The following is a 144,179-nucleotide window of genomic DNA, read 5'->3' on the forward strand; positions in this document are numbered from 1 at the left end:
AATTTCATTTAAATCTGATTCCACAGGATGTAAATCGATCACTGAAGAGAAAGCCCTCTTGTGTCTTATTTGTAATGCACCTAAATACAAAGCAATGCATATGGACTGATGCTGATATACTAATTTTGCAGTATGCAGATTGGCTAGGTCAGCTATGGTGGAAATTCAGATTGTGAATGTCAGATTGTGCCTGCTGGTCATTTCATCTGCCATAGAAAAGTAGCTGTCCCCAGGATAAGAGTGCACAGCAAGACTATGCAATATTTCATGGGTACAAGAAGAATGTAAAGTCCTGCTGAAGCTGGAAGAGAAGAAAAATGTAGTTATACAAGTTAGAATGTGATTAAGATATGAGTCTCAGCAGGGTTATATTTCTGTTACATGTTTCATTATATTGTTTCAAATTTAAATAAACAAAAATAGCACCTATGATTCAGCAAACATTTAACTACTTGCTTATGTATGATTTTGAGCTTTGATCTATTTCTATTTGGAAAACAAAAATAGTGCCACAGTTTATTTTTCCCATTGAAGTGTAATCTAATCATGGGTTAAACTTTTGCTGGATTGTGGAATTGAAGGGATTTCACCATATCTAGGACACACTTATTTAGGTATCTGTCAGCCTCACTTTTCATGTTTTGATCCTTACTTTTCATGTTATCAGAATGTGAGTCTTCCTAAAAGTAGCTTATATTAGGCTCTGATCATCCCTCTGACTACTGAATAACAAAAAAAGCGCAGCAGAATTGCACAACCTCTACCACTAGCCAGTGATAATACCACAGCAGTATCCCATATAATAGTCCATCTCTTGGTATCCACTCATCAGCTTGTGTTGGCTGATGCTACAAACAAGAGGATCACATATCTCAGCCTGTATCCTCAATTAAAGAGTACAAGAAGTGGCCTTCTGTCAAAATCAGATTATCAGTAGAAGAAACTTGATGTCTAATTAGATGGCCTTCACCTGCCTGGTAAATGAAAGTTTAGTACTCACTGTTAGGGACTCCGTGCAAAAGGTTACAAACATTCCAGAATTTGAAACTGCAAAACGGGGTGAAATGTGACATGAAGAGTCAGAATTAAAGGTGCACTCACCTAAGATGTTAAAAAGTTGTAAATGAGGATGGCAGTAAGAGCAGAGTAAGATATTGTATTACTTAGGTTTTATTTAATGAGAGGCTAACAGTGGCTGATGATAACTGGTCTGGCACATGGGCATGTCCTTAGGTGGGTTACTACCTGCGTTTGGGACCCACAGACTACACCCGTTGTCTTTTTTAAAAACTTCTTGGTGAGATTCAGAAAGGTTGTCCAATCCCATCTGGTTCCTGAAGTGTTCCCCTCTCAGGAACATCAGTTTTATAGGTGATTGTTGCTGATTAATAAATATTAGTGTTCATATCTAATTTAACACACACCAAAATAGCATATATGAGTTTTTAAATTGGCTACATCAGGGAAATAAATAACCTTTCAGCATGTTAATATAACCCTCGCATTAAATATGACTTTCGATAACTCTATTTATTGAAAGCTAATTATATGACATGTCAAGTGCCTTGAACTCCTGACACCAGGCTTTCCTCTTTAGATAAGCAGCATGCTTGTCTCAAGGACAGTCCATTCATGCATGCTGTAGCACATGGAAATATGTGAGGAGGAAAAAGAAACAATGCGTCTCTGCATTTCTTTAATCAGATAGATATATTAGCAGAAAGCACATATCTTCTTGCAGTGTCAGGGTATATTATGCTTTTTTGGAAACAAGTCATTGCTTTGGCCTTGACATGATATTAATACATGTTTTAGCAGCAGGCAGCAAAGCACTAGGAATTAGAATTAAAGTACTAAAATTTAGGAATTATTACCCACTACAATCAGCTAATGTGAAGCAGATGCCCATAAACTACAGAGTTTAGGCAGGTCCCATTCTGCACGGTGCTTTGGAGGCTAACCACAGCCCTGAAAGCCATTTATTGTGGCTCACCTGGAAGTGAGAGGTAGCAGACCCCTGGCCAGTCTTTGGGACTGGCTAAGCAGTCGGAATGAGGTATCGCCTAGGCTGGGGACAGACACTATGTGTGTGTCGCACTGCGTGGCATATAGTGTGGCAGTGTAGAAATGGGAAGGACATAAGCGTTTCTGTGGTGAGGGGTGTGGATATGCTGTGAAAGACAGGAAATGCCAGGGTAGAGGACATCATGTGTGGAAGAGCCGTGATATTGCAATGGGTGGTTGTGGGAAATGTTAAGGTGGGCTCAAAAGTGTAGCACAGGCTGTATTTATAGCTCGTTCGCTTGATCTGGGAGTCTCTGCTGAGGATTTTCAGTTACTTCATGCTTTTTCTACTCCCGCTTCTGCATATACTTACTCAAAAGGCAACTCAGGGTTGCTAAATACAGCTATGATCATTTTTTTGCTCAGCACTTTTCTTCATTTCCTTGCGGAATGGTGGGTTTTTGAGCTTTCTGGAGACCATGGTGTGGAAAATGGCTGAGTACTGAGTAGTCTATAGAATAGGCTTAGTCAAGGGGAGCTTTTGCTTTCTTGTTTTCCTTGCTACTTTACTACAATAAAATTAAAGACAAGATCTTGCACAAATTTCTTTCAAGAGGGAAATTCAACTGATGAAACAGTACAGGAGTACTGTGTTGTACTGTACCTCTGTAACTCTCTACCTCTGTGCAGAGAGACCTCTGTATCAGTAAAGTCTTTGAGAAGGACAGTGGCCTATTTCACTAAGGCCTAATGTATGTATTCTGGAAACTTACTTTGAGAGTGACTTATATTTTGCTGAAATAGGTTTTATGTGAATTTTGTAGGTTTTAAAATGGCTAATGGTCAGCAGAGGGAAACATTTTTGACAAAATAATCCTTGTTTCCTAGTTCTTTGCTGGTGATGAAAGGGACTGAGACTGTTTTAAGCAGTACTGGAAGAATGAAATTATGAGGCTTGAAGCTAAGAGTCAGCAATGGTGGTGGCTACTGATGATGCCAAACAAGTATATGAAGTCTCATGAGTGAGAAGTAAGCTAGTTCTATTCCAGTATGTTTGTATGAAGGGGACAAAACTGCATCCTTGATGTCATCTCTTTTTGATCCCACTGTTTCCTATTTTGGAGTATGTCTGCTTTGGTTTTTAAATGGTGTACTAAAAGAGGTGATTCTGAACACATGCTAAGTTAACCTAAATTCAGTCTTTGGTTTCTCTGCCAAGACTGGATCAGATTCTTGGAGCACAAATCTAAGTGATGTTAATACATCTGCTGTTCTGAAGTCAATACAAAGTCAGGAGACGAATGAGGTTTTGCAGACTGCCAGGCTGAAAGAGGAATCATCCAACATCAGGTGACCAAACCTGATACGGAAGCTATGGAGTTCACAATATTTTTCCTCTCTATACTTTGTTACTGCTTTTCTACTTAGCATTACTTTGCTACAGCACATTCTGAAGGATGAGTGAGTCTGTGTGTTTATGTTTAAATGCTAACAACTCAAAATCCAAATGTCTGTAAAATGTTAACACTGAGTCATCCTCTGTAATACTGGGCAGTAATACTAAGCCTGCCTAGAGTAGCCTGCCATTATAAATGAAACTGAAGTCTCAGATCTGAGCACTTTGGAGAAATAAAGATTAATTGTGTAAGCCACTTAATACATACAAAATTTGGAGACCTGATTATTGCTCCCAAGGACTGTGAAATAGGTCATGCTAATAAGATATCAAGGTTAGTGTTCTTAACCATTAAGGTTATAAAACTTCATTCTTTAAATCCTGTGTGCAAGATCCACTGTCTTCAACTCATAGTGTTAATGTGATTCTAATGGTAACTTTGATTCAACAACTGCATTGTTTAACTTTTCAGTGATTAGAATCCTGCCAAGACATGAATAGATTTTTACTCATTTGTTAATTTGTCATATAATTCTCCCAAAACACACAAAGGCTTTTTTTCTTTCAAAAATTGAGTATTGGTCACCAGCCTTCAACAGCAAATGTAACTTAGCAATAAATTTGCTATCTATTTTTCTATTTATCTCTGCTTCCAAATTTACTTCAACTGAGATTGGCTGAGATCTGGTACTAATATAGGATAGTCACACACCTACTGTTGGTGAGCTGCAGTATACCAGTTCCTTCTCTTAAAAGCCTCAGCTTTTGATTTAGTCTTAACTCTGCATGGAAAGAGGAATTGATTTTTTTTTTTTTTTTTTTTGAGACCTTGAACAATGTAATTTTAGTTATTCTTGAAATAAGGAAGACTGAAGGAACTACACTTCTCATCTTGAGATGGGAAGTTAAAATGTGGATTTGCATATGGATAAATGACTACCAATATTATACACTGAGCTCAATAACCCTGAAGAAAGGAAATAATTTTCAAACTATTTTAAATACAGCAAATCTGAAAACAAGTCCAAACCAAGAGATACCTTCTCTTTATTTAATTTGGAAGAAAAAAAAATGAACAGGAATGATATTGGAAAGTTTGAAGGCTTTATTTTCAATTTTGTCACTCATGCATAGCTGTTGGTGTGAATTATAATACTTTTTGATAATTTCCATTATAAGCATTACAGTGCCCCTTCTTTTCTTTCTACATATAAAGTCTAATTTTCAGAGGTGCTGAGTCTGATCACCCCACTTGAAATAGTCTCTGTGGACAAATTGACTTCACATACCCGAGACAGAGATCTTACATCTTTCTCATTCTTTATACCATGGCAGAAATATTGGGCTGATCCAAAGATATCTGTGATGAGGGAAACAAGTGCAGCCACTTTTAATGGATATAGCTTTCAGGCTGTTAGTTTTACAAGAGAAAATGGGCAGGTCATTTTATATTCTGTCTCATTTTTTTAAAATGTGGGAGGCTTCCTCCATTTTACATGTTTGGTATATCATCTAGTTAGCCCTCCTTCCTGAAGTGAGAACCTGCAGTCTAGACCATAAGTAAGGGCAACATTTCTTCCTCTGCTCCAGACTTCTGCCAATTCCGATGAATGATGGATCAAAGCTGGGTTTGAATTCAGATCATCTCTGCAGTTGCAAAATGCTTAAAGGCTTCCTTCTTTTTTACTGAAGAAGGAAAACAAAAAAATACTAGTTTGGGAATAATTCAGCTCCCATTCCCAGTGATTAACCTGGCAACATTGCCCTGGCTGGAGTTGTCACCTACCGTCTGGTGTTCATCGTTGTTGTGAAAGTATTCAAGTCAACTCCAATTCAAGTCAATTCTGAATCCTTTAACTCCTCCACCTCCCCGACGATTGCAACCAGATGGTGCCTCAGATCAGTCTGAGGCAAATAGGTTTCCAGGGAGTTCACTCAAAGCAGATATTTAGTGGGATGGTTAGAAGGTGAGCATCTTAATAGCCTTATCCTCAGGATATAAGTTATTCTTATCTCTATTATTCTTATCTCTGTTATTTCATCATGAGGTCTGCATTATTTCTTTTGTTTTACATTCGCAGCAGAAAAATGGGAGTATGCTGAAAGACTGTGCGACTACTTCACTTTAGAAACGTATCCCTCTGATTTTGAAACATTTGGAAGTAACCAATAAGAAGTAACTAATGTTAAGTAAGTAACTAATGTTACTTAAGTAACTAATAAGTAAATAATGTCAGGCAGAAAGGAGTAACTAACCTTGTCAAGCAGAAATAAATATAACGGAGTCTGAATCTTCTGCTTGTCAGAAATTGCTCACAAAAGGACTGCATGCCACTTTCTCTCAGGCTCACTAACACAAGCAAAGAAATCAACCGATTTTGAAAGAAATATTACATTTTTAATCATAATGGGCAGCAGTGAAGATATGATGAAGCAATAAAACCAACGAAGTGATTACTCCTGCAGCAGATACACAGTTTGCCTGGAGATATTGTGATATTTTGGGGTATGAAAAGATCAGCGCAGTGTAGTCGGATCATGAGCTGGGAACAGCAATCACTCCTATACTCATCCTCACACAGAGCACAAACACAGCATAGAAATAACGGACCTTCTGGCTAAAGATTCTGAAACTGAAATGCTTATTTCCATGCAGTGTGCCAATGAAGCGGGATGCAGGCTGGAGTTATGATGACAGCTAGTATTAGACAGTGGTACCTAGTGTTCTGGCTGATTTGCAGTGGCAGACATCATCAAACCTGGTATCCTCACAAGTCAGTGTGACATCTTTCTGCTCAGTGTATATGCTGCCACTTAATTCGTTCCCTCTCAGTTTGAAGGCACTGCATAAAACGGAAAAAAAAAAAAAAAAGCCTCAGTACAAAGACTTGTGCTGTTGAATTGATGTCTCGACATACACACAGGACCTTCAGCAGAAAAATGTTTATTCCATGGACGTGTTCAATACTTAAACTTGGCAAGAAAAATTATAGAGAGGGTTAAAGAAAGGGTATTTGACTTCAGACTTCAGGAGCTAGATATGGATACAAATTACTCAGCTCACAACTGAGAGTTGTATGTTAGTAGTACACCAGTCTCCTGGAAGGAGATTAAATACCAGCTTTGCAGCTCACCATTTAGATTCCATGAGGTTCTTTTCAGCCAAGAATAATGTGACCACGATCCAGGATGATGTGGATGAACTTTTAAAAGGAGGAGTGACTGGAGAAGTTCTCAGGCAAAAACAGATAATCTGGAGACTACTGTATCAATAGAACAGGAATAAGAACAGAGCGCTGGAGAGAGTGTTTTTATTACAGACATCTCCTGGAGAACACAGCAGATCTTTACCACGCTATCTCACAGAATCAGGGCCAGGGAACAAAGCCATCCCTTGCCCTGAGTGAATGAGAATTTAAAGCAGTTTGTTTATTGAGCTTGCCGTTTCTTTCCATTGTTCATTAAAACATGTTATTGGAGCACAAGTTGTATTCAGGAGACAGTCTCACTGGTTAATGAATGGTCCGAGTGGTAAGAATATTAGACTTCAACTTCATTTCAGCAAATAACAGTCTCTCTCTGGAATAGCTAAAACTCTGAGAGGAAGGAAGAGACATTAGTGGGAATTTCCCCTAGATAACAGACTTAGGCTTATAGAAATCCTGTTCCATCATCTCTAAATATTATATGGACATAAATATAGAGAGCAACAGTATTTACTGAGCTGAATTTGGAAACAGTGCTCCCTGCAAGAATCTTCAATAGATTTGTTGTATTTTTCCTACATACTCAAAATGACAACCACAAATGTAGAAAAACTGAGAGATAAAAATACATATTTTATATTTTAACAAATAATGCATATTTTCAATTTCTCTGTCTACTCAAATTTTATAAAGTGAAATGGATGGTCGCTTTTTTTGGAAAGACTTTTCTAAGGTAGTAGAGACAGTCTCTACTGCTTGTTTCATGTTTTTTTTGTTTTTTTTTTTTTTTGTTTTTTGTTTTTTAAACACATATAAAAGACTAGATTACTGTCTGGCTAGGATTCCCAGCTATACTTTTTTCTCATTGATCAGGACTAGCTTGCAATATATAAGGTTAAAGAAATATCAGCAGGGAGTTTATAATTACATTACTGGTAGAATGTGAAGGAGATAAATATACAGGAAAGTTTTGCTTTATTTCAATGTTTTTGATATTTCTTTATGATAAAGCACACTGATACTTCTGTATCAGTCCTGTTTTTGTTCTACATTGAATGTTCTATTCTGTGCATTTTTCTCAAAGTACAGGTCACATATGACACTGCACCTTGAAACCTAAGGGGAAAAAAAAATTGCAGAAAATATAAATGATTTTACTTTTTACTTTTTATTGGTGAACACTACAAAACTAAAATGCTGTGCACAAAGTCAGTACTACCTATGTGTTTCACTACATTTTTATTGCAGTTCTGTCCTTGCAATCACATTAAAAACATAAAATACGACAATGGTCCAGAAATTATTCAGTTCTCCCTTAGAAATTGAAAATTCATTGATACATCCTTAAAATACATTTATTTTTGCAGTGAGAGTTTATAATATGAAAGAGTTCTAATTTAAGAGGTGCTTGTTGTCTTTAGATATTGTCCTTCATTGTTATAAATTGCTATTTAAATTAGAGAAGGTATGCTTATACGTGCTAGCAGAAAAAACATTTATCTTATTATACACTTTCATTCAAGATCAATGTGTATAAAAGTCCAGACAGTCCTTTTCCTGGGAAGACTTCCATTCTGTTTTGTAGGAATAGGACTACAAGACAATTACATAAGGTCATTGTGTAAAGCAGACTGAAACTGCACCCCTGAGTACAAATCCAGCAATGGGCCTAAGTAAAATTTTCTTATGGTTTTACACCTAGTATGCAATATATATTCTATTCATTTCTAAATATTCCTAAATATTTATTAACATCTAACATTTCCAAAATAAGGAATATTATTAAAACCTGTAGTTTCTATAAACCTGGAAATACACTTTTAAGAGCACCTATATCATTACTGGTGAGCGAATAAGCTTGGTAGCTCAGCTTTCCACGCTACTTGTGCACGTCTGTTGGTCCACTGAACAAGAAGGAAGCGCCTGCGCTCAGTTCTTGGTGTTCTGTAAAGACTCTATGAGAGCTTTGTTGTATTCTGTGATAAGCTTTCTCACGCTCTTCATTACTGGCTGGTAGTCACTTTCCTGACTTTTTGTTGCTATGACTGATTAAAAGAATTAAGGAAACAAACTGACAATATAACTATTAGCGTAATTAGAGATGACAAGGGAACCATATTACAATAAGTATCCTTCTGCAAAAACTGTCAAGGGTTGCAAATAATGGAAAAACTCTAATTTGATCTAAAAGATTTGCACTAATCTACTAGCTGTCAAATCATGCCAAGCATGGCAAAAAGAGATTACATACCGAGTAACTTTTGTTTTTATGTGTATTGCCTCTTCAGGTCCCTCAGAAAGAATCTGCCCACTGTCACACAGCAAACAAAACCATTTCAAAGCACTCCAGCTATTTAAAACCGTACGTCTGTGCACCCAAGAACTCAGGTTACAAAAATCCCAGCCCAAGAAAACGGAACCATTTCTTTTCACCAGCCCAAGCAGACATAAAACTCTGTGTAAGCATCTACACTTGGATAGGTGATACATCACAGCAGACTAGGAACCCTTTTTAGTACTGTGATCATCACTTTTTCCTCTTGTGTTTTTTTAGAGGGTCTTTTTCTCCCCATTAGAAGGAGTAACATTCTTGACTTAATAAAATATTCCTGTAAAGCTGCCTTCTTAGTGCAGATGGTCTAAATCTATTTCATTAGTGTCAGCAGGCTCTTCTTGAACTTCCTAGCGAGGCCTAAGATCTATCAAGGAGTGACCTCAGTCACGTGGAGGTAAGCTGGAGCTTACCAGAAGGTTTCACATCAGTAAAAAAGGAAGAACAGTAGGATGCCCAGAGGTCAAATATACATCATGTCACAGCATGGTGAGTCTTCTGGTGGAAGCCTGAAAAGGCATATACAAAGAATAATCTAAACATGTATTGTTGATTCTTTTTCAAACAAAAAAAAATAGGTTACTTCACTTGATTTACTTCATTAGATTAGACTTTTGAGTAACTTTTGAGTATAGCACATTATTTCTACATAATATTCCAAAAAACCAAAAAAATACATATATGTACACACACACATATACATACACACATGCGCACACACATACACACAAATCAGAGAAGTTCACTACTACTAAAGGCATACTCCTTTGTCCAAGACTTTCATTATTTTTTTTTTAAGGATTAGAACATTATGAAACATGAGAATTGTGATATTCGGTACATGAAAAAAATAATGCTTTAAGCAGATTCTATATTCAGCTTTTTTTCTGATGGCTAGAATTGCCTGAAATATATCTTTGTCTTTTTCTGAGACACCTAGCACTGCCCATTATCTAACACACAGCATCAGTCTAGGGTTGTGAATATGTGAACATGGTCTAGTTTTGCTGTTATTTTCTAATGTATTTGTGCTGTAATTATAGAAAGTGATTTTATGCATCTTTGATATGTCACTATTTTTGTTTCCTGGATCATCTTAAAGTGGGGAAGTTACTGCAGTAAATTCATAGTCCTGGAATATAAAATAAATGTACAACTAAGCCCTACTCAGATCTCTACAATAATTATGGTAAATAGTACAAGATAAGAAGAATCAGTGACCTAAAAACTTCACTGCTTTTGTTAATTTAAAAAGTTATTTATAGAAAGTTATTTGCAGCAAATAAGATTTTGCTGGTAATTTGGAAGGTCTTATATGATTAGTGGGGGAGAGAGTGGAAAGTACCTCTTCAGTTAGCACCGTATAATGAGAAAGCAACATCACAGTTCTCGCATCCCAGTAGATTCTGCACCTACAGACCCTCCTTGTCATATATGACTGGAATTATCCTAAATTTTTCTCTCTAATATGCAATTCCTCTTTTATTTAACAAGAAATATATGAAAATGTATAAAATACATTGTTTACTTTTTCATGGTTGATATTTATTGTGTTTTGCAACTGCAAAATAGCAGGCAAAGTCACCATGCTATATAAATTTTCGAACAATACTACTCTTGCTAGATAATTTGAGGCAAGAACAGACAGACATAAGGATAATCTTTGAATAGATATGAAACCTAATGGCAAAACTGACTCAACAGTAAAAACTCTGGACTGCAAAGACAAATCCTATGCTTTAAGACCCCTTAAAATTGTTTCAGACTAAAGAAGCAACTTTCATCATAAATAATACCTACTAGGTTAAGTCTGTATTTGCAAAGCATTGCTTTTTCCCCTCCTCCCCTGTCTCCAGCTCTGCATTCTGTCCTGTCTTATTCTGGTGGAGGAAATAGACTTCTTCCTTAATTACTACAGTGCGAGAATTTTACTGTATTTCTTAAATAAAAGGATACATTCCTTCATCATAAAGTTATTTTGCTCATGGTGCTGCCACTTCCTCTCCAAATTTGTAAGCTGAAAACACAAAAGAGAGACTTTAGTAAGAGCCAAAAATTAAAACAATTATTACACACCTACATAATATAACAAATCTTCCCAAACTCTTATTTCAGTACTTTGCATTCTATTGCCTGGTAAGGTCAAGGTTATTCCACAAGAAAACTAGAAATCATAAATACTGAGAAAGCCATTTTTAAAGCTGTCAACAATCAATTCATACATAACTTAACATTTCATGTAGCTACTTTTTTGTTATGTATGTAAAAATACTGCATGCAACTGCAATGGTAAATGGAAAAAAAGATGAGTATTTGAGATTTGTCATGTAGGGAAACATGTAAACACATCAGAGGTAAAAAGACAAACACTGGAGGGAGATATGATTCTCATTATACCTATACCATTTAAGTGATCTTTTCTTAAAATCGGTAAGACTTAAAATCACCAAAGATACAATATTTCCTGACACTGGCTTGGACTCTCAGCTATACAGAAGAAACTTCCTTACTGCCATAGTTAAGTTTCCTGTCTGATGCCAGAAGTTGTGATAAGAACAGAGCTGCAGCGAAAAGATTGTAGGAGTGTGGGTTAAGTGTTGGCACTTCTTCAATTTTTTCAGCATCAACAGGAAACTAATGTGGACATTATATCGATGGCTGCTTCCTCACAATACAATTTTATAACATTAAATTGTTCTTCTGATGCTACTGTTCAGGATTTTGCATTTCAAGATATGTAGATGTTATTTTTAAATATAAAAAGAAAATCATTCTGAAACTAAATTTTCAATGGAAACTACAGTAATATTTTAGAATAATATTGCTTTATTTTACTTAAAAGCTTATTCTTAAACCAGAAGATAGGACAATATCTGCTGCTTTATGCAAAATACATTTTACAGTGGAGAATCAGTTACCTAGTGTACTGGTTCATGGTAAATATGGCCACCATTTATTTGCATGGTAAGATATTTCTGACCAGTTATGATTTTTACTGCATACTTTGTGGATATTGCTATGTGCAATACAGCTTGTAAAGGCACCCAGATTTAAAATAGTTTGTGATATAGGCCAAAGGAAATATTCAGTGCTTTTTTTTAATAGTAACTCCTTGAAGGCCACACCTCATACAGTTAATTGCTTATAAAACTATCGTTTTAAATCATTTAACACCTATCTCAAGATATGCACTCTCTCTGCATTTCAAAATGCCTTGGTATGTCAGCTAATTGGGTATTTTAAGACCATACTTTTATTTACTCTAAGCTTTTAAAGGATTACATAAATAGCAAAGAAAAAGAAAATTCTTTTTGCGCACACTGAAGTAGAACTGCCACAGCTTAATGAAATGAATAAATGAGGTACAGTTACCATTATAATACAGAAACTTTTAGCATTATTATGCAAATATCTTAATGCTGATTGGCTGTCAGATTTACATTATCTCTATGAATGAGAATCTGATCTTGCATGAAAAATATACAGTACTCTGAAGACTTACAGACTTTGGCATGAGTCTTTGGAGATTTATATCATCATCTCAGTTATTCCACAATAATCATATGCTGTGAGTGTATATGTACCTCATTCAGAAGTATGCACACATGCTCTCACTCTTCTAAACCATAAAGTTCACTCCAGAAGAAAGTTATCTTAAACAAGTACAAATACCACCTTCGCCTTGTAAGTGAATTAGAAAAAGAAATCGTTCTAACATAAGGGACAAAAATCTCAATAACCTCAAACAATAAAAGTGAAGAGAAAATAAATGAATCAATTCCCACTCTCTGTTGGTCCAGCTTTTTTCAAGTTTATCCTGTTTCCCTCTGTGTATACATACTTTTATGCCTGGGAAGTTCTGTTGTCAAAATAATAGCAATTTATTATACTGGAAGAATCAATGCTGCTCTAGACTTTATCAGCACCTACCCTCCCGATTCACTCTTGAAATGTAAATGTAAATATACTCATATACCAAAGTTACAAGGGGTTTAAAAAAAGCCCAAATGAACCCTAAAATTTCACTGGTCTATAGGGAGAGAAAGGATTGAAAAAGGAGAAAAGAAATTGTAACACAGGTTGCAAAGCAGGAACTTATCACCACGAATTTAAAAGCAAAATTTAAAATTATCTAATTAATAGTGAGCTCTTTTTTCTGTAATTTCTTTCTTAGTTGGTCCTCAAAACTTCTTAAGTAATCCCAACAAGACTGAGGTGAAAAAGAGGGACAGTTCTGAACAAAATCAACACAAACATTTAAACAAAGGATTTTTACTATTTTTAAGCTCAAAAAGACCTGCAATCAGTAATTTTGAAATACAAAACTAAAAATAAATTGATTGGCATGGCATTAACTTTTATTTGAATGTAGAAAATTTGGATATATATGCACTTACACGACATAACTTTGAAAACTCACTCAGAAGGAATTAACTGATTCAGTCCACACAGTGCTTCACCTATATGAGAAGAGTGAAACCAGGACAGCACCAACTCCAGAGATAATACGTATCTTGAGCAATACCTGAGAATGAGTCTCATTTTCCTGCAGCTGTCTCTTTAGAGTCTCATACTCTGTATTCAAGTGTTCCATTATTTTCTTGAAAGAACGGCTACGTTTTGTCAATTTTTCTTTGTCATCCTGGAGTTTCTAGTTGGAAAAAAAAAAAAACATGCAAAAAGATTAATGGATGAGTTCATCCATTTTTGACAGGCTAAACATAAGTTATTCTAATACCACCCTCAAGATGCTTCTCTTTCTTCCTCTTTGAACATTACCATATATCTAAAGAACCCATAGAACATTTCTCTAACAATGCATTCTCTAACCCAAAGATAATATTCAATAGTTATGGCCAAGTTGTAGCCCAGACCTTACTATATTACACAAAAGGGAACTCTGATGTTAAAAATTTGTGGAAAATTTATCACGTGCCAAATAAGTGCTCTAGATGGAGTTTGTCTTAGAGCAAACTAAGGACATGCATTGTAGATTTTTCTTTTTGTTTGGGTTCTGTTATTAGATTTAGATGGGTAAATTCAAGCTTATGGATAGTTTAAGTTACAGCAGAAAAGGTCAGATGGGTCAGTAAAGCAAGTGGAAAATTTTGCGGAAGGAAGTTATAGAAAAGTACCCAACCAACAGCATGGCACATGTGCCCAGGTATTAAGTCATATATAAAAACTACATTTGGATTCACCTGCACTGCTGTGCAAGCCAGTTTTCAGCTACCAGTCATGAGTCCCAGTCACAGACTTGGATTCCCCTATACTAAGTCCTGAAAAAACACACAAAAACCACATCTTCTGCATAATTCTAGGTTTCATTCCTGTTATTACCTTTTTCTTCTCTTCTCCTGCTGCTTTTAGAGCTGGCAAATTATTATAGATCTCCAAGTCCTTTTTGGTTTGTTCAATTTTGTCTTTAAGAGAAGCCAGTTCATCAACCATCTTGCCCTCCAAGAGTTCCATCTTCTGCAGATCCATCTGCAGTCTTTGACTCTCTAGATCACAAGATACACAATCTCTAAATAACAATACTTTTATGTTATAATACATTACCCAGTTTATAAAGGTTTATGCTCCACAAAAGCAATACAAACAGTTTCTGCATCTCTTTCTAACTTTGCCATACATGAGAATGTGAATATGAATGAAGCGAACTTCTCCATCTCTTTCACAAGCTTCTCATCTGTCAGGCACCTATATTACAAATACTGTATTATACTTCATAAGTGAGGAACAATGAGAACACGTGGTGTTTTCATACAACACAGTGTGGGGTTGGGTTTTTTTATACCATCAGCCAATTTCAAGTTTTCAAGCAGCAGCAATCCTTTACAAAATGCTGATTGAAATAATGCGACTAGGAATAAATTTATTCTTGTTAGATTTTTAATGTCACTTTTTGTTTTTTGCTTCAGTTGCTTTTTATGCTAAGTCTTGGTTTTATGATAGTAAATCTACAGCAAATTTTTCTTTAAACACTGACTCCATAAAAGAAAAAAAAAGGGGAAAAAAAACCCCTATGGATAGTTTTCTGGGTCTTCTCATTTTTTATATTTTCTTCATGATCCTGAATGTTTAAATACTTGGCTAAATAACCTTATGTTTCAGAGCTGTATATAACTGAGAAGAATGATTCAAATAATGCATTTCCAGTCCAAGATTTAGTTTCTGAGGTTTCTTTCTACACTCTAAAATAACAGGTGGGCTAGGGGAAATGATGAGAACACACAAAGGAACTTCTCAGGGTATGGACTGTACATTATACTCACACACTCAGGTTTGCATTGAGAAGGAGAATTTTTCCCCCAAGTTAATCATGGCAGTAGAGATCTTTGGGGTAGAAGGGAGTGGATATGCATATGTGAGAGAGAGGGAGAGAGAGAGAGGGAGGGAGAGAGAGAGAGGGAGGGAGAGAGAGAGAGGGAGGGAGAGAGAGAGAGGGAGGGAGAGAGAGAGAGGGAGGGAGAGAGAGAGAGGGAGGGAGAGAGAGAGAGGGAGAGGGAGAGAGGGAGAGAGAGAGGGAGAGAGGGAGAGAGAGAGGGAGAGAGAGAGGGGGAGAGAGAGAGGGAGAGGGAGAGAGAGAGGGAGAGAGAGAGGGAGAGAGGGGGGGAGAGGGGGGGAGAGGGGGGGAGAGAGGGGGAGAGAGAGGGGGGAGAGAGGGGGGAGAGAGGGGGGAGAGGGGGGGAGAGGGGGGGAGAGGGGGGGAGAGGGGGGGAGAGGGGGGGAGAGGGGGGGAGAGGGGGGGAGAGGGGGGGAGGGGGGGGGAGGGGGGGGAGAGGGGGGGAGAGGGGGGGAGAGGGGGGGAGAGGGGGGGAGAGGGGGGGAGAGGGGGGGAGAGGGGGGGGAGGGGGGGGAGAGAGGGGGGGAGAGAGGGGGGGAGAGAGGGGGGGAGAGAGGGGGGGAGAGAGGGGGGGAGAGAGGGGGGGAGAGAGGGGGGGAGAGAGGGGGGGAGAGAGGGGGGGAGAGAGGGGGGGAGAGAGGGGGGGAGAGAGGGGGGGAGAGAGGGGGGGAGAGAGGGGGGGAGAGAGGGGGGGAGAGAGGGGGGGAGAGAGGGGGGAGAGGGGGGAGAGAGGGGGGAGAGGGGGGAGAGAGGGGGGAGAGAGGGGGGGAGAGAGGGGGGGAGAGAGGGGGGGAGAGAGGGGGGGAGAGAGGGGGGGAGAGAGGGGGGGAGAGAGGGGGGGAGAGAGGGGGGGAGAGAGGGGGGGAGAGAGGGGGGGAGAGAGGGGGGGAGAGAGGGAGGGAGAGAGGGAGGGAGAGAGGGAGGGAGAGAGGGAGGGAGAGAGGGAGGGAGAGAGGGAGGGAGAGAGGGAGGGAGAGAGAGAGAGAGAGAGGGAGAGAGAGAGGGAGAGAGAGAGGGAGAGAGAGAGGGAGAGAGAGAGGGAGAGAGAGAGGGAGAGAGAGAGGGAGAGAGAGAGGGAGAGAGAGAGGGAGAGAGAGAGAGGGAGAGAGAGAGGGAGAGAGAGAGGGAGAGGGAGAGAGAGAGAGGGAGAGAGAGAGAGAGAGGGAGAGAGAACTCACCTTTCCAGAAAATGCAGATGTGGTTTCTTTAGTGGAATTATTTGGGAAAATCCTACGTGATCATGACCCTATCATAGCAAGATTTTGGTACTTATCTCCTTGCTTGTGTATTTATGCTACATACTCATTTTTCAGAAATGAAATATTGGTGTTCACTAACATTTTTGACTTATAATAGAGTAGTTTGGTGATTTCCTTAGCAAGTGCAAAAAAAAAAAAAAAAGATAAGCAAATATTTTTGTGTACAATATGCAGTCATTCTGAGGAACACATTTCCATAAGGTTAAAACTTAAAGGGTCTGCATGCGTAAAGAACATTTATATAGCCACTACAAATTTCCATACCTGTAAAAGGAAGGATTTAAAAATACAAGGTTTGGAACTGTATTACATACTTGTGATTCAATGTTTAGGCTGCCTGTGTTCATAAACAGCTTAAGAAGACACTTTCCTTCTGACCTGAGTATTTGGTAATCACCCAAAATTTCAATCTGAAGTGGCTGGTATTGGCCAATGCCAGATCCTAAAACAGGACTGAACAGACCCATGCTCTATTTCTTTTGTTCCTACAGCACTACAGTTTCAAGAGAATGATCAAGAACCTTGATAAATTAGGTCTTTAGCATTAAAAACAATGAATAATAAAATTCTAAAATAAAAAAAATAAATTCAGAGGGAAATGGTTGCAAAAACAACTTTCAATTTTCATAGAGATTTATAACTTATCACAGCATTTTTGCTTTAATATTATTGTTATTCTAACATTAATATTATTATTATTTAAAAATAATACATAAGCCAAAATGCCAGAAAAGATTCTTTGACTCTTCTATCTATATACTGATAAAAAATACAGTGAGACAGAAATGAGCTATTCCTATCCAGTCACACTTTCGAGAGAAAGGGGAAGAATCTGGAATTTTATCCTCATCCAGCAATAACCACAATGAAAAACAAATAAATAAACAAATAAATTCAAAACTTCTCTAGGGGAAGAGACAGGAAGAGGATGCAGCCCGGTTCCTTCTGATATGCCACGAAGTTGCAGCATCTAGCAGGCAGTGTGTACACAGTAGCAAACTCTGAGACCAAACTGCTGTGACCCAGGGAAATGTTTTTGGGAAACTATGCCATCAGCACTTTTGTTTACTCTTCATAGTTTCCTTTTTTTTTTTTTTTTTTAAGGGCTCTGCTGATGGACTTTTCGTACCATTATTATGGCAAGAAAATATGAAAATCCAGATTTTAATCACAATAAAAGAATCCTGAAGATGACTGAGCTATAATTCAAGGGTTAGGAAGTACTTCTACTGTGGAAATTGAATATTTGCTGTATTTTTGAAAGAATCTAAAGTTGTTCATTGAAATACCTGTGACTCCTAGCTTTAGGAATTTTACTTATGAATCATTTAAATTATCTGCTGAAAATTATGTACTGTAACTTCCTCCTCTCCCCTTGTCAAGAAAGAGCTACATCTTTCAATAATGCCTCTATAATGCAGTGTGCTTTGAGTACATTCTTATACTGTAAAACAGCAAGAATTGATGCTCATAGAAAAGAACAAAAAATCATATTTGAACTTGTAATGTATAACCTAGCTTTTTAAACTAAGTTACAACTGCAAAATTCACATTTGCAAACAAGTAAGTGAACACAAAACATTCAACTGCAAACAGAACAATTAATTTTAGTAGTATTTTTTTGCATAACAACTGCTTATTTGCATATAACTACTTTAAAGTCACAATATAGCCTCCTATTTTGAAAATTACTACCAAGTACAGCACATAATAGTCTTCTAACAAAAAGATTTATGGTTCTTCATTCCTGCCCCTTCCTTTTAGTCAAACAAACAAGGAAAAGCTTGCTGAATCAATAATGATACTGGCAAAGGTTTAGAATTATGTGAAAAACTCCATTATAAAAAGTGCAAGTAAAAAAATAAATAGATACCTGTTATGGAACTGAAAGAAAAATATTGTCTGCTTTTTGGAATTACAGGCAAGATACTGCAAATTCTTAGACTCATTTTTAAGTGTTTGAGCATTCTGAAAATGAAGCTAACATGGATATTCACTTAGCAGAATCAAGATCGAGAATTTAATCCTTAAGACTATTTACACTGTAGTTGTCAGTTACTGTCATGTGGGTACACACCCGTTTAGAAAAGCACAAACTGTAAATGATACTAAGAACTATATTTACAAATAATATATGGTTAGTTAACTGTACAGCTCTCTGCTTCTGTTTATTAAACATTATTTTAAAATTGTGAATAACTTCTATTTTGAAGTGAATATTAATAAAATCAAACTTTAGCTCAGTGAACATTACACCTCTGTGTTAAAATATATTTGTATAACATATATCTGTGCAAACAAGCTAATCATTTATTCATAATAGTAAGGGAAATACTTCTCAGGAATATATATAACTTGTTATTCATAGTAGTTTCAGATGGTCAGCTTGCCACTGTATTTTAATGTTTGGAGATCACTAATGTTGTATTTTGTTATTAGTGTAATAACTCATGTAATTTTAATTTTTAAAGGAATTTAAATTTTTTAAAGGAATGAATTTGAAAATTCTTTGCTCATCTCACCTGTACTCAGATTCTTAGCAGTGCTCTGTGATTTCTGCATTTCAGTTGATTTGAAAGTGAGGTCTTCCTGCATAATCTTCAGCTCTTGATTGGTAACAGATGAAATTTGTTTCATACGATTCACATTCTGTATGATACCAATAACAATAATGAAATGTTTTGTACCTTTGAACTATGAATGCAAACTGATGCATAAAAAAGAAACTCTCCCAGTACTTTATCTATTATTTGGCTTTTCTACTACAAAGACTGAAAATATTGTCAATAGTCTGAAATGATTTAAATGTAATTTGGTAGAAGACATACTGAAGTGCCAGTGAAGATGAACAAACTGAGATAAACTATGTTGCCATACCCGTCTCATCTAAAGCATCACCTGGAGTGCTGTATCCAGTGCTGGGCTCCTCAGTACAGGAAAGACATGGACATACTCGAGTGAGTCCAGTAAAGGGCGACAAAGAGGATTAAGGGACTGGAGCATCTGTCATTCAAGGAGAGGCTGAGAGAGCTGAGACTGTTCAATTTGGAGAAGAAAAGACTCTGAGGGGATCTTATCAAAATGTTTATAAATGTCTGATAGGAGGGTATGAAGACGACGGGGCCAGAATCTTCTTGGTGGCGCCCAGCGACAGGACGAGAAGCAACGGGCACAAAATGAAACACAGAAAATTCCATCTGAACATGAGAAAACATTTCTTTGCTGTGAAGGTGGTCAAACACTGGAACATGTTCTCAAAGAGACTATGGAGTCTCTACCCTTGGGGATATTCCAAAACTTCCTGGACACAGTCCTGGGTAACCTGCTCTACCTGACCCTGCTTGTGCAGGGCATCCAGATAATCTCCACAAGTGTCATTAAACCTCAACTATTCTTTGTGATTCTGTACCATTATGTAAGATACAGTATATCATATTAAAATAGTGTAGGAAACCATTGAAATGATGACTCAATCAAAACATTACTCTGCTCAAACATTGTTATGACAAAAAAAGTCTATGGGAACCAAAAATGTTACATGGGAAAATATTTTGTAAGAGCAAAAAATGACAAAGACTGCAAATGTGAACAATACTTAGAGTGTTTATGTTAACTATTACACAGCAGGGTATTACAGACATAACTTTAATAGATCAGAAGGATAACTGGAATACTGTCAGTTACCTAACAGTGATCACAGCACACCCATGAAATGAGATTTGCAGATTTTGTATAAACAAAATATTGCTAAAACAATAGTTTTATTTGCAGTATTCTGAAATGTTTCAGCATGAATGTAATGCTGTTCATTATAACAATGATGATGAGTTATAGCAATGATACAGCCATTTCCTTTATTGTTGTCATCTAATTTTCAAAATGCTTTCCCTAGAAATAATGAGAAAGGAAACAAATCCTTTTTTTCTTACAACTGTTCATGGTATCTCTTCAATCTTCTTAAAGTTTATTATGTAAATATGTACTAGATAATACACGTACACCATCTTCCTGCTTATTCCTTCTGTTCCCTGTTCTGTGTTTCTAAATTCCTAATTTACCACAGCAGGAAGGAAATGCACTTACCCTACTTGAGTGCTCCAAGAGTGCAATAATGTTAGCTTCTGTCTGGGACTTTCGTTCTAATTCCTGGTTCTTCACCTCTTCAAAAGTCTCAAGAAAATCTAGAGATCAACAAACAAGATAAAGGAGGCTGCTGTTTATATGGGTATAACAAAAGCCCTGGTAGTTCTTAGCTAAAACTATGTATTAAATTGAGAAAGCGTAAAATTTCAGACAGACTGCAAGATGAATAATTTATTTAAAGACTGGTGGTAGAGACCTTGAAACTTGTGAAGTTATGGGTTGGAATGACGAACATGATGTATTTGACTGATTAATGGAATGAGGTGGAATGAGGAATCCACTACTTGGGTTCTGAGACTGATAACCACCTAATATCACCTCTTTCTTACCATATAATTTCCCTTTGCTACTTTTCTCCCATCTTCTCTCTTTACTTTTACATTTATTCTAATAAGTATCTGACAAGACAGCTGGTTGGTGTTATGCACTTTGTATTTGTGCCCTAAGCATACTGAATTGAATTCTTGGTGACAGATATACTGAAGAAAGGTGCTGGACACATCACAAGTATCAGAGGTCCATGAAGATTCCACCCATTGCTATAAATTATGATCATCCCTCACCTGCTGGTTCTCCTCCTGGAATATGGCTCATCCACATGGAAGCACTTAAGAGCTTACACACTTCCTAACTGGATAAAAATGGGGAGAAGTGCTTCTTTGAGGAATAAGTAAATTCAAGATGGATTATTTGGGAAGAAATAAAGAAGACAGGAGGGACTATTTAATGGAAATATTGACAAATCCCTGATTCACAGAAAGAATGAGCAAAAGGATGGTCATAGAGCTTCCATTATTTTTCAAAGATCTCTGATTTTTAAATTTGTTTCTAGTAAAAATATTTATGGACCAGAAATCTATTGCAATAACTGACTGACTTATCTGCAAAGCTGTCCGTGAAAGAGTTAACTGAGAAGCTTTCACAGAGTAAGTACAGCTTCTTAGATTTTCAGAGGCGAAAGTGTGTATTGCTCTCCACTTCCTCCAATAATAATCAGAAGAGTATCTCTGAGGCAGAGATTTCAGGATGAAAGACACCTGGGATTATTAGAGATCAATGGCATTAGACAACACATCTGCAATGTACATAGCTGATCTGCCAAAAGCAATGACTAGTTCTGATGCAGATTTATTTGGCTCAGAAAGTTGAGATAAAGTTTTGGTCTACCTCACATTGACTAATGACTCTAGGAACGGTATTTGACAAGTATGTAAAAAGGTTTATCTTTTTCCAACACTGCTGTGAAATGGTAACCAGAAATGCAGTTAAAAACAAAGCTTAAACAGCCTGCCATTAATAAAAGCAAGACAAGTCTAGAGTGCTGGATAAGATCATTGCCGAGTCTGTTTTTCGCCAGCACCCAGGCTGCAAATGAAGCTGGCATTAGAAGCAGAAGTTTTATTTTCTGTGATGTTCTTTTCCTTTAGAATGAACTTGTCTCATTTTATCTTAAAGATAGCACAATTATACTTTAATAAGAGGAGCAAGAATGAAAGCTTCAAAAAGAGCTCCTTCCCCAAAGCACACTTAATGCACTTTTCATACTATTGCTGTGAAATACAGCCAGATAGGAATTTTCTTTACTAAGAAAATATCTGAGTACAGTAGAATAGGGAAAGGCTGTACGGAAAACAAACATATTGAAATTCTTACTTAATAGTTTGTATTATAAATATTTGAACTGTTCTTTCCTTTTCTGTTTAAAAATTTGAATGGGTCATTCAAGCCAAATCACTCATAACCTAACACAAAACTTTGAATCTCATTTAACTGTTTAGTATTCTAACAGTGAGCCAAGGCTTCATTAATCTGCCTCATGGGGGTTGAGTCACTTCTTTTCAACATAACAGATGATGCCATGGCCTTTGATGCATCTTATCACAAGAAAATACATGCATGCATTTTGTTTTAAGTAGCTGACCGCAGTCTCTCTTGATTGACCTACCTATATGCTTCCAAGGATTCTGTAGGCAGTTGGGATACTAATCTTACAAAGCACATAGGTAGGAAAAGCACAGGAAAGAAATAAAAGCAGTGGGGAAGGGAAATACTTTTGCATATTCATTTAAAAAAAAAGCTGCGAACTTTATTAGACAGTAATTCTTCAGTGAACAGAAACAAATCACTTTACATGCACGAATACATCATTTTATAAAACTGACCCTAAAATTGTGGAATTAGAACCTCAGAATTGTATCTATATGATTTCAGTATTTTATTTTCCTCGGGCATTTAGGACATTTTCAGATTTTTAACCTTCTTTGAATTTCTTTAAAAACATCAGGTAAGGTCTATATTTACATCTCATCTCATTGTTTTTCTGCAAACAAATCTCTTTCCTACTTATCATACCTGTTTGAGAGACCTTGTCTCATCTGAGCAGTATGTATTTCACAGAATCAGAAAAATGGAATGGAAGGGACAGTCAGCTAATTCATTCACCTGCTCCAAGACAAAAACAACTGTGTGTATGTCATTAGTTCAGGGTTTGCCTATATCCTTCTACACCCTGTCTTTTAATGGACAGCTCATGATAATGACTCAATAACCTCCCCACACAATCAATTCCATCGCTTGATGAGTAAGCGTCTGACAAACTACACTTCTGTGTATAACTCTCACTGTGGTATTTTCTCTTCCACATTAGTGTGATACTGCTGAGTCATGTTCACTTTGTCTTTTCCTATGACTCTGAGAGTTCATTCTACAGAGCCGTGCCTAATTAACTATTCTCTATTCTTTATTTTTGCTGTTGACTACCCCTACCTAAGTGAACAACCTTACACTTACCCTTTCTGAATTTTTTCTACATCATTTTTAATGTCATGATTATTTTAAATTCTAACCTTGTCCTCCAACATGCTTTCAGCTTTTTGCATGCAGGGTGTTTTGTGCCAAACTATATATTTACTCTCTCTTCCATCATCCAACAAGTTAATAAAATACCTCACACAGATTGCAACACTCCACTCAACGTATCCTTCCATTTTGACAGTGTATCCTTTATAATTACTAATTTTTCCATGAAATGCTTAATATAGGTTAATAATGAACTATGTTTCCCTAGCTTGCTTCTAAGAACACCATGTGAGACAGCAGTAGAAGATACACTCATGTCAGCATACAAGTCATCTGCTGCTTCTCCTTATTCTATATTATTTTTCTGTCACAGAAGTAAACTAGCTGCTTGCTCTTGACAAATTAATGCCAGTATTCCTCATCTTCATGTTTCTGTAAGGTTTACAATTTTTTTGGTTGATTATTTATTCCAGAATCTTTCTGAAAATGATACTAAGTTGCCTGGCCTGTATCTTTCTGGTGGTTCTTCCTTTCCCATCTTCAAGATCCTTGCATGTTCTCCCAGATCTCTCAGGGATAACTTTAAAAAGCACTGGAACTGCTTCAGTGCTCTCTGATGAAGTTCAGGAAATCAGGTAATTTGAAAACACATAAGGTCTGTAAGTATTCTCCTTCATCTTTTGTTACTCTCAACTAACACCTTATTTTTGGTGTTGTGTTAGCCATTAAATTACAGTCAACATTTTTAGTGAACACTTACAAAAAGGTGTTATATATTTGGGCCTTCTTGCCACTACTTATTGATCATTTTCCCCTTTTGCTGAGTGACAGATCAACGTTTTTTGTAAACTTCCTATTACAGTGTACTAGCAATAAGACATATTTTTAAAATAGTTCTGTTTTCATCCTCTATTAGCTGCTGCTGAGACCTCTGTGAAAACCTTTTAATATGGAAGAGAGCTTAAACAGCACTCATCTTTAATAAATAAATATAAGGAACTTTAATTTTACAGGATTATGTGATCTCTATATTTGTTCATTTTAAAATTTTGCTTTTATTAGACCTGACCAGTTGGTTTTATTTATCTTTAAATTCATTCTAAAATTAATTTCAGCATTCCTTTCATAAAATACAGCTGGGTTCCTAAAACCTTTAATGTTTGATGAAAAGCCATGGAAGGTGCTCCAAATATCTGTGAATATCCTGTTAGTCCTAAAATATCAATTACCTTGTTCTGATACTGCCCTAAATCAGATCTCAGAAACTTTACACAATGATCACCAGATCAGTTCTTTTCACCTCTGAATTAACTGAGTTTTAACAATCCAAGACAGCCTCTGTCTTAGTGGAATTAGGCTTAATTAATGTATATTAGACAACTTACTGTCCATGCTTTCTTCTCTCTTCTTCAGTTCCTTGTATTTCCAATTTTCCTCTCCTGCAAGAGATGTAACATTGATCCGACTTTATATCAGCTCAGTCCTAGATACCTTTAGGTAGGCAAAATGTCAGTTTTAAAAATAAAAATTCTGAATGTCTACAAAATACAGGATGCATTCCATGTCATTCATCACAGTCATTTCAATTGACTATAACCTATATACACTTTTATAAGAAAGATAATTATTAATAAATCAGCTTCAATGTAATTTTAGAAACTTTAGAAGTTAGGATTTTTAATAAGTGGAGGATAAATACTACTCTAACAGCATTCGCAAAAAGGATATCATTGCAATTTTACTGTTTGGACAAAGAAAGAATTTTTCTGAAGTCAAGGGATTACAATATAGAAAGAATGCATTCATGTGTTTAGGCTCCATGGTTAGTTAAAACTTTCTGCAATTCTGTTTAACCATTTCAAGGGCTCTTCCCCATAGTTTAATATACTTTTATAAGGATATAAAGCTAGTAAGCAACAATGTGCCATTCACATGGAAATAAGCTGGAAAACTGTACAAGCAATGGAATAGGAAAATAAAAGGCAAAGAAAGTGTTCTACAATTATGCTTAAGAGTAGATCTCCAGTACATTCTTTATAATGATATTAGGAGTAATGAATACCATACAGTATACAATTCAGTCCATCTTTAACTGCAATAATCTTAAGTTGTGAACATCTCTTTTTTTAATTGTTCGAGTCTTGGTCATTGATTAAATTTCAGCATATGCTTCTAACTTTAAGGAATACAAAGAAAAAGAATAAAGTGCATTTAACAGAGTAAGCATATTTTCTCCATGTCTTTTTATTTCCACATCCTTCTGCTTTCCTTTTTATCCAGTACATACAAACAATAAGAACATCAAGGGGCCCTGAGGGGACTGTGATTTTGCTTCAGCTTCCTTGCAGCTGTAGCTCTGTTCCTTGCTCCGTTTCACTTTGCAGGGCAGGTCTTCAATACTAACAACTCAAAATCTGTTCTACTCTTAAAAAGTCTAATTACAATGAGTTGTGAAATAGGGAGCTACATGATCTGTCAAGTGTTTAAAGAAATAGCTGTTTGAATTAAAGACTGAAACCTTTAAAATGTCTTTATAGAGAAGTGTTCTTTGAAAACTGGCATTATTTTATCAATATTTTAACCATTCATGTAATTTATAAAGTGTTAAGTCTATTTTGCTATGAGTTTATTTGCATTTTGACTAATCATTTAAAGGTACCTTCTAATACATGAATCACATACAATAACTTGATGAGTTATTTACTTCCTTAGATTTTTGTAACTTAACACTAAAAAAGGTTTCTATTTATGATGTTTATTTTTGATATTTCCTTTTGAATACTGTTCCTAGTACTGAAATATTCATATTGAAACATTCAAAAAAATGATTAGTTGTAATTTTTTTCCATGGGCTATTTTTATTTATATCTAACTAAAAAAATTTAGGCATTGAAATTTTGTGAATGTTTTGTGATATGCAATTTAAATACTGAGCCAGAAGTAAGGTGATGGTGGAGCAGGAAGGATAGTAGGAATCTCGAGGACTCCCTGAGATGCTGAGTTAAAGCAGAATGGCCTTCCTGGATTTTCTCTTTATTCACTAGAGAGGGAGCTTTGGGAGATTAGCATACGGTGCCAAAAGCTAATCCTTACAGATACCTTCTTTATTCTCTCTCTGTTACACCAAGTGTTTGTCATATAGTAATCGAAAAATTCATGTCACTTCCTTTGGGAATATTATTTGGTATACATTATTTCTCCTCTGTTTGAATAGTTGTGAAAAATCACTGCTCATTTTCATAATTCTCCAGAATAGCACTACCTCACTTATGCCCTGAGGACAGGTTCCACTAAAAACCTGACGAAAGCAGCTCTTTAAAAGAGAGAAAGAACCAATATATCCGACATATGAACTGTGTACAACAGTCTTTAGAAGTTGAGAATCACATGATAATTATTATATATATTACAGAGTATGAAGAGACATTGGTTCACAAGGGAGATATGACAGTGGCTCATCAGAAGTCCTATTGTTCCACTGTGGGACAGGCAATCTGGTGAGGTCAAGCACTGCACCCCTTGCTAACTTGCTTCCTCCCACAGACTGGATTTCAGCATGTCCATAGATTCCCACAGGACAGGCCCAATTGCTGATCATATTATGTAATCTAGCATAAGACCTGCTTTGAACTCAGAAATATGGGTTGGTCACCCTTTCTTGTTAAGAAACATATTGATTCAATAGATTCATAAACAAGTGCAGAAGAGAGGACCAGAGGTGTTCCTGAGCATAGAAGAATTATTATTTCTGCTACTGATTTGAGAAAGGTCTTCATAAATGATTCAGTTATTCTTCATATTGCTACAGAAAGCACTCACGTACACAATCAAGTTAGGCATGTTAATCAGATTCCATAAATATGTTAAGTGTTGTAGGCACACATTCACTCTGCATAAACATGGGTAAAAGAAAATTCAAATGAATATAACTAATGAAGGGTAGCCCAACATCAGCATCAGCAGATAGTTAAAGCATAGCATTAAAGAAGCTGCCCTTTGCCTCTGGGTATGTATGAACACATCAACAGCAGTTCAGCCAAACATAGAAAGAAGTTCTCTCACTCCAAAATATTGCAACTTTTGTAGGCATAAGAAAAGGCATTTGACTATGCCCCATCTCTTCTATTGCAAAAGTAAAAGGCCAGAACCCATTTATGAGCTGGATCTACCCGCAGTTCATAATAGATGTGCCCTAAAAATTATTTTCTCCTGCACCACAGTGACAAACAAACTCTGATTCAATGCAGGCTTCTAGGTAAGTTCATGGGGTGGCTTTTTTCTGCATATCCTGATTGTTCCTCACTTGTTGACAGAGAGTATGTGCTGTTCTCCTGCATGTGCTTCAAACACTCCTTTTCAATAGAGGTCTTTTTCTAAAATGGTGAAAGCAGCACAGATGTAAGGAAGGACCAGTAACAAATGACTGTGTATCTAAACCTACGTTTAAACTACAGAAAGCAACTCATTTCTCACCTTCTGCATTTCTCCAAAGATACAAAAAGAGTTGCAAAGGAAAAGGAAAAATAAAAGCAAAATAGTAGAGTTGGAAATTATATTATCTGGAAACAAGAGAGCTAATAAAACAGCTTTAATAAATTATTTGCACAAAAAATAATGAAATATTTGAAGAAATATGGAATAGTTTGAAATTAAAGAAACAAGAAGAGAAATAAAAATATTAAGCATTTGTTTAAGGTCAATTTCAGAAATATTTGTCCACTTTGAAGAAATTCATAGTTATATTTTACACTGAGTCTCCCATGAAAAGGAAAAGGTAGAAAGTAAAAAGGTTACAAACACATTAATATATGGGTCATATAGAATTTAAATAATGCTACAAGGTTTTCCAGAATATACGCCTATGTATGTAACTCCTGTCTAAAGAGAATTTCCTATCACTAGAAGGTTTCTCTTGGGATTGACTTTCATTTTAAACAGTCTCCCACAACTGTTGAGGGCCCATGCTTAATCTAATCTATTTTCTCCAAAACAGTAACTTCCAGTGCTAGAACAAATCCAACCTAGTCTAACATACTACAGCAGGTATTTGCTGTAGATAAGTTTCCAAGCTAATTCCATTTCTAGGCTGCTCCCAAAATTTCCTTGCAAAGATCAACACAAGAAATTTCAAAGAAAGATGAAATAGCATTGAATTCTGTCTGCTTTAATCATTATTATTATCAGTAAACATTCCCACTTCAACATTCTCTGGTAATATTTCAGATCATATAAAAGGTAAAATAAATAAAAGCTTTTCTAAAGTTGATCTGGTTCTACAATGCTGCCAGTAAGAAGGACTTCTATTTCTCAAGGAGTCCTGAAAATAAAATTGGGACAGAAAACTAGACAGCTGTGCTATTTATACACTATTTTTATTAATCAGTACAAATCTGATGAAACCCAGATCTGAGAGTGGGTACTTGCAATTTCTCCTATTCAAAGACAGAGTGCTTTTTTCCTATCTGCTTTATGTAGTCTGCTAGAACTCTAATGACATTACCTTGATGATCCTCCAGATCCATATCAAGGCGTTGAATGACTTTTCTAAAATGGTTTGTCTTTTCCTTTACTTCTGTTAGCCTAATAATAGATAATGAAAACTGAAGTTAAAAAGTGTTATAAAATATTTATACTTTTTGAGAGCAATGAAGAGAAGGTTCAGAATAAAAATAGCAAGCCTAAGTTTATCAATAACAATATTAGGAAGATCACTGTTATTATAACAGGTATATGTACATCACCAGGCACTAATTCCTATATCTACTAAATACCACTGTTCTTTTATTAATATTTCCTTTATGAATCATCAGTATTTGCTCTTATCTTACTCAATTAGTCCCTCTGCTGGTTCTTACACAGCTTTGCAAGTACATCATAATTGTCAAACTATTAACAAGAAACTGTTTTTAAGCAAAATTACCTATATATTCACTAAAACCAGTTAAGAAATTTCCCAGTAGAACAGTATATTGCATAATCAATCCAATTGGGAAATGAAATTACCTGAAAAACATTTTTCTGTAAACTTTCAGATACAATTAACTGTTATTGTTTCTTATCAAGAATTCTTTTAAGCAACTTATTAACCAATCAAAAGATGCTAATGAAGTTAAAAACAATCAAATGATCATAGCTGGAAATACTGTTCAAAAGTGTACAAAATTTTTTCTAGGAGATTTCAGGAATTACCTGTTTTTTTTTTTTTCTGTAAAGAAAGAAAATCAGAAGACTCAAAACCATATTGTATTACTTTATCCCCCCCTGTAATAAAGCACTATTTATTATGACATTAATGAGAGCTTCTGGCAATCCTCAGAAAGATGTGTTACCCATGGTCAGGAAGGAATATTCAGTTGCTCTTTAGAAACAAACTTTTAATAAGCAATTTCATTAGACTTAGGTTGTGACAAAACAGAACAACTAAACATTCCAAAATGTGAGTGCAGTGTATTGTAAGCTCAAGTTTGTGGATGTTGCAGACGAATAGCTCTTAAGTGTGAATGTGTTTTTCTACCTTAAAGAAGTTTACGTCAACACTATTAACAATTTATCTTAATAAGGCATGTTCATAAGAATAGGAAGTATCCTATTATGCAGATCCAAACAATCCATCTGAACAATTACTCATTTCTAGTGATCTTTTAAAACAGCCAGCAGAGTTGAAGGAACACCACTGCGCTTAAGTTTTGGGTTGGGGTATAGAAGATAGAAGTGTTTATTTTCCAAAGTTAGCAAAATGTAAAACTGTGTTCATCAAAGAACATATAAAGATAAGAAGACTTGTGCACTTTAATCCGTGAAAAAATAATTTTCTCAAAACACAGAAAAAACAACCTTTCTTGACTTTTCTGGCTTTATAACCCTCATAACAATGAAGTGTGTTCTAGTGGTTTACCAATGTATTTTGTCGTCCTACCATAATAAACCAGCAATTATTGTTTCAAAGGAACATAGCGGTCTGGCTTAAAATATATACACAGGGATAACAAAGGATAAAAATTGAAAAACTCCAGGAGGAAACTTCGTTCTTAATTTAGTTACCTATCTTCTGACTGCTATTTCACTTGAAACGAGGTGTTATAGACCACTTTGACCCATGCATGTTCATCCAGATTGGATAACGTATATCAAATGTTCATATATATGAAGATTGCAGAAGTTCGGAAATGCTTTCTGTAAACAATCTAAAATAAGAACATCCCAGCTGAGCACATCAGCTACATTTAAAATGATTCTTCAACCAGCTGAGTTTACAAAGTCTAATATACCTGAAAAAAGCCTTTTATCTGGAAATTAATGAATTATTTAGGAATGACATAAAAATGGTCTATCATATTAAAAGTTACTTAAATACTCCTGCCAGCTCAAAACTATTATTTGCAGATATTTTAGATATTCACTGAGAAAACTGCTACGGCAAATTAAGATATTATCACCTTCCAGTTGTTAGCCAGTATCTTTTAATCAGAGGTTACAGTCCCCACAGAAGTATTGGCATAGTGTGTACTCAAACTGCACACTTTTCCATTTTTGGTTCAGTATATTGGCACAAATCTATCTATATCAGTAAGTAAGGCCGATAATTCTTGGTTTGTGAATGGCTGTGACTGAAACAGAAGGATACATTCTGTTCTCTGTGGAGGGTTAGTATCAGATGAAGCTAGAAAATGTTACAATGTTTTAAATGTCCATAGAAACGTGTGATGGAATTCACCTATCTGTCTTTAGAAGATAAATGTAATTCGATACAATGGCAGTACTCACTGTCTTTCCATGCTTGCTATTTCTTGATTATCTTCTTTAACCTATAAAAATGTATAAAAATTTTCTTAACATAAAAAAATTTTTATAAATTAACACAGGGAATAGAAACTCATCATAGAAAATCACAATCTTGCTTTCACATTGTTCTGCAACAGTTCTTCACTGAAGAAAAGTGATATTTAATAGTGTTACCTCTTCCAAATGCTCTCTTTCTTTCCCAATACATATCTAAAACTTGAACACAGTCATCAGTGTTTTCAGACCAACAACCTGCATAGTATATATGGGTTGCTGGGCAACACAGTATGGACCCATGTAAACAAACAAAATTACTCCTGAATTAGTACATCTACTCACTACCTCAAAAGGACGCCATCTGGGCTTGTGTTACAGAACTGTTAAATAGGATCAATTTAATTTTCCTATTCCAACATGACTGACAAATTGGAATAGGTCACCTAATTGAAAAGCTTACTGCCAATTTTGTTTTGGCTGAACCAGAAACATCCCTTCCAGCAAATACATGAACTGTAGTCAATTTCAGCTGATTAGTGCACCTGAGAGAACAAATAAGGGCAAGACTGAAAACCAAACATTTTCAAATATTACCATCCCTTATAATACCAAAACAGAGAATGCTTTAAATGAAATCATTTCAGGTTCTTGCCTGCTTTAGTAATCTCTCTCTCTCCTCCTGTGGAGAACCCATGTTCTTGTCCTCAGTAATCATTTGATTTCGATGTTCCTCAAGCTCATGGAGCTTTTCATACAATTTCACAGCCTCCTGCTTCACCTGGGAGTGTGCTGTTTCCTGTTGAGAAAATCAAACAACTATTCAGCTGCAGTTTCCACTTGGCAAGAACGTTGCAGAAATTATGCTTTAGCTGAGCAACATTTATCTATATATTGAAAGAAAGGCTTATTTGTTACAAACTGTACAAAGAAAACTGTATTAAAAACCATCCTTATAGTCTATAATCTCACCACTGCATTTTCTGGAATGTCATATCCCATTCAGCTATTTCTTGCTTTATAAATTCATCTTCAAGTAAATTTTCTGAGTAAATTTTCTTCACCATTTCTAGATCACCAACTATGTCCAGTATTCAAAAGGACTACAAAAAATGTCTACTAGCATTCAAAAATGATACTTCCTGAAGATGTACATGACTATGTGTTTTAGCTCATGGATCCATTTTTCCATAAGAGACACAATGCAAGAAACTTTTCCTCATTCTAGCAAGTGACAGTATGTTAGAAATGTGTGTTTATGTATGTTTGTGACAGAAAAAAATATCTCAGTCAGTTACCACTGTGTGTTTGAAATGTCAGTTCCTTTTGAAATGGAATATGGAACAATAAAATCATTCTCACACATAGTAAAAAGTTGAAATCTTATGGAGAAATTAGGTCTCACAACTCCTTAAGAAGGCTGTGAATGATAATTTCATATCAGAGAATAATTCCTAGCAAGTCAAACGTCAAATAGAACATCTGACAATCACGAGTGACTAAAACTAGGAAACCTCATTGTATCAAACTTTTTTACTCGACATCTGGCAAAAATAACTTCTACCCACAACTGATTATAAGTTGTTGGCGGAAAATATGAGAAGCAGCTTTGCCTTTACATTCTACAGCATGATCCTACAGTATCTGAAAAAGATTTTTTTCTAATTAAGTTTTAATGTTTCTGACACTAGAGATCAGAAAGACTGGCATGACGACCAGTTGTTGTCATACATACAGCTCTTAGAGACTCCTCCTTCACATTCAGTGCATCCAATTCCTGCTGTTGAACAACCAATTCCTAAAGAGGAAAAAAAATGCAAAATTTAGTTAAGAATTAGTACTTGGTGAGATTTACTTTCTTGTTCTACACCTTAGTATTTAAAACATCTCATTGGTCTTTTTAAAAATACAAAAGACTGGACTGTGTCCAGCTTCTCCAAATAGTTCAGGTATATAATCCACTTACCTTTAGCATCCAACTTTTCCAATAAAAAACTTATTATTGTTATTCGCACTTGGGCTAGAATCAAAAATTGTTTGCACTTTCTTGCACCTATTTCTTAAAAGCAGTATTAAGGGTGGAATTGATAATTTCTACTTTAGATCTTTGAAGCCAGAGCCTTAAATCTGAGCTAGCCTCCAAAGTTTATTTATAGTCATTAAAGAGACAGGTAGCCACTGGCTAGTGATCCAGCTCATCCTAAACAGGTGGGAAGCACTCACCTTAGAAGATGCTTATGTCTTTATATTGACTATACAGGGAGTCTTACTAAGAATGTATGTATGAAGTTAGATGAGATTATTCCTACCCTAGAGCTTTTACTTCTTTTGTTAATATTAAGATTAGTGAAGCCATGCAAATTTTAAAAAGCCCAGTTTACTCTTCTTGTTCATCCAGGCAGACAACAACAACAACAACAACAACAACAACAACAACAACAACAACAACAACAACAAAGTCAGATTCATTTTGGTGCACAGGAAGAAATATTTATACTTAAGAGTGCAGTAAAAAAATGCTGGGATTGTTTCTCCCTTTTGCATGCTTTTTACACATGTGCCTAAATATCTAAGCAGTACAGAGGTTCTTAAAAGCTACATCTGTGTCAGTCTTCAAATCTGAAAGGAAGAAAATGATGAACATTTTTTTTTTTTTAAATAAGAGATATAAAGTATGTTGATTTTAGTTAGTTGCTCAATTTATTTTTCAGGCACTCCTACAATATACTGATGATTAAGATATCAGCAGGCTTTTCTATCATATTACTCAGCTCTCAGTTCTCTAATATTTAAATTGTATCTGGAACTTATGGAGCTGGATTCAGAAACATTTTACGTAAGTACTATGAAACAAACCAACCTGGCAGAGTTTTTCATTTGCAGCCTTCATCTCCATATATTTAGCCTGATTTTCCTGAGACATGTCTTTTATTATGTCATCTGCTACTTTTTTCTGACGTTCAATATCTTCTTCCACAGCTTGAATTAACTTTTCTTTGCTGTAAAAATAGCATATGTTTGTAACTTTTACTAATTGATGTTTATTTTAAGCACCCATTTCAAACTCTGATTTGAACTCTGTCTTCAACCCCCCTGAAATGATCCCCTAATACAAAACTCAGCAGACTCTCAGAAGAGGAGTTCTGATCTTCTTGGGGCTGCATTAGCTATATAAACATTCTTACCACAGGGTACAGCAAATGAAGACTTCTTTGCCCTCACAGTACTCATACTCATACTTCCCAACACCCCCACCCTGTCTGCAAGCATAGTCCCCAGAACTGAGGGGGTTTCCTCCCTCTCAGTTGCTCTCAGTGAATTCTTGGAGTCAGGCTGGGCAGTTTGAAATAAAGAAGCTGGAATATGATTTGTGAATGAATATAAAGAAAACACATTATAAAGATACCAGTACTCGATGGTGCTGGATAATGATGATTAAAAGGCCTTCTTCTATCAATGAAATGGATTCCTTAAGAATGGGGAGCAGTTTAGGAGTCTTAGGCAGTGTGGAGCTTCTCATTCATGAAAAAATTACTAATTCCGTACTTTCCTGATTCATGATTGTAATCCCTTTAGGAAATCAAGGGACTGTAACCATAAAAAATTCTCTATCAAATGCAGAGCTGTAGCATCCTATAGGCAAATGTATTAACAGAAACAAGGAATGCATAAAAAGTTGTTTCCACTGCTTCATGTCAAGTCTAATTTACCGAAACTTCTATATAATTCCTGAATTTCTATGAAATTCTGATGAATTTCTATGAAATTCCTGAAAGCTGGAGAGTCAAATTGAAAACAAAGCTGAAGAGAATATAAAGGAAATGAACAAATACTCAGCAGAAGCTGAAGAGTATAACTTCTTCCTCAGAAAGCCTTCCCTTTACAGTTCATGGAGGATTATTTAGACTGTTTGCCTGTTTCTAAAGTTACCTCTTGTGGAATCAGGAGAGAATTCAGGAGGAAAGATAAGGGGGCACAAAGGAGAAACGGTACGTGGAAGGCAAAACACGCCACCCTTTTGCAGCATGAGTAACAAGCTGGAAGGTGAAGGCCAGACAGCTTGTTCCAGCTGCATGGTGGAGGAGGGAGCGATACGGAGGTATTGCAGTCCGCCCCGACCCAGAGGGTTGCATCCCAAAAAATAATTGCTGCTCAAGGACTAAGTGTTGCCCTATAGTACCCCAGCCTCATTATCCCTGATTACCATATTAAAAAGCACACCCTTTGCTGCATAACGCTATGTAAATAAGGGGGGCACACCCCCAACAACCGCGCAAATGGCAATCTGGCCAATGAAGTACGGCTGCCGCGCTTCCACATCCCACCTTCAGCAACTACAGAACAGAGGAGAGCTCACTAAAGTTTTGGAAGGGAAAAAACTGAGCCCCCGACCTGTTCACTGGAGATTGCTGACGAGCGAGCCTCCTTCCTCCCTCCCCCAAACAGGGACGCCTCTGCGGTAAGACTTGCGCCTCCGACAAACGTCGGACGTTACCCGGGGAAATATATTATTATTGAAAGCACTTAATTGTTAGTTTGAGCTCATAGAAAAAAAATTTGTTGCAGCAAGTGCATTTATCAACGGCAATTCCGAACCTGTTGTATCTGTTGCTTTAATAAAATCTTATTCTTTTCTACTTTGCGAAACTGGCTCAGGGAAAGTCCTTGAACAAGGGGCTCTGGCAGGCAAGCGTAAACTACAAAGATAAGGAAGGGCCTTCCTTCCCTCCCTTTCACACAACACCTCTGTTATTAGAAATGACAAAATCAGATAGATGCCTTCCTTCCAGATGCCAAAAATTGTGAAGTATGTGACTGGCAATATCAAATCAGCAATTACAAACAAAAATGCCTTCAGGCTCACAAGATGGTGTAAAATAATGGAATTGCAAAAGAGTACTTTCAGGATAAGGGAATGATGAATATTTCATAGAAGCATATAAAAGTTGAGGTTGGAAGAGACCTCTGGAGGTCATCTACTCCAATCCCGCTGCTCAAAGCGGGATCAGCTAGAACAGTTCTGTCAGGACCTTGTCCAGGCAGCTTTTGAGCATCTCTAAGTTTCAAGACTTCATAACCTGTCTGGGCAATCTGTCTCAATGTTTGACCACACTTACAATAAAAAAAACCTTTTTTCTTACATTTAAATGGAATTTACTGTATTTCAATTTGTGCCCATTGCCTCGTCCTGTCAATCAGCACCACCGAGAACAGTCTGTCTCTGTCTTTTTACTCCCTCTCATCAAGTATTTATACACATTGATAAGATTACCCCCAACAGCCTTCTCTTCTAGAGGCTAAGCAATCCCAGCTCTCACAGTCTCTCCTCTTAATTTCCATTACTTCTGGTGATTATTCACTAGTGCAACAAACCTTTCCACCAGCTTCAAGAAAATCCAAGGTGGCTGAGCAAAAATTCCACCAGTATGGCCACCTGCGCTGCAAAGATGCTTTGGAGCCTGACAGTGAAGAAACAAAGGGAAGCAATGATCTTCTATGTTCTTCTTTAAAGTTGTAGTGCAGTGGGACTGTCCAAGAAATGTTGGATGATTGTAATATGAAGGTAAGTGGAACAACTTCTTCAGAGTAAAGGTGGTTTGTTCAAAACTAGTCCAAAGAATAAGGCCCCTGCAGTAAACACACCACTCTATGAATGGATTATTATGTTCCTCTTGATGGTGGAAAGGCATAATTTCTTAAATGAAGCATGTTCTTAAGCTATGACAGTAGTTTGCTTCAAGACTCTACAGAAGCCATGGAACTGGAAATCGGCAGGGAGATTTCATGGGTCTTCTTCCTCTGAGGCTCCTCATCCCTCAATCTGTGCCTGTGAAAATTGTTGCAAGGTCTCAGCAATGATAGCTTCTCTCAAATCAAGCTCAACTGGAGATGCAAGTGACAACAGAACTGGCAAGGAAGGATGCAAGAAAATGACAAGGTTGCTGATATCTAGAATACATCCCCACACTAAATGTAACTGTTCTGGAGAGACTGTCAGTGTTGATCACAGGGAGCTTACCTTTAAGTACAAACAGTGCCTTTTTCTGGAAATATTGGGAGTGTTTAGGGAGGAAAAGAAGAATACTACTTGCTACATTCCTCCTGTGTTCCAAAACAGCAGGCAGAATGAGTTGCCAGTGTTGAGGACAGTGGTATCTCCAAAGGGCACTGAATTCTCCTCATCTATGTCTGAGACTGCAAGTATGTATGGTAGAATAAGGAAAGAAAGTCTACTTTTTCAGTCCTATTGATTTAATGCAGGTGTGGCCATGTTACTGAGCAGCCTCCTTACCTGAAGCAAGTCTTTTTCTTATATGATGTGAACACGGTGCAAGATCCCTCAAACTGATCCAGTATGTCCCTGATACCAGAAGTCACTGACTTAGCAGAGATCCAGCTTCTCTGGTAGTCTACCTTCACAGAAGGTGAAAGTGCTTTCTAACAGGCAATAAAAATATTAACAATAGTGATCACATAAGGATAATTTATTACCACAGATAATGTAACTTTTGAAGGCTACTGCAGAAGCTGAACGGAGGCTGGGGCTTGGAAAAGTTGCAGAATGTTGCAGAATGATATTAAGGAAAAATCAAAGTAGCAAAACCATCACAGAGAGCTAGTGAATTAAAATGCTTCCTGCTCAGTCAAGAATTTGAGAGCAATGGAGAAGGACAGCAAGCTAAATCTTTCTGTAGTTTCCTGCTGTGTGTTGGAGAGAATGAGGCTTAGAGAATAAGTACCAACACAATAAAAATTTCCTGGCCATACTGTATGTATACCAATATAACCCCTTTGTGAATGTGTATATAGACATGCTCTCAAATTAGAGTATTATTTTCTTTCAGATTTTCTTCCTGAAATATCTCCCATATAACAGATGTCACTAAATGCCTAAAATTCTTTGACGATAATGAAATTTTATTCATTTGATGGTTGGATTGCATAAAACAAAACCAAAAACCTTTAACTGAACATAACCTAGCTTGCTTGTAAATTCCCTGTGGCATTTTACCTCTGTGCTTCCCATGTGACCTTGAACTTGACACCTAAGCATACTCCTATTAGACTTCCCTATTGGCTGCAGATCCAATTAAATCTAAGACCATTATAAGAAGTTGCTCAACCTAGTCAATCTTTTGCTAAAGATGTTCTAGCTTTATTTTTTTTTTTAAAGCTACCTGCTTATTCATCAGGTACAAAGGTTGAAAAAGAACAAGTGCTGTTGCACCATATTATTGTCACTGCACAGAAAAGCATACTCATATGTACACATGCTGTCTCTAAGAAGCAACAGAAAGGTAAGACACTTGGCACAAGATCTTTTTCAAAATCCAGGCAAAGATTTGATAGTATAACTTGGCTGCTAGATTGGAAAAAGATACATCTTGAGATGCGTTAAAAGTTCAGGAACTACTACGAACCTTGCACATGCCAGATTGTTAGGTAAATTATGGTTCAGTAGAAAGACGGAGAGCAGTCCGATTCTTTTTTGAAAAGCAGACTATCTGATTATATAAACTCCACTACCTCCCCAAGTCTGCCTTTTTCTTTACAAATAGGAGAAAAACAATAACAGTTATTAAATGAACAAATCTTCAAAACCTCCCTAAAGAAAACCTTTTAAGAAAGCACTTCTGAGCTCAAGTTACAAGAAAATGTCAAGATATTATCAATGTATTGCCAGCCTCAATTTCTTTCTAAAATGATTACCTTAAATGGCACTTCTTTTTTAAATATGGTTTTAGGGAAAAGCTACATTGCAATTAATTATGGATGCTTTCCTGTTCTTTTATTGATTATAAGGGTTCCTTCCCACCCCTGCACAGCAGAGGAAATCAACTTCATAGAAAAAAAAAACAAAAAAACTCAACTAACTTTTGAACAGACATGAAAGAAAAACCTGGAAGTGTGTTTTTGACATAAATATACGTAGCACGAATGTTTAGAGAGAAAAATGATTTTGCAAGTTGATGACATCCCTTTCATTTAGATTTATTAACTTTCTGCTTAAATTTTTAAAAAGACTTTTTGATTTACTTCATTTTTTAACTTGATTAACTGGTATAGAGAAACTTAAAGATTGATTAATTTTAAATAAGCATGCATGCATCTTCCCCACTTTATTAACTACTTTTCTTTAAATCTGCAAACTAAAATAATGTTGTTAATCTGTTTCTAGACTGCCTGGTTAAGGCCTGCTCTGTTTCTGAATGGTTTGGAAGAGATATCTATGAACTCCAAGTATGTCACAAGTTCTAACTGTAAACACAGTCTGCATCAGGAGTTCCAAAACTGTTATGTTTACCACTAGCAATATACAAACTTGCTCCAAAAAGTACGCAGGCCCACAGTATCATCATTGCCAAGAACTAAGTACCTAATACCACAGTGACTGCTGTTGCTAGTATTCCTTGTCCCTGTCGCTGATAATATCTGGTGAAAAAAGTTTATAAGCTTGTTACGTATTTAATGTAAATTTCCAACAGCGGTATATACAATGGATCAGAGTAGTAAATGTGCCATTTATCTTCTTGTTCTTTCAAAAAAGTAAGAAAGTTACCACACTGATTCAGGTAGGTGAACCAGTTCAGTCAGCCCTAGATCAGAGACACAAATGCATAGAGGTGATCAAGTAGATTTGACCAGTTTGGCCTAGGGTCTCATCTATTATGATGCGGATTAGCAAAGGCTTCCTAGCCATCTTTTTAAGACGTGATGGAGATATCTTGCAATCTGTCAGACTTCCTAGATTTGGCATTATTCTTTGCTTGTGTAATTGAGCTTCCTTATGCTTTTCTTTTTCCTTTTTCTGTTAAATTCAGTGAATACTCTCTACTGCTCAAGATACAATAAGCATTTTAAACAACTATCTATGTCTTATCTTTTGGTCTTTTTTCTCTTTTTTTCTAATCTTTTTTCTAAGAGACTTCAGATGCTTAAAAAAAGGTGCTAAAATATCACCAAAGTAATAATCTACCTTTTACATGATATTTTAGTTCAAATCTGGCATAAATAGAAATCATTTTAATATTCGATGGAAAAGACTGAATATTCCTGTTCAGAATGAGTAGATCTTGAAAAATAATGCCTGTTCTAAGGAGAAGATGGATGAGTTACACTTTTTCTGAGAGAAGTTAATCTCAGAAAAGCTCTCCTGACTTTCAAAAAATAAGGTATGCATCTCTTCAAAAAATCTAGCACAATAAACTGAACCATGTTTACTTAATTCTAAAGATCAAAGCAACCATTACACTTTCATACTGCAGGGGTGCATGTCTACATGACATGATATATGTTATGCCATGGATCATAAATATCATAAAGAAGGTAAATCTACTCATTATAAACTTACAAAAAAATTGCTTAAGATCATACATAACAATATAAAAGATGCTTGACTGGACAAACCAACAGTCCATCTAGTATATTATTTTGCCTCCACCAGTGGCAGCAAGAGAAATTATTTGGAGAAAGCATGCAAGCCTGGACACTTTCTGCAGCTTATTCCTCTCATACTCTTCTAGTATCCATAACTGCTTTATTAGGGATATTAATGAGTATACTCCTGCCTATTCCTTTCATCTATTTATGAACTTGTTGTTCACTAACTTGTCTAGTCTCTTTTAAATCTGCTAATTCTGTCTGGTCACTTGATTTTAGGTTTGTCTCAATTTAGTGAAAGCCTAATGCATTAAGGCTGTTAACCTAAGATATTTTTCTTCATTTTTCATTTGACAATATTTGTGTGGAACAAAACATATTAAGTTATCATTGAAATAACTGTATCTATTACTACATTAAAGAACCACTACAGAAGAAACTGAAATTCTGGTCTTAATATACAAAAATGTTCTTTTTTGCTAGATTCTGAACATGAAAGTCTCTTGGCTCATGATCTGGGCTGAAATACTGTTTTTGAATCCAGTCACAGCTGACTGCAACGTTACTTCTCAAATAGTAAGTTTTATATGTATGTAAATTACCCCTTGTTTGAAAGACATGCTAGAAACTACAGACATTTTTAAACAATGTTACAAATAGCTAATACCTGAAGAAAGAAGCATCTATAGACACACAAAAAGATAAGGATTTTTGTAAAATGGACAATTAGCTCCTGGTAATCATTATGAGAGATGGAATAGCACTAAAACACATTTGATATGGTTTTATATCTCAGTCAAATCTCACTACAGACCACAGGAATGTATCCTTTGTCTTTACATAGTTTGGAACAGACCTAAAAAAACCCAGTTCTTTGGAAAAGGCTGACTACTGCTCAAGCTAGAGAGAATTACTGATAGCAGCTGCCCAAGTCAAGTCCAAACGAATACAAGATACTTGCCTTTTAAAGCATTCTTTCAAACATTAATATAATGGATTTGTATTTTTGAAGAATGAAAGGAAAGAAGGGAGTCTTGATTAACAGTCAAGTGATGAAACCAGTATTGCACTTTTTGCACTGACTCATGGCTTACAGTACTGTATCTGCTGTTTATTTATCTTTGGGACAAACAGGAAGAACAAAAAAGGGATATGAAGGGTATGTACGGTGTAGAACAGACACTCCACCTCCATTTATTTTTAAATAAGCTATCTAGACTCAATCTGGCCACAGCAGTAGCAAATTGAGCATGGGCTACTCATATTGGAAGAGGGATAACACAACCAAGCTGTTTCCAGTACTTCAAAGCTAATTTAAAGCCAGTTAAAGTATCTTGACACTTCACTGTATTCTGCAGTGATGCATATGCGTACATAAAAGAAAATCTACTCTTTCCAGAAAATAGAAAATGTTTCAAGATATTGAGAGTAAACACTCTCTAGCCTAAAAAGACTGCAGCTATGTTAAACTTTAATCCAGAAACCCAAAACAAATTCAAGTGCCTTATTTATAATATGTACTCAATCTTTTGTTGAAAGTCTGCTCCAAAGATGTTTTTAAAAGTAAACATCATTATTAAAAAAACAAAACAAAACACACACACACACTTTAATTAATTCTCATATTTGAATCTATGTCCCTCTGTGACACCTTTTGGTGATTTCCCAATTATGTGAAATGGAATCCTTTTTATACTCAGCTAACTTTCATATTTGAACTCCAGAACAGATAGTGCTACTATTTCCAAAACAGTATGCCAAACTGGTTATGTTTTGGCTGATAATCACATAAAGAGCTTTGCACCTCAAAGAGAGTTTTAGTCTATGTGCTTTGAAACTTCAGGTCTTTGATATGCCAAAACAATTCATTCTCTTATATCATGAGTCCAGAAGTAAATTAAGAAAAACAAACAGAATTGCAGGAAGACTAGTAGAACTTCTCTTTCAAAGGGCTGGCATGACCAATTACAACAAGGATTTCTGTTCCATCAGTGGTCATCACTGGAATTCCTACATCATCAGACTTTCCTACAGTATTTATTTTAATTCTCAATGTTTTTTTTTTTTTTTTCCCCAACAGGTGACTTGTGAGGAGTCTGGAAAGAACCTCCATAGTATTCCCACTAACCTTTACCAAAATGTTACAAAATTAAGCCTTAAAAATAACAAAATAACTTTAAATGATACTGACAAAAAAGTTCTCCAAAGGCTTACTAACCTCACTGAGCTCTACTTGAATGAAAATGTAATTACTGTACTGTATAATAACAGCTTCTGCAATCTGACAAAACTCACAGTTCTGGATATCAGCAATAATCATATTATCACAGTACATCAAGCAGCATTCACAGGCTTAAATCAACTGTCAAAGTTGAATCTATTCCATAACAATATTACTCAATTAGATTCAGATGTATTTACATCATTAAAGAGTCTGACAGTTTTGAATCTACAGGATAACCTATTGAAATCTTTTAATATAAAATCATCTTTTAAATTGATTACAATTATCTTAGCTGGAAACCCATGGAACTGTTCCTGTGACCTTCTAGATTTACAGAAATGGCTAACTACCTCCAATGTGACAATGGGTACGTTTTCATAAAAGCAGCATTTCATATCTGTTTATGTCAAACAGCCTTATCTTGTTTTTTTCTGATTTGCATAATATCCAGCATCAACTTATCTGTAAATCACATTTTGCAGTAATAAATTAGTTATCCATGGACACGTTTTAGATCAGCCAATTAATTAATTAATCTCATAGCCTTTTCATTGTTCATATTCACAGAAAATGAAAACAACACTGTATGTGCATTTCCAAACACCAAGAAAATAATTTCTATCAGGACTGCAGTTATCCAAACAACAGACTGTGATTTTAAAAAAGATTCTTTAGAAACCACTGTAGCTTCCACTTCTGCCAATAAGCTTAAAAGCATTGCCTTCCTAACATCTCTGGCTTCTTCAAACAACATTACCGGAAACAATGGAACGCATGCAGGTAATATATTGATGCTTCCCTTTACTGAGTATATGCTATTCAATTTGCTGTCCCATGCTTTAATATTTTTCTGTATTCCTAGCACATTGTAAATTTTCCATAAAAGCTAGGGCTATGAAGACTGTCCTATTTCCAGATTTTGCCAGACTGTAAGCACATCATAGTAAACACTGAGTTTTACTTAACTAGCACTCAGAACAAATAAACCACGCCTTAAATCTCAAATAAAACTACAAACTGATGATGTGAAAATTTCAAAGGATTAAAATTCAGACAATTGTACAGATCTGCCTAGCAGAACTAGGAAAGCATCTCAAATCTGCCACCTCTTCTTCCAACCTTTTTTTTTTTTCTGTATGTAGTTGTCCTCTTGATATGTAAAAGAGCAAGCCTATTAATTATAGTTCTGCCCTCTGCTGCAGTTCAGTGTAAAGCATGTGGATGTGTCTGTTCCACGTTCTTTAAAATCTTCAGTGATATCATCACTTTTCTTTACCTTTTGATGCTAATTCCATCACCACTCTGTAACACTCTGTCTTCCTTTTTGGTAAAAATCAATCATTTTTTTTCCTTTTCTTACACTCAAATTAGTGTTCCTCTCTTCTCTTCCATACTGAAATGCTTCACTTCTCGCTTCCAGCTAAAGCAGAAACACTGATCTCCAGATATACAAAGATTGTAAGCCATCACAAACTCCTTTTGCTGCAGCAGCTGAATGTATTCTATAGCAGTAGTCAGCGTATAAAAACTATTTGTAAATACGGACTATGAGCACCAACAATCTCCTGAAGTTTTTTTTTTACAAAAGAAATGTAACTGAAGGAATATGCCAGATAAAAGAAGTAATATGTCCGGGTGCAGACATCCTCACCATAAAAATGTAAGCGAGGGAACTAGAATTTGAAGTCAATTACTGTTTTTTTTTTTCATTTTCAAAGCATAATCCTGGAATTTAGTTAAATTTTGAAAAAAAGATTATTTTATCTTGTATATCTCCCCAACACTTGAGCTGACTTTGAAAAAATTATTTAATTTTGATAAATATGCATGGTATGCATATTTATGTATAGATAAATATGCATATTTCCTTACAGTGCTAAGAAATATGAGACATACATGCATTTTTGTTTTAAGTGATCCTACTGGCTTTTTAGTAGTTTAGAAATAACATTTTATTAATCCTTTAGAGACACTAATTCCCCTGTAATCTTTTATTTTGTGGGTTTAATCCAACTATGAAAAAAAAACATATTACAGGGTTTTTTTTAGGTATTACACATGAAGATTTTTTTCTTGTCTGTTTTAAAGAGTTACCACTTCTTGGCAAAAGTTGGACCTTCCTAGTGGGTGTCCTAGGGTTTGTTCTAAGCACTACGCTCCTGATTTTTACTGCTATAAAATGCCCAACATGGTATCGCTATTTGATCAGCTACAGTCACCGTCGCCTGAAAGAAAATGACCCAGAGATGTTTGAACAGGAGTTCTCAGCTGACATGAATTCTTCTCCCACTGTATCAGGTACAAACAATGAACATTCCATAGTAATATTTGAGAAAATTCATTCATTTGTGCCTGAGGAAGATGGATTTATTGAAGATAAATATATAGATACTCATGGAATATCTGAAGAGAGCTAATTTCTTACATAATGGATGATCTGACTTTCAAAACTGTAGTAACCTTGTTCAGTCTATTCATCCTTGCATATTATGTTACTTATGTATGATACAAAATGATGCTGAGCAATCCATCTCTTTCTATTTCATTTGGTCAAATCTGTAACAAGGTATTGCTGCATGAATCAAAGTCAAAAAATCAAGTAACAAGCACGCATTACCATCATAACAAATATTTCAAAATATGTAAGAATACAGATCATCTATCTTGCATAAAAATCTATTTGATCATTTCTGGGGGGGGGGGGGGGGGGGAGAAGCTTATTGTATGCTGCTTAACATGACCAAATCTTTACAAAGCAGTTTGTGAAGCTGCCATTATTACTGCTGCTTTAAAGGGGAGGAAGCCCAGAGAGGAAAAATAATTTATCTAAAGTGTTGAAGCAGACCACAGCCAGACTGTAGATTGAATTCAAAGTACTAGTATCACAGCTCAATAGTCTATTAGGCAAAGCTAACATCTTCCAACTAGAGATTGATGCTCAGGCTTTTTTCACCTGAATTAGCAGAACAACAGACTAACTCTTCTGCTAGCTTAAATGTGTTCCCATACAACAATAAATTATCATTACTGCATACTTAATGCCTTTATGTCTTATTTTGTTATTGAAACTCAGTCTTTTCTCTTGATGTTCTATTAACACTTGAAAACACACTCAACAGGATAAAACAGATACATTTGCAAGCTGTTGAAAACCAAAGTATTATTGAAAAATGGTTTATTATTAAACAGCAATTGCTATTTTTTTAAAACATAGTATCATCCTTATTGAACTACCTACAGTAAGCAACAAAAAAAGTTACTACCAGTGTATTTTTTTCTTTCACAAAAACAAATATAAATTAAGAGTGTACCAATGTTCTGCACTGTAAACTTTCATCAGAAGTTGTTCTTTTAATATCCACAGGATGAAAAAACAAGAATTTAAACATGATTTTAATCTATTCTTGGACGGTTAGTAGTAGCACTTAAGTACATATAGACTTCTCACTAATAAGTTAAAAATATACCACAAAATCTTGTGTAAAGTGGAATATACATGTGTTTTATTACACTTAAAACTCCATAATTAATTTTCAACATCCGTATATGTCAGCTGTGAAGTGAAGATCACACCCACACCAACAAGCTCCTGAATCTAGAATTGTGATCTAAGAATCCCTGAGACACCTAACTTATGCAGGTGTCTCATTTATTGATTTTAAATTTTCCCAGCCAGCTAGATACAAATGCGCCTATGTGCACGCAGAGAATCATCCAGTGATGACAGTATCCAAAATCCAGGTATTCCTTTGTCTGAGTATCTAGAGGAATCTACTCTGATGACAGTTCAATATAAAGTAGAGAAACAGGACCAGAAAACAGAAACAAATAACCACCTCCTCAAAGTGAGTCTCTTAACCAGTAAGCTAAATGGTTACACACAGCCATGTAGAAAAAAAACACACTTCTGAGTGTTTCACCTAGTTAGAAACCACCATCATTATTAAAGCATATTGGAAATTATTTTTAAAACTTCTTTTAGAAGCCTACTGGACATGTAAAAGTTGTCTCTACTATAGACTATACTATAGTCCATACTATAGACTATAAATGTTGTATATAAAGAAGTTGTTTAGCTGAATTTGTCTTTCATTAAAACATAATTCAGTGGTCATGGTATGTAGATAGCATGCTTCCAATTATCAGATAATGTTTAACAAAAAAAGGACCACATGTTATTTAAATCAGAAATTCCCAATTTTAATTTGGCTTGATGTTTCTACTGGCAACAGGTGCCCTTAAAACATCAGTGATAACCACCTTTTGCTCTGTTTCATATCAAAGGGAAGCACAGGATGGGGCATGACAGCCCCACCACCTTCATAAGGTAAAGTTCTTCACTTTTGATACTAACATAGGGAACAGCAAAGGAAGCATTTGCAAAATAATTTATCCTCTGCTTCCTCCTGTCAAATCTCCACTTCCTAATTTACACAGCACAGCACAATCTCCAGAAAATGTGACCTTGACACTAGGTCCCCAAAAGCCAAAGAATCTCCACTGCCACCTGAACTCCTCCTGAATGAGATGGCAAGCATCTCCACAGCAGTTACTCAGAAGAGTTAAAAGCCAGAAACTCCAGCTGTAGCCTGGCACTGATTCTGAAACTGTTCGGTACCACTTGTTGCACACATAGCACTGTTAGGAAACTTCTGAATCAGATTACTTCTCAAGCTTCCCTATTTAACCAAGCTTAGATGTGATTTAACAACTTCTGAGAAGCATATACATAATGTACTTACGCTTGTTTTTCTGTGAAAATTATATCCACGCTCTGAGCTTCCCGGTCATTCTGAACCTTCAACTAGAAAAAAAACAAAAACAAAAAAATACCTCACACACAACAAAATTAATATGCTAAGAAAAATACAAATTATATGCACAAATTCAAAGCTGCATTTAAATGAGCAAGAAGCTGCTCAGAATGCAGTAGAGCAAGGAGAAGTAGAGGCCTCCTGCTCCAGAAGCTTTCCCAGGTGAAACTGATGAAACTGTTTCTGCAGTTGCATTCTTTCACTGAAAGTCAAGGGAAATAAGGCAGCATTCACTGTCTCTATATTTGAGAGAGAAATACAATCAAGTTTGTAACAAATTAATTCACTATTACTGTGGAATTCATTTCTGGGGCACTTCCTGGTAAAACACTGTTTAAGCCTACTGACAGTGTGACACTTGCAAAACATGCTTGTTTTTATGACATGGATGTTGTGACTTTATTTTTCCATAAAATGTGAGGAAAAATTACTTATTTTGGCTAAAAAATACTTAGCTGGCTTCTCATTCTGACAAAATGATCCCTTCTAACACGGTTCCTTTTGCTTATGGACAAAAGGAGCATGAAGAATAGAAGAGGCTTAATGCTTCTTAATGCTTAGGGTCACACTCTTAGTGACTTAGACAATCAAGAAAGAAACTCAAGGAAGAGCAAAGTGCATGGTTTCTGTTGTTTGTCACGTCATATAGCAATTTAATAATTATTACATTGGAGTAATTTAAAGGGCAGAAAACAAAACAAAACAAAATATTAAATAAAGCTCCAGAAGCTCAGGGAGCTTTCATGGCAGCACAGTCTAGTGAGTTTGTCTTTCAGACGATCAGTGTTCTATGCTTCCTACTCAAACAATACATTTTAACACTGGTAAATTATATTGGGAAGACAGCCTTCTCTTATGTAAAACACAGAAACACTATCATGGAGCTTAGAAGACAAGACTTCAGACAATTGTCTCGCTACAAGCATGTATGTCACCAAGTATTATGCTCAATTTATCTGGGAAAAAAAAAATACAGAAGTTTTAAATTAGAGCTATGCTTTTTACATATGTCATAGAATACATTGTGTTCAAAGTACCAATAACGTAACATACAACTTTTCACTGTATGTTGAAACACAGCAAAACCCCTAATTCTTACCATATTGAAATCACTAATCATTTCTGCCGTATCAGTATTGGTGTTAAGTTTATCCACGAGCTGAAACAAGACAGAATTCCAAGCTATTAGTACGCTCCTTTCTTTTAATTACAAAACAAAAATATCAAACAAATAGGTACCATTGCACAAAGTACTCATGAAAACACAGCAAATTTCTATTATTGTAAATGGAAAAAAAGAAAAAAAAGGATGTGGGAATTTGAACAAATTAAAAAACAGTCTTTAGAATTAATTATCTTTATATGTTACTGTACAAAAGCAACAAATATTACGCAGTAGTAACTTAAATCTGTATGCAGCTGCATCTCCTACATTTTCTTCTCTTATGTTTTCCCTAAATTCCATTTTTCTCCTTTCCAATAACTGAATAAAAGGCAGTATTAACCAGTACATTTTTACAGAGATATTGAAGTCAGAAGGGACAATGTTGAACATCAAAACCTGACAACAGCATACCATGTTGTAGTCTGCTAGCTGACCTTGAAACTCCTTGATTTCACCAGCTAACGCCTCTGCCCTAAATACAAAACAAAAAGCCAAACTTACAACAGGAAGCACTGTATACATAAAAATAAATAATATCCTAGAATAAAGTCTTGTGACTGAAAAAGTTAACATTCCATTAGCTGGAACACATCTCACCTTTTCTCATATGACAGATAGACAGAATTCTCTTGCTTGTACATTTCCACTTCTTTTTGCAGCTTGTTAATTTCTGCTGTGAGGTCATTTATTTTGCTTCTACAAAAAAGCATTAAAAAAAGAAGAATTACTCAAATTTAAATGTACAACTGAAACACAGATGAGACAGAAACGGTATTTTATTATTAGTTATGTGCAATCAGTAGCCCTTTATCACACTGCACCATGTTTCCAATCAGCTATTTGAAAGAAGAGCTGGAGAAATGAGGAAAAAAAGCAGAGCAGTTCTATCAGATAAAATCTTAGACAGCTAACAGAAAGCTTGGATATGAAATAAAACATTTTGCTTTCTGCCCCGTTGCTAAGAGAGATGTGAATTCTTCTCAAACTGATTGGTAAAAAAAAAAATCATAGAATCTTTTCACAGAACATCACTATGATCCCTTTTTAAAAGCAACATCTCTAATTGCAATGTGATCAAGAGACAAAGTAGTGCATGCAATACTGTTCCACAATGGCCTTGACTTTGTTAGTGTTAGCTCAGTGTACAATCCAAGCATAATCAAACAGAAGCACACCAAAAAGTCCTTAATTTGGAATGCTGCTTTGTACAACTGGAGCTATCAGACCTATCACGTGGTACAGGTGTAAGTTCAAACCCCTGACACTCATGTTACTAATTCTGGTGGAGAGTGCATATAACTTAACAAGCCCAATAACAAAATAGCAAAGATATCTACTTGTATCTAGACATAAGCATAAAATTCCTCTCCCCTAAAAAGTATTCGCAAAATGACCTTCGTAACTCTTATACCAGGACAGATTTCATCATGAGTGAACACCACTTATCCCATGTTATCATTAAATACAACTCTTAACTTCATGTTGCTGCATTTCATTCCTTGGAGTAAGTTAGAAAGGGAACAGAGCACTAAGCCTTCTATTGTTAACACATACCTCAGCAGTCCAAGATAATAGGTTTTATCCATTATCTGTCTCTGAGGACCTGTCAAGTGAGAGTAAATAACATTTTGTTAGAAAGCTATTCATTCTGATGACCTGTAAATTATGGAGGGAAAAAAAAAACAATCTGCAGTATTTACAAGCAGAAAACTACCACATTCTTAGTATTCTCAAATGATTTTACCTGGTTAAAACAAATGAGAGCAGAAATTCATTTTAAACCGCAGTGAAGATATACATTGCATAATATGAAAATTTACTGCATAACAAAATATTTTTTATTGTTCTGCAGTGCTGGAAGAAGACATAGTTTATATCTTTCTCTTCTTTTTAAGGATTTTTAATGAGTTGTGAACATCATAACAAAGCTTAAACACATAAAAGCCTTTTTTCTGTTTGCCAAAAACAGAGAAAATAAAGGAGGGATGCATTAAGCTTCCCTTCTTTCTCCTGCTACTGTTACTCATAGTTATTCACCCTGCAATTTGTACAGCTGTGGGAAAAAAAGTTTTCTTTTAAAATCTTTTAAATATTCCTTTAAAAAGATTTCAGACACACTAATAGCCATTTTCAGTAAAAAATACCTTTCATTCCCATTTTCATTCCACTTAATCCCTGTTGTGTCACTGGACGGTCTGCAACTTTAATCTGAGATGACAACACTCCTCCAGTACTTGAAGAACCACCACGAGAACCAGGTCTTGATGTACCAGGAGGCATCTAGATGAAAACAAAAAATCCCAACTCTGAATTATGAATTTTTTGTCCTTATGCAATTGTCAAAGCAATCAAAACCTTAAGAGTGAGACTCCTTCAAAATTTAGATTGTTCATCTAGAAATCTTTCAGCATTTGTACATCTCCCGGTAAGTAAGCCTTAGTCAAATGTCCAGCTGTAGGAAGATAAGTGATAACCAGCAAGCAGCCTGTTCATTGCTATCTCCATCTGTGACATTACTGCTTTTAAGATATACCAGGTGAACTGTTGATGCAAGACTTCCTTGGGCCCTTTCAGTCAAAATTACAAAGTCTACAAAACAAGAAAACTTACATTTCTTTCTGAGAATTTATCAATCCGGTCACGGTACCCATGGCTTGTCTCATGAAAAATTACAAAAAACATGGCTAAAAATCTAAACACATCAAAGTTAACATTCAATTTTTTTAACGCACCCCTGTTCCTATTCTGGTTGCTGATGGGGTCCTTAACGAAGAGCTAGGCCTTGCGGTCACCCCTATTCCTCCTCTTGAAGAAGGACGTGCCGTTGGAGGCCTGTGGTTGCTGGCCATATCTGTTTCCTTCTGAACTTGCTCCTAAAAAGAAGCATAACAAGCAGTCCTTTAATTTGTAGGGATTCCTAAAAAGTACCAGAGATCAACCGGGGGCAGAGGGCCGGCGGCACCTGCCACAGGACCGTGGAGCACCGAGGTGCCGCGGGGCGCCGAGGACAGCCGGCAGCCACCGAGGGGCGCTGGTACTACGCGCTGCCCGGGACCGCCAGGGCAGCACGGGCGGACACAGACGCCCCATGGTCGGCAACGGCCCCTTGCTCTCACCGGACTCCCAAGCGGCCGTTAAGCCTCCACCGACAACGACGCCGGTATCGCAGCAACGGCCGGGCCAACCACCGCGGCTTCCTGCTATCGCGAGATTCAGAAATCTCGTTCCAGCCGCCGATTGCAAGGGGAGATGGGAGAAAACCCTATGCGACAACCAGAAAGGACTACATCTCCCAGAGCGGCCCGCGACGGCGAGGCGCCTACTCTTCTTGCTCTCTTTGGCGCGGTGCCTGCTGGGACATGGAGTTTACGCGCCTCCCGCCAGCGTGCCTGATGACGCCTCTTCCGGCGCGGTGGATGGCGGTTTCCGGAAGCGGCGGCGGGGGTGATTGTTGCTGTGTCAGAGCGGCTAGTCGGCATATTGCGCGCCGCCGCCATGGCTGGCGAGGGCGGTGTGTACCGGCTCCGCTGCTCCCTGGTGGGGCACGGGCAGGACGTGCGGGGCCTCACCAGCGGCCTTTTCCCTCAGGGTGGTTTCGTGTCCGTGTCCCGGGACCGAACTGCCCGACTCTGGGCTCCCGACGGGTGAGTGCCGCGCCGCGGCCTTGCCGGTCGGTCATAGCTGCGCCCCGGCCGGGCCTGGCGGGGGGAAGGGGCGACGGTGCAGCTGCAGGTGCCCCGACGAGGGCCCCGTCGTTACCGCCAGTCCTGCCCGTCCGCGCTGGCTGCCCGGCTGGCAGCGGCCGTGGCCTGTCTTGGGACCGCTCTGCGTAATCGGCTGTGGCGGGGGGAGATGGCTGGTTTGTGCGTGCTGGTGGTTTTTTTTTGACTACAGAGTCTTTTTGATGAGTTCGGGGTAAGCCGTCGGTTTTGTGAATGGCCATGGTGCTTAGCACTGGCGTGCCTGCTTTGGGGGAGCATGATATTTATCCAACAGTTAACTGTATTTTGATATTTTAGTGTTCTTTATAGATGCTGGTAATTTCAACGAGTGTAGCATTGCTTTCTAGGTGATGTTGGTGTCATTTTCATCTCCCCCTACTAAGTGTCAAAGTAATCTTACTATGTAAAAGTATACCAGTTGTGATAATAGGGCACTTCATTTAGAATGTTTTTAAGAAGTCTTTTCTCCCCTTGCTGAGCAGACTTCTAAGAACATAGAATATGAATAAAAAAACTAAACAAAAAGCATAAATATGCAAAGGCATTGAAAAAGAAAAAAAATGTGTTATTTTCTCTCATGTTCTTGTTGCACAATGTGGTTACCAAGTGGATATGCCAGTCATTCAGTGAATTTTTCAGCATGTCTTTATGATCAGAAGAGATACTGCTGAGCAATGTAGACATGAGATGGTGGAGATACAGATTATTGCTGGAAGCAGCAAGACATATTTGCTCACTTGTCTATAGCTTCAAATTATGAATAGTATTCTGAAGTCGCCAGGCATGCATGTTCTTTCCACTGTGAAGCAGTGAAGTTTTAGTGAAGCAGAGAAAACTAGCGAATTTGCCTGAATGTTTACATATGTTTTTATTAAGTGGATGTATATTGCTCTACAATTAAGAGTGAGAAAGAATAACCTAAGTGTGTCCTGTTGAATTGCTCCTCACTAGAGGAAGAACTTCTTAAATTGCTTAGAATTTTTTTGCGGGAAAGGAAGTCTTTAGTTCTGACTTCTAATTTTTGAGGGTTGTGAGAGGAAGATATAGGTAACTTAGAGTTATAGGGTAGGTATTGATCTCTTTTTTTGCTTTGAAGATTGTGGGATTACAGTAGATAGAGTTCAGTGGATAAGCAAACTGCTGTGTATATTATTTTTGTACTTCAAATTTTAGCAGAAGGTGCATTATCTTCATTTGTTCTGTATACCTGTAGCAGAGAAGACATTTTAGAATTTAGAAGAGTATCACAGTTTCCCTACCTCTTCCAGGTTTTAGTATGTGAATGTGAAAACATAAAGTGATATACTGTACAGTTTTTTGTTTTGTTTTGTTTTTGAAAGAAAGCCTTTATCATGTGGGGATGATTACCACTTTTTTCTTTCAGTGAATACTCTGCCTACTGAGACCAGGTCAAGATGGAGAAGTAAGGGTGCTGCTTGAATCAGTTATAATCCATTGATTATTAATCCTCTATAATGCTCACAGCTGAGAGCCAGTGAATAGATTTTGCAGTCAGTAAACTTTCTTCTCTGTTTACATACTCTGGTGTTGTTAGGATGTACTGGAATAAATATTTAAGTCTTCAGACAGCCAAGAATTTCTTACAGGCAAGTTGTAGCTTCAACTACTTCTGGTCACATTAGGCATAGTGTTTGCCAGTGAGCAGGAAAAATAAAATTGGGTCCTTCCAGGCCCACCAGTTATTGATAAGTAAGTGGAAAACTTTGTATATTGCTTATTGGGCTAGGTTTTTGGAATAATTTTTTCTCTTAAATTTTCATCTTTCTAGGTCATCCGTAGTTTGCTATTCAACCCATTGTGAGGATAGGTATTAGTTCAAGAGTTGGAATATCAAACACCTGTTATATTTCAGTGCCTCAAATAAGTAATTTCTGTCATGACTCTGAACTGATTATCACATATGTTTAGTCTTAACAGGGGTTTTACTGAAATGCACTGTATGAGTGGCCACTCAAATTTTGTATCTTGTGTGTGCATCATACCTCCAAGTGACCTGTATCCTCGTGGGCTGATTGCAACTGGTGGCAATGATCATAATATTTGCATTTTCACAGTTGACAACCCAGCTCCTCTTTATGTCCTGAAGGGCCATAAAAACACAGGTATGTAGTAATTTTGTTTTAGATTTTTGTTGCATAAAAGTTAATATGATATGCTAGAGAGGAAAATAAGTTGAAGTTGTAAAACTGAATTTTGAGTTCTCTGGTATTTTAATGTAGTGAACATTATGATCTCTATAAATAAAATTTTATAATTTCAATTCATGAAGTGCCAGTCAGTCACAAGGACTTCCAAGTATGATCTTTTCCTGTATAAACCCTGTAGCTAGTATTTCACATGCCAACTTACAGGCATAGCAGAATGATGTCCATTTTGTCAAGAGCTGCCTATTTAAGAAGCAATTATTTAGTCCTCTGTACAAACTGTGTGTTTTGTTAAGCATAAATCTGTGTCCAAGCTCATAGAAGTAGAAAGAGTGAGCTTCCTAAACAGATAAACAAACTTTCACTGTTTGGTTACTTAGGTGGGGTTCTAATATTAGTTGGTGATCTAAATATGTAATGAAGGCTAAAAGTTCACTGTAGAAATTTTCCCTCTCTTCATTCTGGTCAATGCAGCATGTGATGTATTAACCCAATATTCAGCATTTTTCATGTTAGTATACTAAATTTGTCTTTTTTGTAAGCTGATCTAGTATTGATACACCCTTGAATGGTCTAATCTCATAATCATGGAATGTCAAAATTAATTATTTTAAGTTTTGGACGGTCTTTCTACTTTATTAAAGAGGGTTGTGGATACCAACATGAGAATATCCTGGGCTTCCAAGCAGCACCAAAAATTTAAAAGAGAAATTATTTGTATTTATTTTAAACCCCTTGGCTTGCTATGAGAAGGAAAGAAAATAACATCATTATGTAAGAAGGCAAGGAATAGCTCATGTGCTTGGGTGGGAAGCTGGGATGGGTGAGTTGATAACAGAACATGTGATATGCTCCCTACAGAGTTGTAAAAAGGGATGAGGTGTTCTAGAGAGGTTATATACCACCCCCACAACCTAACAATGAAATGTTTAGAAATAGTTAAAAAAAATTTTTTTTAAATACTTTTTATGGTAATGTGCAACTGTTTAAAAATGTGAAGCTCAGATTAATCCTAAAATCTGCTTTAGAAATGGGAAAAAACTAGGGCATGAATAATTGTTTTGCTTAGTGACAAGGCTGGAATACTATCCAGTTCTCACTGTTGCATCACAGAAGCAAGACACAGCAGGCGATACTTTTCTTTTATGAAACTCAGACGGACCATGTACTCTGCTCGTGACTTAACTGCTTTTGTAAGCTTGTTAGTTATTAGAACTTTATTAGCACTCTGTGTCTTCAGTTTTATAGCACCCTGTTACTGGAACATTTTCAGATTATTGTTTGTTAAATATATTTTTGAATGTAAGCACAATTTCTTGGTAACAGTATTTTGCCTTCCAGAAAGATGAGTTGAATATTTTGCTATGAAGTCTTGTTTCTTGATGTAAATTAATACAAGTTGACAAAATCATGGCTTTCTCCTTAATCTTACAAATAAAACATTGTGTTAATTCTGTGTCTTGACTGATTATCTGCCCTGCTTGTAAACATATTCTAATCGTAGGAGAAAAGAATGGGTGCTAAGAGAAATTTAAAAAATATGAATGGCAAAAAGATTTGAAATTTTGCAATCTCATGTGAAAAGATTTTTAGGCAGTGCTTTTCTAAGTTGCAGTGTGACTACAGTTTTAATTCTTCCCCAAACTCCTCAACAAAATAAATATACTGCTAATAGAAGTAAATCTTCTTAAATAAATCTGCTTAAATTACTGGTCTAAGATTGGTGACAATGCAGGAAACATGTCAGTATTGATTTGAACCTTCATTCCAGTTTGCAGCCTTTCATCTGGGAAATTCGGCACATTACTAAGTGGATCATGGGATACAACAGCCAAAGTGTGGTTGAATGACAGATGTATGATGACATTACAGGTATGAAGTTCTGTATGAGTATTAAATAGATGCTTTGATTTTTGTCAGCAAAAAACAACAGTGTTGGCTTTTTTGCAGGGTCACACAGCTGCTATATGGGCAGTGAAAATACTGCCTGAACAGGGATTAATGTTGACTGGTTCAGCTGACAAAACTATTAAACTGTGGAAGGCAGGCAGATGTGAAAGAACATTCACTGGTAAATACTCTTGCAGTTGATAATTTCACAGGGGAGTCACATGCTCTTTTTAAAAACAAAAATTTCAAAAAATCCCTAAGCCTCTGATAAAATTTTCAGTTGTTTTTCTTCCTTTTGTGAAGGACATGAAGATTGTGTGAGAGGTTTAGCTATTCTCAGTGAAATGGAATTCCTTTCCTGTGCTAATGATGCTAGTATCCGAAGATGGCAGATCTCTGGCGAGTGCCTGCAGGTGTATTATGGACATACGAATTATATATACAGCATATCTGTCTTCCCTCAGTGTAAAGGTAAGGTTGTTTTTGTGACTATGGCCCAACATTCTTCCAAAATAAAACAGCAAGGTAGACATTCAGTAGTTCTGTGGAGCTGCCATAACAGAAGAACTCAGCTGGCATTTCATTTACTTCCTTTTTTTTTTTTTCTTTCTTCCCTATTTGCTGCTTCCTTTTGCATAAGTAATAAAAATGTCTGTGATTGAATCCAAATCCTGTTTCTGGCAGAATCACCCTGACAGTAGATGAGATGAAAGATCCTGAGTCAGGCCTAATTATAAAGCTGGAGTAAAACTTTCGCTTTCTTGAAGCAACAAGCAAAACTATTGTCTACATTGTCACCTGCATATTGGCACTCTGGTAGCAGAGTAATGGAATGGTACGCGTGACATTTTGAGATAATGTAAATTTAGGTACTTCCACAGAAAGTTTTTGCAGTATATTATAAATAGTTTAGATTAAGAGTTTCATATGTATGGTTAATTGCATTTATATTTGAAGTTTTGAGATTTAGAGCTTCAAAACTAACTGTTACAGAGAGTTGCTGAAGATCATCTGAGTCGGTGACCTTTGTGTGGTGTACATGATACTTGCATATTCGTTCACTAGGTGAATGGATGTATATTAGTGGATGCGTAGGTCACAAATCTCTTCTATCTTAAAACTGTCAAAGAGGAGATGCTAGAAGTTAGACACAGACTTTTGAGGGTGCTTTATATATGTTTCCTGAAAAAGCAGAAGCTACTCTGCAAAAGCCTCAGAGATTTAAAAGAACTGTGAAACTCTGGAAACACAGGGTAAGATAAAACTGTGATAGTCTCAAAATTACTCTTAAGTTCTTTGTTTATATTCTTGACAGGAGGAAAGAATCTTTTGTCTGCCATGAGAATAATTTCATTCCCCATCTGGCTGATCAGTCCACAATTTATGCACTTAATTTCTTTTGTGAAGAGAAATACGCATGATTTTTGCTTTCTTCTAGCTCTCCTCTTGTGACTGAAAACTATTAAATTATAAAAAGCTTCCTCTTACTCTTTCAGTTGTTAGATACGCAGTTATAGGAATCTGCCTTGTATCGCAATATACTAAATATACATACAGCTTTAAACTCTTCTTTCTTCCTTTTTAGATTTTGTGACTACTGGAGAGGATAGATCCCTTAGAATCTGGAAACAAGGGGAATGTGCTCAAACAATCAGACTCCCAGCTCAGTCTGTATGGTGCTGCTGTGTGTTAGACAATGGTGACATCGTAGTTGGTGCAAGGTATCCTGGTTTTACTCTATCACCATATTGGCATATCTAAAACTGGAGAATCCATGATGAAGTTTTATGCATTGTTTTGGATGTCAGAATTAATTCTATATTTAAAAATAAGCCATCAAAGTGGGAGAAGGTTAATTTAAGTATGTTCTTCTGTACTTCAGAAAAAAATCAGATTATTTTTTTCCATGCAGATTGCAGCAGTAAAGAGTGAGTGCTTTGGGAATGTGCCTAACAATTGAATGCAGTGCTATGGATAGGCTTGTAAGTTCTGTATATAGTACCTATTTGATAGGCATATCCTACCATCATTTTAAAATTATACTACAGATACGGCTTCAAGTTAAGTAGGTAATTCCTCTTATAGGCTGTTTTCAGCATGAGAGCTGGATTCTATGTACAAAAATAATTTAGAGGTTTATTAGAAATAAATATGTTTTTTCATAACATAGAAGACATTATTAGAATGCATGTAAACATTTTGATATTTAAATTTGAATGTTTTCTGTCTGCTCAGTGATGGAATCATAAGAGTGTTTACAGAGTCTTTGGAACGTACAGCAAGTGCTGAGGAGATTCAAGCTTTTGAAAATGAGCTTTCTCAAGCATCAATTGACCCTAAAACTGGTGATTTAGGAGATATTAATGCTGATGACCTTCCAGGAAGAGAACATCTTAAGGATCCTGGTAAGTTATTTCACTGCTGTTATATTATAGGTATCTCCAAATCTTGGTTCTGAGGCATTGAAACTTTTAATATTTTCTAAAATTAAGAAGACTTTGATCACTTTTAATAGAATTGCTGAAGAAAACAGCTTAATTTTGCTCTGCTGTCATTTCATTGATTCTTTTGGAAGCTAGACTATAGTTTAAATACATACCAGTAGCAGACTTATATGGTAAAAAATACTTCTCTTATGAGGTATTCAAAAAAGTAGTTTTCAAGATGCTACAATGTGTTGAGGATGTGTTTTGGATCTGTTATGCCAGCTGCGCCAGCAGTATAAGAGAAGGTTGTGTAATTTGTGAATGGACTATTGAATATGGAATTTTTTTCCTAAAAAAGAGAAGTAGATATGATTTTCTTTTTTTTTTTCCCATACTTTAGCTTTCAGCTTGAGAAACTGTTTGTCTTGATTGACTGGATGTACTTCTTACAGGTACTCAGGACGTTACTAAGAATACAGAAGAAGCAGTGAGAGTTAAGATTATTTCTAAATAGAAAAATATTTTTTCCCAGGGTAACCAGTGACCTCAGCTCTTGACTCTGACCACCAAGTGGTATAAATTGCCAGTCACCTTTCTTAGAGTTGTATGAAGTTTCCCATCTTGTTAGACCATGAGAGATTATCACCTCTGCTGATTGTCATATCCTTAGGAAAATGATGAACGTTTGGAATACTTGACTTGAGGATTACTTTTGCATCTTTGGTGGCAGATGCCAGTATAGTAATTGTAGAATGTTATTGTCAGGATTTCTGTTACTCTTGTGGCAACATGTAGTATGTTTTTATTTTCTGTGCTGTAACTTTGAATCTTATTGAACTATCTTTTCCTCTTTGAATTTGATTGCTACTTGAAGACTTTTTTCTCCCTAAAATAAATCTTGTTTTTAAACTTCTTAACACTCTCAAGCACTTCTGTCTACAGGAACAAGAGATGGACAGACGCGTCTCATTAAAGATAATGGGAAAGTTGAAGCCTATCAGTGGAGTGTTAGTGAAGGAAGATGGATAAAGATTGGTGATGTTGTTGGTTCTTCTGGAGCCACACAGCAAACATCTGGAAAGGTTTTATTTGAAGGAAAGGTATGCAAACATTTGTGTTTTACTCCCTTCAAGTAAAATGCTTAATTGCATACTTAAAAAAATGTTATTCCAGTCTTTGCATACATAAAATATAAATCAGAAAACAGGGATTTGGTGGTACTTTTTTGTACATCTTTGGGCTGCTAAAACTGAGATGGAAGTATAAATACCAGCTTCTGCACTACATTAGAAATGCATTTTGTAAAACCAGCTAGCCAATGTAGACACATTATTTTGCAGAAAAGTAAACTGTTAGCTAGTAGAGAAGGGATCGAGTTCTCTAATATTTATTGCTAATACCTTGAAAAATTAGTTTTGACTTCCTTTCCAAAGAGAACAAGTCTTAAAACTGATCTGAGGATCATCTAATGTATTAGTTACCAGATTTCCGTGCCCCTTTTCCTTAACTTTTGAACAGAAAGATGGGTGATAATTTTAAAGGTAGCCATGTCCTTTATTGAAACTTGCATAGAGAAAAGTCTGTATCTAGTGCCACCACTAAAAGAAGGGCGTTCAGGTCGTAATTGTATTTAGCATGCTTCAACAAAACCTCAGGACTTTGTTCTTTTTAGTATTAGAGTATGCTTCTAAGCCTGAATTTTTGAGGCGTCTGACTCTCCTACAGTTTTGCAGGTAGCCAGATTTGTCCCTGCAGGGTTATATCTGATGCCTGAATTATTTTCTAATATATTTGCTTATGTATTAGCAGAATCTGTTGTCATAGTCTACTCTTTCTTGAGATACAGCATTCTAGAAAACACAGGATATGGTTTAAATATTTCAGACTTGTAGTTCATGTAGGGGAATATTATTGATACAAGCTGCAAGTGACAGTATGAAAGACCCAGGGCCAAGATTAAGAGCTTCAGCCTACATTGTATACATCTGTATACAAAATGTGATGACAAATTTCTCATTTGCTTGTGTATTTATTCTGCTTAAAGGAATATGACTATGTTTTCACTATTGATGTAAATGAAAGTGGGCCTTCCTACAAACTGCCGTATAACATCACTGATGATCCTTGGCTGACTGCATACAACTTCCTGCAAAAGAATGATCTAAATCCTATGTTTCTGGATCAGGTGGCAAAGTTTATTATGGACAACACTAAAGGGCAAACACTGGTGAATACAACCGCTCAATTTTCAGATCCTTTTACAGGTAAAAATTTGAACTTCCTGGTGCACAACTAAAGATGTTAACTATCAAGGAGATAAAGATGCATATTTTAAATATTCATATTTTGCTCTAATATAACAATTTTAGTTAATAATTGCATTTTTTTTCTGTAAATGTATTCCTTCACAGGGATGGAGTGTGAATCCAGCAGAATGGTATAAAGTGTTTTGTACACTATAATGCCAGTATATGCCTATTGTTTAATATTTGCCTAGCAGTGCAGGTCACTTCACAAGGAGACTTCAGCGTTCTAGCTTCTGTACTTTATTACAGTACTGTTTATTTCATGTCCTCAAATTATTGAGGAAAGGCATGGGTAGATTTGACAACAAAAATGTGGAAACTTAAGTCTCAAGGTATTTGTCAGAACAAATCTTCAACAAAATATTAATCAAGCCTGTTGTATTTCTCGGTCTATTCTTTCTTTTCTGATTGGTAGCATTGGAAGAAAAACCTTTTTTGTATTAATCTGGTAGGTGGCCAGATGCTGTTATGGGGATGAATAAAATACAAAAATTTTAACTAGAGAATGGACTGAAACTAAGCCGAGTGAAATACATTAATGACCCTCTTTTAGGCAGGAAAAGGAAACTGTAATCAAGTTAACTACTCAGGAGCTGAACCATGTTAATCAATTAAACATTACATTACAAAATAAACCACTCTTACTACAGCCATCTTCACAGCATTTAAATTAAGAGTGAAAACTCCATGAAAATGATTTTGGGCTAAATGTTTTTCTTGCAAAGGACTGGAAATGAGCATGCAGACTCTCATCAGGTTCGGATATAACTCATGAAACTGTGGTCATATGAACTTATGCACATACAGAATAGTTGAGGTTGGAAGGGACTTTTAGAGACCATCTAGTCCAACCCCCCTACTCAACCAAGTTCATCTAGAGCAGGTTGCCCAGACCATATCAGTCAGGTTTTGAATATCTCCAAGGATGGAGACTCCACAACCTCTCTGGGCAACCTGTTCCAGTGCTCAGGCACCTTCACAGTAAAGAAGTTTTTCCTCGTGTTCAGATGGAACTTCCTGTGTTTCAGTTTGTGCCCGTTGCTGCTCATCCTGTCACTGGGCACCACTGAAAAAAATCTGGCTGCATCGTCTTTACATCCACACTTCAGATATTTATAGACATTGACAAGATTTCCCCCCCTCTCCCCCCGGTCTTCTCTTCTCTAGGCTAAACGGACCCAACTTTCTCTGCCTTTCCTTATATGAGAGGTGCTGTAGTCCATTAATCATCTTAGTCATCATCTTGCTGGACTTGCTCCAGTAGCTCCATGTCTCTCTTGTATTGGGGGACACAGTATTCCAGATGCAGCCTCACCATGGCTGAGTAGAGGGGAATGATCCACTCCCTCAACCTGCTGGCAGTGCTCTTCCTGGTGCAGCCCAGGATACCAGTGGCCTTCTTGGCCACAAGGGTACATTGTTGGCACTGATCACAACCCTCTGAGCTCTGCCATTCAGCCAGTTCTCAGTCCACCTCACTGTCTGCTCATCTAGCCCATGCTTCCTCAACTTGCCTATGAGGATGTTATGGGAGACAGTGTCAGAAGCCTTACTGAAATCAAGATAAACAAAGTCAAGATAGACATCTCAAACTGAAACACGGGAAGTTCCATCTGAACGTGAGGAAAAACTTCTTCCCTGTGAGGGTGACAGAGCACTGGAACAGGTTGCCCAGATAGGTTGTGGAGTCTCCTTCTCTGGAGATATTCAAAACCCGCCTGGACACGATCCTTTGCAGTGTGCTCTAGATGACCCTGCTTGAGTAGGGGGGTTGGACCAGATGATCTCCCGAGGTCCCTTCCAACCTCAACCATTCTGTGATTCTATGAACATCCACTGCTCTCCCCTCATCTATCCAGTCAGTTATTCCATCATAGATGTCTATCAGGCTATAACTCTGATTTAGCTGTGACCAAACATAACATGGATGCTTCAGAAAACAAAGATCTTACCCCAGAATAATTAGGAAGAGTTTTGTTTCAGTGTCAAGGGAAATCTGTGTGGAGAGGATCAGATTTGTCATAACCCCACAATACGTCGTCAGACATATTTGATGTTTTGCTTTGTTTTGAGCTGCTTCTGCTTGAAAAGTGATGATACAGTGCTAACATCTAGCTATAGTAGTCATTGCTTTTCTTACTGTTTTTCTAGGTGCTGGACGTTATGTTCCAGGCTCTTCATCTGGATCAAATACAGTACCTGCAGCAGATCCATTTACAGGTAATGTATAATTTGTACTTTTTCTTGCAATGTATCTTTCAGGAATTTAAAGGTGTGTATTTCATGTTTAGTTCTAATCAGTGTTCAGCTCCAGACTGCTGTTCCTTTCAGTTCTCCATTTGGGGCAGCACTGTCGCACAGACTGACTAGGTGGACTTCACAGCTGTGATACTTAAACATTAAAAGTGACAAGGCATGTCTGGATTTGTTTAGAAGAGGAGGGCTCCTCTGCTGCCTGGTCTATCTCACATCATTCTGTTTGTCTTCTGCAATGTACTAATGTTCCAACAACAGATGAAGAAGGTCTTAACCCTCATGCTTGCCAAACTCTCACATGCATGACCAACTCAGGATTGGATATTTTCATAGAACTACATGCTTTTTTTCTTATGACCTGATCTTTACTGTAGTAAATTAGCAATTTAAAATATGATAAATTGTTCAGTGATTTCTGTTAAGAGGATGGTGAACTCAATTACACGTATGAGGATAAAGTAATCAGGCATTTGAGGAAGAAAGTGGTTTGCATTTTATTCAAGCTTATGCCTAAAAGAAACTAGAAGTATTTAACATGCCATGATCATAGAAATATAAAATAATTTAGATTGGAAGGCACCTCCAGAGGCCATCTAATACAATCCCCTGCTCAAAGCAGGTCTGATTAGAGCAGGTTGCTCAGAGAGTTGTCCATTCTAGTCTTCAACACTTCCAAGGATGGAGATCTCCCAACCTCCCTCGGTAATCTCTTTTAGTATTTGACCTCCTCATGTTGTGTGGTTTTTTTTTTTTTAACTTCTGATATTTAGTTGGAATTTCCCATATTCCAAATTGCACCTGTTGCCTCTCATTCTATCACTGTGTACTCTGAGAAGAGTCTTCGCTGTATCCCACAATCAGGTAGTTGGAGACATTATCATTGTCTACCATTTATCTTCTTTTCTTCAGGCTGAACAAACTCCATTGTCTCAACGTCTCCTTGTACATCCTGTGCTTCAGCCCTGTGACCATCTTGGTGGCATCCTCTGGGTTTACTCCAGTACATCAGTGTGTGTCCTGTACTGGAGAATGCAAACCTGGACACCGCACTCCACGTGTGGTCTCACCAGTGCCAAGCAGCGGGGCAGGATCGCTTCCCCAGACCTGCTGGCTGTACTTCTGCTAATGCAGCCCAAGATATGGAGGCCCTTCTTTGCTGCCCAGGTGCACTGCTGCCTCCCATCAGCTGTTCCCATCAGCCCATTTCTCCAGCATGTTCATGTCCCTCTGAAGAGCAGCTCTGTCCACTGGTGCACTGACTGCTCCCACTGACCTGGTGCCCCTACTAAATTGCTGGGAGTGCACTCTGTCATGTCATGCAGGTTATTAAGGAGGGCATTAAAGAATATTAGTCCCAGTACTGATCCTTGAGGGATGCCATTAGCTTCTGGCTCAGAGGAGAGGCTGTGAGGGGTGAGCTTCTGCTGGGAGCATAGTTCTCCTTGTGACTGAGACCTCTGACATGTGCTGGAAGGAGGGCAAGACAGCCGGATGCAAGCAATCCCAGAAATATCTAATAAGATCTGCTTTGAGCAGAGGTTTGGACTAGATGGCCTCTGGAGGTCCCTTCCACGCTAAATTTTATGATTCTAACCTGCCCCTGATATAACAAGTTTAAAGTGTTCCTCACTAGGTTAGCAAGCCTGTTTGCAGACAGTCCTGCCCTGCTTTGTCAGACTTAACCCATTGTTGCTCAGTAGCCCTTGCTTTTTGAAGAGGGTCCTGTAGTCAGAGAAGCCAAAGTCCTACCTGTGAAACCAGTCATGTGCTGACCTGCTTGATTAGTCCACTTCTACCCAAGTACTTTCACTTCCTCGGCAGGATTAAGGAAACGCCACCTGGGCCCTTCACCCATGTCCCTAGAGCTCTCTAGTTACTCTCAGTACTCTCTTCACTGGTAGTATTATTGGTGCCCAAGTGGAAGAGCAGCCGCAGGTAATGATCTGAGGGCCAGGCAAGCCTCAGCAGTCCTTCTGCAAGATCTTGAATCCAGACAAACAACAAACCTCTCAACGTGTCAGGTCAGAGGAGAGATTCCTCCATATCTTTCAGGAAGGAGCATCCCCCACTACCATTCACCCTTTGTGCAGACACTAGGTGCATCACAGCTGGCTCTGATGCATCCCCTGATAGGTCTTGTTTGCCAGGGAGACACTGTGCGTATCCTAACATTTCAGATCTGCAGGTGGAGCAGGAACCTTCCTCTGTTGCCAGAAGCCAGAGAGTTTCCTATCTATACCTTTTTGATCATGGTCCACCTGTCCCTCCTTCCTTGCTTTCTGTGGCATGGTCTCTGGTCTCTGCAGATTTTCTACAAAGACCCTGTTGATCCCCTCTTCATCCCTCCTCATGGTGCACAGGCTGTTCACCTCTCCTGGCAGCTCTTTCACCTGACAACTTGGCACTACAACCAGAGCACACCTCCTGCAGGAGACGCCACTGGGGCTCCAGGTGCAGGGAGAGCCCAGGCCCTCTTTCTAGCCTCAGGTCTCAGCAGCTGCACCCTGCCCCTGGAGCTCTGCTTGGGTCAAGGCCTCTGCTGAGCCAGGCTTTTGCACCAAATGATGACGGAGAGCATGCTAGAATGCCTCCCAACCATGGTTTGCTTGGCTTGTGAATGTCATGCATGACCCTCACAGATATATACAAATATAATCCTTAAATTGCAGAAAGTGTTGAAGACTTCTTTTTAATTCTGTTAATGAAAAACAACACTTTTAATATTTACTAGTTTTGAAATATAACTAAATATATTTATAAAATAGTTATCTCCTTACCTGTGGTGGTGTTTAAAAAGCCTAATCTCCATTCAGGTGCTGGTCGCTATGTTCCTGGTTCTACGTCAAATGCAGTAGCTTCAGTGGGTAAAGCTGATCTATCTACAGGTAAGAGATGAGTCAATAAAGAGATGATGCCAATAAAAAGCATCACCGATCTTTTGCTTTGACACAGATTATTTTTCTTTTGACATAGATTCTATATTGGTGGAAATTAAAAATAATGGGTGAATTCTTAATACTCTGGAAATTATTCAGAAAATACGGAGAAGGAAGCCTTTTCACATGCAAGAATCTTGCACTAACACTTTAAAATATATGATGGTAATCTGCTTTTGAAAAATTTTTCAGTTTGCTACTAGTGATGTTGCTGTTTGGAGAAATTAATATATGCAGTTTAAATGGAAATTACAAAGGGTAAGACTAATGATCTTCTGGAATCACAGGTGAATTATAGTTCATGGATCAAAGATCTTCCCTTATTACTCGCTTCTGAAGAGATCTCAAGCTAATACTGCATGTGACATAAGCATTCAGAGACACTTGGTGATATCTGCAGATCTTGCAGTATATGAAAACTGCTGAAAATAATCAAAAGATAAGATTCTGGGAGGCAGAGAGGGGTCTGCTATCTAAATTTGGCCCTTGCCATTTTCATGTCTTAACTGCGATACCTGTTCTGAAGGAGTGATTGCATGTTTAGAGTTCTGTAATTCACTGTAATTCAGAAACCACTGTTAATAATTTGCAACTGTATAGTAAATTTGTAGATGAGGGAAAGAACAGTTTATGACGGAATTGCCTGAGATTATTGCTTTAAGTTTTGTAATCCTTTTATGTACTAATAACATAAGGACAGTTATTTGCATAAGCATTCAATCTTATTTTTTAAGATTTTTCTGAATGACAGCCAGCAAGAAGAACTTATTAGTACTGTTCTTTGTCAAATATTTTGGTACACTGTTGAACTTGTCATGTTTCCTTTATGTAGGAATGGGTGCCTACCAATCAGCTGCAGCTAAAACAGAAAATATTTATTTTCCTAAGAAGGAGGCTGTCACCTTTGATCAGGCCAATCCTACACAGATACTGGGTCAGTGTTTTAATTTTGAGGCTGGCTTTATTTTTGATCTGTTTGAAATGGTAACTTCATTTTTGATCTTTCCAAAAAGCTAACTGATGTCCCATAACTTTCCTACTCTTTCTCAGTTTTGCCCTTTAAAATCAGATTGATTGTTTTGATGGTGGATGTAGTTGAAGGCATAGGAGTAAATTTCACAGGAATATTAAAGAATATATAATGTACTCTGTCTTGCCCACACTTATGCCTTTTGTTTGGTATTTTACTTACCAAGCTGGTAAATAAACTTACCAGTTTAAGACTGCTTTTTTTTCTCCTGACTGCTGGATATGCAGATTATGTGCAATCCCTTTCTGATTCTGCTGCTGAAAATTTCAGTTCACCAGATAGTCATATAGTGTAATATATGACATGTTAAAGTAAGGTGTTTGCAGTTTCATAGCTTGTTATCTTCCCTTCTATATTTAAGCAGAAATTCTGCATAACACGGAAAAGAAAACTGTGTACCATATTTATTAATGATTTGCAGTACATAAGCGTTCAGTATTTTCTGAGTCTGTTTAATTGTCCTTGCTGTGGTGTATCATTTTGTTGAATATTACTGTTGGTTTGTTTTCCTCTTCTTTCCCATGACTCCATTCTATCTCTTCCTCTGTATTTTCTGTAAATCTTCCACAGAATCCCTACTCTACTTGTCTTCAGTTTATTTCAGTATGTTTCTGTGGAGTGCCTTAGTACACTGGAATTCTGTAAAACTAGTTCATATTCATATTGTAGGAAAAGATATTACCTCTTTAAAAACATCAGTTGGAATCTTCAGTCAGCCTCTTTCTATCACCCTGCATTCTTTTTTGCACTCTGATGTTTGTTCAAGGAGAGGACAACGGATTCACAAACTAGATTCTTTTATGGGGGTTATCACTAGTAAATAGATCTAGCTTCCTACTAGTTTTCCACAGGTTTTTAGAGCAAACTTTTGTCCAGAACTTTCTAAGAGGGAGAACTCCAAGACTGGTTCGCTTTCATTCCACTGTGGTACAGCAAAGCAGAGGCTTTTACTTAATCTTAAAAACGCACTGCATTAAGGTATTTTTTGTCCCATATTCTTGAATGATAACCTTATTAGCCACAATAACATAGTGGTTTTCTGTTTGCTTTTGAAGCTTAGAATCTGAAAAGTAGGCTTACTGTGTTTCCTACAATCTTGTAACAGTGCATGGTTAAATACATTTGTAAATATTGTGACTGGACTGGACTAGATTTACTAGCTGTATGTTTTAGGGTTTTTTTTTTCGTAATAAGGCCTTAATTAATTTTTATTTACACTATAAATCTCGTAAGAGCATACTGATATGAATGATACTGTCTGCTGATGCTTTTATTGACATGGCCGTCGTCAGTTCTGGAAGAACTATGAATGGCAGGTGCTAATCCTAGATCCATTCTGAGCAAAATGCCACACATGAATTCTTGAAAACTTTTATTTTAAATTGCATTCAAATTTGAATGCAGGACACTGAGCAATCATATTTTGTTTATGACATTCCAATCAAAATAAGAACAGTTTGATTTACGGTGACTCTGAGTTACATAGTTTCTTTTTTATTTTGGTTCCCTAATAATAGACAAGAATAAAAAGGAATCACAGTTCAGTTACACAAACGTAACACTCTTGTGATTCTTTTCTGCATCTTCACATGCATGTCAGCTAAGATATGAATTCTGAATCCTTGTGTTACAGAACTAGGAGATGTACAATGGCAATCATTTTGATGATTAAAATCTTAGAAACAGGATGAAGGAGGGAAAAGTAATATTTTAATATTTAAAATAAAAAATCTACAAAATACAATTACAGCAGTTATGGCTTGTTCATAAAATGCTTTGTAGTATATTTAAAATTATTTCAGATGTAAAGTTCTAATGTCAGAGTGCTGTGCCTTTTCTCTCGGTCATACAGGCAAACTAAAGGAACTTAACGGAAGTGCATCTGAAGAACAAAAGCTTACAGAAGATGACTTGATAATCCTCGAAAAGATACTGTTCGCAATATGTAACACCTCTGCAGAAGCACCTACAGCACAACAACTTCAGACTTTATGGAAAGCAGTTAACTGGCCAGAAGGTAGACATTTGCAATTATTTTTTTGTATTGTCATGTCATCAATACCTCACCACAAACCAGAACTCTGTTATGCTGGGCATTAAATAGAGTCTGTCCCAAAGAGTTTATAACCCAAACAGAAATCAGAAAATGACACACAGGCACTAATACACATAGCATTGTACAAGGAGACAGTGCTGGTCATCAGCAGGGGCAGTGGCATGAACTGCAGAATCGGTAATAGGGAGTCAGGTTTTGTTGTTGGTGCAACAGTAAAGATGGAGGAACTTGATAGAAAAACATAGTTATTTCATTGAGGAGTGTCTTCCAAAAACAGCAGTGAAACTTGTTTGGAAGTAGAACAGAAGTGTCAGGCTGGAGTCCGTAAGTTTTTATCAAATGAAAGGTGAAGTTATGGAAATAAGTTATGAAAGATGTTGAAGAAAAATAGCTCCTGTTTAATGTGATAGAAGAGGGGAGGTTACTGAAAGATACATTATGCAGCCACAACTGCATTGGTGAAATGATGTTCTCAATGGATGTAAGTGGAGGTAATGTAATTTCATTTGATAAATGTAACATTGTCAAGCCAAAAAAGGTTGTTGCTCTACTTACAGACTAGAAAGACTTTATCTGGGCTATTATTTACACATTCCGGAAAAACTGGATACACTGCATATGCAGATATGTTAATATGCAGTTTAGAACAAACTGCTTTCTTAAATTTGTGGCTAAAAGCTTACAAACAGGAAGATTTTTGTTTTTAATTAAAAAATGCTGCATAAAATCACTTAAAATTATACTCTGCAGAGCTAGCAGCTGATCATGGCTAACATCTTCATATCTTTGGAGCTTTTTTACTGTACAAAGTCTTTATTCTCAAGATGCTACATATCTGTGGAAAAACTGCTCAATGAGTAGCTGAGCAGATTCAGCTTCCCTGATTTGGTTATAAACTTGAGATATTGATGGAAGACTCAAGGAGCAGATATATTTGAAATTGGAGAAGTGGATGGAGCATGTTAGATCAGTTTTAAAGTGAGTAGATTTCCAGTTAAGGATATCCTTTTTTTTCTAGAAATCATATCTGAGAGAGTTGAAGTTAATTAAAAAAACAAAACAAAGTTTTATTTATCTGAAAGCAGTTCCATAGCAGTACTAAACTGTAAGAACTAGAATGAGGGCAAAGATGCTGCTGATGTAGGGGTATTCTGTCACTGAGAAGCTTTGAGAATCCTTTGTGGATTAGTTACCTTGACTATTTTTTTCTTGCCTTCAGTTTTATCAATTAGAGCTTTTAGGAAAGATTTTTGAAAAGCACTGTATTTATCTTAGATTAGGGAGCATATTTTTGTGATTAACTGAAGTGTTTGTAGAACAGGTTTCATCAGAATTTGTCTTTGTAAATTTCCAACAACTTGGTGGTTTGTCTGAATCTCTTTCTGCATAAAACTGTTAATGTCTGTTTTCCAAAGTAGGAGTTTACAAATCTATGTATCTGAAAGAAACTGCCAGCATGTTTGCACATAATGCAATATTAATATTAAAACTTTTTTTTTTGTTCCTTAGATATTGTCTTTCCAGCCTTAGACATTCTTAGATTGTCTATCAGGCATCCCACTGTGAATGAGAACTTCTGCAGTGAAAAGGATCGTGTACAATTTATCATCCTCCTCCTTAAATTTTTGAACCCTAAAGGAAAGCAAGCAAACCAGCTGTTGGCACTTAGAGCTCTTTGCAATTGTTTTGTCAGCCAGGCAGGCCAGAAGTTCATGATGCAACAGAGGGATGAAATAATGACACAAGCAATAGAACTGAAATCAGGCAGTAATAAGAACGTTCATATTGCACTTGCCACACTGACGTTGAACTATGCTGTTTGTTTACATAAAGTCAACAACATCGAGGGCAAAGCTCAATGTTTATCAGTAATCAGCACAGTTATGGAAGTTGTTCAAGATCTTGAAGCCATTTTTAGACTGCTTGTGGCTCTTGGGACACTGATCAGTGATGATACAAATGCTGTGCAATTAGCCAAGTCTCTGGGAGTTGACTCTCAAATAAAAAAGTATGCCTCTGTATCAGAACCGACTAAAGTAAGTGAATGCTGTAGGTTTGTTCTTAATCTGCTGTAATTGTTTTTGTTAGCATTTGGGGGAGACAGTGTATGCAGAAAAAAAGATGCTTTTGTGCATTTCATGTGACAATATAATTGAGAAAATACTGTGGATGAACTAAAAACTTGATAATTTGTCAGGAGTTACACAGCAAATAAAACTTTTTACACCAATTGTCATATGACTGCTTCTCTGAAGTCTACAGTGCACAGGATCTTTGCAGGAGGTCCTTCTGGAATAGCTCAGAAGATCAAAATAAATCACTAAGAAGTCTAGCCATATCAATGCTTAAAGGTAATCTGGATGAAAACCTAGGAAACGGCTGGGATTCAGTGACTGCCAACCAAGAAAGAATAGGATTCAAAACAAAAGCTTCAGCAGAATGACTGCTTCTCAGCGGTGCTGTTTGTTTGCAGAGAAGGGCCCTAAGAGCTGTTAAATTCAATGGCACTCTTTAAAAGTTTGTTAATCTTGGCTAATATTAACTGCGGTCAAATACGCTAGTAAAGAAATTGCATTTACTTAATTTTCCATCAGTTTTTTTTTTCCATTTTCTTTCTTAAACCTAACTGTTTTGTTGTTGTTACTGTGTGCAGTTTGTACTGCAGCAGCTTCTAACCTAGAAGCAGGTGAATTTTTGAAAGGCAGACTCTTTACCATATAGTTGTAATGCTTCAGTGATAAGTTAATGTCTTGTAGTTTGTAAAATGGCTTAAACATCCACTCCTAGAAAAACTTTTACATGATCTTAAGTTAATGCACAGGAGTAGTGGATTAGTTAATAGCAAAAGTCTTATTCTAAAGTATGTTGTAAAATATTGGATTGTATTTCCCAAGTGCAGGAATTAAAAAAAAAAAAAAAAGATTTTGGAGAGTGGGAGAGAAAAACTCTAGGTGCAGAGGACGGATTCAGAAAGTGCAGAAATGGAAAGTCAAATTTTAGGTAGTAGCTTTAACACAATGTTTGTAGTGATTTTGAAAAGGGAAAATAATGTTTTACAGTTAGTCCAACAGATCCAAGATGCTCAACTCAAAAGGGAGGTATTGTTTCCTGTTAGTCATTTTAGCTACATCTGCTTAAAAATTTAGGAAGGCTCTTGTGGGCTATTTTGCTTCCCCATAAGTAGCTGTCTGCCTGAAGGCTTGTAAAGTTCCTGCAAGTGTTACTCTCTTGCTTAGAATTAAAGTGAGAAAGTAGAAGCTAATGATGAGCAGCTCCATGTTCAGCATGTCTAAGACAAAGTTTTTAAAAATATATTTTTTATTAGACCAATAAAATGGAGAGCATGTAAAAAGGGGCAAGCTTTTCTGGCACATGAGCTCTTTATGACATCTGATATCTGTCTGCCTCATCTGTGCCAGACATGAAGGACTTGGTAACAAAGTGTGCTCACCTTTTTTTTCCTGATCTCAACTGAAATAGTTTATATAAATTACTACATTACTTCCAGCACACCTTGTTTCTCAGATCCATACACATACTTTGATCCTTAATTGCAGCACTGTTACTGTTACACTTCTGATGAATTTTCAGATTATATCCTCAAGAGCAGGCTTGGTCATGGCCCTAGTTGTCTTTCATGTTTTATCCATTGTGGATTATAGTATGAGGCAGTCAAAAAGATTGTCCAGGATTTACAGTGCTTTGTGATAGATCAACCCCTTCCTGAGAAAACATCCTGAGAAACTACCTTCGGAAAATAGTTTTAAGAAATAATGTACCTGTCTGTTGAATTTTTGTGTCCTACTACACAACTGTTCTTGAAAGTCCAGCTTTTAAATGTTGTGCTCTATTAACAGTGTTTTTGTACATGTACTAATTTAAGAAACCTATATGCATCTAACATTGTTTTCATTATTGTGGGATTGCTATGTTGCAGACTACCTGTGTGGAAGATGCACTGCTATAAATTTCCCAGACCAAAAAAAAATGTTTATGTTAATAAACATACTCTGGCAACTCCGAGAAATGGTATATAAGAAGAGATATTATAAAATGTGCTAAAACTGAATTTGCAGGGAAATGGTTTGGCAAAAAATCCTCCATCTGGGGAGGGCAGCAGTACATGTGAAGGCAAGATACACCATGCAGGAGAAGAATAGTTGGATAAGAGGGTGCACAGCTTCTGCTGTGGCGTACGGTGTTATCTGATCACTTTAGAATTTAGTGTTGTTTTGGGGAATAGAGGAAGCAGGGACATTGGGGTCCCTCTCTCCTAGAATCTTCCTTGGATGTTCTGTCTCAGCAGACACATGCAGTGGTAGCATAGGCAATGGAAGTAATATATTCAGGAAGTAATATGTGACAAGTTAAAATATATAACAGCATCTTACAATGAGTTGTAATATCTTATAATAGGGTATTTTTTAAATTTAATTAATGCGAAAATGTTTTCGAGTTTTCATGCATTCATGCATTTGTGTAGTAGCATTCAGTGAGAATTTCCCCAAACCTGCAAAACTGAGTATGTGGTAGCCCAGACACACATGGGAAAAAAGTCACATCTTTTACAAAACAACAGGCATTTTTTTCTGTTTTCCAATGTATAAAAAATAAGTATCCTCTTTTTGTTAGTAGTGTCTTGAAAATGAATAACCTATAATCTTTTGTTTTAGATGATACTGTTCTCCAAAACCTCCATTGTGGTACACTATGCATGTGTGTACACAAACACACAAATGCGCACGCGCACACATGCACACATATGCAAGTCTACTACAAAATCTGCTTTTTGAGATCACCAGCAGCCAAAAAGCATTCAAGATGTCACAGGGATGAAGGTTCCACTTCAGTGAAAGGATGTTAAGTCTATACCTAGTAAAAGGGGCGGACAGCCAGGAGGTGTACAATCCTACAATCTGTGGAGACAGAGTACACTTTAAACAGGTATGTGCCTGGCACAAAACTTACACCTGGTGCTCCATCTAAAGGAGTAAACTTAACTGAAGCTTATCCATGTGCTAGCTGCTTCTCATTTGAGCTTGCTTTATCTTAAGTTTAACAGGGTAACAGTAAAAGTATGATTGAGAGATTTTAAGAGCCCCTTGAAGAGACATCTTTGTCATCTGCTAACAATTTATAGCTTCTCATTAGTACAAATCATTGTTTTGTTGACATCTTTTCTGCGCTGTAATGAAAGCTCTTAGAAGAACAACATGATATACTTCACATTAAACCTTTGATGTTAGGCTTGCCTGTGGTTTTGTTTAGTGGAGGTACTGAGTACTTAGATCAGACGTCAGCATAGGAATATAAAATGTCCTACTACGGAACAGAATGAGGAGTCAAAAACTGTCAGGTCAGCACCAGTTGCCTTTCTCTCTAATTGTACTTGCTAAGACAAATGGAGACTGTAATCACTGAACTTGAGGCATGAAAATGAAAAGACTTTATGTAATGATTATTATTATGATAAGCTTTACCCTCATCTGGGCATAATCTCAGCCAGACTTTAAAAAAAACACTCAGTAATGTTCAGGTTGCAGAGAGAAAAAGACTAACCTTGAGTCTGAAGATCTATTAAATGAATGTAGAACTACATCTTCGTGATTTTCAGGATGCAATGTCTTCTGTATAACATGACATGCTAATATCATCTACTACAAAAGAAAAGTAATGCAGAACACTACTGAAGAACTAATTGTAAATACTTTGGGAAAATTTATAGCCTACTGATTCCAACTGTGTGGGTTTTTTTTCATCAAAAATATTTAGTTAATCTGTTTTAGCTAATTATCTGATTTGTTGCTATGTACTCTGACCATTTACTCTCATTTTCTTTTCCCCTATCAACAAATCCAAAATCTAGGTATTGTAAATGTTTCCCACAGCTTTTCAAAATGTGTTCTGAATAGACTGTGAAATTAAATGTTCAGCAACAAGATATCATATGGGATTGTTAAACACCCTAAAGGAATTTCTGGGCATTTTCAGAATTCATATTCTTCCAATGGATTTTTGATGTTTATTCACTGTAGAGATTAAGGTTTCCACTTAGGTGGGAAATTTTTTTTCCAGCCTTTCTGGTTACAAAGATGAGTTTGCAAATGTGGACCAAGTCACTATTGATCTGTATCAAAGAGATGGAAACAATAGTGTGAAGTATGAACCTTTTCTGATGGTTAATTCTGAAGCCTAACCATGACTACTTAAATGCCAGTATTGTTACCAATAGCCTTATCAAAACACATAGGTAGCTTCCTTACTCTGTGTGAATAGATGCCATATTCATTGAAATCATTCCATGCAAATAAAGGTGCAGGTTTGGGCTATAATAGCAGCTCAGACAGTTATTAAATATTTGATTATTTCTGATTTATCTTTAAAAGTTGAACACTTTCTGTTGTTTGAATGCCTAAACATCGAAGAGAAAAAGAGGAAGCTGAACAACCCAGTGATATAGAGGAAGGTGGATTAGATCTCAGTGAATCACTCAAACTAGTCAGTTTTTACATCGCAGACAAAAAAGAAAAAAAAATACTCTGCTTAACCTTTTATTTTCTATATAGATGCTGAAAAGATGCCATTTTAATTTCAAACTGTTATGTCCCTCTTCTGTATCTCCCGATTACTTTACTGAAATCTCTGCCTCCACTATCTACAGAGTATGCTAAGGCTGACATTTTATGGTTATCAGTATGAAGATCTATGCCCAAGCAGGTTAACCTATCAATACAGACTAATCTGTCTCAAACTCTCAGTAGAAGTTAGTGACAGTCAGTGAGAAATTTCTGGGGCAGATGATTCTGAGAGGACCCCAGAGCTCTGAAGAACTCAAGATAAGGTGTTAATTGTGACATGCCACCTGTTGCTTAAAACTTCACACCAGAGGCTTGGAACAGCAAACCATAACACAAATTTTTGAAAAGGCCTGAAAATTGGATCCACAGAACAACAACTAAATCAGATGCTCTGTTGGGCAGGCTGTATGGACTATACAAAAGACCAGATGCAGTAAACATGGAGAAATGTATGAAAGTTGGGCTTTTGTAGACAGGACGTCTTACAAATCTATTCAGATTTTTTGCAGGTGACATGAGTACACAGACCATGTGATTTGGCTGCTTGGATTTGCTTTGGACTTGACACCTACTTGATTTCTAAAAGACTTCCAACAGGCTCAAGCTGCGAAGGAAAAGGTCTTCATGCTGATTAGTAACAGGCTAAAAGCCAGGGAAAAACAGGATTAAATAACCATTGTGGAGAAATCAGGCATACATGCACAAATAAGTGGTTTGCCTACACCTCGAAATCAGTTTTCTTTTCACCTTGCCATCTGAAGAAATGTATAGCGAAACTGAAAAACGCAGACCACGCCAAACCCATAAATGCAGAACAAAGAAAAAGCGAAGGGGTGGGGCAGTTACTGCAGCAGCAGCAACTGAACAGGTAGGGCGCTGTGGCCTGCGAGGGAGTTTGAGGTGCGCATGCGGGGGCTCCGCAGAGGCACACAGCAGCGGGAGCGCCCTGCCGTCCCCGCAGACGGGGCGGCAGCCGCCTCCCCTTTCTCCCCACACGAGCGCTGAGGGGGAGGGCGCCAAACGCGGCTGCGGGAGCGGGCCGAGGCGCGAGGGGACACCCGCCGCGCACCCTCAGGCGCGGGCCGCCGCGCCGCCCCGCCCGCGGAACGCCCCCAACGGCTCCTCGCACGCGCAGGTCTCGGGGGCGGGGCCAGCTCCGCGGGTAGCCCCGCCCACCCCAGCGCGCGGCCCCTCCCCGCCCTCCGGAAGGGTGCTGACGTCGTGGGAGGGGGCTGTCCGGCCTACGCCGGAAGCACGCCTGGCGGCGCGGGGGGCTGCTCTGCGCGCCGGCGGGCCCGCATGTGACCGCTGGGGTGGCGGGCGCGGCGCCGACGGCCGCGGCCGGCGGGCGGGCGGGTCCCGGCAGGGCGATGCCGGGCCGCAAGTCCTCGAAGGAGAAGAAGCGGCGCCGCTCTCGTTCCGCTTGCCCGGAGGGAGCCTCGGGGCCGGGTGGCGGCGAGAGGAAGCGGCGGAGCACGGAGTCCAGCCGTGGTGTCGCGGAGGTAAGTCTGGGAGGGAGGGAGGGAGGGCGGGCGGTGCCTTCTCCCCGCCGTGTCTCGGAGCTGGAGCGAGGGGCGGTGGGGTCCCTGTGGCGGCAGGGCCTGAGCCGTGCCCGCCTTCCGTGGCGCCCCCGGCGGGCGAGGCCTGGCACTGCCCTCTCTGCCCGTGGGGAAGGCTGGGTGCAGGCGTCTGCTCCCTCTTCCCGCCTGGCCCCTTGCCACTGCTTTCTTTCCGTTCGCGCCTGTGTTACGTCTGTTTTACGCCTACATTTCACTGGCACGAACACAGGGCCAGTTATGTCTAGTCAAAACTTATCCGCACGAAGCGGGACGGAAGAGAGAGTCCTGACTCACTGGAGACCAGAGCATAGCAAAGGTGGCAGCACATGGCAAGGAAGAGAAGCAGCGTGAACATGTCAAGGGAAAACTTGTCTGTGTTTTCCCTGGGAAAAGTGACATGGCACACATGCTTAGAGATGGCCTGAAGCATGATGCTCATTTTTCGGAACTGTGGGTGTATTCTAGGAAGTTTTGGCTCTCAGGTACACAGCAGGCTACGTGAATCCTATTCCTGAGTGAATCTCAGCACCTTCAAAATGTATTCCTGTTAACCGTATATATGTCTTCCAATGATAGAACTTTCTGATATGAAGCCCGCTTTTTTTCTCAGAAAACTGTCCCACACAGGGTATTGTTTGCAAATCTCCATTTTAGCAGGATAATTTTAAGTTACCAGATTAATGCTTTAAGTGCGCAAAAAAATTAGAGAAATAGATTTCTTGCACTGTAAAGCATAAATAGAAGCAGCAACTAGATGAATCAGTTTCATTTACAGATAATACTTTCTCATTAATACCAAAAAGTACTTTGTGCTTCTTAAAGGGTTGTAAAAGTTTCTCTTGCATAGAGATGATTTCAGTTTATAACTTCCCCAGTGCAGTTACCTTGCAAACTAAATCAGTATTTGGAAGCTTGTAAGTGACTTGCAGTTGTAAAAAGTTATGAAGGAAGAACTATTGCTAACACAAATGAAACTGTAAGTTTTCTTCTTTTCTAGTTCACTGGAAAAGATGGAAATTATATTTTCCCACTCAATTTTAGGAAGCAAAATGCAATGTACCATCTGGAGAAAAAGAGGAAGAAGCTGAACAACCCAGTGATATAGAGGAAGGTGGATTAGATCTCAGTGTGTCGCTCAAACCAGTCAGTTTCTACATCGCAGACAAAAAAGAAATGCTTCAGCAGTGTTTCTGTGTCATAGGAGAGAAGAAACTACAGAAGATGTTGCCTGATATTTTAAAGGTACTAGTATACATTTGCTTTTTATACTGATTTTACAATCTTGAATGCTTTTGTAAGAGACTCTGTTTCTCTTTCAAGTCTAGAGGACTTCCAACTAAAAACCTACCTGTGTATTTCTTAAATCAAAGTTATGTAAAGTTTGAAAGTGGGACATTTTTGAGATTTGGTATTGTTCTAACTTAATCCTTTTTCTGTTGTTCAGATATTGCTGAATTGCTGTTTATTTTTACACTCTCCATTTGTATTGGTTAGTCATATGCAAAAGGAGCTTCAAAATTGCATAAATAGTGAATTCAGTAGTGTTACTCAGTAATAAATGTGCTAATTTGTTAATAAAAGTTTGACTTATATTTGTGTCAGCTGAATTTCTTTTTATGTTATTAAATTGAAGTCCGAGGCAAAGCAATAAAAGCCCTTCTGGAAAATTGTTTCTGGAAGCTGTAATTTCTGTGGACTTTTAGTACTATCTCTAGAATTTAGTGGCTTAGAATATACACCTTCTGAGTCTTGTGAACTAGAGAACTCAGTAAAGAAATTAGGTTAGCAACCTATACAGAAGAAGAGGCTCCAGGTAAAATGTTTGATCTGCTTTTTAATTGTTTTTCAATTTTTGTCTTGATCTGAGAGTCACATTGTTAATATAACTGAGGCAGTACTTATTCAGTGTAAGCTCTTAATGAATTGCATGTAGTCTCATCTATTTTTCACCTCTGGGAGAAGAAAAGAGATCTGGAGTAGAGTGGTTGGAGGCAAAAGCGTTACTGAGTTGGAAGCAAAGAGCTTTGTGGTATAGAGCCAAACCTACGTTAGCATCAATGTTACAATATGCTCAGCATTTACTAATTTTGGTACGTGTACGTGGTATCATAGTTCGTTTAGAAGTGTGAAACTATCACTTCATCAAGAGGACTCTATCTAGACTTTGACAGAACTGGATGATGTTCAAAAAGATTAAAAAAAAAAAGTTTTACTGGAAAACCTATACACTTTGACAGTGTTGTATACATCAGTTATGAAGCTTGTATGTTATGTATGAAGCCTGAGAAATGGATCACAATTTACATATTTCTCATGTTTCCTGTTGGTGTTTTGTCAATAGCAGTGTTCGCTTCAGTTCCTGAACTTGGATTTAGCAGTTGGCCCTGGTCTATGCAGGCTTGGTTGTGTAATCCAGCTGCTCCCTAGTGATAGAGAATTAGGAGTAATCTGGGCTACAGCTGGCTTGCTGTTTCATGCTTCACTGCTATACCTCAGTATTTTTACTGCTTAGTGTTACAGCCACAAAGAAAATTCTCATCTATAGATCAAGTAACTGGTAGTTTATTGCTTAAATTTTCAAAAGCAGTGTTTTTGGTGGTTGTTGCAGTTGAAACACCTACCTGGGGTTTTTCAGTAACTGCATCAATGCAAGTCAGAATAGAGAAGGGACTTGCAATCTGTGTTAGCTTTTCCTTTAGTGGGATTGGATTGGAGAGTTTATTATCACTTATAAGAGCTTATTATCATTCATAAGAAATTTTTAGTAGCTAGTGATCTTTCTTATCTCTCTTCTTAGAACTGTTCCATGGAGGAAATTAAAAGGCTTTGCTTGGAGCAGTTGGAGCTGTTATCTGAAAAAAAACTGTTGAAGATTCTTGAAGGTATGAATGAAACTTTTCTTCTCTGGTGTACAGTGGTGCCTAAAAGAAAGGACGGGGGAAAAAAAAAGTAAGACTGGCTTTGCATACCCTGTTTAGGATATGGCATTCCAGCTTTTCAGTATCTTGTTGAACTTACAGTTGATATCTAAAGGCTAATTTCTGTAATAATATTGCTATCTTGTCAGTTAAGTGGAGCACTTTGGAATTTTGATTTGGCAGGGCATCTTCTATTAGTTTTTCATGTCTCCTGTGCTTTACTTTAGTGAGTGTGGTATTGTACCAGCAATACCAGTTCTCTGTTTTTAAGTAATTTAATGTAACAGGAAAATGCTATAAACTAGTCTTAGCTTGTGGCAGGCAGCTATTTCAGAAGTTGCTTTTTGTGTCTGGGTAAGTCGAATTTTAGTACATCTCTTTCAGATGGAAAAAATCTCTCCTGATCTCAAGTAGAATTAATCATCAAAAATAAGACTGACTATATAGCATTAAGTCTATTACCTGGTTAAATTTTCATATGTTTGAAATTGTATATATTTAGGCAGGAACGGAGCTGATTCTGATACTGATGAGGATGCAGATGGAGGAGACAAGACTGGAGGTGAATCAGTCAGTCAGTGAGTAGAAGAAAGCACTTTGAAACTTAATTGAGAAATGCTGAATGATACTGGAATTTCTCATGAGAAACGATCAAATGTAGCACTGAAAGACCCCTTCACTATAACCTTAATTATGTGATTAATCCAGTAGAATGACAATGTTCTGTTATTGCTAGGAGGATTAAACTTAAAAACACAGCTGTGTCACTCTATAACATCAAATTTGTCTTAGGCACAAAAATGAGTTTTGTAGTGACATTATTGCCTATCAATTGAGTTGTAGTACAAATCAAACATATGCACACCCTTAATCTGCAGCAAAAGTGTTGTAATATGGTTTAGTTTAACCCTCTTTTACTGAGCTAAAATGGGTTGAATAACCCCTTCACGCTTAGGTCAATGAACAGTGCTAAGGGTACTTTAGTTTGGCTGAGATTTTGCTTCCTTTCCCTCCTCTGTGGTCCTTGGTTCCTGTCCCATTTGGAGCAGCACTGTCACTCACCTGATCCCATGATCTCTGCTGTGGTCCTTATATAAGGTTTAGAATTTCAAGTAGAGGTTTCTGGTTGCTTATTCCTAGGCTGACATCTGTCAGTTTTAAAAAACGTCAGCACTTCTTAACATACTTGTATTTTAGTTCTGTCTTTTAAAGACAAAAGTCTTGTGTAATATGTTACTGAATCAATTCTTTATAGAAGGTTTGAACTTTGTCTGGCAGTTTCTAGGAAAGTAGTTCAGGGGAAAAATAAAGTTAATAGTTATCGGTCACAATATATCAACTGTTATGAGTCCAGTCCTGTTCTTACAAAATAACAAGCATGTATGAAAACCGTAATTTTCCTTTCTTAGATGCTGACTCACACATCCAGTGCATAGACTTAATAATCACTCTGAGAGGTAGTTGACTCTTCACCAGGTTTGGGCTGATTAAGATGCATTTTACTTGCTGTTTGGTTAGTTCATCTAGATTTGCTGAATTGAAATAGTTGGGAAGGGTGATGACAGTAATCCAAATTTCACGTTCTGGTCAGTATTTTGATTCAAGAGACCTAGTTTCTGATCCTATCTTTGGCCAGAAGAGGTTATGAAGTTGTTAAAGTGATTTTCTTTGATCTTGTCTTGTCATAATTAGGTTCTTAAAAGCACAAAGACTGTATGAAATGTAGAGATACTAAGATGTGTGATGTTTCAGTTTTTCATGTGTGATGCAATTTTAGTACCCTCTGACACTGTTTCTTCTAGGTTTCCATTGGGAACTGCTTTGTCACTATATCCTCCTCTTTGCTACCTGTTTCTTACATGGTCTGTGAATGGTGTCATTAGACCCATTTATGTGACTAATTTAATCTTTTGGTCTTTACCCTCTGCTGAACATTTATAATGTTTGTTTTTTTTTTTTAATTTACTAAATATCAGGTCTCTTTCTGTAAAGTTTCTTTGCCAGTGACTGATGTTTTGCTAGTGAACTTTTAAATAGAGTGGCCTTTTTGGCTAAGGAAACCATGAAAAATGACACAGAATTTTGATGTCTTCAGAAGTTTTTATTATTTATTTATTTATTTTTATTAAGGCCTAATTCAAACAATCTTTATCCTAGAGAGGAATGGCTGATTCAGTGAGTGCTGCCAGATTTCAGGAAGGTAGTTCCATGGCCCCAAGGGGTTTCAAAACCACTGTTCAGAACATTTAGTTATGACCTCCAGCTATAAAAGATTGAGTAAAACTTTATTTATATGCAAATAAAGCAATGGCTGGAGGTGGGGAAAAAAGTGAAGGGTGGAAATTATTGTCACTTAATAAATAAAGCGCAACAAAATAAGGAAAGAAATAGAATTATAATTTTTAACTAGTGGATAGCTGAAAGCATTGAACAATCCTGTGCCACTTGCCCATGGCAAGTAGGAAACTTTTTCAGGAAAACAACATGAAAATCTGTAGGATTTAAATTGCGATTTGGGTTTACCGTCCTTACTACTGTACAGAAAACCTTCTAGGCATAAACAGTAACCAAAGTGATTTGGCTATCATCTTGATGTTTCTTTGATCCCAGTTCTGGTTTAAAAAATATTGACAAGCTTCAACAATACCCGTTTATCAGTAGAAATCCAGAAGGTTTAAACCAACACATCTGAAGACATTCAAATTATATCCAAATATACAGGCTTTCCTGGAAGAGTGTATTGTTCATACTGTGCTTTTTATTTTCCCCAAATATGCAAATACACATCTCTCTCCAAAGACAGCTTAAGTCTAACTGCGTCTGTGTGCCTGAAAGTAGCAGGGATTTAGAGAAGCTTCTCCAGGGGTACAGAGAGGGTTCCAAGTTGCAAAACTCAGATCTTAATCCAAAGCTCTTGGATAGCATCACATCTGTAATTGCAGTTTTAACCTTCATTTTTCTGATACATATATGAAAGTCCTCATTCTGTTGGTACTGCCAGAGGTCCTGAGGTTTTTCTTCAAGTTCAGCTCCATAAAAAGCTTCAGCTGTTTCCATCAGCATGTGGAACACTTGTTCTGTTATTTTGTCATGGACATATTCAAAGTTGAAATTCAAGGTGATTCTAGAAATTATGAAATAATGTGCAAGGACAGAAGCATCAGGACTTATGCTTGCCAAAAACTGAAAATTGCTGTTACAATAGATGTCTTCCATTACTTGAGAGCTCTGAATAGTTTAAGTATGCTGTTCTCAGATCTTTACTATTATTTGTTTCTGTCTTGCTGTTCTGCAATGGAATACTGTTAAGCCAAGAGAATTGCTGTAGACCAAGTTTTCCAACTAAATGACAGACTGTTAATTGAAAGGATTTAGCCAAATAACATCCTTTAAAACCAGCTATGCATTCTTCCCATTTCATTTCAAAGGAGTAAGCAGGTTCTTAAGCTATTTTGTTCCCATTCCCTGAACTGTCTCTTTAAATATCCTCTGATAGAAGGACTGAAGGTAGTAAGGCTGTAGTAATAGAACATGAAGTAAAAGAACAAACATATTGGATATAGTTTCTGGTGATCATACATTCAGGTGTGTAATGTGAGCAAATTATCTTTTGCTCTGAAATTTCACATGCTTAAGATTTCAACATGGGAAAGCTTTCAGTTTAATATACATAGTTGGAAGAGTTTTAAAGGCCTTTTGCCACTTTGCTGTCATGAGTGCTATTTTTGCTTGGTTTGTTTTAGAAAGGTTATCAGTTTAAATGTTTTCCGTGTTTTAACATATTTTGCTCCCAGATACTGAACTGATCTCAAGCATTCAATTGCCATCTGATATTTGACCATTGTAGGACAATTTGGTTATCTCCACCATTTGGAATCACTGGAAGAATGGGACACATGAATCACTGAGTAGATATATAAGCACTTGGCATCTGTTCACTGTCTTCTGTTCTCACAGTGGTCTTGTACTGCACTTATAATGGGACTGAAGGACTTTTCATAGAACATTAAACTATTTGATTAGCATCTGTCATTTGGAATACTTTTTCCTGAGGGACAGTACTTCATAAGGCTTTTTTCTGCCCCCCATCCCTCCCCCCCCCCCCCAGTTAATCCTTTTAGTACTCATTTGTCTTGGAAGCCTACCCTTTAAATGGAACAAAAAGTTGCAGGGAACTTATGAGGATTTAGAATTTATAGGAGGGTTTTATAGACTTGGAACTGCAAAGGCAAGTTTTACTGTAGGAGTGTACATCTTTATGTCAGAGGAGCAGAAGCACTGATCTCAGGCTACACTCCAGAGTTTAGGTGGATGTTTCTTAATGACCATTAAAAGTTCTGTAAGAAAAGTGTCAGACCTTGAACTTTAATACAGGTGAGTGACTTATCTTTTAAAGTTAATTCATCAAGCCTCGATGAGGCTTGATCTACAGGTTGGAATTTCCCCAAAACAGACAGCTTTGGAGCTGGATAGAGTCCATTTTTCTAGTCTAGTGCCTTGTGATTGTATCTCATATTGTCAGACTGTCTTCTAGTCCGGTAATTCATAACCTTTGTTTTTGCCACAGATCTTTTCTTTCTGGTTTGGTCTTCAACCCCAGCTACTGCTGCAGATTGGAATCTCAGTCTGCAGCTATCCACACCTCTAACCAGTACCATTTTCCCCTAACCTGTGCTGATATCTTACTGCACTCTGCATAATCTGCTGGAACTGTGGTACCAACTCGCCCTCAACTCCTAATTGCCTCCATAGCTGTGCAAATTCCAGTTTACAGCAAACTGTAATAGATAGGTGCTCTTTGCTGAAAAGAACATGCTGTGCAAATCTGTTGAGGGCAGATTCCTTGGCTGTCTTCTCTATTAAAAAAATATATATATCGTACTTCGTCTCTTTGAAGAGTGACTTTGAAGTTAGCTGTCATTCTAAAGGAGAAATCATCTTTAATGACATGAAAAGAGAGAGCTCCAAATTAATGTGGTCAATTCTTAAGCAACATTGACATGAAAGAAGAGGATATTAGATTGCACACTATGTCATTACCTTAATTATAGATCAGCATGTCGTCTGTTGCTATTGGAGATATGATTTATGCTCCCCTTTAAGTCTATATCTCAAATTTGAAAAAATGTTGCTTACTAGCGAGGTTAACAAGCTGAGAACAAAACTGAACTGTAAACTGAATTACTTGTGGTTGGCCACAAGATGGTGCAAAATACCTTCTTATTAAGTAGAGAAGATTGACCGTCAATCCAATCCAACCCAACCAATTCTGATAAAGTAAAATGTTCTGTGAAAGACTACTTTTGGGATTCAAAAATTGTTTTGCTGACAGCAGGTAGTCTTTATAGGAACTTATTTTTACTGTAGCCATAGATACTGACTAGGTAACAGGGATAGATTTTACAACAAGTTTTGATGTGTGATTTTTAGTTAATAATTTATTTTTTTGATAGCCGTTAAAAGAGATGTAGCTAATTTCACTGTTGGTGTTTGAAAAAAGCTGCGTATAGGTCACTGAAGTTTCTGTCAAATGGATGATGATAATTCTTCAGTGGAATTTGACTTCAGGACTCTGGGTAGTAAGAACTTTATCAGAAACTTGGAGTTTTGTGACATCTTTCTTCTTTAAAGCTATTTGATCACATAAAATCCAAGTTTCCCAAGCAACGCATTGCTATCAAGCACTGAGATGGCCACTAGTTCAAAAGGATGAGAGTGTGTGTGTGTGTGAGAGAGAGAAGGTGGGACAGGAGGGGCAGGAACTTGCAGCCCCCGCACCTTTTTGTCGTAGTGATGAGTAGGCATTATGGGGGCATCATAACCTTATCTTGGCAGAGAGCTGACTGAGTATGCTGAATCATGGCTGACAGTGGTAGGAGTTGCTGAACTTGCTAGGAGTAGCACTTGCACAAACATTAACAGTATGGATGGCCTCATCCTGTTCCTCCTTTCCAGCTGATCAGGATGGAGGACTACTTGTGGAATATATGTGTATATGTATATAAATGTATGTGTATATAAATATATAGTGTGTGTGGGGGGGGGGGGTGCATGGGCTTTGACTCTCAGTAAATCTAGTAGCAGGTCTCAGATCCCCTAGTCTCCCTGATTCCTGGTGCTTGGACATATGAGCCCCCCAGGTTTAGAGCCCCACTCCAGCCGCTGGTAGTCAGACTTCCTTGCACGCACATGCATACAGATAAATGGGTCTTTCCGGTAACTGGTCCAGACCTATGATGTAGCTGACTCTTATTCTCCTGGTTTCTTGCGTATCTAGCTTGGACATAAGTAAGGTCCTTACAGTTGCATGCTTGCAGACCCCTGCCTCTCTGGAGTTTGGCTCCAGACCTTACAGTCTCTCTGGTAACTGGCTTCCAAACCTCTTATCCTACTTGCTGGCTAATCTAGCTTGAAGTGTGCTCACAAGTTACATACATCTACATACACACCAATGCACAATATTGAAGTTTCTCAAGCTAGTGTGTGCATGCTCCAGTCTGTCCAGTTGCTGGCACTTAGACTTGCATACAGACACACAGAATTGAGAACTCACTCATTCACAAAAATAGTTAGCAGTAGAGTTTAATATGAAGACAGGATAGACTCCAGTGATCAGGTGCAGGGTTCAGCCAGAAAACTGTACTGACAAGCAACCTGTCTGTGCTGAACTGGCCTCTGTTATCCCCTTTTCCCACCTTTGGTCCTTCCTCTAACATCCCATAATATCTCACGTATTTCCATAATCCTCTTAAAAACATCCCGTAGTAAGTTTTACGCAGACCCCAGTTGCTGTTTGCGGCATTCCATAAGGAGACTCTTGCCCCTGTAGGCAGGAACAGTAAGCCCCTTCAGTCTGTAGGGAGGTCTGGGGAGCCTCTGCAGTTGACTGGTCTCATGAGATTTCAGATCTGAACAGTGGGCTGGTTGCTCTCCTTTGACAGCCCTAGGAGCAGCTCGGTCAGGGTGCTCTCTTTGCACTGATTAGGTTACTGGGGTGGTTCTGCTTGTCATTGTTCTTCAGCTTCTCACTGGGCCTTTGTGTTGATGGTGATTAACCCATAATCGCATAACCTAATGGAAAGGACAGTGCAAACAAGAACTAAACATGATGAGTCTTGGCTGTGGCTGTACAGGTGACAGGAGAACAAAACCTGAAATTCCTGGAAAGGTGTACTGTGATGCCATTGTGGACTGATTTGATTGATAATCTGTGCTGGCATCTGATATAATGCTACCCAGTAATAGAGATTAGTGGAGGAATGTTGTTACCCAGATGCTACCTCAAAGCAGAGCACCAGTTAGGCTTTGCTTCCAAGCTGCTGCCTGGAGCAAGACACTGAGAAGTGGGAGGGAGTGTTGCATTTCCCCCAGGCTAGAATGTGCAGGCTCACTGGAGTGGTAATTGAGATGGGACTCGGTTAACTGTACTTGTATGTGTGTGTGTACGAACGCAAAACGTTTCCTGATAGCCTTTCCTTTGCTTGGACCACCTAATAAATTGAGAATGGTAGTGTCATATTGTCTGGTGTTCCTTTTGCCCCGTGACAGCAGGGAAGCTTGAGACCCTGGTTAACATGTATAAACAATCAAATACAGCAGACCCAATTTATTTGTAGAATTCCTGGGCTTATTCTACATCTAACAGGCAGGAGCTGTAATCCATCTTGCAATACCTCTGGCCTTTTTGGTGCAAGACTCAGGACTGAAATAGAAAATAAATGAGTAAACTCTTTGTATGTGAAGAGGCAAAGTCTGAGTGATTTTTTTTATAAGGGGATTAGACTATATACACAGCTTTCTGTTCAATATATCTATTTGTACATCTAGTTTGTGTCTGCTCCTTCTATTTCAGCCCTGTCTGGGAATGGAATGTCCAACAGAAATTATACAGAACTGGGCTTGGGAGAATACTTTTTGAGATGAGTAAGTAGGGAAGCAGACTTAAAGCAAAACACACCACTGAGATGTTCTGAGAAAAATGTATCTTAGTAAATAATCTGTTCCTAGTTTAGTATAATGGCAGTGGTCAGTAGATTTCTTTTGGGGTTTCTCTACTTAAAGTGAGCATTTTCTACTGATGCAAAACATTTTTTAATCTTTTTTTCGAATGCTGTGTCCATATGAAAACATCCCCACTTTCTCGTTATCATTTGTGGCACATCTACATAAGCATTTATGTTGCAATGGGTACAAAACGTGGGAGAAACAGTCAATTGATTTGTAACCTTTGCTATTATAGAAAGGGAAATAACCATCAAAATAACTCTCTCTGAACCAATCTGGCTAGCAGCATTGCTGTGTTCTCCCTCCTGTCATGGTCGTTGGACTTCTGAAACAAAAATACATCTTTGACATCCTTGGGAAAATTGATCTATATTCAACTCTGGGGAAAGCTTTCAGGCCGTTACTGGAAGACAAGTTGTTAAAGTCATTATGCTTATATCTGTGATATCAGAATATCTCTATCCTTTTTATGGTACTGTTTAGCTCCCACAGGCAGGTTGGTTGCATTGATTCCATATTAATATAATATGTGTTAAACCAATACCACACAGATAGCTAAGGTAGGAAAATGGCAATTCTGCTGTCAAAACGCTCATTAAATATGGCATCCAGATTCCACCTGTGATTCTGGGGCCTTCTGTGAACACTGTCCTTCCTTCTTCCTGTATATTTCACAATTTCTCATTTATATTTTCACAGCTTGTACAAGCAGTGCACGCAAAATGTGGGAGGGAGATGAGCATTTCACAGAAGTGTCTCTTCCTTATACTGTATATAAAACATATGAAACCTTAAAGGTCATGTGTGAAAATCCTTAAACTGAAGGAAAAAATTGCATATTTTAAAATGGAGAAACACAAATACTAAACAGAACACAACCTAATAGTTTAAAAGCATTTGTTTTGAAAAGCAGTCCTTTGTAAAAATGTGAGATTTTGATACAGGAAAGGTAGATGGTGGTAGGGTAATAGTTTCTTTATAAAAATAGCTAGTAAATTCCACAATAAAAGAATAAATAGTATTTGAATACAACTGAAACTGTAGTTTTTCAAATTATTTAGCTGTGTAACAATTTGTTCTTGATTTTTGGAGATAAGCTCCTCATACTAGGGAGATGCTGCCTCTGAGGATTATTATTCTGAAAGACTAGTGTAGTGAGAAAAGTTACTTGTATATTACTAGGGAAAGCAAAGTGGAAAAGTGTTCTCAAGTGATTAGAATAGCAGTATGTGAATTCCTTTCATCTTTTTTCACATGGTAGCTTGCCTTTCAGCCTACCACCATACAGTTTCTTCAATGTAAAGCCAATGTTTCTTTGAAAAGTCCTCTTTATATTGTAAAATACATAGACAAAAATGTCTTCTTGTTTGCTTCCAGACAGGATAACAGTATAGACTCTACTTCGTCTCTGAGAGAAGACAACAAGGTGGAAGGTCAGGAATCAAAACAAGGTATGCAGTAGAGGAAATGGAAGTTTTGTATTCCTGATGCTGGGCAGTGACTAGTTCAAAATAGCTAGTACCTCTCTCTTGAACGGTAGCTGTAATCACAGCGAAGCATCCTCAGAGGAATGAGATGGCACAGGTTTACAGCTTCTCCATCAGGCCCAGTTGTAAAAGAGGGCAAGGGAGCATTGAAAAAGTTTTTTGTAGGAATGATGGCTCCTCAGTTCTGTGGGACTGAAGGGTTTTGTAGCCTGAAGAAGCAAATCACAGCTCTTCAAAGCTTGCTAGTTTAACATCAAGAGCAGAGAATATAGTGGAGAGGAACATGACTGAAGGCTTGCAAGTCTCATTTGGCTCCTCATATCTAGTTTTTCAGCTAGAGGAACTTCAGTCATTTCAGATTCTTAGCGTATAGGTGATTGCTAATGCTGCCATTACTTTTGTCTGGGTTCTTTGAGAGCCAATTTTACATTGTGCTGAGATGATCATACGAAACTACAGTAGTCTGTTTTGATATTTCCATTATAATAATTATTTGGGAAAACACTGTTTATAATTTAATCATTCTGTTAAATCTTGATATGTGATTTTTTGCTTTGTTTGATTGTGCAGAGCTAAGGGCCATCTGAATGGTGCTTAACACCCACCACTCCTGATGACTGGCTCATTTTAGTTGAAGTCAGAGCCACTGAAAGTACACACTCAAATCCTTGGATCTCTGAGGGGGAAAGTTTTGTACTGCATATTTTCTCTTTTTAAATGCAAAACTTCAGTGGGTAGATATTCAGGTACTATAGTGACTGGCAGAATAGGAAATGCAAAGGCAGATAAATAAGTGATATACATATGAGTACCTGCTATATAAGGAAACCACTTCCTTAACCTCCATCAATATCTGTCAATTGCTGTCCTTACGTGAACACCGTATAGCAACTGCCAGTATTATTTTGTATGTGAAACACTAGAATTTTTACTGTTTCTGTCTCTCTTTTATTTTCATTTGGACTAGCTGTATGCAGTAAAGTCAGAAATAACTTTTCCAATCAGAGAATGTTGCAAATTCTTATTTTGTTGTTAGTCTTATAATATATTCTTATATATTCTATATTATAGAATATATTCATATATATGCTTATAATATTTCTCTTCTGTGAAGATCTGATATTATTTGCTTCCTGTGACTTCTATTTCACAGTTCAGAACCCAGTGTTAAAGGTGTGTTTTGAAACAACTTTGTGAAGACTGTTTTTTTATGAAGTAATTAGTGAGGGGGATTAAATGGAGAAGGAAAGAGTCATAGTAAAAGCAGCAAAAATGTTATGAGCAGGTTGCTATGACTTTGTGAGGAATGCTTTAAATGTTGTTTGTTGTACTATACAAAGTGACATTGGAACTGACAGATTTTCTGCAGATCTCTTCCGCTTCTGTATTATCAAATGGATAACTGTTCCAGGTGATTGCTTCCTTGCTGTTTTTTATGACTTTGTCAACCGCAGTATCATCATGGCTTTGGGCTCGTAACAGCAGCTTCTCTCAAGATGTTAGCTTTAAAAAAATTTTGAGAATATCAGTATAACTTATGAAATACAACTCCATAATCATTCTTTTTCTGAGCTGGAGCCTATGGTACTAAAGAAAAAGGGGTAGAGAGGAGCAGGTAAACAAAAGGGGATTTCATATTCATGAATTTCATGACTGTAGCTGAAGGAAAAAGTACACATTATCAAAATGAAAGAGAAAATGAGAACCTAACCAAGACTTTTATTACTGTGTAAAATTACAGCTGCAAAAGAGGAAAATGAAGTCCATCGGCTAATTAAATAACATTTGAATGCCAAAGTGGTTGTATGAGTACTGTACATTATGCTGTTTTGGAGGCTTCAAATTCTGAATAGAACCCAAGGCAGTTTTGCCCAGCTTCTTGGCCCAAATAAATTGTCAGACAGGGATGAATGACTTATTAAGGAGAACAAAAATATTAATAGATCTTATTTGACCAATTCCAAATAGAACTTAGTTTCTTTCTGGTGATGAATTAGGATTATATGCTCAGAAGTTAATTTTTGGAGTTTTAACCACAGTCTGTTGATACACTTTCTTTTTGGTCCAGGGAAATGCTGTTCAATTGAGCAGTATGTTAGGTAAATACTGACTAATGCCAGGCAGCAAGACAGAAAAATTTCCATTCTTCAAACCTATTGCATCTCATTTCTTTTGATCTTTCACCTACTTTGATTCTTACAAGCTAACGTTGAGAAGATTATGTTCAAAGTTCATTTGGTACTGTGAGAAATGGGGAAAACTGCATCTGAAACTGATATATAAATCTTGAAGTTACTGTGACAGTAGGAACAGAGCAAAACTACTTAGAATTGAAGAAGTCCGTCAGGTGTGCATCTCATATGAGTACTTCTTATACTGTGCTGTGAGGAGGACTTCCTATAACTTTAAAATTATTTTTGGTTTAAGCTTTAAATTTTCACTACTTGAAAATTGTAATTTGTCTTGCAAAAAACATGGACTAAAGTTCTATGTAAACTTTATCCATGTGGCTAATCCTACATTTTCCTGAATTGAATCCACTTTCTTAAACTCATCAGCTTTGATCAGGATGTTGGGGATGCTGCATGCGTTAACAGCATACTTCTCATATATGCTGTATATTCCAGTATGATAGCTAATTTATGCTGTCATATTCTTTAACCATTGTTACTTGATGGTGGAGAATCATGATTGGTGAATATCTAAGATCCTGAATCATGAGAGCCTTCTCAGTCAGGGTGACATGCAGTCCCCTTAAACAGGGACTTAAATGCTGTCCTGAATCATAGCCTGTGATCAGGAAAGAGGATCTGAATATATATTTGTTTGTTTTAAGTATAAACAGTGAAAAAACCTTTAATCCTGAATAAATAAAACCCCAGAGGTTGCGTTTAAAAAGACTGTTTTTTAGAAACAAAAGTAATCTGATCTTTCTGTAGACCAGGTATTCTGATAAAGCAACAATTTTTCTTTTTTGGGGGGGTGGGGGTGGGGGGGAGGAGTGGGTGGTGGCAGGAAAGCTGCATTTATATCTCATGTCTTCATATTTAGTATTAATTTCTTTTTTCACCCCATAAGGATAACAGTTTTGTCATAAAAGCAAAGAAAATTGTTTTTCTAAAGATCTTCTCTGCTTATGAGTAAAAAGCAAATGCACACTTGCACCAGAACCAGTTCTCTCTGGAGTTTTAAAAAGAGTTGGATTTTTTCTAAAGCCTGTTTGTTTTTCTTTTAACAGTAAAATTGATTTCTTTTAAGGTTTGTTGCTTAAACTAATTTTCAGCAAGGAAAAATATAATTTTGATAGTTCCTCTTCTACTGCTAATCTTTGCACAGAACTTCCACTGAATGAGAGGAGTTTGCAGAAGGATCAAGAAGAAAATTACGACCCACTATGTGCGTGTGGAGTTTTTCAGTTCTTTCTTATGTTTTCAAGAAATGTTTCCCATTATCTTTGCTGCATTTTTGAAGAAGTCCTTTATAATCAAAGGCTCTGAAACACTAACAGCTTAAAACAAAAAATTCTAAAAATGCCGTTCGAAAGATGCTTTACCCTTTATGAAAGGGGACAGAATTGCTCGTATTGGACTGAAACCCAAGTCTTCAAGGGAACATTCTTATTTGGAAGAATAGTAATAAAATTATTTCCAGAAGTTTTACAAGAATAAAACGGTAAATGTAAGCATCTTCAAGAGAAAAAAGCCAATAATAGGAAGATAATTAGCAAACGGTATTCAAATCATAGGTCCCTGCTGTGTTAGACTGCATTAGCAATGTCTTTTTTATAGTCTGAGCATAAATAAAACTCTGATTGCCTGGTTGTCAAAAAACAGTAATTCACAGAGGAAGTACTGCATTGGTTTTCAGTATATCAGATTTTTGCTTGTTGTGGATGAGTGATACTCGCAAATCAATAATACTTCTAGCCCTGGAGGTGTGAGATTCAGAACTAAGGTATGGATGGAAAAAAACTAGTAATTCTTAAAAATAGCTCAGTGGAAGAGAACATCTTAAAACCAAATGTTAAAAGACTAACTTTAAGGAGGTTTTTTTTGCTTTTTAAAAAGAATTAAATTTCAAAGGAGAACGGGTTTGCAATACTGTTTAAATATGTATTAAATACAGACTATCTTTGATATACAGGATCATTGTGAAAATAAAGTGGTTCATATAAGAATGTAAGCCTTATTTGAATCTTCATTTTAAGAAATTGTATGTATTTCAAAAATATAGGTGTGAAGCTCTAAACGCTCATTATTAATGAACTGGAGATACAGCCTTAACTATTGCATGGTGGTGCTACCAAGCACAATTATAAAACTTTTAGATCAGTAGCTTTACTATCCTCTGGCTATGAATTGTTCATTTTAAGCACAAACCAATGTTACTGGTAACTGTCCAGAGATGTAAAGGCTGGCTGAGCACTAATTTCTGAGGCCAAGGTGTCAAAAACAATAGTCTCTCTATAGTCAAATTATGAGATCATTTATGAAGGATTGTTAGAGTTTTGCTTTTATGTTACTGCACTGCCTTTTCTAATTCTTTTTTCATAAACCCAAACCAATGCCAGAACTTTTTCTATGTTTTACTAACCTGAACTAAATACATCTGAAATACTTGTGTGATAGATTCTGAATAACTGCACTATAAAGGAGTTACTTATTAGTCTTTAGTGTCCTGTTCAGCTACAGTGTCCTCTTGCTTTTAAAATATACAAAATAGTTTTAAAGCATCTTTTTTGAATTGCTTTTTGAAAATTAAGTTTAAGTTAAAAATAATACATCATGATCAACCCTAGAGTTTCCCCACATCAGTTCTTATTTTACACTGCAGGGGCTTCATTGTGACATAAAAGCTTATGACATTTTAATTAGGAAAATAGATCATGTAACTCCATATGATGGAATAAATTTTCCAGACACTGCTGCTTTGATATGCTGCATGTTCTTCTAAACTGGAATAAAAATGCATTAAAACTTGTCTAAATTAGATCAGCCTTAAAAATTCGAGGAGGAAAAAGAAGAGGAAATAGTTGTCTTTATAGATTTTTTTTTTTGTCACTCTCTGAATCTGTAGAGAAACACTTTAAGCAGAAGCAATTTTTAAGGTAAAAGGGAAATCTTTCTGTTAGGCTTCTTACACTGTTTGATTGTTACATCTGTGCTACAGGCAAAGGAGAAGACAGTGATGTCCTCAGCATAAATGCCGATGCATATGATAGTGACATAGAAGGCCCATGCAATGAAGAAGAGTGTCCAGATGTGCAAGAAAATACTGTCAGAAGTGGAGCTGGTCAGATAGACGACCTTCAGAAGGACATTGAGAAAAGTGTGAATGAGATACTGGGGTTGGCAGAATCCAGCCCAAAGGAGCCCAAAGCAGCAACCTTACCTGTTCCTCCATCAGAAGATGTTCAGCCATCAGCACAACAGCTGGAGCTCCTGGAGCTTGAGATGAGAGCCAGAGCTATTAAAGCTTTAATGAAAGCTGGTGATGTAAAAAAACAGCCCTAAGGTTGTTGTTTTTAAGTTTTCAGTATTTGTTTTGAAGGGCGTGATGTCAGTTCTCTTCAGTGCTAAAGTATATTTGGACTGGGTATGACATTCCTCATTCAAACACGTATTGTGTATCTTGACCTGTGACTTAAACCATTGATAGTTGTTTCTGTTGACTTTGGTGTGCTGCTTCTATGATTTGCACAAATGGATTGGTGTGACACTGCATTTAGATCAGTGTCTCTTTGTGCTGGGTTATCTCTTCATATGAATCACGAAGTCACAGATTGTATAGAGCTATGCCAGGAGCCTGGTGCCTTTAAGAAAGGTTAAAAGAACAAAGTTCTTTATAACCCCCTGGTTAGAAATTAACCAGCTGTTTTATTTATGAACAACTTGTTAACTATTTGAGAAACTTGATTTATATATACTTCATTAAAAATACCATTTTGAAGAGGTCTTTTGTGGTGTGACTACCTTCACCATCCTGTGATGTGATGTGAAATGCTTATTTCTCCTTGGGGCCCAGATTATAGTAATGTAAATGTACAAGTTAAAATTAGTGATGGTTCACTTTGGGCAAGTTAAAAGGATGATTTTAGAAATTTAAATTGCTTAGGAGAGGGTTTTTTTTTTCCTCTCTCTTAAGCAAACAATTGAACTATGTTATTGTTAGAGTTACAAAAATGCCTGAAAGTGACACACACTAGGATTTTTATATGCTATTGGTCAATTTTTTTATTGTCCTACACTGTTATCTTGTGTGTCATAACTGAAATCAAGAAAACAGTCTTTTTCTTGACTGTGAAGCTTTTTTCTTGAATATTTAGCATAATATTTAGGGCAGTGCAGCAAATTAGAAACTATTTAGAAGACTCTGAGTTTTTGATATTTAACTGATGTAGTCATTTCATTTCCACTGTAAATAGGAAAATCTACCTAATTTCAATATAAATGCTTTTTTAGAAAAGACATTTTATTTATTTCTATTATATAGGGTTTTAAAAACACAAATTTACATTTTCCATTTCAACTTTACTCCTTTATAAGTAACTTGTATTATATAGTTCATTTTCCTTCTATGATTACTTTTAATAATTAAACTAATTCTGATTTTGTTGGGAAGTAGTGCTGTTTTTTACTTGGCTGCTAATCAACTTTGTATTAAAATTTGTGTGTGTGTGTATGTGTGTACACACGCACACATACAGAAACAGACACCCCTCCCTCCTCTTTGCCCCACCAACTTTCATTAAGATCTGTGTGTGTGTGGTCCTTGCTAAGTAAAATGATTTGCTGCATTTTTGTTATATTGGGTGTTCCTTTGTTTTCTTTTTTAGAAAGCAAATAAGATATTTAGCAATAGTAGCATAGAATAATTTCTACATGCTACTTTGAAATACTACTGTAGACCTTGTTCTAGTCATATACTATATCTTAAATGTTCTTATAACATTTGTAATTTTCTTTTCCCTTTTCCCTTTTAATTCTTTTCCTTTTTTAACCCTTTTCCTTTTCCCCCTTCTTTTCATGGTAGACGTGTCTTTAATAGCAAGCTTCTTACATATTTCTTAAAGTAGGATTCATTTTCTCCAGCATCCACAGTGCTATGAATAAAATGGGAATTATGTAGTGTAGCATAAATTTAATTACAAACTAAAAACTTCTTGCAGTGAGCATCCTCTAACTGGTGGCAGTGACCTGAGTGAATTACAGCTGACTTCAATCACTTCAATCACAACAACTTTTTTCCATTATTTTTAGCAGTTGGAGGACATATGTTAGAATATATACATCCACTTCAATAGATAACTTTCTCAATCTCTGTGTTGTCTTGTATTAATTTTATTTAGCTGTTTGGGGAACCTGTGATTCATTTGAGGATGAAGATACAAAAGAGGTAATGGGAGAAAAGTGATTGGCAAAACCTAGGTATGCTGTCTTGTTCTTTTACTGGCTAGTGGAACTATGCCAGACTATAAAAATTAGTTTTTCTGCTTCTATTCTCATATAGCCCTTATCCTTAAGGTACTGAACACCTCACTTTGCCTACATATAGGAACTCAAAATCTTGCCTGCAAGGACATTTGCTTCCAAATCATATTAGTGCAACCGCATATATCACAACCAATAGGAAAACTTGATTTTTATTGCTTGACTCTGTTCTTTCATTTCTAGGTTCATTTGCCAGTTCTTCCTACAATCCACAGTAGCACTGATGAGGCTTATAAAATCCTAAGCAATATAAATAACAAAAATCAATTATTAATATTGAAGAAAATGATAATCACGATAGTGTGATAGTTGATTGATAAGACAAATGTTTACGGATTTGTATCTTTCCTTTTTGACTGGAACGCTCTGCCATCTGTGGGTTCAATCAGCAATTTATCCTTCCACCGAAATAGGTGGTTCCTTGCTGACTGCAAAGTCCTGTGTGGCTCTGATGTATTTCTGCCAGCCATTGAATAGTAAATGCTTATTTCGTGCAGCAGTCACACTTTGGTAAGGCATAACATGGAGTGCATTAGCAAAGCTAAATGGAAACTGAGTTTAATTCAGAAATATGTTCCACGTGCCACTAGAACAACTGAAACGGTCAACTATACAAAGTCTTTTTGCATAGTGATGTCATGAATTATGCATTTGCTGTTTGGAAACTAAGAAGTGCTGCTTCAATTTTTAAATTAGTACTTGGTTCTCTTCTACTGGCTAGTTATTGGAGGCATTTAGCAATTATTTGTGAGTTGAGCTCCATTTTCATACTGTTTTTTCAGGTCACCTTTAAGAGTTCATTTTATAGTCTGTTGATACTCTCAAAAGCTGTTATTTCAAGGTTTATAGCAAGAAATAGTATTTGCTAAGCTCTTCTTAATATGTAGTGTAAAAAAGAGAAAAAAGGCTTACTATGCATATGACAAGGTACATAATTACAATCCAATTAAATCTGAAATTAAAAGAGGAGAAATATTCCAGGAAAATTAAACTAAACTCTTTACAAAAAATGCATTTTTTTTGATATTATAAGAGAGACCTCATGTGACTGATTACACACAAGCTAATTCATTTGTAGGATATTGGACAATTGTTTTGGTTAAAAGTGGATCAGCTGAATTATATGGATTCCTGCATTGGTTCCTACCACTCAACAGTTTAAAAAATCCAGTATATTTTAAATATTTAGTAGACTTCTGTTTTATTGTTCACTTTTAAATATCACTATGATTTTTTTCCATTAAAAATAAATTCAGTATTTCACCTTGAGGAAGAGGCAATTTGTATGTAAAATGCAATCATGAATTATTTATGAAATATTAAAATTTTACTGGTTTTTGATCAACCACTTGCTTGAGAAGAAATGCACACAGGATGTTGGTCAGCATGAGGAGAAAGATCCTGATTATATTGCTGACTGGAACAGAATTTTTTTCTAATTTTGGCTTTCCTGAATAGATGCAGCATAGTGGTCTTTTAGGGAGGAGGAGAAATTGTGTTTGTTATAGGTTGTATTTTTTATGGATTATATAAATAAAAAGGTGTGACTCTGCAGAGAGCCAAAAGTACCAATTATTCCTGGTGAAAGGCTATAATGTAATTTTTATGGTGATTTGTTAGAGAACAATAATTAGATTTCAAGAAGTCGTTTTCTAGAGACAAATTATAGACAATTTAGGTTTGTTTGTAAGACTCTCTTCAATACAGTATTACTTCTGTTAGAAGAATGTTTTGCCTAAGATGCCAAGAGGCCAAGAAATGAGAGCCTTGCATAACTTTTTAAACATCTCTATAAATTCTTTGCTGTTTAAAATAATTATGATTATTAATCATAATGAATGAAAGTTTTGATCACTGACAATCAGTTTGCTTCAAAGTAGACATAAAGTAAATATATAAGATTGACTATATAAATGATCGACTATATCAAATCGACTATATAAATGATTTGCTTAAAATGTTCCCGCTCTGACCTGATAACGGTTAAATGCCATATTTAGCATGAACAGTATTGTGCTGGGTTCTGAGTCGCGGAGCTAGCTAACTGGAAAGACGGCTTCAGCAGCCCTGTCTGCGTTCTAGTGAGTATGGTTCCGCAAACGGCAGCCGCCGCGTGGTCACAACCCTGCGATAGGACAAAACGTCCCTTTGCCCGCACTATCTTTAAACATTCAGGGCAATAAAGGTCACACGAAGTTGCTTGGTTATTACTATTATCTTTTAATATTAGTCTACGAAAAGCCATTGTCTTAACTAAAGTTATTTCATTCTTGTCTGTGGCATAAAGTATATTAAGAGTTTTCTGAAAAACAGACCAACTGAGTAAAGGTTTTGTGCACACAAACTTGTAATAAGTTGTCGTATAGTATTTTATATATGCATCTTAGATTTATAAGCCCTGATTTAGCTTTATGAGATCATTTAAATAGGTAAACATGTCAATTTCACAGAAAATAGTTGAAAATGAATTATGAAATAGATTCTTTAGTAAGGAAGGGACATGAGGTAGTTAATTCATGCAGTAACATGAGGGAAAGGAACATAACTATAGGAGCAGAGACACCAAATTAAAAACTGATTATGAAGTCCTGCAGTTTAGTCACGGTAATATAAACCTTTGTGTTTACTGCTAAGTCAGTCTGCAATATGTGGACAGAAAAAAAGTTTGTTTACCTTATTTATGGCCAAATTTAAATGTTAAAATACTGCAATTTTTTTTGTCAAATCTTGTGTTTTATGAGCCTCTCTTGGCATTAATATTAAAATATGTAAACAGAATACATAAAAGGTAAAGAAGAATCTGAAGCTTGTAAAAAGGTTTTAGCCATATACCGGTTAATCGAACTGATTCAGTAGTCAGACATGGGAAGACCCAAAAAGTATAACTGTAAATATTGTATGGTTATTAAACTGTAGAGCATAAGTAATCATCTCTGTTTAAAAAATGTGTGTTCATACTATGCACCATCACTTTCTTAAACACATGGAAAAATCCCATCATTTTTCAGGGTCTTGATTATTGTCAGACTTAAAGGTGAATTTTTGTATCTAATGGCTGTGCAAAGTTGTTCTTGGATGAGTATTCTACTCTGAATTGTTAAATCTGTGATCTTGCATCCGTCTTCCACTTTCTGGCTCCAGTCAATCTATTTCACTTAAAATTCCAGCTTTACTTCCTTGGAATACTCTGCACAGTTTTGGATATGCATTTTGAAGACACATCTGTTGGATGTGCAAAAAACGTAAAGTCTGCTAAGGTCGTCAAAGAAACAGAAAACTTGAGAAGTGGCTAGAAGAGCCTGTTTAATAAAATTAAAGTGAACAGGGTATGATTCCTGTTTATGCAGACCAGAGGAATGCTGGGAAAGAAATTTAAGCTGAATATGACTAATGGCAGAAGAATGAATGCTTATAAGGTGGCTATGAATACATTTGGTTAGGCTGTTTTTTTTTCTCAGGCTGCCTCCTTGTGTCTGCCTCCTCCCACACCGCTTGTCGTATTGTGCCGGTAGTGTCTGCGTGGATGTGTGGAGAACCATATCAGAAAGCTGATCTGATCAAGAGATTGTGTTTTTCTTTCCCCTGCCAGTCCCCACCCCCTTTCCAGACTGGATCATTATGCTAATCCGGTTTGCTGTGTTGGCACAATGGAATGGGTGGCCTGAACATGGAAGGAGAGCGGAGCCTGTATGATTGGCACTGCTGCTGGAAAACTATATATTAAACCATGACCTTGAGATTTGGGGGTTGAACAACAGTTCTACTTGGGTGAAGATCTAACTACTGAAAATGACACTTGATCTCACTAAAGTAGTAGCACAGGTTATTCCAGTCCTTGAAATCTGAGGTGTCAGAATTAAGGCCATGATTTAATTCTGTCCTCTTGGAGTGGTACAGATCTGCACTCAAAAATAACAGTAGACATACTCCAAATTTAAACTATTTTAGCTGAGTATTAAGTTTGCCAATCTATGTGCCTCTGATTATTGATATGATTTTTAAGTGAAGTAACCGTAAATTTTAAATAAATTGCAAATTGTAAATAAGAAAAGCATATGTAGTCTGGTTGAAGTTAGACTGGTAACTCTCCTAATAGTATAGAAATTAAACTTTATAATCACATCCACACTAGAGGGCTGTATTGCTTTAAATATGTCAGTTTCAAAGAGCTGTACGCTTAAGAGCACTGCCAAATCCGTGTAAGCAAATTCTAGGTACTACTTTCTCCTACTTAAGAAAAGGGATTGGGAGCAGAATGGGAATGGGGAATGACTTGCAATTTCAAAAAATGTAAGGTAGGAGCAAGGAGATCTTGTTACATGTATTGTTTAGATGAGATACTGAAGTTTAGGGTTTAAGTGATTCTCTTAGTGTCTTGACTTGAAATGAGTGGCAAGGCTGACACCAGAACCCTGGTCCCTTCAGTCCTAATGTGGCAACTCGGATCAAGGACACACAACTCTGGTAGAACTAGGGGCAAGTAAAGTTTGCTGTACGGCAACATTTGGCCACCCTAGCATTTTACCTTCCCCACAGTATTTCTAGACTCTGCATATCCTGGTGCTTTTCTTGCAGTGTCCTATTTCTTTGGCTGACCTGCCCCAGTTCCCATATCATTCCAATGTTTTGGAACTGCTGTTAAAATTACAGGCACTCCTTAATCTATCTTTTTACAAAGCTCTCTGCTGCATCTGCTTTGCAAAATTAGGGTTAGTTGTTTGATTAAATACCTCCTCCAACTTACTTTCCAGGCCTCATCAGTATGTTGATGCAGAGCTATATTGAAACTAGGGTGGAAGTGGCATTGGAAAGCAAACTGATGGGACTTCCTGCCATAGCAGAGGCAGGTAATGCCTTTTCGTCCTTTAACTTCTGCTGATAATGAAATACTTGGTGGATCTAAGCAACTACATTAGAGGATAGACTTCTTCTATGTCACCTTGTTTTACTGTATGAAAACGGTGTTTTAAAGAAATTGGGCCACAGTACAGCCATATTTAGGCAACCTAAACCCCTTACCCTTAACGCTAAACCCTTAAATTCCTGAGCCTATTGTTTCATGTTGTTCAGACACCTCTGAAGACCTAGAACCAGCTAATAAGAAAAGTTAGATATTAAGATTTAGATAGAATTTAGGCCATTTAAATATGTATCTTCTTGCTGAAATATTGATGTCAGGTCATACAACATTAAAGCTTCATCACTTGTTTCATTAACTGACCTGCAGTTTCCTTTCAAAACTGTAATACCTGTATATGCTTTACAGGAGACATTCCAAAAGAATTGAAACAATTTCCACACTTCTATTGTTTTAAGAGTATGCCTCTATACACTTATTGCCATGATATTTATCATCAGTAATTTACTCATCTGGCAAAATAAACTCACATAGGACCTGGTAGATCATGGTTTCACCTAATCTCCGTTTGGTAAATTTTGGCCCTGCAGTAAGAATAGTGAGGCTCTGCATGCATCCATCTTCCAGTCTGCAGCCTAGAAGCATTCTAGTGTAGTGAGTCCTATTCTCTGGACATTTACTAAGTTGAGTTGTTTAAATAAAACAGTTGTCTCACTATTTCATTTTAATTTTTTTTTTGTGTGTGTATCTCAATGGGGAACTCTAAACTGTATTTTTGTAATGTCCTCTCTCCCTGCTAGCTTGTATCTTTAACTAGTGAAAAAGATTAATAATCCCCATACCTTAGCTGCAGAAGTTTAATAAAATTTAATTAAAACAAGAGAAGCACAGTAACCCCAAAGGGTTCTGCTTTAGCACTGCAGATCTGTGTCATTTTTTTGTTTGTTGTGTGCCTTTTTAAAAAATGGGTGGGAAAAGGGCTGGAAGAGAACTTCAGGTTTTTATATTTAATTGAACTAACAACATGTGCTGACAAGTAATAAATAACAGCGACACAGAGTGTCTAAATAAATTGGTTTCCTTGAGCAATGATTCATTCGCTGTCTTTCATTGCCATCAGGTTAAGAGACAGCTTCTTTCTGTCAGCCTACAGGAGAAATATTTGATACTATTACAATCTCTTTCCATTTCAGCCACAGCAGCCTTTTTAAATGCATTGGATTAGTATAAATAAAAATGCAGCAATTAAAATTTGTGCCACTCATTGACTTACAAAAAGCCATGCAGAATAAGTTACCTAGAAAGCATCTTGCAGCCATTTAGTACACTTTAGAGGAAGGAAATACTGCTGGTATGCAAGGTTCTTCAACTTTTTCAGAAAAAGAATTCTTAGCATTGAATGGATAATGTCCCTGACCTCAGAAGGCTTCTGCTAAGCTCTCATCATTCAAGTATAAGTATAGACCGTGTTCTTGCAAAAATTCTGTGCTGGCAGATCTATGTCAACTTATAAAACAGATTGGTCATTTCTTTAACAGTGCAAAATTTGGAATATTTTCAAAGGGGATTAATATATCATGTATTTTTTCTAACCTTGGATGGGGATCACTGCTATGGAGATCAGCAAGAAGAAACTAAAAAATCAACTAAAAATCAACTTTTCTAACCTTCCCATTACACAGTCCAAAAGCAGGATGGCAGAGCAGCCTTGAAGGGATAATGCCAGCATGAAATATACAGGGCTACTGTAATTTGCACATATAATTCAGCCTGAAGAATTTACTGAATTCATTGCTTATTTCTCTAATTGGATTCATTTTGGAACTGTGGTCTGAAGAGCCTACCCAATCAAAAGATTTTCCACTGAAGACTTTTGGGGCAGCTAGGATAATATGCTTACAGAGGAGAGAGTGGTAGTTCAGGTGAAACTTTCATGGCAGGCCCCTTGCTGCACTGCTCTTTGTTAGAAGAACTGATTAGGAATCTTAACCTGACCATCTGCAAAGCATGGTACATGACTGTCTTCTTTGCATGACTTTTAGAACAACTCAGCCTGTTATTACTTACCCACACAGCACTTAGAAGGCAAGAAACAGTAATGAAAATGAGGGGATTAAAAAGTAGTATTTTTTTTAGTTATAATGAATTTGGCCATTTGGCTATGTAAATGTTATGAAAGTCACTTTAAATGCCCAGAAGGCATCCTCAAAGTTTTTCACACCAGAAACTGCATCTACTAGGAATTAGAGCTTTTTGGTCAGCTCTCTAGTTTTCCATGTCAGAATTCTTTTCCCCGCTCACTTACCATACGCACCCTATGTAACTTAAGCAATATCCAACATAGACTATAATATGAAGAAAATTGTTCGTGACTTATTTTTTATGATTTTTAAAACAATGAATCTGGTTTGATCAGTAATTACACTCCTGATCACATCAGAACCTCCCTGTTTATAAAACATTCTCCAGGGTAAACTAATTTTCTTCTTAAGCCAGCCAAGGTGAATGCTGGAGTATTCCAGTGCCACTACCATACTAGGACAGATAGCTTCTACTTCTAGCTCAGCACCAGAACTGCATGCAGTATTCAAATTCCTCAATAATTAAGCTGTTTCTCCCAAATGACTGCACTTCATACCTGCAGTTATTCTTACTGTATTTGCAGGTAGTTCATGCTGTCTTTTTTTTGTGTGTTTGTACTACTTAGAGATAAATATTAAACATGTAAAGGCTGTTATCTGCCTTTGTCATTTATAACTGACCTTTCCATCCCATTGTCACGGAACAGTAAAGTAGAAGTCTGCCCTGCAAATTAATGATTTAAAACAGGCACACAATAAGGAGCTGTTCTGTGTGTGCATTTGGAGTTGGGTATGCTGATGTTATGCCTTGACAACAAACACAAATTGTACTCTCATGATACTGGCCAATTGCAGGTACTACTAATGGCATAACACCTTCCCAGCACAAAAGGATGGTTTCTGTTCCACATAAATTTTCTTCTCATTATGTGCTGCAAAATTGCAGACCTTTGTAGATGAGGCCTGATTTACTGATCTGTGCTCTTGTTAACCCTGCAGAGCTATCACAGGAAGCCCAGAACGAATTGGTCTCTTTTCTTCATCGTCAGTAGATCGTTGGCTTATAATTGGAAAGTGCAGCTCTATTTTTTTTGTTTCATCTGGATTTAGGTTTCTTTCCCTCCATAGGCCTCTCTCCCAACACTTTACTTTTTACATCCTCTCACTCAACGGCTGATTTTCAGCTTTCAGTTTTTAGTCAGAAAAACTTCCAACCTATGTTCATCCTTTTTGGAAAAGAAATGTTATTGATAGCATTCAGGTCACATTAAAAGACCCGACTGCCAACTATAATTGAACCTGCTTGCATTCTGTATAGACCGGAAGATTTCCACAAATGAAATGCTTAAGCATGTTCCCTTAAAAAAAAGTCTATGCTATTTCTGTTTGAAACTTTCTTTGTCTTATCCAGTGGATCCTGTTACACCTTTTCCTGTCAGGCTAAAAAGTTAGGAACCTACAAGACAAAGTGCATAAGTTCTGTCTTCAAGAAAATTTCACTAGGCTTTCCTGTAGCTGCACAATGGCATTGGAGATAGGTCTGCAGGACGTAAATGAACATTCTGGACTGAGAAGTTTTACAGATTATTAGAACTTGTCACTGGAGCAGCAATTTTCTTCCATAGATTCAAAAGAGATATCTCTTCACTACCAAACACTAGACATAAAGCAAAGCAAGAAATCATGTAAGAAACAGTGAAGAAGATGTCTGATGTCCATTTTGTTGAAAAAATATAGAGCAAGATGGGAACCTCACACCTATCTCAGAATTCTTGATTCCAGTGCTGGTCTGGCAGCTAAAATCTAGTCACTCTGATATTCAGCATCACGATGCCCATGTAGCTTTGTAGGTCAAACTCCAAATCTCTACCTCAGATGCTCACCTTGGTAAATCAGATGATAGTAGGATTTCCCTACTCCTTTCAGGCTGAAATTAGAGTGAGTTTTTTTGCCATAGATCTCACTTGTTACATGGGCAAAGCAGAAATAAGAGCCTTTGTAGCTCAGTGCAGGCAAAATTAAGATCAAAGAGTTAATTCAAAAACTGCTGGGGATTCTGCATTCAGGACAACTCTATTTCAGAATGTGGGACACTGCTGCAGGAAGAAGTGCCTGAGTAGTAAAACCAAGAAATTATCAAGGAGTAGAAAAGTGTCAAGGAGCTGGCATGGGTGCCACTGATAATAAATACTCCACCTAGTCCTGACGCCCTCTTCAGAGGTATCTCAGAAAGGTGGAGGAAGGGGCTGAGAGAGCCCCCACTACGTTCAGCACAGACAGACTCCTATCCTGCCCCGGGAAGCAGCGGGCTGGGTCAGTGGGACCATGAGCAGTTCTCTGGAGAAGCCCCGGACCTGGCAGCAGCTGCACTGGGAAGCCCCAAGGGCAGCAGCATCCTGGGTGTTGTGAGCTGGGGCACGGCCCCATGAGCGAGGGCAGGGCAGGGATGGTCCCCTCTGCTCAACGCTCATCACACTCCAGCCGGACAGTGCTTCCCGTCTGGGGTCCCGGTGTAGAAAGATTTCTTGAAATCCCTTCAAGCCTGAAGCATTCTGTGATGATCCTATGTCCACAATTCAAGGAGAATATCAAAATGTTGGAAAGGATTCATGGAAGAGCTAATTAAAGATGAATTAGGTAACTGGAAAAGATTTAGAAAAAGATCTCAATCTTTTTACCTCATTTGACGAAGTTTAGTGGATGTATGGATCACAATCCTTCGGAAGCACAGACTTGGCAACAGAGGTCCCAAATGACTAGACTATCACTCCTAATGTATGTGTAATAAGGAGGTTTACAAGTTGACTTGCTTTTCTATATTATTAAACAAAAGTAAACAAATTGCCTGAACAGAGTTGTGCTGGTTTATACCATCTGAGGCTCTGACTCAATATTTCCTTTAAATTTGATGGACTATTATTATTGAAATATTTGTTTTGCTAACTGCTGCTAATGAATGCATTGCTATCATATCCAGATACAATTTGCAGAGGTCACCTGAAAAGAAGGAAGAGTAGCTCTCTAAATTATTTATTAAGCTGCCTGAACTTGCATGATAGTCATAGTGAAAAATTGGAATGAGCCATAATTTCTTCTGTCGAGTTTTAGGGCTACTGTTGTTGCAAAGCTGCAAGTTTTTCTAACTTAGAAATGTGGGAAAACTGCAGGTTTGTTGTGAAGGTTTTAAGATGTATAACAAGGTGTTGCCAGGTGAATAAAGAGAAATAAAAGTACCCTGCTAGTATTTCCTGTGTGTGCATATATGTGCATGCATGTGTGTATGTATATAAATAAGAAACCTCTGTCTCTTTCATACCAGCAGATAACAGAAATAAAGGCCTTCGCTGGGAAAGGAATGACTAGAAAACAATATGTGAGACTGGCTGGATGAGGTCTCTGGGAAGAAATTCTTGGGAGAAAAATCACAGATGAGTCATGGCAAGTACCATCTTGCCATGTACTGTCAACATTTTCCTCAACTAAATGATTTCATTCTATGATAAACCACTGTCTGTGTATGTGAAGGCTAAGTGGACTCAGAAATGACGGTAGATTGAAGTGCCTGAACTAAAAGCTCTTTAGGAAATAGAATTCTCTGAGGTAATTCTGAATCACTGCCCCTTGATTGAATAGTGGGTGGGCATAGTACAGTGGGGTTAGGGACGAAATTATTACTGGAATTCCTTGCTGATTTTCTTTCTTCTTCCTATCTGCTTGGTAGTAATTCTCTCTATAGTTGTAGTAGTGAGGGGAGAGAGACTAATAGACAAGGCATTAAAAGGGACTTAGTGGACATTTTAATTTCCCAGTTTGGAAGTGGAAAAATTGTGTGTAAGGGCAGGAATGGAGTTCACTTATGCATTTTTGGGGTGAGTGGATGGGCAAAGCAGGATGTATTGCTTTGGTAAGAAAGTTATTTAAGGGCTTTTATACTACACAAATTCACGCCTAACTTTTTAAGAGCTAATGGGAGATCAAAATAGTGGTGTAGCCTTTTGGAGAAGATGAATTTCTCCCTTGGAGCAGAGACCTAGGTCAGCATATTCCTAGGGCAGAGCTCCGTCTAGCCTCCCCCTTGGTGCAGTGATGGCTGAGGCCCTTCTGCTGCTCTAAAACATCCTCCCACCTGAAAACTCAGAATCAGCACATCACTGCTGGTGTGTTAAACTGGTCAGTGAACTAAGAGGGTTTTGAGGCATACGTTATCTTCTGTTTTTGAGCAGGGCTGCCCTTAGCCTGGACTTTGCTGACTGCACACCCTTACAGGGCAATTGTGTCAGTATCACTGAGGGGCAGCACAGGGGTAAGAATGAGAACCAACATTTGAGGCAGGAAACCCTTAAGCTGATCTTTTTCCTGGGAAAAAAAGCCCATGAAACTGTATCCTAGTATCTGCTAAGCACTATTAATACACATGTATTTTATGGAACATGTGCCTATACCTCTCTTAACCGAAAAAAATTTTTAATGGCAGAATTCCTACTCCATTTCTTGAACATATGTTGTTTTTGTAACAGACCAAGTTGCTAAATAAAAGTAAAGTTCCTCAAGTAATTATATACTATAGTGACCTAAGTGATAAAAAGTCCCAAAGTCACTTTGTAAAACTGGACCTAGGCTCTGAGGTCACTGAGGCCTTTGGAAAATTATACTTCTGGCCATATACTGAGCAGGCCAAGTATCTGTAATATTTGCATTTAAGTTTGAAATTGTGTCTTGAAAGAACTGATTGAGCTCTCATATTAATAAAAATGACACCAGTGGAAATAGAAATAACAATGAGAAGAGAAAAATGTGGAGAAAAGCGGGTGGATGACTGAGGGACAGCATCAGAACTTACTGACAGTCTCACAGCTGTGGCGTCAAAACACATAACATGGTGTTGGGTGTGTTAAGAACACACTGGAATTCAGTCAGTTTTGTTGTAGGGCGGAAGAGCTTTGAGAGCTCTTGAATGCAAACTGCTCAGTGCTGCTGTCGTGCTTTATCTTTTAAGCCACCCAGAGCTCCCTGGCAGCAAAGGATGGTTAGCACAGGTCAGTTGTGAGCACGGCCTGCAAGGTAGGCACCTCTGAGTCCCTCTTGGGAAGGGCAGCAGAACATACGACCTAAGCAATTCACAGCTTACTTGCACGTAGAAAACTTATGAGTACCTTGATTGGGAGGCTGTCATGGCTTTGTAACTTTCTACCCTAAAATCTTGTATCCTTGCTGTTTGCACTATATGACTATGCAGGCTCCAGTCATAGTGATGCTACTCAAATATTCATAATGAAAAAAAATAAGTTGTATTTATAGCAAAAATATTACAAGAATTATCATATAAGCAAATGCAGGCAGAGGACAAAACCTGTGAAAACTGTTTTGCTTCTAATATCATTTCCTCAAATGCAATAGCTTCAAATATTAGGAATTACTAACCAAAAAGATTGTTGTGGAATGAGGGGGTTGTCAGAGCCCTGAGGGCACCCACAGGCTTTACTGCCCCTGACCCCACTCCTTGGGGCCCCCCACCATTGCCCATGGCCCAGGACCCCATTTCAGCTCAGCGTGGGGCTGCCAGTCCCCGCATTGCCGGGGGCTGAAGCTGCCCCAGGCTGCTCTGCTCCCTCGCGGGGCCCTGGCCATGAGGTCCTGCCCTGCTGCCATGGAGAGCCCCTGCCGTGACTGGCACCCAGCCCCCACGGTGCCCAGATGGTAGTAATTTTTGTGAGGGGGTTTTATTTTTTCTGTCCAGTGACTTCTCTCTTGATTGTAAGACACTGTGGCATTTATACACATGTGACAGTGTGCTCCTTCCTCCCCATGTGCTCTCTCCCCCTCAACCTGACCTCCCTGTAAACAGCACGTATGTAGAGGCTAGTTGAGCATGCGCCAACTGAGGCCCATCTAGTATGCAAATATGACCATGAGTCAATCATCTCCCCCCAGAAATAGGGGGCAGCCCAGAGCCCCTTGAGCTCTCCTGCACGGCAGCAGGCTGCACTGCAGAACCTCCTCTTGAGCAGGGACGCCTCTCAAGGTCACTCCTCGAGGCTGAGAGATTCCTTACCTGCCACAGGTCCTTGGTAAGTGATTAACAGCATGCTGAACCTTTGCGAACTTTGTGAAACTTTGCTGAGTTATATCCCTGACTAATTGCACATATAATCCCTTTGACATAAACCATTGACCAAGTCTGGGACTAGGACTGGATCCAGCCGCACCTAGGCTCCTCTCTGAAGGAGTTTGGAAAGCAAGGGGGTCCAGTCTGAACCTTGTGACTCAACGGGAGGGTCTCTGTTGCGCGTGCATCTGACCCTGTCCTTCATGCAGTAAAAAACTGAGTGAACCTTGCCAGTCGAACCTCATTAAATCGTTCTTATTGACGATTGAACTTTGTTAAGTCGCTGTCTTACCACAATAAACATAGTGCTGCTTCTCTCTTATGAGTGAAGTGTATCACTCCTCCGTGACATGTCCACATGAAGAAGCATATTGGCTGCAGGGGAAAGCAAATAATTATGTATTAACATGAATAAGAATCAATAAAATGTTCAGTGCATGTTACAACTGTTAGAGAAGTGTCTGGCTTCCTCTTCCTGTCTCCTTATATACCGAGAGAAAATAATTGTTTAGAGTGGGATCCTAAACCCACAAAAGTCAATGTTTTCTTCCCACCAATGAGTATTAGATTACAACCTATAGTGGTGACCTCCAAGTTCACTTTTTTCTCTGGAAAATCAGTACAGTGCTTTTTAGCTTCTCTGTCCAGGATGCCTGAGGAAGAAATGAAACTGAGCTCAAACACAATGAATCAAGCTTTCCAAAAACATGAGACTGACATGACAAGATTAAAAAATACAGCATGAAGGTTTTAAGGATAAAGGGTTTTTTTAATTTCCTTTCTGCTCTTTTAACATAGGGTTGACATCTAAATTTCCTCTACAGCTGGGAAGGCTAAAAGCTTACTTCTAAAATATGAACACAAAGCAAGAACTTCCCTGTGAAACAGGGCTCCAGGAGCAGAATCTATATGAATAATGTATTTTGCAACATTCATGACAAAATCACAGATATTCCAGTAAGCTTGTCAATTAATTCCCTGGATGCCTAGAATTGTGTATCAATAACACTAGGCTGTTATCCTATGCTGAAAATCAAATGGGCTGATAAAATCAGTGGAGATTCAACATAGTGGCATTTTATGGTTATGGTTTGTCCTAATGATTCTTAGCACTACAGTGAGGGCTATGTCTGTCTTTTTTTTTTCCTTCTCACAGTTTTCTCTGTTTCTGCTTACTGATGGTGCATTTTAAAAAGCCATTGCTTTGGTATTTCTGGTGGCATTTCTGCCACTTTCACATATGAACTAGTTGGACTGTGCACTTGTACAAAGGCACACCTGTGAGCTTGACGCTGTACATGATGGTCCCACAATAACACTGCATCCTGTTCAAATTTCAAGCCCTCTTGATTGCTATGAACTCCATCACCGTACACAATCTTTGTGTTTGTTTTGTTGCCCTCATGCTTTTCCACGCAAACTTCAGCTAAATCTTCAACAACTGTGGATCATTCATCCATATGCATTTTTTTTCTTTCCTTTTTGAACTTCAGGGTCTCTATGGCTCTTGTATTGGCTGCATTTTTTTGCCGTTTATTTTTCTTTTGGAATTATTCTTTTTCAGAGAAGCTGGAGTATGCCGAGTTTTAATTATAGAGCCTCTTAGGATTCTCCGAGTTGCCTTCTGCGCTCCTAGTTCCTCTCCACCTCCTGCCTTATGCAGTACTCTCTGTTCTTTACATAATCAATCTCCTGGTGTAATAGTCGATGGCTGTTTATGTGCAGATGCTACGCTCTAATGCTTACAGTGTACAGTAGATGAAGTCCTGATGTGAGAACTTAAAACCTTTAACTCAAAATACAGGCCTCCAGGAGATGGTGAACAAGAGGGACAAGAAGGCTGAGAGCTGGGCCTGTTCAGCCTGGAGAAGAGAAAGCTGAGGGGGGATCTTATCAATGTGTATAAATATCTGAAGGGAGGATGTCAAGAGGCTGGGGCCAGACTCTTCTCGAAGGTGCCCATGATGAGAGGCAACAAGCACAAACTGAAACACAGGAAATTTCACTTGAACATAAGAAAAAACATTTTGTCTGTGAGGGTGGTTGAGCACTGGAACAGGTTGCCCAGGGAGGTTGTGGAGCCTCCATCCTTGGAAATATTCAAAACCTGACTGACATGGTCCTGGGCAGCCTGCTCTAGCTGACTCTGCTTGAGCAGGGGAGTTGGACTAGATGATATCCAGAGGTCCCTGCCAGCCTCAACTACTCTGTGTTATTTTGTGTTTCTGTAACATTTCTAAGCATCTTCACAGTGGGATCTATCATGCTCTCAATTTACCACAATGATATCAAGGAATTTTTTTCTTGAACAAAGGATGGCCGCAGATTATTATTATGTCTGTATATTGACCTCAGATGAAGTCCCTTTAGCCTGCTACCCTGATGTGCTATTCAGATTTGCTCTAAGTGATCCCTGCCTATTTCTCCAAGGAATCCTGAATCTTTGTACCCCGAGCAGCCTTGTGGGAATGACAGGAAGGGTCCACAGAGCTCTTACGTAAGTATGTGGGTGTCAATAGCACTCTTTTGAAAGCTGCTGAAATGCTTGGCTGGCTAGCAATCTTGTTTTTTATTCAGTTCCATTATTGATAATGTTCTGTGTGGTGATAACTTTACCAAGAGATACTTAATGAACTTAAAAAAAGTTTTGAATATGAAGGTTATATTGTCAACAAACGGTGGTTTGAAAAGAACTAAATAGGATTATGAAGATTATCCTTCTTTAACAATGCCTTAAATTTTTATTTCCTTATCCCTTCCTCATTGCTTTCTCTCTCAAGACATTATGGTTTATTGCATCTCCACTAGGTAACTTGCATATGATTTACACACTGAATGGCTCTGCTTTCAGAGCAAGGTAATGATATAATATCCCCATTTATATTCAGAGCAGTCAACATTTTCTAGCTCTCTGAATAATAAAACCACCTGCATTTAATATACATGGAAAAATGGGAAGGCAAATAGCAGATATGGCACAATCAGATAAGTGTAATCAGATAAAATATCACAATATTATAGCAGATCAGCATCTGGTAATGACTTGAATTTTAAAAGACTGACAAACAGCATGGCCTAAAGCAATCAGGCATACCTCATTCGGAGCTACTTATCCCAGATTTGATTGCTCCTCTTATATGTTTCTGGCAGATTAAACATTTAGGCTTTTTTACTTTAACTCTTTTTGTGCTATGTCTCTTTAAGTGGAAAAACACTAGCTTTTTACCTTTTCTCCCAGAGCGAGAATACAACAGCAAATTATGTAACAGAGAAATTAGCCCAGCTCCCCTCAAATGTAGAGTCAAGTAGCTCTTCTGCAATGTGCATGAAGTCATTGAGCAGCTTGTGTCCTCTGTCTTTGCAATTACTACCAGGGCTTTTGCATCTGTCTTGGTTACAGGGAAATTAGTGGAAACTCAAAGGTTTTTTGTATCTGGCAACCTCAAGACCTGGTGCCAGACTCAGTGGGACCCTTGTCCTCTTTAAGATGTCCTGGAGTTACTGTAATGCAAATAATACTGTTCAAGCAACACCACTTTAGAGGTGGTAGGTGGGACATTTCCTGTTCTCTAGTTATTTCTATGCCACTGTCAAATCAAGTGTAAGTAGTTAGGCACTGAAATATCACCCAAAAATGATTTTAGGAGAATGTTCCTCCCTCCTCTCTTCTCACTTTATTGTATGTTTTCCTCTTCTTTGGATAAAATGCTTTTAGTTCTATCAAGACTGCTGATCATGTGTGTAAAGGAACATTGCTGTGAACTGCTTGTACAGCTTGGTTAATGCAGGCAGAGCTGCTCTAATTTCTTTCTTTCTGATTGGTTTCCGAAGTGATGCTTCTCCCTTGCCTAACACCTTGGGTTTGGGGAGTTCATTCACTCCTAATTACTAAGCTTGCTACTGGACTTTGCATGCTGAAAACTGAAATGCTGCATTTCTAGAGTACATTGGGAGCTACATGCTTGTTCTTGAACTAAGTAAGCAAGTGCTTGTTTGTTTGTTTTTTTCCTATATATATATCACAGTAGCTGGGTGCATTCTCCTTGTGCTTACTGGGGTATCAGAAAACCTTTTTCTATAGCTAAAAATAAGCCACTTATAGCATCCAATGAAAGAACCAAATACCCTTTAGAGGTAGCAAGTAGTGAATACCCTTTAGGGGTTTGCTCATTCCTCCATTTTTTCCCCATTTGATTACATCTGTGAATCTAAATGTAGATTGAGGACAACATCCCCTATAAATAAGTTACAGCCTTTGTTTGAAGAGATCTTTCAAAATTAAAGAATTCTTTTGACAGTACATTATTTTTCTTTTTAAAGCTGCTACTGAACTTAACTGAAGTGACAGTCACAAGTCCATCAGGGTGGAGCTACTAACTAAGCAATAAGTGATGGAAATGAAAAGAGAATATGCAAAAGAGCCCTAAGTATTTTTTGTTGTTTGAAATGAAGTCAGTGCTTATCAGAGGGGAGAATAGGGTTTGCCAACTTATTTACATTCAGATCTGTATGTGTTTGGTCATTAAATAATATTTCATGCATTTTGCATAGAGATATGATTCTACAGTTGAATGATATCAGCATGCTTGATAAATGTAAAATATTTGAGATGAATGGAGCCATTAGGCCCCACGTACAAGGGTAATATGGAGCTGCACCAATCTTGGAAGAAATCATTCCAAAAAGGGGTGTACACCTTGGAGAGGGACCAACAGAACATATTATCCTGCTGAAGAGAAGTCTCATTTTAATATCGATGCAGGTTAAGTGCTCTTTTTACCTCACCAGTCCTCAACAAATAGTAACAAGTGTTACTAATACACAATGCCTTCTTTTTATGAGGCACTGTCTTGGCTTCATTTTGGCTACTGTGACTTGGATATTGTGAAGTAAGAACACATGATCCTTCCTAGTAAGGATGGAACTAGAAAACATCACAGTCTTTCGCTTGTCTTCTGTCCTGCTTTTTCAGTGTTGGGAAGAATCAGATTTTAGAAAGAACCTACAGCCTATACCCGCCTTACCTCTTCCTGTAAAATCTTGCCCCCACAGTTCCTACACCTCTTTGAAAGACTGCGTTTTGTTCTCTGCTGTCCGTCTCCTGGTGAATGAATAAGAAGACGGTAAAGGGGGATAATGTTCTGTCCCCTCTTTCCCCCAATTAGCAGTATGCTCACAGAGCATGAACTGTAGAGGAGGCACTAACAAAACTATGCACATGATCCAGGCAGTTCAAGGAACTGAGACTCCTAGAGACTGACATATGCTATGCAAAACCCTTTCATCTATGAGTAAAAAAAGGCACAGAAGTCATGATGAAAGTGCGACAGCAAATCAGGAGCAGAACATGGAAAAAAGGTTAAAATCCATAGGTGTTTCTTCCTGTCACATGTTTGAACTTTATGAGTAAGAAATATGGGCTGGATTTTCTCTGTCTGTTTTTTAATAATACAGATCTCTTGAACTAATAAAAGAAGAGTCAAACTATTCCTGCCACTGTATACTTTCTTATGACTGTATATTCTTTTACTGCTTCATTACTGCAAGAGCTCAGTGAGCAAATATATTAGGTATCCATTATGTACAAGGAAAATAAATGAGGAATGATTTGTCATGAGTTCTTTCTCTGCAACAACAAAAGCTGTAGCACAGAGATTAGATATGGTCTGTGTTTTCTTTTGTCTTCCATCCCTTAATGACTGTGATTTCAGTTGCTTTGTCCTCATGACTTTATTAGGCTCCTTCAGTTTGCAATATTCTATTATAATGACCTTGTATCTCACAGGTCAGTGCTGTTTATGGCTTTGCAGCTGGCCTGGATTGTAGCTAAATCAGTTTTGAGGGACCCAATATAATGTCACTGCTGTTACTGACAACTGCTCATTTTTGGCATGAGTATTGCCGCTTAAAAATTGACTAAGCATGTACCAGCCGGAACATTAAGTGTGCTTGCCAGAGGCCACGAAAAGTGAGAGTGTGAAAACCTGGCCTCAGTGACAAACCTCTCACTTTTTCCCTGGAGACAGGACTTTTAATGCATGTCTGTCACTGTAACGTGGCTTTAGAGTGGTGACCGGAGGAGTATTTCAGTGACCCTGCGTCTAGTGTTATTTCAAGACTGCTCCTGTAGGGAGGAAAGGATCTTTTTAATCTCTAAGAGGTGAGAAGTTCTGATTTGAACTCTTTTTGTCTCATGGATGGAAAGGGATATCTCCTCAGTCAAACTCCAGCAACATTTTTCTGTTTCTAGGGCATATACAAGGAATTTTTCCCCTCTCTCAAGATTTTCTCTTTTGCCTCCCCTTAATAACAAGGAGGTTGGGAAAATGAAGTACCTGTTTAGTTTTATACAGAACTTAGAGCTACCTTTGAGCATTTTCAAGGATTAAGGTGGATTCAGAGGTCCAACAAATGGGGAAAATGAACAGTGCTCCCCCTCCACTCACACACCTCTGCCCTTCCCTTGCTACTGTTCACCATCAGGGAGATATTTCTTGATTTACTACTTGAAAGTTTTTTTTTTTTTTTAATTTGTGTATATAAGACCTCAGGCAGCCCAAAAGATATTTCAGCCTAAGAGTGAAATATCAGAATGTGGAACTTGACATCTGAATGCCAAAACAGCTGTTCTTTCATACATATCCCTCCCACCCTCAGCCTCCTCCCCAAAAACTAAAGTAGAACTGGACCATTCAGTGTTCCAGGTTTCCAAAAAGGAACTGCAAAATGATGCACTAAATCACAGTTGATATTATGCTTCCTTACGCACATTGGTATGACTGTCAGTTTGCAAACTGAGGGGAATATAGTCATTACTGCACAGGCATGCCTATGTTAGCATTAGCAGGAATTAATCTTTCTGAAGAGAAAAATATACTCCCTTGCTTACTCTGACTTTTAGAATTATCGTAGATATTTTGTAAAAGAACTGTGAATGAACTGTTGGCAGGTGTTCTGAACAAACCATGAACATTTCTGGTAGTAAAATCTCGTTAGCACTTCTACTGAACTCAGATGGCTAGTTTTTATTAGAAATAGTGACTGAAAGGCAGCCTATAGCATGTACCAAATGTTTATTAATGTCTATCTCTGCCGATTTCTCTACAAAAATCCTCACAGAACCTTTTTTCTTGTTCTTTTTTTTTTTCCAATTAGTAGAAAAACTCTGGCATTTCAAAGAGCTCAGATATGATTTTTAAAATGTAAAAATATCTGTCATGACCTATATTTAGGAAAGTAGTATTGGAAAGTAGCTAAGTGGGCTGAATAATGAGAAAGGCAATTAACATATTTTCAAATGTGTCAGTATTATGGGTTGGCATGTCCTTGTTCCTGTTTAAAATTAGTAATGACAGATACTGAGACCCTATTAATTTCTTAATAGGCTGAAAGACACAGTGGAGCATGCAGCAAAGAATAATATAAATCAGTACTCAGATTTATAAACCTACAAATCTTACTGGGGATAATAAGGAGAGAACACAATGTGTAGAGAAATAAGACGTGTTGAAGTCAAAACTCTGCAATATAATTTTCTGTTCTCTTTCTTCCAGATCCTGCAGGGCACTGGGTTCAACTTCCAAAATAATTCCCTACCTTTCCTTAAGAAAGAATGCTGAACCAAATCCAAATCCCATGTTGCAGGACCATAAAATGAGGCTTCTTTCCCTTTTGCTGTGATTGGACCTTGGGAGATGTTGAAAATTTAAAAGTATTTTTATATCTCTCATTCAAGAGATGTATTATGATATCAAAGTAGGAAAGTACATGCTGAAGGGACAAAAACATTCAGATACTTTACGGAAGTTATGAACATATTTATTTTTGCTTTCATACTGCCTAAATGAGTTTGCCTTCTCCAAACTGTTCCTTTGAAAATTTAGCAAGAATGTTCAGACACATGAAGATATTTTAGTTAATTATGGAAACCTGTTGTAACAGGTAAAGAAAATGAAGTCGAAATTCTTGTGCATGAAGACAGTGAAGAGGCTAATTGCATCAGCCTAAACTTATACAAAAAAAACAATTTTTTTTTCTGTAATAATTAAATTACTGCTGATAATTCTCCCTTTCAGAACTCCTGACTTTTTTTTGTGATCAATATATTTTTGGGAGAAGGGATAAAAAGTTTTTTACAGAAAGGAGTGGAGGAACAAAAATAAGAACAATGCGTCAAATATTCCTGGGTCCTGGTGGGGTTCTGCTGGACAAAAGTCACACATAAGCCAACAGTGTGCCCTTCAGGCAAAGAAGTCCAACAACCACCAAAGCTGCATTAGGCAGAACTTTGCCAGCAGGTGGAGGGAGGTGATCCTCCCCCTCTCCTCAGCCCTGGGGAGGCCACATCTGGAGGACTGCGTCCAGTTCTGGGCTCCCCAGTACAAGAGGGATGTGGCACTGCTGGAGCAAGTCCAGTGAAGGGCTACAAAGATGATTAGGGGACTGGAGCATCTCCCCTATGAGGAAAGGCTGAGAGAGCTGGGCCTGTTTGGCCTGGAGAAGAGAAAGCTGAGGGGGGATCTTATCAATGTGTATAAATATCTGAAGGGAGGGCATCAAGAGGCTGGGGCCAGACTCTTCTCGAAGGTGCCCATGATGAGAGGCAACAAGCACAAACTGAAACACAGGAAATTTCACTTGAACATAAGAAAAAACATTTTGTCTGTGAGGGTGGTTGAGCACTGGAACAGGTTGCCCAGGGAGGTTGTGGAGCCTCCATCCTTGGAAATATTCAAAACCTGACTGACATGGTCCTGGGCAACCTGCTCTAGCTGACCCTGGTTGAGCAGGGGAGTTGATCTCCAGAGAGCCTCAACAACTCTATAATTCTATTAGTCTAGACAGTATCATTCATTACTTACCTATAAAAGGAACAACATGATTCAATCTTAGTGTTTTGTATTAAAAGAAATTACATACAGCTAACCCCCCCCTCAAATATCCTATTATTAAAAATACTTTTGGATCTGAGATGTAATCTCTTAATTGAAAAAGTAAAAACAACATGTAAAAACGTGGTTCTTCCTGAAAATTTCAAGATAAACAGAGGTGAAACACATATATATTGCTTTCATGAATAGGTGCACCAGGGTCTGTTTCTAATTATAGGCAAAATGCTTGTATTCATTGCAACTTGAGTTTTGAGAGAGTGCCTGAAGCTCAAGCTGAGTATACCATTTATTCTGGGTGATGTGAAGAAACCTGAATGATATGATGTATTTGTTAAGTCTTCTTTGTTATTTCAGAAAGAAAATTTAAAAGTTCAGTATTTAGCACTTATGTCTTGTTTTTTGCTGTATAACTGGCTAACATGTTGTGTTCTTTGAAATGCCAGTTCAAGGTAGGACTCAACCCTAATGTGTGTTTCAAGGCATTTTTGGTGCAGGGAACACAATGGACACCTCTGAAAGTACTCTTAAATTTTGATTTAATTTCTTCCTATTTTTCGTAGTATTGAATTTGGATTTGGCTCAGCTAGACAAATGGTACATGTGTGTATGAAAAGTGATTTGGAGTTTATGGTTTTACTCCTGAGTCTGACAGAAGATGTTTCCAGGCATAACACATAAACAGTGCTTCATCTGCTGGGGTATATTCCCTTTTCAAATAACTATTGTAACACCTTTCTTTTTGCAGCAAGATCTTCCTTTTGTTTTTGTTTTTATGGCACCTAGCACAAAAGGAGCCAAGCATTCTTTATGCGGAATGTGAAATACAGCCACTAAATAAGCAATGAATTAATTAAACTCACTATCACATCACTCCTCGCAGTTCCAGGGGCTCCCCGTGCAGTTTGTAGTGTAAAAGTCCTTTATTAAACCTATCCTGTTTAACCCCTTATGAACCTTGAGTGTCTCTCTCTGCTGGTATCTGATCCTCTCTTGCCCACCTGGCGGTCACAAGGGATTTACATGATATAGCTTGTGCTTGTGCCCCTTTTCCAGCCCCCTGAGAGATTCAGGTTCATAGCAAAACACTGATTTCTCTCAGAGTTATGTTCCTTAATCTAGCAAAGTGCAGACCCATTACTTCATGAAGCTCAGAGGAGCTAAAGGCATTACTAATTACGGTGACAATCAGCAGCACATGCAAGTCAGTGCTTTATTTCTGCAGTGATGAAACATGAGGATATTTATGATGTCTGCCATGAGGGTTATTGTGAGTTTAATCATTCAACACAGTTACTCTGATCCTGTTTTTTTCCATTATTTGTATCTTCTCATTCCAGGTGACAGAATCATTTTTTAAAAGTACATGTGATGTGAGTTGGTTGAGCAGAGAACTGTGAAAGACTTTAATAAATTATAAGTGGATGTATTAGATTCTGCTCAGGGCCATGGTAAAAAGGCTGAATTGAAGGGAAATTGTACTTATCCTTTTAGATAGGAGAGCACCATTGGTTTAAAAAAAAAGAAAGAGAGAACGTAAAAGTCAGGCCTGTTTCAACTGCAACACGATTTCAAGGTAAGAAAACTATACCTTTCCACCTACCTCATAACTTTAATTACCCTCCCCTTCCATACTTCCAACCTCTCAGCAAACTAAGTCAGCAGAGAAAGGGAAGATGTGTGTTTGTGAAGAGCCTAATTGAAAGCTCATTGATAATGCCTTGAATATTCCAAAGTAGTATGAAGTTTCTTAAAACATTTTATTCTGAAACTCTCTAAGCTACTGATATCCTACTCAAAAAATATTTGGAGGATACCAGTTCTGAGGGAAAAATGTGTAAAGCTCATATTTCCTCTGTAAAATATTTCTCACATTGAACATTAGTGCTGCACTTTACTAGGAGTGGTGAATAGATGAGGGTTATAATCTGTGATGCTTTTCTTACTGGGTATAATATGCAATTTATTTTCCTTTACATTAATTTCCCTACATGAGTGACTACAAGACACATTAAACTGTTGCATATAGGCAATTCCTAGTTGCTTATATGCAAAACAGAATTTTTGCACAAATATATTATATATATAAAAATATATATTTATATATATGAATATAAATCTTTTAAAATAATCCACATGGCATGGATGTTACTAGGATGTACAATGATGTAATTATGTTAATGAGCCCTGCTAGCAGCTTTTTGCAGGACTCTGCAAATGTTTGCAGAGTTCTTTTGTTTTGGGGAAATAGTGATGTGATAGTGACACAATTACTGAAGTATTGGGAAATGTAAACCTACACTTGGGTAATTCCATTGCAGGACTGGGAAGGGGTGGGGAAAGAACCTTCTGTTTGGTTGTGAAACATATTCTACCAAAGCCAGCAAAAGGTAATTCTCCTTTTAATGTATGCATCTTATTATAATATCATTCATGTCTGCTTATACCTAAGCAGACTAGTAGTGAAGGAGGCAGCTAGGGAGCAGTGCACTGCTGTAAAATAAAGTAAGTAGGTGGTGAGCAGATTTAGTAATGAACTCATTGTTCCTTGGCAGAACTAGACACTGTTATGAAGTCTGCCCTTAAAATGAAAGGTGAGGTTAAACTACAGAAATCAAACCAAAATAACAAATGTTCTCTATGATTCAGGGTACAGAATTTGTACTGTGGAGGTGGACTGTCTTCTTTTAAGAAGACACACACACATAGCTTATTTAGTTGTGTTAGAGGATGATATTTTGGATCTAATTTGTATTTGTACTTAGTTTTGTTTAAAGAGTAGTAGTAAAGCTCTTTGGGCCACACATTGATTCTGTGGATGCAGGTGTATTCAAAAAAAATTTCACTGCATTATTCTGAATTCACATCAACAAGAGTGGAATCTGACCCTATCAGATACCCTATTTCCTTCAGAATATTAAACTAAGTATTAAATTGATTTTGAATTAGTCTATTGTAGGCGGGTATCCTGTAGAACAGATAGAGATTTTTACGTTAGTAGGACAAAATATTTGCAAATACCGTTTAAAATGATTCTGAAAACTTGTTCAGTTTACTAATATTCATTGAAGGAAACTGGGGGCAAAATTTAAAAAGCTGATCTATCCTAGAATTAAAAGTCTAAATTCTTCCAAAAATATGCAGTTGGTCCTTCCCTTTGAAAAAATGGTGGTGTCTAGGGGAAGTGTTTTCACGGAATCACAGAATCACAGAATCGCTGAGGTTGGAAGGGACCTCTGGAGATCATCTAGTCCAACCCCCCCTGCTCAGGCAGGGTCACCTAGAGCACATTGCACAGGATCGCGTCCAGGCGGGCTTTGAACATCTCCAGAGAAGGAGACTCCACCACCTCTCTGGGCAACCTGTTCCAGTGCTCTGTCACCCTCACAGTGAAGCAGTGTTTCCTCATATTCAGATGGAACTTCCTGTGTTTCAGTTTGTGCCCGCTGCCTCACGTCCTGTCTCTGGGCACCACTGAAAAGAGTCTGGCCCCATCCTCTCGACACCCTCCCTTCAGATACTTGTACACGTTGATAAGATCTCCTCTCAGCCTTCTCTTCTCCAGGCTAAACAGGCCCAGCTCTCTCAGCCTTTCCTCATAAGAGAGATGCTCCAGGCCCCTAATCATCTTTGTAGCCCTTCGCTGGACTTGCTCCAGTAGTGCCACATCCCTCTTGTACTGGGGAGCCCAGAACTGGACACAGTCCTCCAGATGTGGCCTCACCAGGGCTGAGGAGAGAGGGAGAATCACCTCCCTCGACCTGCTGGCAACACTCTTCCTGGTGCACCCCAGGATACCAGTGGCCTTCTTGGCCACAAGGGCACATTGCTGCCTCATGCTTAACTTGGTGTCCACCAGCACTCCCAGGTCCTTCTCCACAGAGCTGCTTTCCAGCAGGTCAACCCCCAACCTGTCCTGGTGCCTGGGGTTATTCCTCCCTAGGTGCAGGACCCTGCACTTGCCTTTGTTGAACTTCATGAGGTTCCTCTCTGCCCACCTCTCCAGCCTGTCCAGGTCTCTCTGAATGGCAGCACAGCCCTCTGCTGTTTCAGCCACTCCTCCCAGTTTTGTATTGTCAGCAAACTTGCTGAGGGTGCACTCTGTCCTTTCATCCAGGTCATTGATGAAGAAGCTGAGCAAGACTGGAACCAGTACTGACCCCGGAGGACACTGCTAGCTACAGGCCTCCAACTAGACTCTGCGCCACTGATCACAACCCTGTGAGCTCTGCCATTCAGCCAGTTCTCAATCCACCTCACTGTCCACTCATCTAACCCACACTTCCTGAGCTTGTCTATGAGGATGTTCTGGGAGACAGTGTCAAAAACCTTGCTGAAGTCAAGGCAGACAACAGCCACTGCTCTCCTGCCATCTACCCAGCCAGTCATTCCATCATAGAAGGCTATCAGACTGGTTAAGCATGATTTCCCCTTGGTGAAGCCATGCTGACTACTCCTGAGCACCTTCTTTTTCTCCACATGCTTGGAGATGGCCTCCAGGATGAGCTGCTCCATTACCTTTCCAGGGATGCAGGTGAGGCTGACTGGCCTGGAGTTTCCTGGGTCCTCCTTCTTGCCCTTTTTGAAGACTGCGGTGACATTGGCTTTCTTCCAGTCTTCAGGCACCTCTCCTCTTCTCCATGACCTTTCAAAGATGATGGAGAGTGGCTTAGCAATAACGTCCGCCAGCTCCCTCAGCACTCGTGGGTGCATCCCATCGGGGCCCATGGATTTGTGGGTGTCAAGTCTGCCTAAATGATCTCTAACTTGATCCTCCTCGACCAAGGGAAAGTCTTCCTTTCTCCAGACTTTCTCTGTGTTCTCCAGGGTCTGGGATTCCTGAGGGCTGGCCTAAGCAGGAAAGACTGAAGCAAAGGCGACATTCAGTAACGCTGCCTTCTCTGCATCCTTCGTCACCAGGGCCCCTGCCCCATTCAGCAAAGGGCCCACATTTTCCCTAGTCTTCCTTTTGCTATTGATGTGTTTGAAGAAGTCTTTCTTGTTGTCCTTGACATCCCTTGCCAGATTTAATTCCAAATGGGCCTTAGCCTTCCTTGTCGCATCCCTGCATCCTCTGACAACATTCCTATATTCCTCCCAAGTGGCCTGTCCCCCTTTCCACTTTCCGTATACTTCCTTCTTCTGTTTGAGTTTTGCCAGGAGCTCCTTGCTCATCCATGCAGCTCTCCTGCCTCCTTTGCTTGACTTCCTACTCACGGGGATGCTCCGCTCTTGAGCTTGGAGGAAGTGATGTTTGAATATTAACCAGCTCTCTTGGACCCCCCTTCCTTCTAGGGCCCTAACCCATGGGATTCCTCCAAATAGGTCCCTGAAGAGGCCAAAGGTTGCTCTCCTGAAGTCCAGAGTTGCGATCCTACTTAGTGCCCTGCCTCCTCCTCACAGGATCCTGAACTCCACCATCTCATGGTCACTGCAGCCAAGGCTGCCCCCAGCCTTCACATCTTCCACCAGTCCTTCTTTGTTTGTTAGTAGGAGGTCCAGCAGCACACCTCTCCTTGTTGGCTCCTCCATCACCTCTGTCAGGAAGTTGTCATCAATGTTCTGCAGGAACCTCTGGGACTGTTTGTGCCTTGCTGTGTTGTCTTTCCAGCAGATATGTTTTCAAACATCACAAGTTGAAAATTAGTTGTTTTACAGGAAAAAAATGCTAAGTTTTTCATTGCAGCAAATAGAAACTCTGTAATCAAACTAGACTCTGCTGCATTTTGGAGTAGATTATTTTAGGAACAGATAGCTGTAGCTCTACTAGATATCTTTGGAGGTATTCTGATTTATGTCCACATTTTTCTTTTAGTGTAAAATGCCAGAATTATTGTTTTTGTTAAAGAAATGCCACAAGTTATACAACTAATACCAAAAATGAGTATAAACAGATGTCTTCTTTAATTAATGAGTTCTACCTTAACACAATCATTACAGGTGTATGTCTTTCTCCTAGAAGCTATTGCCTAATCAAATAGCACCAGGAATAATGAGCTGGCATGACATTTTTCTTTTGTGACTGGGGTATACCTATAGGGCAATCCTTTACCATTTTCTTTTTAAAAATAATAGAATGAAACACTTTGCAATGAGAGAAGCACACACTTTCTTTGAAATAAAATTTTTATTACTCCCTACTGAATATCAAGTATTTGTTTCTGAAGCAGCACAAAGTGACTTTAAAAATTATTTTGGTATTTATTGCCACACCTGCTTAGATATTAGCAAATATGTATTTCTGAATGCAAACATTTTGTTGAAATCCTCTGGATAATGTGGAAAAAAGGCATGTTATCTGCATTTTGTTTTGACTGTTGATGTTATCCCCCTCCATTTCAGTTGTTTTCAGTCCTTTGATTTAACTTCAGTTACGTAGGCTTTTTTTCACTGGATTGCACTGGTTTGAACTTGGTTACAGTTTGAGGTTGAGATGTGGAAGAACTGCATTTAATTTCCAGTTCTTGCTCACCTCAGGGTGGCTGTTTGGAGTGTGGTTCATCTCCCATTGTATCTAATAACATAAACTCTCGTTGACTTCTGTGTGGTAAGATGAAGCCTGTAGGGCCCAGTCCTTCTGTGTACTGAGTACTCCAAGTGGCTGCTAAGCAGCCTTAGTCTCTGTCAAAGTCAGAGTTAAAGATGAGCATTTGCTCAATATAATGGTGACCTAATTAAGACCTATTATAGTGATTTAAATAATACATAGACCTTTTTCCGATGTCCTGCTTGGCAGTGAATATCACCCTTACTGCATTGTAGCGTGAGAGGAAAATGTTTCAGATATAACTACAACAAAGGCATAGGAATAAAAAACATAAGCAACACACTGATTAGTCAAGCCATACAGCACTGGGAAAAATACAAAACACTATCTTAAACCTCATCTCCTGAGTCAGATCCTGAACTGATATAAATGGATACAGCGTTTTCCAGATGGCTTTGGTTTTATGCTGCTATGAATCAGAGGAAGATTAGAGTAACACATACATACAGACTTTGTTTTGAGGCTCGGCGTGGATTAGAGCTAACAACAAATCATCATTATTAGTGTTACCAGAATGTCTTACCAGCAAAGCTGGGGGCTGTGCTCATTGTGTTAGGTGTTGTACTGTCTCAGAACTAAAAAAAAAAAAAAAATTGTGTTGAAGGTTTTACAAGCCAAGCATAAGATAAGACAACAGAGACAACAGCAGAAAGGATGGAGTACAAAAATGCTCATTGAAGTATAAAGCTCTCCAGAGGTGGCAAAACATTGGAAGGTGTTATGCTACATGCTTCAATAAACGGCTTTTCCCATAAACAGTTCTCCCATGAAGAAATCTTTTTCTCATGTGCCAGATTTTGTACACTGTTTTTTGTAGTTTTTCTATTTTTAGATTTTGAGTGCATCACAATTTTGTAAATTAAGTGGAAAGACCAGTCCCTGCTAGCAGTTTTGAAAGCTATAGGCTTGATAGATCTCTATCCCTGGACCTACTGGATAGTGCATATATGACTGACAGACTAGTACATGTGTGAATCACTTCAGTAGTCCAGTTTGTATGGTCTGGTGAATCCAGAGCACCTTGGACCTCCTGTGTGTATATTGTGCGTGCCATAAGCATGGGTAGACTACAGCAGAGTGTCACATGTGCAGGAGAGCTGTCCTCAGGTGGCCATTTCTGGGCGCTATCTCTGACAATCAGAAGCCTGGTAGAGTCTATCTCCCACTGCAAATACATAAGATAGCAACAAACTAACAGTCAAAAATGATATTCTACCTCCAGTGTTGGTAAGGTTGGTGGACTTGGAGGATCATGTCAGTTTTCACCTCAGGGGAAAACTGATAAATAAGAACTTAACAAAGATGTGAGATGCGCATAATGCTGATAATTAGCAACCTGCTATTAATCTCTTTCTGAATCTTCTTTCCTGAGAGTCATTCATTTTTTCCCTTCTTGTCATTATAAATGCTTTAAGAGAAGTGCACAGAGTGCATATTGCACTTGTTACTGCTTTGAATTAGAGGAGGAGGAATCCGAACATTTTTGGAAAAGAGAATGTTTAACCAAATTTCCAGAATGTCTCTTAATTTTCTGGAAACATAAAAGCTTTTAGCTGTGCTTAGCTGTGAAAGGAGACTCTGTATGCAATGAAGAAACTCTCACTGATAATCACAACAGTTTTTACCATGGGGAATGCCGATGCTTGCCTCATTTGCTTGTTTAAGTCTGTTCCAAAATGAGGGTGTCCATTAGTCATGTTTGTTGTGAGGTGCTGGTAACCTGCTTCACTGGAAGTTGCAGTATGTTGGTGTGGCTTTCGGCAGACTGATGCAGTCCGTGACTGTCTTTGAAGCCAACTAATAGGAACAAACATCAATCTGAAAGGCATATCACTTCATTAGCATGACATGGTGGTCTCGGCAAGGCTTTCTGCATCACCTTAAACACAGTGTTTTCAGGGCCTAACAGCACAGGAGCATAATGAATGCATATTTGTCTGCAAAAAAATGTGAGTGCAGGTTTGTCTGAAAAGGCTGCGCAAACATACCTAATGTACATTGAAAGTAGGGGAACTTGTCTGCTCAGTGTGCAGTAATATTTTCAGATTTTAAACTTGAAATGGAAGGCAAATTCAGGGCTGTAACCTTTATATGAAGGCAACTGTAATTGGAGCAAATGCAGTTTTTACAACTTTCTGTATTATTACTTGTTTTACAGTATCAGCTGTCAAACAGTGACCTAGTCTCCAAGGTACTTCACTGTTGTACTGCCATTAAAAAAAGTCTCGTCACCTAGGAAGAGAAAGGTGTCTCTCTGAAAAGTGGTCTCACCTCTGCTCTAGCATAACTCCACAGCTGGATCTGAATGCCTAAGAATACGGGAGATTCCAGATTCAAACCTAATCTTAAAATTCTTGAGTTCAGCTGTGAATTTCAGTGCTCACTGAAACAATCATAACGTCATATTGTTTTAGTAGGGTCAGGATTCAGTGCATCTGACCATGGTCTACTTAGCTTATTCTGTTGCAGAAGCTCGAAGTTTATTAGCTCACATCCCAGGCTCTTGGCTAGGAGGACTAGAAATGTTTTCTGTCATGCTTTAATTACAGTAGTTACTATGTTTAATTCTAATGCCAATAACCAGCAAAGAGTGCTCACTAACCAAATCTTGTCACTTTTTCTCCATGTGCTAAGCTCCAAAATCTCGTTTTGTGTTCTGGAAGCTCTTCAGTTAAACTGAAACAAGGGTAAAGTGGTTTGATTGGTTAGTATGTACAGAAACGTTGAAAGAAATAGCACTATAGGAGCCTATGTTCAACTTACTCTTCCTGACTGAAGTCGGATAGACTTTTCCTCAAATGGACATGTAAAAGGTTATTTTTTTAAGACATGCATCCTAGCTTAAATATTTGCAGAGAGACCATCTGTTAATTAGGGAACCTAAGGATAGGGATGTTCAGCTGTTGGTATATTTGTGGATCCAAATTTTACTTATGACATCTGATTTTGGTACATCCACTTGTTCATGTTCTCTTGTCTGCCTACACTTGCATACATCTGTTTGAATTGCATATTGCCCACTTGCAAGTAGATCAAGTTCATGGCATAAGGCATAACTGCCAAGGAAATACGGCTTAAGTGTATAATTCTTATAATGCTGCAGGGAACCACATCTTTAGAAATAATCTCTTTTGTGATGCAACTGCCAGACAGTTTCAACATGCTATGTCCGTTGACATTTAGAATACTATATCAACAGGCAAAATAGTTGCATGAAGAAATTATGCCAGAAATACTTGTTGTAATCCAAAACATCTTGGAAAATGATGTGGTTCACTGGAGGTGTTAAAGTGGATGTTAGATGGTGGTTCTGTCTATAAGCAGCTGATAGTGCATGCAAAGGTAGCTCCTCTGCCAGCCACAACAGCAGAACTGCTTCTAATTACTGTTGACCTTAGGTATCTTGTAAAAGAGGTGCATGTGTGCATGTGCATAACACATTATGAGAATGCCACTGAAAATGCCAAGAATGAAGTGTACAGAGCTCAAAGAAGACATCAGTATCAAGGAAAAATAGGACTTGTAATTCGTTAACTCTGCCCATTGCAGTTTACAGTGGAAGCTGTCGGATAGAGAATGTAAAGGTGTATTTGTTACCCTACTCAGAGGCAGGCTTATACTGACATTTCTTTGACAGGGTTGGTAGGCATCAGAGCTGAGTTAAATCATGATTTTCTCATTTTGCTAGCCTGAAAAGACTGATAGAGCCATTAGCTTTGATAGCAGAATGAGACAGGGTCAACTTTAAAAAGTGCTTAAAGTTCACCAACAGAAGTCTATTTCAGGCATCTTTACCATCTGTTTTCTTTCTACAGTAGTCAAAAGCTAAGATTCTCAAAAGCTTTCAAACACATGGAATTTTACCAAAATGTCTTGTTTTGGGTCTTGAACCTGTCAGTTGAAAGTCGATATGGCTAAGATATATCCTGGGAGACTTGGCTCAGATCACTTTTCTGTCTGCTTTGGAGCAGAGCTTTTTTTTTTTTTTCAGATGTCTCCACACAAAAGTGAAGCAGAAATATAAATCTGCCTTTTCATGCTACCAGAGTCTTCTTCTCTGTATAAGAAAAACCTGGTCCAAATAAATATGTCTCCACAAAGTGTTTAAACTTCCATGAAATCCCATGTAGCCACAGCTGTCTTGAACAATTCCACTCAGCACACACAGCTTCCGCGAGCAATCAGGAAGACCACAGTCAGAGCTGCAGAGATAGTTGCATGTTTTGTGACTGCTTTGCTCACTTGACCTCAAGATGTGTGGTCTTAAGCACTGGCTCAGGATGTTTACAAGCCCTCCTCCAGCCCTCAACTTCCCATGCATGCACAGATTCACAACTTCACACAAACTGAAAAGTCTGGTGGGTGGAACACAATCCTCTTTCACCCGATCAAGGCTTTTTTCTAAGCCTGGCATATTTTCAGCAGTGGACAGTTCAAATGCCTTATTAGATGCAATGCCTTTTTATTTCTAGATTATTAATTTAGTATGAGGTTTGGTGCTATGGCATCTATGCATTACTTTTACAATCTGCATGACAATTAAGTTTCTTTTATTTCTTAATATTATTTCCTCTGTAATGATGTATTTACTCTCTTTATTGTGGGAACAAGCTTGTTATCTCTTTCAGAATTAAGTTCAAGTAGTGTTATTGAAGCTACATTATAAAATCCTATTTAACTGTTAATAAGTACACTATTCTACTAAAACTACTTGGTAATTAGGAGGCTGCCAACAGAACTGGTTGCCTGCCAGTCTGCTAGCTTGGTTTTCACACATACAATGCCCCTCTGCGCTGTTTGGATGGTAAAAAGTTCAGATAAAATTTGGCCTTAAAAGTTTGTGGTTGTGTGAGTGGATACCAGCTATCTGGTATTGATTTTTCAGAAAGGTTGGCCTAGGATCTTCTTATGTAGCAACTCATGGTAAGGAAATTTAGGGAAGACTGTTGACAAAAAAATAATTTCAACTGTCTCACTAATGTCTCAAATTGGCCTTGTTTGTTTAAAGTATTAATGCATGCATTTAAAGCATGCCTTTTTGAAGTACACGCCATGGCCTGAGCTGATGAACCTGAATGAGAGCAGAACCTGAAATTAGAGTGTTTGTCAAGGATATGAACTTTTTCCAGTTTCCTTGGACTGAATGTTGACCCTGAAATCTAATGATTATACTTTGACTATTAAGGTTGTTAAGTCATCCTTGGGGATTACCTTATAGAAGATGCATCTAGCTAATATATTTCTCCCATTACATCACACAACCTCTGCTACCTTCCTGTGTGCCTGCCACTTACTCTGCAGCTGTCAAAACCTTCAGCTTACGTCCCATAGCTTCTGAGTCATAAGCAATGCAAGGCTCTTCTGGCTTGTGGTGTAGCTGCTGTCAAGTGTAGGGGCAGCATGTAACAGCTGAGTGCTACTGACTCCTTTATCAGCTCTGGCTTATTTCTTCCCTTTGCTTCTTACTGCTTTAGCAACATTTAAATGAATGGTGTCTTTGTCTTCTATGATTACTCTACAGTTAGGGCAATTTTGGGGGTTTCAGATTCTGCAGTTGGACTAACACTTGTTAGGTACCCCTGTAGCCAGCACAGATTGGTGACTGCATTTTGGCATTTTCTTGGAAACATGATGACCTCAGCTCTCCAAACTTCAACCCAGCACATACTTTAATGTCACACCAAATAAATATAAAAGAGTAAATAGTTTACAATACTAACATTTTTTGGGGGGAGGAGAGAAGGAAGAAGATTCTGCACAGGCCTAGAAGTAGCACATTTCCCAGCTCCATGCTCTCCTGCCATCTCTCTATGCTTTGGTTTCCCCTGCTATAAAACAAGTGGAGTCTCAAGGAATATCTCTCAAAACTGTGTCACTTAACATTTTTATTGTATGGAGGAAAGCAGTAGTAAAGGGTTTGCTTTCTAGAACAATTAGGTGTTATATTCTGAGGTGGCAGAGTTTTGAAGAGTCAAAAGGTCCATCCATACAAGTGTGTGACAAAGTGTCAGTTTGCATTTCAGAGGCTGTACAAAGAATATGGTTATTTAGTGGAATGAGTTCACTCTTTAATAGAAAGTAATTCAATTCACAGAAACTATCACACATAATTTGGCGCAATTGAACTTCATCTTTAACTTTTTACTATGATTTATGTGATTAGGTCACCAGAGGAAGTGGTTTTTGAAAGCATGATTAAACACTTTAAGGAAATAATTTCTGTCTTCAAGCATGCTGTGCAACTGCACTTTTCAAGTGTCTGTGCTCCCTCATCAGCCCGGCTGCATCAAAGTGTAGAAACATATCCTTTGAAATGTTTAGGGTTTTTTTAATAAAAACAGGTGGGAACAACTGAAGCTGCTAATAATTGATATCATTCTGATACTGAATTTATTTTATTTCATTTTTTGTTCCATTAATTTCAGTTGCATAGTACACTGCTACTTATTTGTAAGAATAGCATAATAAATATAATTTCTGTGCAGTTTATCTGCTGCAACCTACCATTAAGTGGTATCTGGAATTACAGCCAATAGATGATGCCTGAAGGAACATTTAAAAGACATGGAAACTAGCCTCCTAATTAAAGTTCAATAATATAAAAATTTCAGCATGTTCATTGCCTTTGGAAATCATCAGAGAGGAGAAGTGGGCTACTTATCACCAAAAGTCATTATCACAGAAGGCCCAATTCAGCACTTCTCCATTTCACATCTTCACCATGATGGCTGTTCATCAAAAGAGACAGAGACAAGCCACAAAATATGGGCATGAAGTGGGAATACAGACTTTCTGCTGAGGCTTGTTTCCATCTGGTATTTGGAATTTGTTCCTTATGACTGAGAGGTCTGGTTGCAGCTCTGTTGTTAGGTTCATGCTTGAACATCAAAGCAAAATTAATTTTCCTCTATCAATTTACACAGGCAGTCACCACTGAACTTCAAAGTGGTTTTAGCTAATAATTTTAACATTAGGACTCTAAAGGTAGCTTAGCAACTCAAGTCTTAATCCTTGCAGATGATATCTAGGAGATCTCTCCTGCTTATCTCTACCTCTCTATATGACTCCCATCAAGTTACACTCTTTCTCACTTTCTTTACCCACAGCCAACATCACACCAGCCTTCCTCCACTGTTACTATTGGGGAAGGGGTATTAGTCTGGGGAAAGCTATTTGCAGTTAATGGAGGCAGGTGGGTGAAGCTATTTTTACAGCACCTGTTCTGTGTTGCAAAACTTATACCATTAATAATTCTTAAATTTCTTTATATGTGGCAGATTGCCACAAACTTTGCTTTCTTTTGTGTGTTTGCATGTGTACAATGATGAATGCTAGCTGCAAAATCACAACTTGAAGATGAGTTCTTAGAGCAGGTTAGAAATTGAAGCCTGATGTTCCATAAAGAGTTCTGCTCTGTTTGTGTCATCATTTGCATGGGCAAGTTTTTAACACTGTTTTATGTGATGCTGCTTAACTGTAAAAAATAAGAACCTATGTCTACATGCTGCTGAGGATGTTTTCTACCCAATAGCACCTGGGGTATTTAGCAGTTCAAAAAAGTTATCTGTATTTTTTTTTTCCACTTGTGACATGTGAATTCCTTCATTTTACCATTCCTTTGCAAAGATATCTACTGTATGGGACTTTTTTTCTCGTCTTCTCTGAAAAGAACCTGATACCTGATAGGAGGAAGGGAAGAAACAGATATTAAATCTTCTTGCTCCTTTCCTATTGATATGTTCATGTAAATAATTTGAAAGGTCCCATGAGACAACTCAACACAGGAAAGGAAAATGGGCTCAGTGCCCTGACTAATATACCTTCACTTGGTTAATCACTGGAATTTAAATACCACTAGTAAAAAAAATTTATGTTAGCGCTGCTATTTTCACAATAGGGCTGGAGCATATACCTGCATGACGGTACACTTCAAAAACACAGTACATAAACTCCTTTGTGATAACATGTTCTTGGGATATTAAATGTTATATACCAGGATCCCTCATAAAATATTCTCATAATCTTCATATTCTCATGAATATAGCTTATAAAATGTTATAGTGTTTATTATGATTGTTTCATTAAAAAAAAGAGAGATGGAAAGGGCAAGGAGCAAAAATTTATTCTGCAATCCACATAACACTATACAAAATACAAGGACAATGAATGTTTTCTCAGACATCCCTGTGTATGATTTTTAAAAGCCCAGTATTCTTCTCCATTAAATTGATACTGAATTAATTCCCTGTCTTCTCTTTGTTTGTTTTTAGACTGCTTAGTTTGAGATATCTGGAGAGTTAAAACCTGGGTACAGAGCTCTGACAGTAACACCCCTTAAAAGTGTCACCAAATCAGGGATTCAGAAATGACAAGACTTAAAAAAAAATAAAAAATAAAAAAAGTATATGTCAGTCTCTCACAAGCATTGATACTAAACATTAAAGTTTCCACTTGAACACCCATATTTAAAGCATCAAGTCCCTCTCCATCATGTACTCATTCTTTTCAAACAAGATTATGACTAAATAATTTCTTTTTGAGTGCATGATCCTGAAGGTTAATAACTGATTAAGTATAGGATTCCAGGCTCCCAGAAATGATCATCAGTAGTAGTGGTGTGTTAAGTTGTTTTGTTTAAGAACAACAAATCTGTACATGTATCTTTTAATATTGCTTATGCAGTTCTCAAGGGAGAAGGTTAGAGGATTAACAATACTGAAATGGTTTGTGCTCTATCACCAACAGAACCATGGGGAACGACTGTCCATCCTGAGCCTCTGCTTGGGGATTTGCCTGTTGGACTATGTTGCCTTCAAGAGATGACAGAGTTTTGACTTCCTGAAATCAGATTAAAACAAAAACAAAAACAAAAAACAAAAAACATGCTTTGAAGCTGAAGTCATTCATTTAACCACAACACAAGTTCAGCATGGTGTGAGCTCTCCTTTGAACTGAGGGTATCACTGCTGGGCATGATGGAGTAACTCACCCTCCCTGGCCTTGTCAGCTTGTCTGGTGAGATTGAAACCAAGTGCCAGATATAGTTAGTTCTGAGAATGACATCTTTCTTATGTGAGTGGATGGAGGTCACAAATTCATTTTTACATAGGCTTTCTATTCTATTCTACACATCCCCATGGTAACTGAGTACCATGAAGAGGATCACATTTATCAGGTGGTAGTTAAATTTTCATTGCCTCTTACTTGAGTTCAATGTTAAAGGGAAGTGAGCTTCTTGATTTATTTGGTGCATACTTAAAACAAATGCAGTAATTCTTCGTAATGCACAAAATAGACATAGGACCTGTTAAACTGGATCTGATCATTGCTCTGTTACAGATTTTCATGGCTCCAACTTGGTATCTAAATTACAGTCTGTGCAGACAATTGCTAATTATGATGCTTTTCTCTATTGGTTTTGCTTTTCTTATATTTTCAGTCAATTTCAATTGTGTACTGAGGGACTAAGCTAAATCTGCCACTGTGTGTGATGCTGTAACAAAGCTCTCTTAAAGAAAGAGACCACTTCATCAAAAATAGTCAAGTGATTTGTCTTCCATTTGTTTTCTTCAAATTCTTTGCCATCTTGGGTAAGTCTCCTCCTGTGGCCATAGCAACAGTCACAGCTAGTGACAGAACAAGATGTGTCCTGCTGCCATTAGTGTTAGCAACTGTTTTTAAGGGTTTGACAGTTCTGCTTACACAGCCTGATTACTCATGTGAGCAACAGTTTTATCATCACATTTTGTGTTTCTCTTTCAGGAGAAGGGTTCATATAGTACATATTTATTCCATAGAAAGAATATGGGATGACTCTAGGCGAGTCAAAGGTCCTTAATGAGATGTAGCCTGCTCACCTCCATATTTCTCCTCTAACAATACTCCACCACTAGCACTTGCCTATAGATCCTGGTTGCCATGGTATGTAGGCATTTGATAAGGAGACTTCATGTGTTATAAAGATTGTAAGGTCCTCTGTGGTGCCATCGCTCTTGTAGTTAGCAAGAACTCGTAGAACTCGTAGACTGCGTTAGGAATTTGCTAGCACTAGTGCAATAGACTTAGAGACTGAGTCACCTCCCTCTGAACTCTCCTGCCCTCCTGCAGGCCTGAGGGGCATTTGGGTGATCCTCATGACATAAAGAGCACTCTTATTAGACCATGCAGGCTAGTGATGCCAGTGGTTCATAAATCAATTCACTCAGACAGTCACATAAGAAGAAGGTAGTGTAACGAGTTGAGGATTCTTCACAGCTATCTCATCTTAGACACTAGCTTCAGGACATGAAGCGCCTTATACCACACAGAACTTCAGCACCATTAAAAATTAAATCTCATAAATGTAATGACTTAAACATCGGACCATTACAGTATTTGCCTGATGATGAACTACTGCATGTTAAAAAACAATTCAGTAGGCAATGCTGCAATAATTTTACTATTTAGACTGAATTTAATGGAAGAAAGAATTTACTTCAAGCGTTTTCAGCCAGTAGATGGCTTAAGGAAAAGGAAACACGTCATTTAATAAACATATGTGGACTTTTCACATGTTTTGTAGTCCTTAGGTGTACAGTGGTGGCAAATATGTGCAATATGAAAAAAATAATTATTATTATTAAATGAGGATGTTATTTTCAGTGCAGCATAAGAACCATATGCAGAGATAGCTGCTGTTTGGAGTTAACAAAGCTATTTTTCTGGGACAACATGCACACCACCTCCTGAATCTAAGAGTCATAGAATGCCTACATTCTTATTAAGTTCATGCTTCCCATTCCTTGCCAGCAGGTATTTGCATCAAATTAATGCATGATACATTGTTTTTTATTTATGCAAAATAACTTATCAGGAGACTTGAGCCAGTCCCACCAAATCCTCTTTGGTGAAGGAGACCTTCCTTAGGTTTGACAGTTTGATTAGTGGGGGGTGGAAGAGTTAGCCCTTCATTCCCTTTGCAACATCATTTTTACTGAAGTTCACATTTCTAAGTGTGAAAAGCAAAACAGAAAAAGGGAGAAAGAAAGCTCCTGAGACAACAATGATTTGTTAACTATAAAAAATGGAGAAAATAATTGAGATGGATGACTAGATTTGGTAAAAATAAACCCTACCATTAAAAACTAATTAAACATTTGAATTTCAGCATTAAATTTCTGCTTAAAAGTTTGGAAAACAGCAGGTGGACAGTGCAGATTATTGACTGTAATTTGCTGAAGTTTTCTGACTAAATTAGTTATGTGCAATGTACGGAGAATTTACTCAGCCCTGCATAGCTGCTTTATTACTCCTTTAAAGTGAGTCATTTATAACTGTTCTCAAAGATCTTTTATCAGCCACTTATCTCCTTCAGCTGGACTTGTGGTGTGGAAGGATAAAATGAATTGCTGGCTAATGTAAGAATTAATCAGACTGGAACAGCAGGAGAATAATGACTCACAGTTAAATATTTTGCATTTGGCAGCAAAACTACAACAAAAAATGTAAGGAATTTAACCTTATCTGAGTTTTGTATCTGAACGTTGATCTGTAACACAATGAACTACAAGGTATTTGCTTCATTTTGTAATTTTGATTGTCATTAACTAAACAGAGCTGTTTATTTTAGTGAAGAAAGTTCCTGGTTGCCATCCATTTCTCCCTCACAGATCTCCTGTGATATCTTTAAATCTTTCATCCATCAGACTAGGCTATTTTCTTCAGAAAATGGTCATGATCATGACTGCTTTTGGTCTGCTTTGAACTCTCTGAAGATGTACTTGAACCCAGGAAGATAACAAGTATTTCTCCAAAATGTGGTGACAGGTAAGCAGTCATGAAGATGCTTGAAAATTCCAAGCCTTATTTTGCTTGTTCATCTGTTGACAGACTGAGAAAAATGCACATGGAGTTTTAAGCAGATATTTGGTAATCACATCAGAAGAAACTGTTTCTTAGTCTATTTTAGGTGAATGGTGAATACTCCTGTGACTACAGATCATCTCAGCTGCGTAAACTGTGACTCTTGCTCCTTCAATCTGTATTAAGGCAAACCCACAATCAACTTTAACAGAAGTTTTGTATGAGATAATTATATTGGACTAGGGCCCCAATTTTTTTTTGCCAACTGTGTAGTATGAGGATAATTTTTATTAGTAGTTTTCAAAATGCGTAATACATACTTATGTGTTTATAGTATGCAGCAGAATGTAATAAGAACTCATATTGTGCTCAGATTAAAAAAATCCTAGATTTGACATGTCTATTATGGTGTAAACTAAGATTACTAGAAGCAACTCCTAATCCTGTTGGCCTTTGACTAGAGTCAAGTGTTTTTGTAATATAAAAATCTGGCTATGCTATGAATAAGTCAGCCTAATTTACTTTGAACTGTAAATGCTCAGGAAAGAATTTCCTTTTTTTAAATTTGTTTTCTCATTTTCTTCTGCTCTTTGTTTTAATATTTTTTTCTTTTTGACTTTCAAAGAGGCCTTTATTTTGGACTTTCCATAATCATGGTGTGACGAGATTCTGTCATTTCCACAGAGAAAGGCTGCAACAACAGAGGAAGAAATATCCTGACTAGAAGGGTTTCTTGTATAATCTACAGCAGATAATATATCTGTCCAGAAAAACATCTCACTACCAGGTTACAGTACATAGATTTTACTACATAATTTTGTAGGTACAGATGAGAAGGCTTTCATTGTACAGCAATATCCACAGGTAATTTGCTTCTTCTAAATAGTTTTATTGAGAGGGGATGGCTCAGGAGACCAGTAATGAGAAAACCCTATAGTAATGGGATGAAGAAATTTTTGCTTTTGGGCCACTAGTTTGAATCTAGTTTATCTCAGGATCATTTAAAAATCATTAATATTCAATAGCTGGACAAAAATTCAGGACTTGGGAAATCAAAATTCAGTTCTTCCTCTACTATAAACTTCTTGTGTTGCCTTGAGAAAATCACTTAAGGTCAGATTTACAAATATAATCCTTTAAGTACCTCCATGGATCTGATTCTTCACTCCTTTGCTTTTCAGTCTCCATCTGTTTTAAATACGCAAGCACAGCTCATTCTCCCAACTCACCCTTTATTCTTTAGAAATGGAGACTGGCAGGTATGCATGGACATCCTGCTTTAACACACTGTTGTTAAATACAGCAGCAAGGAACTGAGAAACAGAACAGCTCTTTCAGAAGAGGTGTGAGGCCCAGTGGGATGGAAAGACAGAGATATTTTTACCACTCCTCTGAAGGATAGTGCAGCCAACCTGTTTTTCTTGAGCTGATATGCTCACTTGGTTAAGTCACCTAGACCGTGGATGTTCTGTTTCTCAAGGGCCCTTCCAGCTCCATCACAGGACCAAAACACTGGTGGGTGTCCCATGCCTTGTGGCATATTAATTTATACTCTATATCAGACTTATGTGAGACTCAGAGCACCTAAAGCTAGCAGCTGGAGTTCCTTATGTGTTTAATGACGAGAGATAAGGACTGAGGAGTTGTTTACTGGACATGCCAAAGTCAAATGTCACAAAAATACCTTGCCTTGCTCCTTGTGCAGTAGAGCTTCCTCCTTTTGCCCCTTTATAAATTTTTTAATGGTATTTATTTAACAATAGATGTGCTAAGGTGTATTAACATCAGGATTCTCCATAATAAACATCTGCCAAACCTTCCACACAGTGAAACATTGCCCTGCAATAAATATGATGTTGGATCCAAGCTCCCAGATAGTACTGAAACCTGCTGGTTTCAAGACTGAAAGGGACTGATTCAAAGTCCAAGAATTCATCCCCACCACCCCCGCAACTTTATAAAGAAGGAAGGAATGATAGGATCCTTTTATTTACCTATTTTGTAGCTGCTTGATGTAAACAATGAGTACAACTTCTAAAATCCCTTACAAATTGAAGGAAGTGAAAGATTTTCTCTAATCTTTAAAATAGGGCAAAAAGTAAGTAAGTTAATAAATAAACAGGATCAAATAATCAAGCCAATGCATTTACTTTGGTGAGAATTGTTGAACTAAGTACTTTAGAAACGTTCATTAAGGTCTTCTTAATTGCAGGTATTAGTCCCACACTGTGCCAAAAAACACTGCTACTGCCAGTTTTAACACAGCACACAAGGTTGTATAGCAAATATTATTCAGTTGTAATCACCAGAAATTTGAGTTTTTGTGCAAACCTGTTTCCATATAGCACAACCCACTTGAAAGCTGATGTTCATTTTGAAAGCATCATTATTTAGGCAGAGATTATCTTTTACCTCTAAGAGCAGAGAACGTGAACAGCTAGCCAACGAAGTTCAACTTCTGTCTTAAGCCTCAGTACTGAGCCATGACTCTAATCAGCAGTTGGACATCCAAAAAATTAACAGTTGACATTTTCTACTCATCACCTGTCAAATACAGTATTATAGCTCCAGCTTTCACCTTCTGAATGTGCACAAAATCAAACTGCTCACCTGTACTAGAAGCTAATTATGTTCCAAGTGTCAAGGTGAGTGCGATGCCTGAAGTTCAGACTCTATTATGGAGATTCCAGGTAGTCCTATTTAAAAAGAACAAAAGTGTCATCACAGGATGACACTTCATCATTCAGGATGAGTGATAAGCACTATCTACCCTGAAGAGATCTATCTTTGTGTGAATTTCCAAATAACCCACACTTAACAACATAGGAATATTGATCAGGTGATACTACAGAGGTCATCATAAAAAGAAAGGAAAATATAACCTTACATTCTATGATGTAAGAATGTCTATAAAACTAAATATTTTCTGCCTTTAATAAAGGGAATTAATGCACAGCGCACCTGATTGACAACAGTATTGCTGTTATTTATTTTTATTATTACAATTGTAGTCTTGTGCCCATTATGCCCAAACTACTGTATATACAGCAGAAGGATGGCCCTTCTCCTATGGAACCTTTAGAATGGGTAGGAAGCAAGGGGCAAGAAAGATGTATTCCCTGACTGTTCGTTTCCAAGGAAACAATGCTATGTATCAGTTTGCAGAGCATATAGTTGCCACTTTTAGCGGCTTACTAGCCTAACTGTTGTAAGCTATTGTTCTACTGAGGTCATTAACAAAAAGAGGCTTGATCAGCAGTTCTTGAAGAATACATGAGAAATCTGTTGTTTCCTGCCTTAAACATTGGAAAATATTAATGGACTTTTTACAGGACCCATAAAACAATGATCCTTATGCAGTGATCCTTATATATGTAATAATCCCCACAATGTAATAACAGCAATTTTTTTTTTTTTTTTTTTTTGCTGAGCAAGGCTGTACTCATCTTACATACAAGGTCAGAAAGTATTACTGAGTGATTACTGGTGGTCTACATATATTGCATTAAATTTATAACTAGTCCCCAGGTCCCAGTCTTTAATTCCATCCCAAGATTTTAACCTGTCCATAAGTCAAATGCATTAAAATTTGTCATTTTGTTTACATCAATTGCAGTTAAAACATGAAACTTTTAACCCTTTAAATCTGTCTCCCTTTGAACTTTCAAAGTACATTTTTTTGCAGGTTCAAAGCCAACTCTAGTGATTCCTTTGCATATGGACTAGGATTGAAAGAAAAGAAATGTGTTAAGTATTTTGTAAGGCACAAGACTTTGGAGTTGCAGAATACCTGTTTTAAACAAACTATTCTGTGAATTAAAGAACTTCCAGAGTATTTGGATGCATTAATAGCTTATTTAGTGAAAGTACAACAATGCCTTAACAAAAGTGGCTAATGAATAATTTATTATATTCTTAATGTTATTCATATTTGGTATGGAACTAGAATATTAGAGGGGGTAAAAAAATTCAAACTCCTTGAGGGTTTTATTCATTGCAAAAACTCCAAGAAGGAAAGCTAGATCCAACTGTCTCCTCCATTCTGCAAGGCAATGGAGAAAGAACATCTACTGTGAGTCTTTCTACATTGAGAGTTCCTAATTTATCCCAGCTGGTGGTTCTGAATCAGCATTTGTTGCAACCTGTGGATAGTTTACATTACTTGCCCTTCAGCTGGAAGGTAAAACTTCTAAATAAATGGAGCAAACAGGAAAGAAGCTAGAGAAGAATTAATTAGTAGCAGAAGAGGAAATAAATGGAGTCACAAATGACATGGTAGGGGTTGCCAATATTGTGATGCAAAATATCCTCGAATAGGTCAGCTCATAAAAGCAATTAAGATATCATGCAGAGTGGATATAATACAATTAACTTTATCATTATCTTTCATGAGAACTGGCAGGTGAATAAATATGGCATCCAGATTGGAGAGTTTTGTAAAGTTCATATAACTGTCTTGACTGATACCCTTAGTATAGTAAATCTACAAGAGGTGTTATTGCTCTGCATACTAAAACTGTTATAATATCCTTTGTACAGGTTACAAATTTCTGACTGAAATTTCAGTCAGAAACCCAGTAAAATACATTTGAAAATCTTCAGTGGGCATAGGATTATTTAAATGGTAAAATGGTATTAGAGCCAGTCATAAATCCACTGTGATCCTCATTACAGCTCTGTATTACTATTGTCCTTTCTGGCGCCATCATCATTGCTTGTGTGTAGATTGTTTTCCCTCTCTTAACACAGTGTAGCGGTGAATTTCATCCATGTCTGCTTAGATAAAGAATTTCAGATTCTATGCAATCCTCTGCAGCCATATATAAGGAATATTAAAGTGTTTGTTCACTTTTTAAGGAGCAATTTCACAGCATTTATGACTGTGTGTTTTGTTTCTTTGGCCCTACTTATAACTTAAATTTAAATGTTGTGCTTGAGAAGATGCCAGATTTCCCACTGTAAATACAGTACAAACTTTCCTACTTTCTACCTTAGTCATGACCTGACATTCTTCTGTAGAAATGAGCTGACATATCAGCTTCACTGCCAGCTTGGTTTCCACTACTTGCTAAGGAATAATGGCAAAGAGGTTGACTTCAGAAGACTTCTTCAAACATAGACATGCCTTATATGGTAAAGAACATAGCAGGATGTTCGCACACACATAGAGAGTCCTATAAACAGAAGTTCAAATGTTCAACTGGATGAAGAGCTCCATAAAGCAAGAGTTTAAAAAGATCCCGACTGAGCCATACTGAACATGTGCAGAATGACTGTATGTTGCATGTGCAGCAGGTATGTGTGCTGCATAATGTGTGGTCACAGCCACAGCTGAACATCCTGCAACCAATAAAATATTTCTGAAACTGGTGAAAGAATAGATAATCTGGTTGGTAGGTCTACAGATGTTTGTTTCATTTTACATGAACCATAATGAAAACAAGAGTGAACAAAAACTGCTCAAGTCCTTCCTGGATGCCCACTGGTGACCTGCATGTATAAGACTCCTAGCTTCTGCTAAGTCTACTAGAGCTTTATCTTTTGATGAAACTCTCTCCTTTATTAAATGAGGTGATGATGTAATATTGTTCTTTTCTGTCCTTCAGGAGAATCCCATCCTAAAAACAAAGATGTCTTTATAAGCATTCTGGATTACATTCATTCTCTTTTAGATGCAGTTATAAGACAGACTTTATAAAATGCTAAACCAAAACTCTGGATCTGCCTAGTTCCAGGTTCTGGATCATCTAAAACCGAATTCAGATTTTTCAGTCTAAGTTGCCCTGTAACCAGTACAAAATTAATCATGTGGTAGTTTGTAGCCAGAAGGACAAGAAAAATAGTGAAAGACAAATCATACTGTTAGTGCTAAACTTTTTTTAGATGTATTGACTGTTCTTCTGAGGTTAGGGAGCTATATTCAGAAATGTTGGTTCTTCTGGTTTTTTTTGTTTGTTTGTTTTTTGAGTTTTGGTTTGGTTGGGAAGAAGGTAGCAGAAAATCTTTCACTCTTTTTTGCTTATGTCAGCTGTGATGTAAGGAGCAAGCAGCTAGGACTGAATTCCCGCTGCCTGTAGAATCAGAAAGGATCATTGCTATTAAGTCACGACACGCTGAAGACACTGCATTTTCTTCTATGATGTATATGTCACTTTTCATTAATTCTGAGAGACCTGCTAGTTTAGAA

General features: G+C 37.7%; 4 protein-coding genes across 6 annotated transcripts; 3 read left to right on the forward strand and 1 right to left on the reverse strand.

Annotated features, from left to right (window-relative positions):
* Positions 1-7,755: 7,755 nt before the first annotated feature.
* IFT74 (intraflagellar transport 74) lies at positions 7,756-52,001 on the reverse strand. Of its 2 annotated transcripts, none has more exons than XM_013946693.2 (20): positions 51,965-52,001; positions 51,581-51,721; positions 50,993-51,128; positions 50,403-50,451; positions 49,446-49,544; positions 49,260-49,320; positions 48,783-48,842; positions 47,612-47,673; positions 34,125-34,263; positions 33,000-33,062; positions 31,920-32,063; positions 31,253-31,293; positions 28,989-29,068; positions 24,874-24,927; positions 20,630-20,727; positions 19,069-19,195; positions 14,279-14,442; positions 13,464-13,589; positions 10,895-10,955; positions 7,756-8,651 (listed from the first exon to the last, which is right to left on the reverse strand). In XM_013946693.2, exons 2-20 carry the CDS (start codon positions 51,695-51,697, stop codon positions 8,536-8,538), a joined length of 1,797 nt encoding a protein of 598 aa, XP_013802147.2. In that variant the 5' UTR covers positions 51,698-51,721; positions 51,965-52,001; the 3' UTR covers positions 7,756-8,535. The 2 variants fall into 2 exon arrangements, with proteins under 2 accessions (XP_013802147.2, XP_067172206.1); XM_067316105.1 differs by lacking the exon at positions 51,965-52,001 and adding an exon at positions 51,811-51,860.
* LRRC19 (leucine rich repeat containing 19) lies at positions 41,152-45,564 on the forward strand. The gene is made up of 4 exons (XM_067315838.1): positions 41,152-41,221; positions 42,726-43,236; positions 43,437-43,649; positions 44,958-45,564. The coding sequence occupies exons 1-4, from the start codon at positions 41,156-41,158 to the stop codon at positions 45,284-45,286; spliced, it is 1,119 nt and encodes a 372-aa protein (XP_067171939.1). The 5' UTR covers positions 41,152-41,155; the 3' UTR covers positions 45,287-45,564.
* A 206-nt stretch (positions 52,002-52,207) lies between the features above and the next one.
* PLAA (phospholipase A2 activating protein) lies at positions 52,208-71,869 on the forward strand. Its single transcript, XM_013946692.2, is given in 15 exon segments — positions 52,208-52,321; positions 52,323-52,492; positions 54,500-54,693; positions 56,507-56,607; positions 56,686-56,806; positions 56,929-57,096; positions 58,211-58,346; positions 58,861-59,030; positions 59,994-60,151; positions 61,096-61,315; positions 63,509-63,577; positions 66,427-66,498; positions 67,382-67,483; positions 69,432-69,596; positions 71,145-71,869. Coding segments are annotated over 15 exon segments (2,526 nt in total). The 3' UTR covers positions 71,711-71,869.
* Positions 71,870-77,492: 5,623 nt separating this feature from the next.
* On the forward strand, positions 77,493-96,986 carry CAAP1 (caspase activity and apoptosis inhibitor 1). 2 transcript variants are annotated; one of them, XM_067315662.1, is made up of 7 exons: positions 77,493-77,715; positions 78,814-79,014; positions 80,570-80,654; positions 81,193-81,268; positions 90,072-90,145; positions 93,518-93,577; positions 95,351-96,986. In XM_067315662.1, the coding sequence occupies exons 1-7, from the start codon at positions 77,584-77,586 to the stop codon at positions 95,692-95,694; spliced, it is 972 nt and encodes a 323-aa protein (XP_067171763.1). In that variant the 5' UTR covers positions 77,493-77,583; the 3' UTR covers positions 95,695-96,986. The 2 variants fall into 2 exon arrangements, with proteins under 2 accessions (XP_067171763.1, XP_067171764.1); XM_067315663.1 differs by lacking the exon at positions 93,518-93,577 and having other exon boundaries at positions 77,495-77,715.
* The last annotated feature ends 47,193 nt before the right edge of the window (positions 96,987-144,179 follow it).

Source organism: Apteryx mantelli, chromosome Z (assembly GCF_036417845.1).
Source record: "Apteryx mantelli isolate bAptMan1 chromosome Z, bAptMan1.hap1, whole genome shotgun sequence".
NCBI classification, from domain to species: Eukaryota; Metazoa; Chordata; class Aves; order Apterygiformes; family Apterygidae; genus Apteryx; species Apteryx mantelli.

Excerpts from the sequence above, each read along its gene's own strand:
- IFT74 (XM_013946693.2), bottom strand. The coding sequence starts at position 51,697 with ATGGCCAGCAACCACAGGCCTCCAACGGCACGTCCTTCTTCAAGAGGA. Across the intron at positions 33,063-34,124 it reads CAAATGAAAAACTCTGCCAG|GAATTGGTTGTTCAACAGCA; the intron begins GTTGGTTTGTTT and ends TTTCCTCTTTAG. Across the intron at positions 32,064-32,999 it reads AGGAGGAGTCTCTAAGAGCT|GAAACAGCACACTCCCAGGT; the intron begins GTATGTATGACA and ends TTTTCTCAACAG.
- LRRC19 (XM_067315838.1), top strand. The coding sequence starts at position 41,156 with ATGATCTGGGCTGAAATACTGTTTTTGAATCCAGTCACAGCTGACTGC. Across the intron at positions 41,222-42,725 it reads GCAACGTTACTTCTCAAATA|GTGACTTGTGAGGAGTCTGG; the intron begins GTAAGTTTTATA and ends TTTCCCCAACAG. Across the intron at positions 43,650-44,957 it reads AAACAATGGAACGCATGCAG|AGTTACCACTTCTTGGCAAA; the intron begins GTAATATATTGA and ends TCTGTTTTAAAG.
- CAAP1 (XM_067315662.1), top strand. The coding sequence starts at position 77,584 with ATGCCGGGCCGCAAGTCCTCGAAGGAGAAGAAGCGGCGCCGCTCTCGT. Across the intron at positions 79,015-80,569 it reads TGTTGCCTGATATTTTAAAG|AACTGTTCCATGGAGGAAAT; the intron begins GTACTAGTATAC and ends CTCTCTTCTTAG. Across the intron at positions 90,146-93,517 it reads AGGTCAGGAATCAAAACAAG|AACTTCCACTGAATGAGAGG; the intron begins GTATGCAGTAGA and ends ATCTTTGCACAG.